This window comes from Pristis pectinata, chromosome 2, assembly GCF_009764475.1.
Source record: "Pristis pectinata isolate sPriPec2 chromosome 2, sPriPec2.1.pri, whole genome shotgun sequence".
Classification (NCBI taxonomy): Eukaryota; Metazoa; Chordata; class Chondrichthyes; order Rhinopristiformes; family Pristidae; genus Pristis; species Pristis pectinata.
Window position 1 is genome coordinate 105242895 of NC_067406.1, and position 144179 is coordinate 105387073.

The following is a 144179-nucleotide window of genomic DNA, read 5'->3' on the forward strand; positions in this document are numbered from 1 at the left end:
CTGGGAGGTGATCGGTGGAAGAGGTAAGGGGCTGAAGAAGGAATCTGATAGGAGAGGACAGTAGACCATGGAATGAAGGAGGTGGGCAGGTCATGAGGGCAGAGGAGGGAAAGAGAAGGGGTGAAGGGGCCACAGGAAAGAGGGAAAACAAAGGGGGGGGGGTGGGGAAAGGAAAACAGAGGGGAGGGGTTACTGGAAGATAGAGAAATCAATGTTGATGCTGTCAGGTTGGAGACTACCAAACCAGAAATATGAGGTGTTGCTCCTTCAACCTGTGTCTGGCCTCAACGTGGCAGTAGAGGAGGCTGTGGACAGACATGTCAGTGTGGGAATGTGGTGGAATTAAAATGACTGGCCACTGGGAGCTCCTGACTGCTGTGGTGGATGGAGCGAAGGTGCTCGACAGAGCGATCCCCCAATCTGCGTCGGGTCTCACCGATGTAGAGGAGGCCGCACTGGGAGCACTGGATGCAATAAATGACCCCGATGGATTCACATGTGAAGTGCTGCCTCAGTTGGAGTATTGTGTACAGTTTTGGCCATCCTGTTATAGGAAAGATGTTATTAAACTAGAAAGAGTGCAGAAAAGATTTACCAGGATTTTTCCTGGTCTTGGGGGCCTGAGTTACAAGGAGAGGTTGCGTAGACTAGGACTTTATTCCCTGGAACATAGGAGATTGAGGGGTGACCTGGTAAGAGGTATACAATTGTTACGGATTAGGTTACTGTTGGGGAATATCCCTTTAAGGCATAGTACAGTTGTGTGTGTGTGTGTGTGTGTGTGTGTGTGTGTGTGTGGCGTGATTACGACAACAACAAGAGATGAGGACATTCTGATGTTTTGGAGCAGTCAGTTAGACAAGAGAGAGAGAGAGGGAGACAGAGGGAGAGAGACACCCTGCCTGCTGGTCTCTGTATTGATGGATGAAAAACAATAACTGTGTCCGTCACTACAATCCACGTGTGAATTTTTGGAATAAAGCAGTGGAGTCCACTTTGTCATTAACCTGTAGAAGGAAACAGGTATTTGTGTGGACGACCACGTCTTGAATGCTTTTTGGGGTGGCAGATACTTTAGAACAAAGGAATAGAGATCATTACTGATTGAGGTGTCATATGGGTTCCATCGTGGAACATTTGGATTTTGTAATTACCCTCTATTTTCTCTCTACATCTTCTCCTCAGTCAACGGTGGTTTTGCAGAAGCCTTGCTCACGTTTCATCTTATGGCTTGCTGAATTGAACTTTGAGAACTATTCCTGGACTTGGAGTTTGGGAATTTGCCACATACACACTTCGAGTTTAGTTTTTGGGGTTAATGTTTAAGATCTTTTACTTATAAAACTAAAAACATTTTTACTTCTAATATTCTAACTTTTTTTTCTTATTATCATAAGTAGTTATTAATAAAATAGTTTCTAACACATACATGACTCAGTGTGTTTCTTTTGTGGCTGGTACGTAACACAATATCATGAGGGGCATAGACAGGGTGAAAGCACATTGTCTTTTTCCCAGGGAGGGGGTGCTAAAATCAAGAAGGCATAGGTTTAAAATCAGAAGAGAGATTTAAAAGGGACATCATGGGCAGCTTCTTCATGCAAAGGGTGGTGCGTATTTGGAATGAGCTAACAGAAATAGTGGTTGAGGCAGGCACATTAGCAACGCTTAAAAGCCATCTAGATAAGCTCATGGATAGGACGGGTTTAAGAGGGCTACGGGCCAAACGCAGGCAGATGGGACTAGCTCGCTGGGCAACACAGTAGGCATGGATGTTGGGCTAAAAGGGCCTGTTTCCATGCTCTAAGGCTCTATGGCTCTATTGCTGGAGTTCCACTTATCCAGCCAAGTGGAGGGTATTGTATCATGCACCTGTGTTGTGCTTTGTGCATGATAGAAGTGCTTTGGGGTGAAGGTGGTGACCCATTCCATAGCAGGATACCTAGCCTCTTACCTGCTCATATGCTCACATTATAAATGTGTTGGTTCTGCTGAGAACCTGGTTAGTGGTGACAGTCCCCACCCCTTAACCTCCCAAACAAATAGCAATGGTATTACCATAGTGGAGTCCCCCAGGCTGCTGATGACAGAGGACTTGGTAATGGTAATGCCACTGAACATCCAGGGTAAATGATTAGACTCTCTCTTGCTGGAGGTGGTCCTTGCCTAGTACATCTGTGGAACAAATGTTACTTGCCACATATCATGCTGCAAGTCGAGGTCTTGTTGCATGAAGGCATGGGCTGCTTAGTTTGCTGAGGAGTTGCAAATGGAATCATACACAGCCCTGGTGTCATGACTGGGATGATTAACCTCCGACAACTATAACCATCTTCCTTTGTGCAAGGTAAATCCGGCCAATGGATTCCACTCCCACCGCCCCAAAAGCCCATTGCCTTCTAGTTTTACCAGAACTCCACACTTAGTCAAATGATGTCAAGGCAGTCACTCTCACCTCTCTGAATTCAGTTCTTTGGTCTATACTTGGAATGAGGTTGTGATTAGGTCTGAATCTGAGCACTTGGCGAAACCTAAACTGGGCAATGGTGAACAGGTCACTAGCAAGTATGTGCCATATGACAGCACTATCATCCGCACTTACCATTACTGGTAATAACTGACAGCAGGCTGATTGAATGGTAATTAGCTAGATTGGACTTATTCAGCATTTTGTGAACAGTGGACATACTTGAGCATTTTTCCCATATTGCCAGGTAGATGCCAGTGTTGCACATACAGTGGAACAGGTTGGGTAGAGGCTAGTTCTGGAGCGCAGAAGGATGCTCTCTGTTTGCTTAGCCTTTGCTGTATCTGTACCTTTCTGGCTGAACATGGTTGCAATTGTGTTCTCTTTGTCTTTAGCACTTATATGCTGGCTCACTATTGTTGATGATGGGGATATTTTTGGAATGTCCTCATCTTAGCTGTTTAATAGCTTATCACCATACATGAACTGGAGCTTTAACGTAATCATTTGGTTGTGTGATCACTTAGCTCTGTCTATTGCACACTGTTCTTGCTGATTAGCACATATATATTCCAGTATCACAGTGTTTGCCAGATTGGCACCTCATTTTTTGGTATGTCTAGTGCTGCTCCCAGTATGCCCATCTCTCTTTAGTGAACCAGAATTGTTCCCTTGGTTTGATGGTAATGGTAGAGTAAAGGATACGGTGGCCCAAGAGGTTATAGATTGCAGTGGTGTACGTTTCAGCTGCTGGATTGGGTGTCCAGATTTGATCTGTCACATTGGTTCCAAGTCTGTCCCATTTAGCATGATGATACAGGAGGGAGGGTGTCTTGGAATCAGAGTATGTATGAGATAGGAGGCCATTTTATTTGTGCCTGTTGTAAAAGAGGTACCCAGCCTAATCTTAACTTCCAGCATTGGGGCTAGATCCCTGTAGGTCACAGCTCTTCAAATGCATCTAACGATACTCTAAATGTGATGAGGTTTCTGTCTCCTCCACAGCCTCTTCCTCATTTCCTCTATAATTCTTCTATCAATTTCTTTAAATCAATGCCCCCACTGCTTTCAGTAACAGGTCCTTTCTATTTAATCTATAAGGAATCCAAAACCCTCTTGTACCCTCTCTTCAGCCACACATTCATCTGCACCATCCTCCTATCTCTATATTCACTGGCAGTTGATACCAGAGAGTAATCCAGAGATTACTACCCAATGTTGAAGAAATAAATAACAACACAAAACAGGTAATAATCATTACATCAGATAGCATTTATGGAAAGAGAAACTGAGTTAATGCTTCATGTCAATGATCTGAACAAAGCTACAGCTCAGCTGGTTTCCTCTATTACAAGAACTACTTACAACACTAAAGGAAATGTTAAGTTTTTTCCACTACTTAGAACAAAGGATTGAAATTATTAACAGAAAATCAATTTTTATTTCTATAAATGTGGTCTGTACAATGTATAATTTTCCTTTTTATTGGTATACTAAAAATATTTACTATAATTCACGTTACAGCAAGTTTAAATAATTTTCTTAAAACTTCTAAACATTGATTTCTGGCTATTTAAACAAATTATTGAAATTCAAAGATACTTCTCAATTTTCAAACTATCTAAAATATATTACCTCTGCATACAAATAAATATTTACAAGCTGACCTGCAATTTTGATGCTGATATCCCCCTCCCCCCTCAAGTGTTTGTTACTCATACCTACTCATTACAACTAGGTTGAATCTATTCACTCTTGGCTAGATTGGTAAATGGAAAGCTTAATTGATTAAAAGAATGAAAAACATGCTGGAGCTAGAAAGATGATCACTTGGTTCGTTTCTTTCTGAGACTAGAATTCAAATCCAGCCTAGAAGAAGTGGATGAACATATTCTTTTATTCTGCCTGCTGACAATCTTACATAAAATGAATATGGGTAAATATAATCCTGCTTCAAGCAAAGAAGCTTTAACCAGACTACACCTGACATGAGTCACTGGCTTCATAGCAACAACATTCTTTGCCTTAACAGATTAACTAAAAACATAATTTAATGAGAGGGGAAACTTCACAAATCAAAATAATTCACCAAACTAATATGTAATAGCAGTTGCAGAGAAAAGTCAACTATCAAACCTTCCTGCTGATGGGGCTTTTGAAGAAGTGCAGAAAGGGAAGCTAAATGTTACAACTTAATGACAGCTAATTAGCTTGATTATTACCTAGCAGAATTTTATTTTAAAGGCCACATGTAATTATAAAATGTACAATTAAATACCATCCCAATACTATTCTTCGCATTCACCAGGAAACATCTCCAGCAACTCTTTGTCAGGGTGATCTGCATATATTACATTTGGCTTCTAGAAGGCCAGAAGGCAAAAAGTTATGTTCTTCCATATCTGCCAGACAAAATTCTATTTGATTAATATGAAATGTTCCTTCTTGTCATTCAAAATCCAGTTGCATGTTCCTTTCAGATCAAACTATGTAAAATTGATGCACTTGTGTCAATTTATTGTACTCTTGCTGGTGTCATTCTATACATTGTAATTTTTACTGTGTTCACTATTGTTATAAACATGTAATGCTATAGGTCATATGTAGATATCATATTTGCTTTTCTTCTGAAGTTTATAGAGAATGCTTGTGTGACATTACACAATACAGAGAGCAGATATGATCCTGTCCCTGGACGTTGACCGAAAGACATGTTTGGAAGTAGGCTGAATGAGTATTGTATTAATAAAATGTGAAATAATGAAAAAGGGGAAATAGGTTGCAGGGGAAAATATAGGGCTGGGGACACATGGATAGCAGTAAAACAGGGGACAAAGGTAGTTTTTTCCAATACAAGTAAAGGAATGAGGTATGTAACAATTACTTAAGTTATGCAATTAACATAACTTTTTAAATTCAGTTGTGTTCTTGAGCTGTCAGCTTTTTCTCATTTCACATGGCTCTTCTATCTATTTGTTTCAAGTGTGAACTTATTTCCCAGCCATTAAATTTGGTGGATTCAGGAAGGCATGCAGTTTCAACTTGAAAAGAAAGGCAACATGTAGGACAAGTATGGTGCTTTTGTGGCTCTAAATGACAATTCAGTAACACATAGAACCAAACTGAGTTGTCTGACACCTAGAGGTTCTATAGTTCTGAGGTGAGCTGGAAATCAGATTGCATACCTGATCCCCTGCTCTACAGCTGGATCCATCACCAAGCCCAGAAGTAGTGCAAGGGATGTGTCGAGGAGAGAGTCCATATCTTACCCCTCAGCTTTATACTACAAAGGACTGGAAAAAGTGGGTGTGCACTATGGGTGGCAAGTCTGGACAGTGGGCCTGGGCCAGCACAATTCAGCCCATAAGCTGCCCTATAGCTAGTTAAAAAGATACATCTTCATTCCTCCCCTTGGTGCCTGGACGATCCTCCTGCTATATGGGGAGATGCAAACACAGACTGAATTGTCTAATTGAGATGGGAGGCACTCATGGGATACATGTTCCACACAAGCGGTAATAAATTAAGTGACTTGCCAGTGGTTAGTCAGCTTGGATAACTTGTGCAGTCCTACACCTCATGTGTTTCGTTTCCTTCAGAACTTTCAGTAGTATTAACGGTCTAAAACATGAAAGAAAATGGATGTCAGATTGTACTTAAATATGCTAAGTATTCTGTTTTAATCTACTACAGAAATCACTGTAACATTAGATATAGTCCAGTCTATCCAATAAGTTACAACTCCATGCAGTTAGATTTAAACATGCTAAGTTTAAAGCTGCACTTCTTCATAAAGTGTTTACAAAAGGCAAGAGTAATCTTTGAATGTGTGTCCATACAACAAAATGTCAACTAACAGTGCTTTACAGTCACCGTTTTGCCCCATAATAATATTGGACACTTCTATCTTTTAATTATGTACAACTGACAAGTTAGTTGGATCAAGCTAAATAAATAGTTACAGAAAAACAATGTGCTACATTTTAAGAGACCTCTTAAGTAAACTGTACTGGGAAAAGATTAATACAGAAACCCACACATTTAAACAGAAATATTTTCTTAAAATAAAATTTAAAATTAATGTACTAATGTCCGTGCTTTTGGAATTAAAAAAAAATACGTGACCCAGATTAGTCTAAGCGGTAAGATCTAATTTTGTCCTTTTCACGTTCCCCATTTTAAAAAAATTCAAAGCAAGACAAAACAAAACATTCCAACTTTGTCAATAATACGGTACAAGAATGGGTCGAATTTTATCCCATTAACTATTTTCAAATGCCATGCATCTTCAGTGATTACTACTATCAAAGATTACTATTGCCTTTTGAAAATACTTTATGAAAAAGTGCAGCTTTAAACTTAGCATGTTATAATCTAATTGCATGGATATTCAATATCCAATAACTTATTGGATAGATTGGACTATACTGTTTCACCTTTTGTTTCGATTTTCCTCCTCTTTTTTTAGCCCCTTGCCACTCTAGGCTTCACTGTATTAAGTGCCCCTTTCCTTTACATTGCATCCAAATCACACTTTTCCAGTTCTATGCTGCCTCCCTACAACAGGCCAATACTGGAGTTATTAGCACAATAGGGGGGTTACATTTCCATGAGTTCTCTTCCATTCCTTCTATTGTGACAATGGAAGATGCATGGAAACCCCAGGAAGCACTGAGAACATAGTCTCCTGTGTTAGAGACCTGAATTGCAGAAGACTTCAGTAACTTGGTCTTATCAAGCTTGACAGGAGGCAGTCAAGAAGTGATCAGATTGCAGCAAATGTAACAGCTCATACTATAGAAAGATTACCTCAAATCAAATTATAAGAGTAGGGTAAATTCAAAACTATAATAAATGGGGATAAAAACTGAAAAAGCTGAAAACACCCAAAAAGTCAGGCAGCATCTGTGGAAAGAAAAGGTGGGAGCGATGAAGAGAACATATGTGATAGGTGGGGAGACCAAGATTGTCCAGGTGACACACTGCTTTAGAGCCTTCTAGTTAATAGAAGAATGACAGCAGTTAGAGAAAGAAAAAAAATGCCAAAGGAACATTCTAGAACTATGAGACAGGAACTAAAAAAGAATGGTGGAAATACCCAGGAAGTCAGGCAGCAGTTGTGGAGAGTGGAAAAAATGAGTTAATGTTGCAGACAAATAGCCTTTCGTCAAAACTGCCCAGTTCTGATACAACCAAGAAAAGCTGGTTATCTAAAATTGTTGAATTCAACATTGATTCCTGAGTGCTCTAACATACCATTCAAGTTCTCAGAATCTGGTAATCTTGGCAAGTAACTTTGTATATTATATTGTCTTAAAAATGGAAAGCAACTGAAGAAATTACCTTCTCCCTCGTTCAGTTTTACCATTTAAATAGTACAATTTTGTAAATCATTACATCTTATCATGAACAGTCAATTGAGTTGCAAATCAGAACAGTTTTCCAGAACCCTTTATTTAATTTATTTCAAACAGGAATGAGACCCTTCACAGGTAAATTGCTATACAACATTAGCAACAATATTTTCAATTGCAAAGTGGCAAGTAGAACACATTGAACTATAAGCTCATAAAACTTGAGTAAACGAAAATGGGCCATATTGGTCATTGGTGTTAAGTACATGGTGGGAGTATTAGCTGCTCACTGGAATTAAACGTGCGGAGACATTAAAACAACTTCAATGGAACCAAACATGGGAGGCAAATCCATCTGGTAGCTGATTTAATACTAGTTATAAAAGACAAATTTTCTCCGTTATATTTTTGGCAACTTTCAATTCCTTAATCATTCTGAATCCTGATAACTTTGCAGTGCCACTGTCAGGAAAGTACTGATACCGCAGCTATTTTTGTAAACCAAATCCTTGCACAGCCTCTACACCATCTTTAATTAATGTACAATAAAAATAATCAAAATAATTTCAGTACATGATTTAACAGCAGTCAATGACTGTACAAGAAGCGAGTCAGGAAATGTATGAAAAATATTTAACATATCTTTCTCAAGAGAAAGGTGGATATGCAGTAGAAAAGAAAAGTAAAAACATTATGATCAAAGTTAGGGTAGCCGAGGAAGATCTATTAAAGAGACTTTTGAAAACAGAGGCATGGTTAGGATGTGATTTCAGGAGAGCTTCAGCAAGCAGGGGTGTGATGAAAGAGCACTTATGAGAAGTACACTAATGAAATGGGAGTGCATCCCCACAGATTACTGAAGCAAGGCTGTGAGAGAACCCAGTCATAATTGTCCAAACGTCTATAGATTGAAGAGTGGTACCAGAGGACTGGAAAATTGCAAATGTTACACTCTTTCAAAACCCAGTAATTACAGATTAGTCAGTTTAACCTTGGGTGGCAGGGAAAGTTCATGCTGCTGTGGCCCTTTTTATGGGTTTCAATCTTGATGAAAAGCTTATTATGTAGCACTTTACCAAGTGCCTTTTCGATGTCCATATATATTCTATCAACAACATTTTCCTTGTCGACCTTCTCCATTACTTCAACACAAAGCGGTATCATGTTAATTTGACATGATTTCCCTTTAACCAGTAGATGTTGGATTTGTCTAATCAATCCACTCTTGTCCAAATGACAACTATTCTGTCCATGATTATTGGTGAAATAACAGGAGCCAGACAGTAGTAGTGAAAAGTTGCTCTCTGCATTGGAGGGATGTGTATGGCAGAGTTTGCCATATAGATTAGAACCAGCTATACAGGGCACAACTTCCAAATCTGTAAAAATTTGGAGGCATAGTGAATTGTGAGGAGGATAGTCATAGATTACAAGGGGATAGAGACAGGTTGATGGAATGGGCAAATAGATGGCAGATGAAATCTAATGCTGAGAAGTGTAAAAATGTTACATTTATGAAGAATGAGAATAAACAAGTTAAACAAGAGTGTACAATTTTATAAGTGGTACACGTACAAAGATCTGGTGATATACAAGATAGTTCATTGAAAGTTGCAAGGCAAATTGAAAAAGTGGTTTTAAAAATGAATTTGGAACCTTTGACTTTATAATTAGTGGTATACATTACAAGAACAAGGAAGACATGGTAAAACACTCAGAGCAGAAGATGCCTGTGTGTGAATTCTTTTTACATGTGGTGGCTGTTACACACTAGCTATTATACAGGTATGTACTTGACAGAGCAAGGTCTTGGTCCAGAGGCAAGGGGGTCCCAAATGATTGGACACTTGGCTCTGCTATACTTACAGCTTGTGCTGAATCTCTTACAGGACAACAAGGGATTTTGAAAATATGTTCAGTCACTTGTCAATTCATGAAAAAAATGTTAACGACAGAATATTGAAATCCTTACTTTGTTGTTCTCTTCAGGCAGAACAGATTTGCTTCTGGACTTTAGTTTTCTTTTTTCTTTTCGGCCTTTTTCTGTCAACTGCTGGTCATTATAAGATTTTAAAATCTTTTCTAGCTCTGGTTCACACTGTTGTGCGTGCTTCAAACCATTTTCTCTTCCTGGTAATAGATGTATATTTCACTATTATTAGTACTGTCTGCAGAGAGGACAATGACTTTGCTTTTTGAGGATACATATGATTAGGAATGTTTAAAATTACTCCAATTTATTTAATAGCATGAAACAGTTGAAGGTATTTTCTGAGAGAGAGAGAGCGAGAGAGAGAGAGAGAGCGAGAGAGAGAGAGAGAGAGAGAGAGAGAGAAAAACACACCATTTGCACACTTATTTTTATACAAAACCCTGACAAAAAATTTATTGCGAAGTAGAAGGGAGTAAAAAAAATTCCACTATGCACATAAACAGCCAAAACTTAATTAAATTTTCATGCTGTTTGCACATAAAATGCAAAATAAAAGTACTTAAATTATATATATTGATAAACTTGGAATTGGCTATATATCAATAGGAAGATAATGTGATCCTCATCAAGCTACAATGGGACTACGGCTATTCCATAATTTGGCATCAACTAAAATATTTTCATCATTTGTCCTTTGACTTTTGCTTCTGGCAAGGAAGGTCAGTGGGGCTCGAGTCCCTTTTGTCTCAAAATAAAACTAACAAAATGCAAACAGTAACAGCAGCAAAAACCATATAAAATTTGGAATCATAAACTCCCAATACCTTTAACTTTGAGGCACTGGATTGAAGCTTTCATTTTCGCATTTGTGCAAGTTTTCTTCGACTAAAAAATGCAGGACAACATATCTTACCTCAAAATATCTTACCTTCACAGTGATGAATAACTTTTCCCCACAGTCGATTGTTTCTAAGACAGGTCAGGTTGCCTACTATTAGCAAGTGTCTTTTTCCTCTGGTCAAAGCCACATTCATTCTTTTCTCAGAGTCTATAAATCCAACTTGTCGAGTCCTCACACAAGACAAGACAATAATCTCCTTCTCTGCTCCCTGGAAAGCATCCACTGTCGAAACCTGAACAGCTTTAATATCAGCTAGGTCACATTGAGCAGTGTAATTAAGTAATCCACATAACTGTAAGTGTAAAAAAAAAGAAAAAGTGCAAATTGGCAAGTCTTTCATTAGTAAAGATTTTGTTAGTGTTGATGAACTCTTCCAACAAATAGTTCAGTTCTGATGAAAGGTGGACATGAAATGTTAATTCTATTCCTGTCCATGTAGATGATCAGCTATATTTTTTCAGCATTTTTGTTTTTATTTCTCACAAAGGAACTAAATCTTTAAAACAAATAGCAACAATATATGCATGGTTGCAGACAAGGTTGATTGTAAATTGAGTATTATCATCCCCCAATGTCCAATCTTGATGTCATATTTGACTCAGGGTTCAGTTTTGGATCTTACACCATGCTATCACTAAATGCCTAATTCCACATCTGTAATATTGTCTTTGCCTCAGCTCATCTGCTGCTGAAGAGATCATTTAAATGTCTGCTGCCCATGTCTAATTTTCACCTTCCCATTCACCCATCATCCCCAGGAACATTAGTTCCCAGTTAAAAAGCAGCTTGGTTTTAAATTATTATCCTTGATTTGAAATCCCTTTATGGACTCATCCCTCATTATTTCTGTAATCTCATTTAATCCTCAGAAATCTATACCCCACTAATTTCAGTCTCTTGCTTATCCTCAATTTTAATTGCTCCTGCAGTAGTGGCCAGAATTTCAAGCTCTGGAATTAAATTCCAGAAATGTCACCACCTTCCTACGGTCCATTAACAAGCTTTTAGTCACACAAATTAATATTTCATGTGGTTCACTGTCAACCTACTGTCTGATAATGCTCCTGTGAAGTCTCTTGAATGTTTTGGCAATGTCATGTATAATAAATAAAAGTATTAGTATGCCATTTGACCCTTTGAGCACACTCCACCTTTCAATCTTCTCTCTTGTTTCCACAGCAGTCAGGGATACATCTCATCAGGCCCTGGGGATCTATCCACCTTTAAGCCTGCTAAAATATCTGATTCCTCCTTTTTAATTACAACTTGTTCTAGAATTTCACTGTCCGCCTCTGTGAATCCTTCAGCTACAATGTCCTTCTCCTTAGTAAATACATCCTCTTACCTACCTTACCTACTTCCTCTGCTTCCATGCACAAACTACCCCTTTGGTCCATAATGACCCCTTCTCCTTCTATGGTTATTCTCTTGTCCTTAATAGACATATAGGATGCTTAGGGATTTTTTTCTTAATCTTGTCTACCAATGATATTTTGTGGCCCCCCCTTTGCCCTCAGAATCTCTTTTTTAAGGGTGCACCCCCTACACTTAATACTCCCATTGGGCCTCCACCATTTTTAGTTCTTTGTCCCTGCCATAAACTTTCTTTTTCCCTTTTGGACATGGAAAATGTGAAAACGTTGTATATTTAATCCACTTATCCCTTATGGAATTCGCGGCAGGGAACACATAAAAGAAAACAATAATCACAAAAATAATAATTACATTTCTTCTGTGTAAAATACCATACAGAGTTATGCATTTTAAGTGGCCAATATAAATAAATCTTAGAAACATAACTAAAATGCAGATATTGGCTGACACTGTTACGTTTTTTTAAGTTTTTCCTTGCTGTTTCTTCTATCTAACAGCTTCGGGTTTTGCTAGTGGGGGTAGATTTTTTTTATAAAATATTTCAAATTTTTGTTCCTTTATTAACTACTATATGTGATTATTGATTTAGAGTATTGTAATCCTAAGTACGATTTAACACAATGTATTCAGTAGTATTTTTACTCTCTTTCTTGATGCATGTACTCTATTTTTTTTCATGGATTTAATAAAAATATTGTAAAAAGAAAAGAAACATAAACAAATACTTTAAAAATATATGACAAGAAGTGCATGCTCAGTTGGTGACGATACTGCCTAGTTAGTCATGGGGAATAAAAATGGATTGCAATCTTGATTACCATTCAGTGTGATGTAGACAGCGCTGCAATGATCACCACTGAGGTTCAGATAAGAGAATAATTTCCTGAATGACCTAGGGTATGGCCTCCTTTTGAGAGACTTTCCCTCTACTCCTGCCTTCTGGCAGCTTGCACTGTTCTGTGGTCGTTCTCTATCATGCTTATTCCAACAGAAGTACAACAATTGCCCAAATGTCTGGGAGCAACTAGTTAGTGCAGAAGCCTTGAAGTCTGCATAAGGATTTCAGAATCTGCCCAAACATTAAGGCAGACTAGTGAAATTTGAAACTTGATACAGGAAAATCCCAAAGTGTTCCTTAACAGATCAGCCGATTTCACTTAGAGAATATTAAAGACCTTACAAAATATGGGGAATGGTGAAGACCTTACAAAATATAGGTTTTCATTCTTCTTTACTAGAAAGTGTGTAATCATGAGTTGTGCAAGGGAAGGGATGACAGGAGAGAGCTAATGCACTTTACAAATGTGAATCACATAAATACTCAAGCAAGATCCCAGCAAGCAGCCTGTTTTGAAGATGCCAAAAACTCAAACAGACCAAAAAGTAGATAGAAAAAAAGTTGGGAATAAGTTGAAGATTGGATAACAAAAGTTGCCCGTGTGTAGTCCCCAGTTTAATCAATCTGTCCAATCAAACAGTGCATCACTTTCTCACTCATCCAGTTTATAAAGTTTCTTATCATGTATGATAATGTATAATTAATAGTTAAGAGTATGTGTCATTAGCAATAGAAAGACACAGGAAAGGTGAATTGTTTACCCTCCCTGATGGGTAAGTATTTCAGCATCTAGAAAATTTACTTGTATTTTCTGTTAATCTGTAACAAACTAAAAGTTATTTAACTCTGATTTCCAACCTTGTATAACACATCCTAGCCTCCCTGATTAATCTAGTAAATTTCACTCTCAGATATTTTTTCTCTCTCAATCCCCCACACTGGAACTTATTGGAATGCATGTACTTATTCTGTCTTTGATGGCAGTTATGTTACAGAAATTGTGGGATTTTCTTCCCCTTTTGTCCTGATACTGCACAAATGGTATTAGAGGCACTGCATGCCAGTTGCTGCCATCAAATTAATATAAAAATAGTTTCACAAAACTAATAGTTTTAGTCTCCAAATGCTTTCAAAGTGAAACTCATTGGGGTGGAAATTCATCCTTGGTAGCTTGCATGAATCAACCAAGACAGTGTGGATGTGGTTGCACTCTATTTCTAAAGTTCTGTTCCACCAAAGTCAAAATCTGTTTCACTGTCACTAAATATGCAGACTACAGATGCATAGTAGTCTGGTTTTATTCTGGATAATTATTATGAATACAAACATAACTGTTTCTTAGGTTTCTTGGGAATGTGTCCGACTCGATAAAACTATCTATCCATGAACATCCAAATTAATTATTTTGAATTTATCCACTATACAGTAGATTTCCAAGGATACAGAAATATGACATCTTATTTTCAATGTTAATTATATTCACATTTGCTGTAATCATACCCCTTAGATTCCTTACATATTTCCCATTATAAAAATCATACCCTACTTCAATTTACCATGAGCAAAACAATAAATTTATACGTATTTTAATCACCTTGCACATCTGAGATCTGTATAATGTTATCACCCCAATCATAGACCCCTTAATGCCACTGGCTATCAGGGACTGGATGAGTTTTGCAGTGAATGTTGCTTCCTCCAGATTATGGTAGCTGCCATCCATCTCCATCTGGACAGATCAAAACATAAATCACATTATAATGCAATGAGGTAACATTTTGTACACTCTATATAAAATAACAATGTTTGTGCCAAGTACTGATACATTGGAGGGAAGATAATTTTGTCAGCAATTATTTGAACTTTGATCTCAGTTGGACTGAGTGCAAGCTTAAAACCAAATATCCCAAACACAGGATAGGTGATGAGAATGGCCCAAGCTAACTGACATTTAATTATAGTTTTCAAGAGGGGAAGCATCAATTTTCCATCTAGCAGCAACTCAGTGACCAGACTTAAATCAGAATTTATTATTTGGGGATGCAGCAAGCATGAATGTACATGCTCAATTACACTACAACACTCTTGATATATGCATGGATTTCCATAGAACTGCTTACTGATTAGGGAAAAACACATTGGTAATTAAATAAAGTACTTAAATTAATGACAGTTTTCAACTGATACAAACACTTCTGGTCTAATTTAAAAAATGCCTTCATGTAGCTTTCCCTAATGAAATAGCACTAACATGTAATGGATAAACTTTTAATTTTGGCATAGAATATAAATCACAATTTAATTTCATGTTGAATGGTTAGAGAAATAAAATTGAATTTTGCAGTTTGACCCAAATGCATTACCAGACATGGATCCCATAGTGCAGGATTGCAACAGTGGACCTAAACCAGAATATTACAAACTCAAAACCCACCAAGGCCATTGTGAACACAAATTCAAGCAACTGTGTGAATCCACTAGCTCACACCAGAAAAACTGACTGCACAATTTTTGCTTTGTTGTAAATGACATTTAAGACAGGATGCCATTCTCAATTCAGGTGAACCCAGTCTTAAATTAATAGCATTCACAGCACTCAAAGCAGTCTTCCCACAAGCCAAGAACAGCACATCAACCATCATCACACTAAATACAAAAGTCAGTATGTGTGAGTTAAGCATTGGAAATGCTATAGAGATTGTTATGTGTTTGACCTTGCATCTTATTGTCTACCTGCAATGAACTTTCCTGTAGCTGTGACACTTTACTATGTATTCTGTTATTGTTTTTACCCTGTACTACCTCAATGCACCCTGTACTACCTCAATGGACTGTGTAATGAATTGATCCGTACGAATGGTATGCAAGACAAGTTTTTCACTGTACCTCGGTACAAGTGGCAATAATAAACCAATACCAATACTGACAACTCAGAGTAGAACAATAAAATGTTCAGGAGTACATGAGTTGAAGTGGATGTTCTGGTATCCTCATATTGGTAGGAACAGAATAACTACTACTGCTATACTCCTCTCATGTTTGTCAAATCTAAAGTTAAGCTGTCCATCAAAATGGTATAAGAGTAAATTTCAAGAAAGTGTGCACTCTTGTTGAAGAGTAAAGTCCAAAGTGTAGCCCAGAATACCTCAGTCTTTAGATTACGTAACTGATGCTTTTCTGGATGTTCTGGATAGTTCCTTTGCAGTTAAGATAGAGAGAAAGATGCCTTTAAGATATAAGGTATTTTTCTTGCTTGATGAGCTTAAATAGATCAGAATTAAGAAATATTTTCTCCTATCCATTTGGCCAAATTCTGCCTTTGTAGAGAACTTACCAAATGATCTTCTTACCATATTTAAAAGAAAAAGGTGAAAGAAGAGCACATGGTGACGGATATATTTATTTGCTTATACTAACAGATGGTGCTGTAAAAACAGCAAATTAACATCTTCACCCCCATAAAGAAAGCAGCAGGGGTAAAATGCAGAAACACATATTTTTGCAACAAAAAATATCTGTGACATTTTTTAAACTGAAGCCATGGTTATGATATTGGGAGTGTCTTGAAATTACATATTACTATAAGAGAGAGATGACACTAAGATGTATCATAACAACTGGACTATCACAATATCTAGCAGTGGTAAGTACTACCAAGGTTATTACAAAGTGGGAAGAAAAAACTACAATTTTTGTTGCCTTGTATAAAACACTTAAGAAACCTTTGTAACCGAATAAAACATTAAACTTTCAGCAAACACTGCAGAATATTTACCTGCTCATGTCCTTTAACATTATAAAAGCAAAGTGTAGGCAACCAGTCCAATAAAGGATTCAGTTTCAAAGTAGGAAGACCATCAATAAGACTCCCATCATAGAAGAGTTCATTGGTTATAGCACTTATAGCAGGATGGCATCTGTACTGAGTCCTAAGCATAATGGGTTTATGGCCCTGGGTTTAAAAGAGAAAAAAAAATCCACCAAGATTATAATATTAACACAAACAATATGCACCCACATGGATTGTTCGCAATTGCTTCCAAAGAACAGTAAAACTTTTGTGCCATCAATGCTTTGTTTATCTTGGGCATGAAAGCCGACAAACATTGTTTTTTTTAAATGAATTAGAAAGAGGCACTTACCAAATAATGAAAGGCAAAGAATACACCATCATTAATGCAAACCTGTCCACCTTCTAAACAGAGCTTACATATTCCTTTTGTGCTTTATGTGCACTTGGCACAATGAGAACACATTACAAATACAATGTTGGGTGCAGCTGGTGTTGCCCTGTAGATTCCACAGCTGAGACAGTTGGCACAGATGGCAGACTACACCAATAAAACTGTATGAAGCTTGGATGGGAGTTTGAGCAGACAACACAGAAAACATAATTGGGATTATGGAGACACACAGGATGGTTTGCGCAGATGGTATGGATAATTCTACGACTCCTTACTCTATGAAGTATGACTAACATGCATCATCTAATACATGAGGTGCAAATAATAAGCAACTTTTTGCATTTGTTATTTGACTGATTATTTATAACATTTAGACTGATTATAGAGACAAAATATTTATCAGAAAATGCAAACTAGTGAACCAGGAATACAATAAAATTTAAAGTGAAAATTTAAAACTAAACACTCAAAATGTATGACTAATACAGAATTTGATGGTATTAGATCAGTTATGCGATTTCCTCCAACAAAACTACTGTGCAGACCTTTGTCTACATAGGTCTTTATTTGTATTATATGTATAGGGAAATCTCTGTAAGCTTTGATCAATGCTAATATTGTTCAGCAAAAAAGAATGATCTATTGTGATGATGATCCTTAAGGGGTGATTCAATCACCAGAACTTCACAATCAACATTCATAAATAACATGCTCATTGAACGTGAAACAAGTACCCTGTCACCTTGCCAGTAACATAATGTTTGTTGTAGGTGGGAACTACAGCTGCACTGTTCTGGCCTGAAATGTGATCTCACTGCTGACGTCACAGGATACAGTGACAAATACAACAGATGCACTATTAAGTAAAAGCAAAATATTGCAGATGTTTGAAACCTGAAATAAGCAATGTACCTCCAAACATGTATACTTATTTCAACTTTCTAGCACCAGTCAGTTTTTCTGAGAACAAAAACAGTTAACACTTCCAATGCAGATTCTTCTCACAATAACTTAAAACAAAGTATTTTTCTATTTTCCCCTCATTCCGCTTGACCTGTTACATGTTTCCAATGTTTGTGACCCAGTTCCGGTTCACAACATCTGTCACTGTCTGATCAGTGGCATGACAAGGAGAACTGGCACTAGCAGAGGGTATATTCTGATCAAACATTAATGATATTACTTGTGTGTACTGAACTGAGGTGGGGTCATTCAGGTTAAAAAGGATAAAGTTGAAGTACGTGTCACTGGTTCTTTAATGTGGACAACCATATTTCACAGTTTTTAGCTTTAAACATATTATGAAAGTTAAAGTAAACTGCTGTACCATCAGGCACATTCGGTCAAAGAGAGTCTGTTCCAAGCCAGCATCATGAGCACTTTCAGAGCCTTGGATGGTAGGTGGCAATTGCTTAGGGTCTCCTACAAGGATCAACTTTTCACATCCAAACCTATAATGAAAAGGCCCATTTAATATTTAAAATTCACATATTGTAGCATAAATGCACTTTGAACCAATACTCAAAAGACTGAAAAGGCTTTTAATTCTAACACGTTTCAATAGCTGTTTCATTGTGATATTAGACCACATATGTGTTAACAAGGAGAACATTTGCTAATCTAGTAAATAAGCAGATGAGCAGAATTTGTCATCAGGGCATGATTGCATCAGTATAAGTGGAGTCTGCAAAGGGGAAACATTTTATAATCACTGTTGCAAACTGCCAAATTGGGAAAATTTAGTGATTCTATGAACCTTTTGGAACTGTCCAAACTCTTACCTCTTCGTGTGGTGAAAATTGTACAGCAATTTCATCTCACTATGTAGTGCATATTGCAGAGTCTCAAATATTGATAGCTACTGCATAGGATCATAGATGAAATTTGGCATTAACAATGTCAGAACTGTCATTACTTTATAAATGTCTCATGATTTATTTGTGGAACTTTGAGATCATCAAATACACAATCATAAAGCTATCCTGCTACAAACTCAAAGACTCGTGATCATTTCATATGAATGGAATGGAAATCAGGGAACAATTTTCCCAATATGGAAGGAATTCAGTAAGCATACATTTAGATCTTTTCACAGTACCTGGAAAATCAGCTTACCCACTTTCCCCAGACATAAATACTTTAAACAAAGGTGAAATTTCCCTTTTTGCCATGTTTATCCCTTCTTGCCATTTTTGTCCCCTTCTCTGAGAGGCTGACTTGTACTGGGGTACAGTTTTTCTGTTATTTTCCTTGCTGAAGATCTACTTCATTTACCAAGCTTTGGTCATCTGACTTTTAATTCAAAGTTGACTGGAGTTTCATCTGGGATCTTTCGCTACACGTAACTGCAAGTAGCTTACATGTTGCTGCTGCAAATTAAACTTGCAGACTACTCACAGTCATCACACAAATATGCACATAATATTCCACAGCCAAACAGTGTCTAGTGTGCAGCTTTGAACATTGGATTTTGCCACTCCATTGCCTCACCACTTTTCTCTCTCCTCTCCTTCTCCACCCCCTCTCCTTCTTCCCCACATTTTCCACTTTCTACCACTCTCCCCCTTTTCTCTCTGTCCCTTTCCCCCTTTATCCACACATCCCTCTGCTCTTATTATTTTCATTTCTCTCTCATCTCTTTGCCTTGTTCTCAAAGGCAAAACATCTTCCTCTAGCATGAATGAAATACCTTGTTATTCCATGATTATTTAACAGTACAATTAATTTTTACAGTCACTGATACAGTGACTTGTTTTTTTTAGATTGTTAATTTTTTTCCCTAAAATGGCTTGACAATGCTGCCTTTTAATAAAACTTTCCCCATTTTGGATCTACCAAAACATGAACTACCAAACAGCAAAACACATTTATTGCCGAGATCTTTCCTTTCACTAGTTGTAAATGGGTGTACCAATCTTTGTGACGAACACCTATGTCATCATATAAAATACTGACCTGTGAAGAGTTGTGTGGCAATTTGTAAAGAATCAGAATCAGGTTTATTATCACAAACTTATACAAATAGAATGAGTTTGCAATAAACAATACCTTGCAATAGGAAGGAGAGAAGTTGGTTCTGTGATTTGGCTGCATTCATCCAGTAACACCAATGGAAAGCTCAGGTTGTTCATACACTGGAAAGGACATGCAGCACAAGTAGCTCCCACCACTCGCACCTGCACAAGTGTGTGAGCAAAAATGGAAAGGGATAGAAAACAGTAGTTATATATGTATAGACTTTGGTGTTTTTAGGCATTCAGTTAAATTAAAAAGTCCCCACTTGCAACTCTAGTTTTCCGAAACTACGACTTGTAATTTGCTATATTATAGTTGCTAAACTTACAAAATGGGACTACAGGCAGTCCAATATCCTAGCAAGGAAATTTGCTAGTGCTACACAGTAGGTGGGAGAGGGTGTGCATTAAACTAGATTGGCAGGGGACAGGGGTGGTGGGACTCCGAGCAAGAGCAAGTCGCGGGATAAAGCAATAGCCAGCGAGAGCAAGTTTGGGAATCAGGATAGCCAGAGGTATAGTAAAGGGAGGGAAAAGAATACTCTGTTAAATTACATCTATTTCAATGCATGAGGATTAACAGGTAAGGAGGAAGAACTCAGAGTGAGGATTGGCTCTGGGGACTAGGATGTTATAGCCATAACAGAAACATGGCTAAAAGAAGGGCAGGACTGGCAGCTCTGTTTCAGGATACAGATGCTACAAGTGTGTCAGAGGTACAGGTAAGCAAGGAGGGAGTGTTGCCTTTTTGGTAAGGGAGGACTTAACTGCAGTGCTTAGAGGTGACATTCTTGGGGGATCGTCCAGTGAGGCCATATGGGTAGAACTTAGAAACAAAAAAAGGGAGGGTCACTTTCGTGGGGCTGTATTATAGATCCCCCAGTAGTCAGCAGGAACTTGAGGAGCAGGTGTGTAGAGAAATTGCTCATTGTTGTAAGAATAATAGGGCTGTATTAGTGGGAGATTTTAATTTCCTTGGTATTGACTGGGCCACCCAGAATGTTAAGGGCCTGGACGGGGTGGAATTTGTGAAATGTGTCCAGCAAAGTTTCCTGAGTCAATATATAGAGGGCTCTACTCAGGAGGGTGCAATACTGGAACTCCTCTTAGGGAATGAGGCAGGGCTACTAAATGAAGTGCCAGTGAAGGAGCACTTTGGCTCTAGTGACCATAATTCTATTAGTCTTAAGATAGTGATGGAAAAGGATAGGATAGATCCACAGGTTTAGTCCTAAATTGGAGCAGGGCTAGTTTTGGGGGATCTAGCATAGGTCAATTGGGAGAGCCTGTTTGAAGGGAAAGAAACAAATGGCAAGTGGGAGGCTTTTAAGAGTGTGATATCAAGAATCCAGGGGCAGCATGCTCCTGTTAGGGTGAAGTGTGAAACTGGCAAGTTTTGGGAACCCTGGATGATGAGATAGAGGTTCTGGTCAAGAGAAAGAAGGAAGCATACACTGGATTTAGAAGGTTGGGGACTGATTGAATCCCTTGATGACTATAAAAAGATTAAGAGGGAAATCAGGAGGGCAAAGTGGGGGTATGAGATGGATCTGGCAGGTAAAGTTAAGCAAAATCCCAAGAGGTTCTATACATATATTAAAAGGGTGGCTAGGGAGGGAGTGGGTCCTCTCAGAGATCAGCAGGGCTGCCTATGTCTCCAACCACAGGAGATGGATGGGATTTTTAACGAATATTTCTCCTCGGTGTTTACTGAGAACAAAAATCATGGTTGCTCAAGAGGTAAGGAAAACAAGTGGAGATGTTTTGGAGAACATTCATATTACCAGGAAAGAGGTACTTGCAGACTTACAGAACATACAGGTGGATAAATCCCCAGGCCCTGACCGAGTGCATCCTTGGACTTTGTGGAACACTAGAGAAGAAATTGTGGAGCCTAGAGAAGAAATTGTGGAGGCTTGCTTCATTGTTAGCCACTGATGAAGTTCCTGAAAACTGGAAGGTGCATAATGTCGTTCCGTTGTTTAAGAAGGGTAGTAAGAACAATCCAGGGAACTACAGGCCGGTCAGCCTGACATCAGTGGTGGGGAAGTTACTGGAGGGAATTCTGTGGGACAGAATCTACCAGCATTTGGATAGACAGAGTCTGATTAGGAGTCAGCATGGCTTTGGGCGTAGGAAGTCGTATTTGATGAATCTGTTAGGGTTTGTTGGAGAGGAAACCAAAAGGATGGATGAGGGTAGGGCAGTGGATGTTGTCTAATTGGACTTTAGCAAGGCCCCACATGGTAGGCTGTTCTGGAAGGTTAGGTCCCGTGGAAGCCGGGGAGAACTAGTCAGGTGGATTCAAAATTGGCTTGGAGGTAGGAAGCAGAGGGTGGCGGTTGAAGGTTGTTTCTCAGAATGGAAGCCAGTAACTAGTAGTGTGCTGCAGGGGTTGGTGTTGGGACCTTTGTTATTCCCTATTTATATAAATGATTTGGATGTGAATGCACAAGGCTTGATCGGTAAGTTTGCGGATGACACGAAATTATGAGGTGTTGTTGATAGTGAAGAAGGTTATCGTAGATTACAGGGGATCTTGATCAGTTAGGGAAGTGGGCTGAGGAGTGACAAATGGAGTTCAATACAGATAAGTGTGAGGTGATGCATTTTGGAAAGTCAAGCCAGCATAGGACTTATGCTGTGAAGGGTAGGGCACTAGGGAGTGTAATGGAACAAAAGAGCCTAGGAGTACAAGTGTATAGTTCATTGAAAGTGGCATCACAGGTAGACAGAGTGGTGAAAAAGACATTTAGCATGCTGGCCTTCATCAGTAAGGGCATTGAGTACAGGAACTGGGACATTATGTTGCAGTTGTATAAGTTGTTGGTGAAGCCGCACTTGGAGTACTGTGTATAGTTTTGGTCACCCCGTTATAGGAATGACGTGGTTAAACTAGAAAGAGTGCAGAAAAAATTTAAGAGGATGTTGCCAGGACTAGAGGGCCTGAGTTATAGGAAGAGGTTGGCCAGGCTAGGTCTTTATTCCTTGGAACATAGGAGAATGAGGGGCGACCTTATAGAAGTGTTTAAAATTATGAGGCATTGATAAGGTGGATGTTAACAGTCTTTTCCCCAAGGTAGGGGAGGCTAAAACTAGGGGGCATAGGTTTAGAGTGAGAGGGGAAAGACTTAAAAGGGACCCAATGGGTGACTTTTTCCACAGAGGGTAGTGAGTAAATGGAATGAGCTGCCAGAGGAAGTGGTTGAGGCAGGTACAATAGTATCATTTAAGAAGCACTTGGACAGGTACATGGAGGGATGGGGCTTGGAGGGATATGGGCCAAACAGAGGAAATTGGGGCTAGCTGCGTGGACAATGTGGTCGGCATAGACTGGTGGGCCAAAGGGCTTGTATCCGTGCTGTATTGCTCTACAACTCCATGACCCAGTAAATGTGGCCAAAGTGCAATTACAGAAAAGTGACTGTGTACATGTGGCAATGAATATTGTACCTTTAACAAAGATATTCTACTGTGTGGATTTGTGAAAGAACAATTGAAGTATTTTTCACAAACTTACTATTTTAATACAACTTCATAGAAATCAATTCCACAATCCATTCTAGCACTGTGTTAAAAGAGGAAATTGAACAGTGCCCATTGGCCCTTTGATAGCTCAGTGTGTTAAGGCACTAATTGGTACAAATTAAACTACAAAGCTCAGAAGTTCACCTGTTTGATGAAGGGTCAATGATCTCAAAATCTGATCTATCTGCTTCTCTCCACTATTGAAGATCTGACTGATTTAGCATTTCCAGTATTTTCTGTTTTTATTTCAGATTTGCAGCATCCACACCATTTGATTGCTGCCACAGGATCAACACTGTGCTGAGGCAACTCATTTTAGAGGTGGCAGTTGGCAGGCTTCAATGCCCTGAGCTAGGAAGGCAAAAATCAGCAGAACTTTCACACCTGATCATAACCTAATTATCCACATTGGAAAATGATTATACACCTAGTCCTTGTTATCCACTAACTTGCTATCCATGGATCTGTATACTCGAGAGGTTAGCCTCCTGGGAGTATTGGTAAACACTGTGTTCCTGTGGTGAACAGTGAATGCTGTTCACTGTCAGTTTGACTGCATTTAATGTCAAATAGTGAAATACGAATAGTCAGTGTGAAGTCCGAGCTGGGGTTAGGAATCTGGGCTGGGTGTTTTTTTTTTGTTAGTTACCACATCTTTTCTTCACAAATTTGTAAAATTCTATCTATTTTGCCTGTTTTTTCTATGCAAGTGACTTTCCATATCATATAATCACCAGTTTTAGTAGGTAAGTCAAAGTAACAACTACAATGAAATGGCTGAATTGCAGCTGGAGCAAGGGATCCACAGCATGGGCCATGTGTGCAACTGGAGTCGGAGTCCAGAATGTGGGTAGTTATCCTGGCAATTGTGCTGTTTGTTGCTTCAGTGGTAGCCACCACCGACCAACAGCTATGTGTGGTTTGAAAAGTCCAAAGCTAGTCAATCTCCTCCCTGTAAGGATGCAGTAAATCAAAAACAAAGCATGCATGTTTTCACAAGCTGAAACATACGTAGAAGTTGGAGACACAAGAGACTGCAAATGCAGGAATCTGGAGCAATAAACAATTTGCTGGAGGAAGTCAGAGGATTGAGCAGCACGTGTTGACAAGTCCTTCCCCCTGCCCCCAGATGCTGTATTGCATGGAACAGTGTGCGAGTCTTTTGGTGGAGTTGATGAAAACTGAGATTTGATAACCATACACATCAGACTATTAACCTAATTGAAGTAAAATGTCCCCATCTTTGGTGCTTGATTTTTCACATGGACTTCAAATGCTACCTCCTCCATTTGTTATTAGTCCAAGCACCTAGAGGGGTTCCTAAAGCCCTTTGGGTAGAGGTCCTCCTTTCGTCTCATTCATCAAGGTCACTGTCATCCATGTACTGTCATTTCTTTCAGTAAGCTTGTGAAACATTTGTCCCTGGTCCCAGCCAAAAGGCTCCTCCTCTTTAAGATGTGCAAACTGATTTCAATCAGCATTAGCTATCTTGAACTGCTGCAAGCCATTTGCAAATTGCCCCCTTGGATACGGAGTAACATACGAGGAAAAAAAGTCGAATTTTAGGAATGGGTAACTGTCAGATCCTCTATCATATATTTCTTACCTCTCATTTATTTAAGATCTGTTCAATGTTCCACAGTTGCAGGATACAGTTTGGTCCACTGAGCCTCTGATGGTTCCAAAATCAAGTCTTGCTCACAATCTATCCCTTATTTTTGGAATACAATGTGGGAATCCTTCTTGCTAAACTGGTGACAGCTAATCTTATACTGTAATTGCAGTGCAGGTTTTCCAGCATACTTCTATTCAGTACTCATTGTTCAGCAGAGGTGCTAGAGTTCTTCTGACAATCAGAAAATTTAGCAGAGTGCTGCTCCGGTGGATAGATCATGGTGCAAATTCCATTGCGATAGCTCAGGAACTTAAAATGATTGTTGAAAGCAATTGGCACACTCACACTTTTGGTAAATTCTACAATGGCCTCCAGTGCTTTTGATTTGGTTAGGATTAGTGTCAGGAAATAAAAAGTGCTCTGTACTCATGACAGCCTGGAAATAATGAAAGGATTTTCTTTCAGTAAAGTTCATAAGCTAAAACAAAGTACCAACCTCCTTGAGCATAGCTCTGTTCCTGCCCAGTTTGTGCTGTTCAATACACCTTCTTACATGCATCTTTTCCACTGGTGTCAGATCATCCTTAAGGAGTGCCTGTAGTTCTCGTAGTTCCTCAGTGTCACTACCTGCATGTAAACTAATTAAAACCACTATGGTAAATATTTACCATAGCCGCAACAGGTAAGCCTGTTCTCCTGATAAGATGAAATCCCCAACATTAATGACAATTAAACCGAGATTAGTTGTTCCTTCAGGGAGTGAGTAAACCTGAAAGCCTAAATAATGCAAACGCCCCCTCGTGGCTGGCAAACCTATGGCATGGCACTGAAGACAGCACAAGGAAAATTTCCAAGTTCATGATGTGATGAAAAAAACAAAGGAAAACCTGTTTTAAGAAAAACATCCTTTAATCTTCAAAATATTGGTCAAACCCAACAGGGGAGCAAGACAGGACCTGCTTAAGGGAGTTGATAACGTGGCTGGGCTACATGATAGGAGAAAAAAACAGAAGATCATAGTGACTATTCAATGATCTCTACCAAGAAGAGCACAAACTATTGCTTCAGAAGAATTCAAACACAGTGCGACTGGGAACCTGATTCAAGATTGAGGAAATGGTACAGTGGAAGGGAAGCCATTTTCAGCTAGCCTTGCCCTCCTGTGATGGGCCTTCCTTTTTGCCATCCTACCAGCAACCTACCAAGGCCTGATCTCTGGCCTACCTTCCCTTCTGGTTACTGGGGATCACCCCCAAGAGTCCCTGTTGTGACTGTCTGCTGTTGGTGATTCCATCGAGCTGCCAGTAGAAAATTGAAATAGAGGTCTGTCTCAAGGTCATCATGATATCCCTGGCTTGAAGGATACCCTGATAATTCACAACTCCAGGAAATACCTGACCAATACCATGTACAATAGCTGGAAGAAATTTAACATCCAGTACATTTATCACTACACTCATTCAGAATACAACCAGGAGCATATGCTACCAGATGACAACATTACTGTTGATCTGTGGCTATTGTAGTTTATTCCAGACCAAAAGCATGAGGATTTCACTGTACTACATTTTCATCGACAATAATAGAGAACAAAAATTGTGCTTACCTGTATGGCAAGATGGGTTTGGCAATCTTCCGAATGCTTCCAACTCTGATAAATTTATCAAATCCTAGTTCCAAAAGCCTAATCAAGGTAAACAAACTATGCCAGTTTATTTTGCAACAGAAAACATGAGTAATGATTTTATTTCTGTATACAGTTTTGCTTTTTTTAAAAAAATCATGTATGCAATTCATGGAACTACAAAACTAAATCTCTGAAATTATTTTCAAAGATCCCGTATATACTGGGCAAGCATTACAGGGTGCAACAAAATCATATAATTGTATGTACATGCACTTAGGCAAGTCTGCATGCTCCACAACTTGCAATAGGATTGTTTTCATCTTTGCCCAAAAAAGAGAAAAACAGGGCCACCCCACCCCCGCTATTGATGGAGCCCTCACACACATCTCTTCTATTTTCCATAAGTCTGCCCTCGCCCCATTCCCCCCGCCACCCCAGGCATAACAGGGATAGAGTTCCCCTCGTCCTCACTATGACTGAGATGCAGTCCATAAATAGGCATAGTTAATTTTCTGAAATCACAAAGCAGTGTTTAAATTGTAGAGAAATTTGTGGCAGTGTTTTCACATCATCAAATGTCATATATTTGCATCTAACCTACATTTGTTGAGACATTCAGCTGACTTTTGATGAAATTGAATAGATACTTCTGTAGCAAGTGAGCATACTTGTAATGTAAATCAGACAGAAAAAAAATACAGAGGTTTAGTGGTAGTTTGACATTGCTAACTATAGGTAATTAGAGATAGGGACTTCCCAGAAGTGGTGTCAGAATTTAATGTCAGTGACTCAGACGCCCCAAAACACTCAATCACACAGCAGTGAACTAGATCTTTCTTAGCGGGAAATCTGTGCATCTACCTCTAAATCTGAATAAAACATGGGTTATTACTGCAGTTCAAACACTTGTAGGCTGACATTACTAACTCATCTCTCAAGGTGGGCAGTTACACACACATCCAAAATGAACCAAGGTGAACACAAAATTTGCCATTTGGAGCTGGATTCTATATTGCTAGCATTTCCACAATCTTAACCTGTCAGTTGCACCAATGTACATGCTCATCAATAATAAAATTCCTCCTGTATTCACTATCAATGAAAAATTGGCCTGGGTAACGTCATTCTTTTGGGTGCTCCAAGAGCCTTTACTGCTCCAAAATGGTGCATGTGACATTCGGACATCTGTGAGATAAATCTCTACAGATATCACACTGGTGAAGGTGCTAGCATATGCTCAGTTAAAAAGCACTATCAGATTATGACAGTCAATCAATCTGTGACAGTGATTTTACATCAGCACTCCCTTTCTGAAGGCTGACAGTCTAGCCATCACCTCGCTTAAACTTAGAGCTGAACTTGTATTCAGAACCTGGAGGGACACCTACATCATTGTTAATTAAAAAGGCAATCAACTACTTATAGGTTAGTTCTCAACTGGCTTCTTCTGGTTATTGTGAGGGTTCTACAGGTGTCCGATGTGTTACAGAGTTGTTTCAATTTGCAAAACTCTGAAGAGTGTGGAGTGGCAGATTCAGAATGAAATTTTACTGATTTCAAGGCATCTATATAAATCATATACTTCCAAACACAATTAGAAATTCCCCCTTGGAGTTTTGCATCACTAGGAGAATGACAGAGAACACTCAGAGCTGGACATACTCTTTGACATCAAGTTTACGTGCAAGTTGAATTCCCACATGAATTACTTCATTCTCTCTTCAGCATGAGGAGCTGTTCAACTGTAATCGGAACAGACACAGGAGACAATTCCTCCCCCAGGTTCAACACTACTTCTACTGCTACATTATCCAAGACTGGTAATCTATCACAGATTAGAGAGTGAATTTAAAATTTTCCCATTTTACCTTGCTCAATCCAACTATGTGCGTGTGCACGCTCGCGCGTGTGTGTGGCAATAAAGTAGTTATGAAAAGTCTGACTAAATAATTGCCAAAACCAACCACATTCAGTTTATTGTTCTGATCTAAGACGCACCCAAGCAGTACTCTGTCCACAGCTACATTTGTAGAGGCAGAGATGAGAAGTTTCCACTGAACCTGTCTGGGGCCTTCAGTTGCTTCACTTTCTTCGAAAAGATGTACAAGGAATAAAATCATAACAGCTAACAGGTAGCTCTTCCCAGCTCCATAGACACCTAATGAAAAAGATCACAATAACATATTAAAGAAACAAATAGTTAGTTTCAGAATGCCAGAATTCCAAAAGAAATTGAAATTTCTGAATATTTTTTCACCTAAAAGTCACACACAAGCAGAACATTATGCAAAAGGTTTCTTTCACTACTATGGAAACACTTCTTATCCCAACACCAGGACATGAAACCAGGCATAAAAATAAATGCAATGATTGTTGAAGAAGTATAAATGGGAATGACCACTTGAGGGCAGTGCTGCATTCCACAGAGGAAATCAGCAAAAGGCCAGTGGATATCTTTATTCATCACATGTACATTGAAACACACAGTGAAATGCATCTCTTTGCATGGAGTGTTCTGGGGGCAGCCCGCAAGTGTCACCATGCTTCTGGTGCCAACATAGTATGCCCACAACTTCCTAACCCGTATGTCTTTGGAATGTGGGAGAAAACTGGAGCACCTGGAGGAAACCCACGCAGACACAGGGAGGACGTACAAACTGCTTACAGACGGTGGCTGGAATTGAACCCAGGTTGCTGGCACTGTAATAGCATTACGCTAACCGCCACACGACCGTGCCTGCCCTTGAAATATCTTAAAAACTTTAAAGCGTACCTTAAAAACAAGAGTCTCGCGTTCAGCACTACTTAAGCACAAGTGAGCACAGATGGGCTAACAAAAACAGAATCTGGAAACTGCTGTCTGAGGTGCTCTGATCTTCTGTAAACTACATGAAAACAACAGCTCAAAACCTGGCTATCTATTCTAAGGTATTAACCAGGCTTAGATTCACACTAAACTCAATAAAGTTCACAAAAAAGTTAGGTCTTGTCCATTTAAGTACCCTTTATGGTGTAATGGTTCTTAACTACCACCACACCACAGCTCTGGCACCAAATATTAAATTTTGCACATGGAATCACATGCGGTCAACTTTTAATTGATTTTGGATTTTTTTTAAACTTTCTTTCTTTGTCCAATCTTTCATTTTATTTCACTTTCTGTACTTTATTTAACATCAAGTTATATTTCCTTTATTTTCTTGCTATCATAACTTTCTATTGTAACTGATAGATCTGATTTAAGACTCTACACTGCTAACGAGGAGGCAATAAAGGGTTGCAGATAATAGAATCTAATAGAAATTGTGCATGGAAGCAAATAAGGGAGGTGGGGTGGACAGATGGGAACTAGGGGTTGGTTGTACCCGGCGGGAGGAGTGCGTGGGTGATAGGCAGATGGAGTGGATAGAGAAAGAGAAAGAAACAGGGTGATGGGGGGAGGTGGGGTTGCTGGGGTGGGTGTAGGAGGAACTGGGTAGATCAGGAGTAGAGAGATAAGGGACAGGGAGAGCAGTTCACCTGAAACTAGATAATATGACATTTGTTTGTCCTGTTCACCCAAGTCCTGCTCACCCTGTATAGGGTAATGCATAGTTCTGAACAACAGCAACTTTTGGTGCAAACTTTTGAAAATGAACAAGAAAAAAAGTCTGATGAATTGTAGGTGCTATACATTCATCAGCTAAATAAGTTTTGCCTCCAAACTGATCTGACAAAATTCAATTTAAGGTCAATGGATACTCTTGCTGAATTAGCTACACAATCTCTCAGTTATATTGGAACATAACAAATAAATCCAAATTGACCATAAGAGTCTACAGATTAAGAAGGTGAAAAAAATACAGGGAAAACTATTCTAACTTTTTACCATGTATGATAGTGACTGGCAGAATGAGATGCTGGGAATGTTCTTCTTTCGCCATCATTATAGCTACTTGTCTGAATGCAGCTCCCTGATCTGTATTCAGGTGAAACTTCTGTATCATTTCCATTGTCAACAGCATTGTCCTTTCTTTACACAACAATCCAGTCATTACTGCTGGCTTTGTTAATGCAGGAGAAACAAACCGTTGCCTTGCAGAGTTGATTATCGTTTCATCTTTGCCACCAGGCCTACACATAGGAAAAAATGAGTTGTTTTCTTTTAAAATATTGTGGAACTTTTTGATACAACAACACAAGCACAAGGCCTTAGAAAATGTAACAAGTACATTGAAACTTGACATTTTAGGTATATTTATGTTTAGTAAAACGCAGAATAGCAATAATCAACTTTTTTCCCACAATTTATTGAACTGCAAGATGGTTTAGAAAATTCAAAAACAATCACTGGGAAGAAATAAGGCAGTTTGTAATCTCATTCTTCTGCAGTGGACTCCTGCATCAAACAACATCCAACCTACCCCCTCCCAGCACAACTGGAGATCATCAAAAATTCACATAATATGCAATAGACATAAAACTGAACATTATGTACCAAAATTAATATACATTTTATTTCACAACACAGAAAATTGCATTTATTGGCAGTATGTAGCATTTCATGTAAGATTTTCTATATCATGCCGAACAAAAGGAGAAAAATGTAAACTATTCTGACACTAACATGCAAATTAATAAAAATGAAAACAATATTGTATGGTAATGTGCTCCATTTATGTACTATGACACTATTACCACTGACAAACGTGCTTTTGAACAACTGCCAGAGAAGCTAATTCGATGTAACTTTCCATACATTATGCAGATTTTAATAAACAAAATTCCTTTCTTTTATCATCATTCTTCAATTACAGCTGCCTATTTGCGTAAATCATGGATGTGTGCAAGTGCTGAAATTATGAGTTCTTCACATCCAATACACAAACTATTCCTTCATGCACTAGACATAAACACAAGCTTTACCGTTATTACCCACCAGACAGAGAGTGCCCAAGTGGTTCATTCAGTAGGTACGGAGGCAGAAAAAGAGTAGCTAAGACTCCTGCACAGGATTGCTATCCAGGAGCCTCCTACTTGAAAATGCTTCTGCAGTGTGAAACAGGATGAGTTGGACTTTCTGCTGGAAACTTTGGCACAATGCTGGAGGAACACTGGAAATGCTCAAAATTATTTCAGATATTGCAATTCCCTGCATAAATTCTAATCCCAGTGCCTTAGCCTTGATGTCTCTGATTCCCCAGTTAAAATTACCATGCCCCCTTATCCAACCAAGCTAAATAATTGTAATTAGCAATATTTCAATGAAAACCTATTCTAGTGACCAAAAAAAACTATTGATCATAATTCCACAAATCATTAAAGTTTTCAAGACAACATCTGCTTTGTAATTGTAAAATCATTAATTACCAACAATGATAATTCAGGTACCGGCGCTGAATACAAATATGAATGTCTTACATTTTGAGCAAGTGTGGCATCAGAGGAAGGAAAGCTGGGTTAACATGTTCCTGCAGATTTCTCAGAGAAGTTAACTCAGTGCTAACATTCCCAACAAACAAGGCATGAACAATCACTGGGAAAGCAAGACAAAGAATTAGTTGCCTTCTAGATAACTGCAAGGATTTTAAACAGATTGTTTATGAGCACTGACTTTATTTGATGAATAGAATTAGACAGAATTAGCTATATATTTTCTGTTTAAATTTGATAGGCCAACAAAAAGAGATGTAAAGATATTACTAAAATTAATCCCTTCAACACAGCTCAGTGGGACAAATTCAGAGAAGCTGGTAAAGCTAAGGCACTGGTTTGTGTACCGTTCCTTCACCTTCAAGATGCTACTTAAATTACATCATAATCAAGTAACAAAATTCCTCAAATCTAACGCAGTCGAATTTGACACCCTTGTAGGTCTTCCGGGCACAGCAATCACAGATTACCTTTTCCACTTCAACTTTTAAGTGTACACTTTAATTGGTATTGGTTTATTATTGTTACTTGTACCAAGGTACAGTGAAAAGCTTGTCTTGCACACCGCTCGTACAGATAATTCATTACACAGTGCATCGAGGCAGAAGAGGGTAAAACAATAACAGAATCCAGAGCAAAGTATCACAGCTACCGAGGAAGTGCAGATCAGGTAGACAATAAAGGTGCAAGGTCATAACAAGGTAGATTGTGAGGTCAAGAGTCCATCTTATCATACAAGGGAACCGTTCAATAGACTTATATCAGCTGGATAGAAGCTGTCCTTGAGCCTGGTGGTATGTGCCCTCAGGCTCCTGTATCTTCTGCCTGATGGCAGAGGGGAGAAGAGAAAATGTCCCGGGTGGGTGGGGTCTTTGATTATGCTGACAGCTTCACTGAGGCAGCGAGAAGTATAGACAGAGTCCATGGAAGGGTGGCTGGTTTGCGTGATGTGCTGGGCTGTGTCCACAACTCTCTGCAGTTTCTTGGAGTCCCAGGCAGAGCAGTTGTCATACCAAGCCATGATGCATCCAGATAGGATGCTTTCTATGGTGCATCGATAAAAGTTGGTGAGTGTCAAGGGGACATGCCAAATTTCTTTAGCTTCCTGAGGAAGTAGAGGCGCTGGTGAGCTTTCTTAACCGTAGCGTCTACGTGGTTGGACCAGGGCAGGCTATTGATGATGTTCATTCCTAGGAACTTGAAGCTCTCAACCCTCTCTACCTCAAAATGTAGACAGGTACATGCGCACTATCCCCCCTCCTGAAGTCAATGACCAGCTCTTTTGTTTTGCTGACATTGAAGGCAAGGCTGTTAACTACGTCACTAAGCTTTCTATCTCCTTCCTGTACTTTGACTCATCGTTATTTGAGATATAGCCTACTACAGTGGTATCAACTGCAAACTTGTTAAATGGAGTTAGAATAGAATTTGGCCACGCAGTCATGAGTATATAGGGAGTAGAGTAGGGGGCTGAGGACACAGCTTTGTGGGGCACCAGTGCTGAGAATAGTCATGCTGGAGGTGTTGCTGCCTATCATCACTGATTGCAGTCTGTTGGTCAGAAAGTCAAGGATCCAGTTGCAGAGGGAGGTTATGAGTCCCAGGTCTCGGAGTCCGGTGACGAGTTTGCTTGGAATTATAGTATTGAAGGCGGAGCTGTAGTCAATAAACAATAGTCTAACATAGGTGTCTTTACTGTCCAGATGCTCCAGAGATGAGTGTAAGGCCAGGAAAATGGCATCCACTGTTCCGGCAGTGGGCGAATTGCAATGGGTCGAGGCTTTTCCGGGAGGCTGGAATTAATGCCATGACCAGCCCCTCGAAGCACTTGATGATGGTGGATGTCAGAGCCACCGGTCGGTAGTCATTAAGGCATGTTGCCTTGTTTTTCTTAGGTACCAGGATGATAATGGTCTTCTTAAAACAGGCGGGAACTCAACTGTGACCATAGTTCAGGTGCATTGGAGGCTGTTGGGGTGGGTGGTGACAAACCAATCCCCTTCTGTTCAAAATAAGCATAGATCATAATCTCCTCAACCAATCAAGAAGAAAAAACATATCATGGGCTCCATGATGCTTCTTTAGTTCAAACCAGTTAATGCAGTATCACAAGATAAAATAAAATAAAACCATAATCAAGATGTAGCAAGCATTTATTTCTAACATAATAACAACATTTGAATTTCTTCTGACCAAACTCTAACTGGATGTGTATAATAAAAAAAAGAAAACCCACGGCAATGGTTATGTACTTGACTTAAATTCTACACCAAATGGACTCAAACATTCATTTCACTTCTCCCTTTCAGACTATTTTGCTCCATGCTATTCTATTTTAGAAGCATGACTTACTACTTAAGTATAGTTGTCCTTCTGCGCTGAATGTGCCAGAGCCATGCTTATCAAGACTTTAGACAGAAAGTACCCAGCAAGGTATTTATGTTAGGGAAGTTAACTCCTACAGCTAATTCCTGACCTTTTCATCCAAAGATCACAAATGCAATATTTCAATATTGATGCACTGCCATTAGGACAACAATTGTGCAGAGTAAATTCATTCCTCCCACCGCCACTACCATCCACCCCACTCCCAGACCCACAACTACCTCTAGCCTATGAGAACTATATCAACAACCTTCTAGTCATCACTGCTGAGACATAACCTAGAGCCATTAGAGGGCCAACCGATCAAAGCCATTGTTGTCGGGGAGATAGAAAGTCAATTGTGGAGATGGGATTGGTGGGTGAAGAGGTGATCAATGCCATGGTCAAGGTTGAGAATGGTGCAGGAGGTAAAGAGCTGGTTGATTGGAGGGGTCTGAATGATAAAAGATAAGAATGGGGCTGAAACCAAAAGCAAAACACTGCAGATGCTGGAAATCTGGAAAAAACAAGAAAATATTGGAGGGTGTCAGGAGATCAAGGGAGCACCTGAGAAGGAACTGTTAGCATATTATGTCAATAATCTTTTATCAGAGCTGGTCTGCAATCCCATCAAAGTGAGGAAAGTATGTACAGCATTGCACTGTGAATACAGAGTGTCAGGAGTGACCAATGATAATCACTCCAGGAATATCAGAGAATTGTACAACATGGAAACAGGCCCTTCAGCCCAACTTGCCTATGCTGACCATGTGCACTGCCTTCTGTATTAACCCTTTCACCCAGCACTTGGGCTGTAGCCCTTTAGCCCAAAGGTTTCAACCAACTTCAACCACTCTCTCAGGCAGTGCATTCCAGGTACTTACCATTCTCTGGGTGTGCTTACCACTCTCTAGGTGAGGAAGATTCCTCTCATATCCCCTGAATCTCTTCCTCCTTACCCTAAACCTATGTCCTCCACGTTTTTCTACCTCTGATACGGGGAAGTTTCCTGCAGTCTATCCTATCTATAACCCTCTTAATTTTATATACCTTAATCATGTCCTCTCTTAAACTCCTCTGTTCCAGGGAGAAAAGACCTAACCTTGTCAGTCTCTCCTCATAACTGATCTGCTCCATCCGAGGCAACATCTTGGTGAATCTTTCTAGCACTATTGCATCCTTCGTGAATAGAACTGCATGCAGTTCTCCAGCTGAGGTCTGACAAAAGTTTTATTAAGTTGAAAACAACTTCCATGCATCTGCATTCATTGCCCTTACTAATGAAGGGCAATATACTGGAAGCATTCCTAACCACATTGCGTACCTGCCATCTTCAGGGATCTATGGACTTGTACTCCAAGGTCCCTCTGTTCCTCAATATTGCCTGAGACCTGACTATTCATGGTGTATATCCTAATCTCATTAGTGCTCCCAAAATGCATCATCTCACATTTGCCTGGATTAAACCCCATCTGCCATTTTTCAACCCATTTCATCAAAACATTGTTGTGCAGCCTAAGACTACCTTCCACACTATCAAACACTCCTTTGTGTCTTCCGTGAACTTACTGATGTTTCCTCCCACCTCCACATCTAAGTCATTCATGTATATTACAAACAACAAGGGCCCCAGCACCCCAGCACTGATCTTTATGGGACACTACTAATCATAGGCATCCAATTGTAAAAACCCTCTACTATCATCCTCCATCTCCTATTGCCATGTTAATTTTGGGTCCACTTTCCCAATTTGCCCTGGATCCATGAGCCCTAACCCTTTGAACCAGCCTCCCATGTGGGATCTTGTCAAAGGCTTTACTAAAGTCCATGTATATCATATCTACTACCCAACCCTTATCGATACACTTTGTTGTCTCTTCAAAATAATGCAATCTAATTGGTCAGAGCTGTCTCTGATTATTCCATGCCTTTCCAAGTGATCATTAATCCTTGTCCTCAGAACTTTTTCCAGTATCTTCCCTACCACTGATGTTAGGCTCACTGGCCTTTAAGTTACCTGGCTTTACTCTGCTGTCTTTCTTGAAAAGGGAGACCACATTTGCTGATCTCTAGTCATCTGGTACCTCATTTGTGCCCAGTGAAGGTTTAAAAATCTCAGCCAGAGCCACAGCTATCTCTGCCCTTGCCTCCCGTAGCAGCCTGGGAAAAATCTCATCTAGTCCTGGGGATTTATCTGCCTTTAAGCCTGCCAAAGCATCAACTACCTCCTCCTTATTTATGAAGAACTGCACTAGACTTTCTCCTTCCCATTCAGTGAATTTCCCAGCTACAAAGTCAGCTTCTTTTGTGAATACTGATAAAAAAGTATTCAGTTATGACCTTACCTATACCTTCTGGCTCCACACACACAGATTACCCCTGATGTCCATAATGGGCCCTGGTTATTCTTTTGCCCTTAATATACTTATAGAATGCCCCTGTATTTATCTTAATCCTGTCTTCCAGTGATTTCTCATGACCTATCTCTGCCTTTTCTTTTTTTCTTTTTTTAAGCACCTTCCCACACTTTTTTATACCCTTGACAGGCCTCCCATCATTTGCTCCCTATACTTATCATATGTTTCCTTTTTTTTATATAAAATCAACCCTCAATGTCCTGAGACATCCAGGGTTCCCCATACTTGTTACTCCTGGCTTTTACCCTTACAGGGACATACTGGCCTCGAACTCTTGTTATTTCTTTTTGAATACTTCCCACTGTGCAGGTGTAGACTTGCTTGCGAGTAGGTGCTCCTTTGTCAGGTCCTCCCTTATGTTAATGAAATTAGCTTTAGCCCATTTAAGAACTTAATTACTGGTCCATCCCTATCCTTTCCATAACCACCTTAAAATATATGGAGTTATGGTCACCATCTCCAAAATGTTCCCTTACTGACACTCCCTCCACATGGCCAGCTACATTCCTCAAGATAAAGTCCAGTAATGCTTCTTCCCTTGTTGGTGTATCAACATATTGCGTTAAAAACCTCTCCTGAACACACCTCAAAAATTCCACCTACTCTAAGCCTTTAACGCTAAGGCAATTCCAATTGATATTTGGGAAATTGAAATCCCCCAGTACAATAACCCTATTTTTATTGCATGTCTCTGATAACTGCCTACATATTTGTTGCTCTAACTCCTGTTGACTGTTAGGAGGTCTGTAGCAAATGAGGACACATTTTTGTTTCTAATCTCTACCCATAAGACCTAATTTGAGAAGCCTTCTATGATATTCTCCTTCAATACTGAAGAAGTGGAAACTTTGACTAACAGTGCAATACCTCCTCTTCTTTTATGCCCTCCTCTGCTTCATTTGAAAATTCTATACCCTGGGATATTGAATTGCCAGTCCTGCCCATCCTTCAACCGTGTCTCAGTGATGGCAACAATGTCATAGACCCCCATAGATCAACAAGGGAAGGAGCATTAAAGGTACAAGTTCATCTTCTTTACAACTTATATTCTCTGCAACAAAATAGATGCAATTTCACTTTGAATTCCCTTCATGTTCACTTACTCACTTGTTCTGCCAACTGGACTTGCTAACTTTTTCTCCTCTCAGTGCTTGTACCTCTCCCTCTGAGAAACTACTCTCAACCCCTTTCCCTGCCAACCTTTCCCAACAGCACTAGCAAACCTCCCAGCAAGGATGTTGGTCCCACTCTGGTTAAGGTACAACCCATCTCACTTGTACATATCCCAACTTCCACAGAAACGGTACCAATGATCCAGGAACCTTAAGCCTGTGGCACTGGAAGCAATCCAGAGATTACAACCTTTGAGATCCTGCTCCTTAAATGGCCACCTAACTCTGCCATCTCATGTTGTAGGATCTCATCCCTTCTCCTACCTATATGTATCATGACCTCTGGCTGCTCACCCTCCTCCTTCAGAATGTCCTGCAGCCACTCTGAGATATCCTTGATCTTAGCACCAGAGAGGCAACATATCAACCCGGAGTCTCTTTTGTAGCCACAGAAATGCCTATCTGACCCCCTTACAATAGAATCCCCTACCACTATCACTTTCCCAGTCTTGTTCCTCTCCACCCCACTTTTGTACAGCAGCACCCACTGTAGTGCCATGAACTGGGCTGTCGCTGCTGTTTTACCCTGGGAGGTCATACCCCAAAAGTATCCAGCACGGTATACTTGTTAGCAAGGAAGATGACCACAGAGGATGCCTGCACTCTCTGCCAGACCTTCTTGATAGTCACCCATCTCCTCTCTTTCTGTACTTGCCGAGTGACCAGCTCACTAAATGTATAGTCCATTACATTCTCTACATCCTGGTGCTCCATAGTGAGTCCATCTGCAGCTCCAACAGTTCTGGGCAGTCTGCCAGGAGCTGCAGCTGGACACACTTCCTGCGGGGGTAGTCATCATGGACATTAGAAATGTCTTCAATTTCCCATGTCCTGCAGGAGCATACCACTGCCCTAGCCTCCATAACCGTTATGAAAAAAATGACCTAGTATCATGTTTCACTCCAGGCAAAATGCATTTTCAACCATATAACATTGAGACAAACAGCGTTACCTGATTAAATTTCTAAACCATTGTTCTAACTGCCTTTTGAGTGCAAAATAGAAACCTTGACCAAGAAATCCATCTCACAGTAAAATATTTCATGTTATCTTTAAATGAAAAGATGATTTGGAGCCTAGCAAAGAGACTTTTAGCATTCTATTGAAAATCTCATAATACACATACCAAAAGTTTTGGGGGGTTGGAGCTGGTTGGGACCATTGGGAGAGAAGGGAAATGGAATACAAAATAAATTTCTTACTGTCTGAAGGCCAGTTAGAAGGAGAATAGCCTTTCAGTGGCAGAAGTTCTATTTCACTGGTTGATGACGGCCCATAGAAAACACTGCATGCAATGAAAGTGTCAACTGGATCAAATTTCAAGGTTTTTGATATAACCCAGAGATCATCTGTCAAATGTAAAAATTGGAAAGAAATGGTAAAGCAAAAATAATAGCAGTAACAAATTTTCAACGTTTTGTTTTAATATTCAGGACAGATCTGATGAAGTTAGTTGCACATTTTTCATTTTTTTAAATTATCTTTAAAAAGTTCAAATTGAATTAATTTTGTTAACAACACTATTATTTCAAACTTGCTTTGCTAAGAATATTACGAGACAAGAAAAATAGTGGGAAATGTATCAATGAGTTCACTGGTGTTTTTCAGCAACTTATATTTTTAAATAGCATCTGTACCAATGCTGCCCTGATTCAAGGAAGATAACTGCCCAAGTGACTTCCACAGGTGGAAGTAGAAAATTGGACTCATAATTGAACACACATCTACATATGAAGTTAATGTACTAAATTTTCCTGAGGGCATATCATGGGCAACAGTGAGATATTTTCCCAAGTGAAACTAACTAAATATTCTAAAAAAAACCAACAAATATATTGACACAAAAATCGGTATTTAACTCCATCCCTGGAGCAGTTTATGCACCTTTACTGTAGACTGATGAGTGTTCTTTCCTGCTCAACCAAAGGTACAACTTAGTTTTACAGCAGTTTTCCAAATTCCCATTGTCTATTGATTCTTCCCACTTTCCACGATAAAATCTTTTTCTTTGAAAAGTAGGTGTTTTCCTGTAGGTAGTCAATATGAAAATTAGTATATCAGGTATCTAAAAACAGTATATCAAAATGAAAGAAAATAACTGAAAATAAAATCTTACTCGAAATAGAGCTGTTAAATTCAGTAAAGCATTGCATGACAGTGTTTAAATAGAAACTGAAAATGCCTTAAACACTCAATAGGTCATGGGGCATCTGTTGTATGAGGAAAAAGTTAATGCTGCAGGTCTGGGACCCTTCATCAGAACTGGGAAAGAGAGAAAACAAGTTAGTTTTCAGTGGCAGAAAAGGTGGTGGAGCAACAGGAAGAATAAAGACAATTTCTGATCGGGTGAGACCAAATGAATAAATGTAGCAGTAAGAATAGTGGTAGAAACATATTATGCTTCTTTGCTTCCGTAGTGTGTCGTTAATAGTATGGCTTTGGAACAAGCCCAGCATGCTTGGGATACCCAGCTGGCCAGACTATACTGGTAAAAAGAAAACTGAGGCAAAATTATGTCAGACAGAAATGGCCAATTTTGATAAGGACAGAAAGAAAGAGCAAATTACTTTAGGTTGGAGAAATCAATATCAAATTTGGAAGGCTGGAATGTACCCAGACAGAAGATGAGGTGTTGTTCCTCAAGCTTGTGTTAGGCTATGTTGTAAAAGTGCAGGACACCATAGACAAATAAGTCAGAACAGGAGTGGAATGGAGAAATCAAAGTGATGGTGCAACGTCACTCCTGCGGTCTTAAGGTAGGTGCCCAGCAAAGTAATCAGCCAATTTGTGTTGGGTTTCTCCAATGTAGAAGAAGCCACATTGTGAGCATCAAATGCCACCCACTAGATTAGAAGAACAGCAAGTGAATCATTTCTTCTCCTAGAAAGACTGTTTGGGGTCCCTGTCTGGTGGGAAGGGAAGAGGTGAAAGGATAGGCACTGTAGTTGCATTAGAAAATTAGTCATAAACCAGTTTTGACATACACACAGTTACAAAGTTTTAAACTATTACAGTTTGATATTGCTGGTGCTAAACACCAACAGAACTAAGGCACACCTTATGTGAAGTTGACATTCACAGTACAATGGAACATGCTGACTTCTAACAAAGGCACCCACACTCTGGGCATCAGGCAGCTTCAACTTAGACTGAGGCTCCATTTTCTGACTCAATTCAATGGGCTGCACGTGATCTAACCACTTGAAATATTTACACTGGTCGGTTTTTGAGGCATCACAAGTATAGAATAAACGACCCTGAAAAAAAATGAAATGCAATTCAAATTTTAGAATGACATTCAAATGAAAGCAGGCCAACATTGACTCAGTTATACAGAAAATACTACACATTTGAGGAGGTTTTTTAAGGAAGCTCATGGGTAAATGGGAGCCCATTTAAAAGCCCCTTTAAGCACTTTAGTACAAAATTAATTAAAGAAAATATATTTGAGTTTTCTTTCTTTTTCAATCTTTTAGTAATTTTCAAATTAATACAGATTAATATATATAACATCAATGATTATACATGTGATACAAAGAGATTGGGAGGACAATCATGAGATATATAATCATAAAGAATAAAAAGTATATTCTAGACCCCATGGTCTCTTAGTAAGCAAATACAATACAAAAAAAATCAAAAAGGGAAAGAAAAAGATTCATTGTATAATTAAAAAAAAGAACCCCAAAATCAAAAAAAAATTATAAAAGTAATAAATTGAAACAAACTAAAAAAATTTCAAAAGAAAAAAAACTGGACTGATATTTCTCGATGAAAAAAGAGCATTATTATGTCGTCAACTCCGCTCCCCTAGATTCAAAGGTTATTGAAAAGGGATCTATATCATATGAAAATATTGAATAAATGGACTCCAAACTTCCTCAAATTTAAGCGAAGAACCAATAGTGCCACTTCTAATTTTTTCTAAGTTTAAACATGATATAGTTTGAGAAAACCATTGAAAAGTAATAGAAGGTATTGGATCCTTCCATTTAAACAAAATGTATCGCTTGGCCATTAACGTGACAAAAGCAATCATATGGCAAGCAGAAGCAGATTAGTGGCCAGGTTCCATCCTTGGCAGCCCAAAAATTGCAGTGATAGGGTGAGGTTGTAAATCAATATTCAATACAGTTGAAATAATGTTAAAAATGTCTTTCCAATATTTTTCCAAAAGAGGGCAGGACAAAAACATGTGTGTCAGGGAAGCCACCTTCGACTTACATCTGTCACATATAGGATTTATATGGTGATAAAAACGGGCTAGCTTATCCTTAGACATATGGGTCCTGTGAACCACCTTAAACTGTATCGAAGAGTGTCTGGCACACATTGAAGATGTATTAACCAATTGAAGAATTTTCTTCCATGTCTCTGTGGGTAAAAGTATCTGGAGTTCTCTTTCCCATTCATTCTTAATTTTATCAAGTGTCTCTGGACGTATTTTCATAATTAGATCATAAATTATTGCTATCAAGCCCTTCTGATAGGGATTAAGACCTAAAATTTTTTCCATAATTTCAATTTTATATGGAGTCAGAAAAGAAGGTATAGAAACTTTTAAAAAGTTTCTAATCTGTAAATATTGAAAAAAGAGTGATCTAGCCAAATTGTATTTATCTGACAACCGTTCGAAAGATAAAAAAGTTATCAATGAATAAATTGCGGAAGCATGTTATTCCCTTCATTTTCCATAAAGCAAAAGCTAAGTCGATTCTAGATGGTTGAAAGAAAAAATTAGATTGAATGGGACTTGATAAGTTAAAATTGTTCAATCCAAAAAATTTACGAAATTGAAACCATATCCGTATTGTATGTTTAACTATTGGGTTAGTCATATGTTTACTCAATGTAGTAAGTGCAAAAGGGAGTGAGGCTCCTAAAATAGAAACTAATGAAAATCCTTGCACTGATTCATACTCAAGGTATACCCATTTGGGACATTGAATTACATCTAAATCTTGTGCCCAAAAAATTAAATATCTGATATTAATTGCCCAGTAGTATAATCTAAAGTTAGCCAAAGCCATACCACCATCCTTTTTTAATTTTTGTAAAGATTTCTTACTTAACCTTGGGTTTTTATTCTGCCATATATATGAAAGAATTTTAGAGTCAATAGTGTCAAAAAAAATTTCGGAATGAAAGTTGGAATCGCCTGAAATATAGAAATTTTGGTAAAATATTCATCTTAACCGCATTAATTCTGCCTATCAATGATAAAGATAATGGGGACCATTTAGTAAATAATTGTTTAACGTGATCAATTAAAGGTAACAAGTTTACCTTTACTGATACAGTTTATAGCCAAGGACCTTAAACAAGTCCTTGTGCTTCTTGGTAATTTTAACACCCAAATACATAAAATAGTCAGTTACTAATCTAGAAGGTAATTGGCTATAAATTGGGGTTTGCATATTTAATGAAAAGAGTTCACTCTTATTAAGACTTAATCTATAACCAGAAAAAACACTACACTGAGCAAGCAGTGATAATACTGCAGGGATAGATCCCTCCGGGTTAGAAATATAAAGTAACAGGTCATCTGCATATAGAGATATCTTATGAATCCCCGGTTCACGAGTAATACCAAATATGTTAGAAGAATCCCAAAGGGCAATTGCCAAGGGTTCCAAAGCAATATCAAATAATAAAGGACTTAGAGCGCAACCCTGTCTAGTACCTCGAAAAAGCCTGAACAAAGGGGATCTCTGATTATTAGTAAGTATTGAAGCCATAGGCATGTGATAAGTCAATTTGATCACAGATATAAAATTGGGGCTAAAATTAAATTTCTCAAGTGTATTAAATAAATATTCCCATTCGACTCTGTCAAATGCCTTTTCAGCATCTAATGAGATAACAAATTCTAGAATTTTAGATGAGGGGTATATATAATATTCATTAACCTCCTAATATTAAAATGTAAATAACGATTCTGAATGAACCCTGTCTGGTCATCACAGATAATTTGTGGAAGAACCTTTTCCAATCTAGAGGCCAATATTTTGGAAAATATTTTGGAATTCACATTTAATAAAGAAAAGGGTCTATAAGAGGCACATTCAATGGGATCTTTATCCTTTTTAAGAATTAAAGAGATAGTTGCTTCATAAAAGGATTGTAGTAGTTTATCCACGGATAGGGCATCTTTAAAAATTTTTCCTAGCCAGGGAGAAAGAAGATCAGAAAAGGATTTAAAAAATTCGACTGTATAACCATCAGAACCGGGTGTTTTACCCGAATTCATTGAAAAAATTGCTTTCTTTATTTCTTCCTCCGAAATGGATGCATCTAATATTGAACATTCATTTAATGATAATTTCAGAGTTTTCAAATCCCTTAAAAATTCATGCATTAATGTAGAATCCTCAGGGAATTCTGATTGGTATAAAGTCGTATAAAATCCTTGAAAAGATTTATTAATTTGTTCATGGTCCACCGTGTAGTTACCATCTCGTTTACGAATTTTAATAATCTGACGGTTAGTTGAAATAGCTTTCGGTTGGTTGGCCAGCAATTTACCAGATCTGTCACCATGTATATAAAACTGACTTCTGGTTTTAAGTAATTGATTTTCAATTGGAGATATTAATAATAAACTATGTTGTAATTGAAGTTCTGTTCTCTTTTTATAGTTCCAAATTAGGAGCATCAGAATATTTTTTATCGATTTCTTTAATCTTATCAGCCAATATACGTATTTCATTATTAGTTCATTTTTTCAATCCAGCAGAATATGAAATAATTTGACCACGGATATATGCTTTAAAAGTATCCCATATTATCCCACTGGAAATTTCTTCAGTAAAATTAGTTAAAAAGAAAAATGAAATCTGTTCTTTAGTGAAATGGACAAAGTCTAAATCTCGCAATAGAGAAGGATTGAATCGCCATTGTCTGACACCAGAGGGTACATCTGCTAATTTAATTGATAATTTCAATGGCGCATGATCAGAAATGGCAATTGCATCATATTTACAGTCAATAATAAATGGAGCTAATCTAGCATCGGTAAAAAAAATCAATCCTCGAGTAATTATGATAAACATGAGAAAAAAAATGAAAATTCTTTGTCATATGGGTGTAGAAATCTACAAACATCTAGAATTCCAGAATCAACTAAAAAGGAATTAATAAAGACAGCGGATTTGTTTGGAAGTGTAGGATTCGACACAGATCTATCCATCGGAGGGTTTAAACAGCAATTCAAACCTCCACCCATAATCAAAGTATATTAGTTTAAATTAGGAAAAGATGCAAATAAATGTTTAAAAAATTCAGGATGATCAACATTAGGTGCATAGACGTTAACTATAACAACTTTTTTATTATGAAGTAAGCCAGTAATTAATAAAAATCCAGCATTTGGATCTGAAATTATCTCATGATGAACAAAAGAAATTGAGGAGCCTATAAAAATAGAGACTCCTTTCACCTTTGTTTGTGAATTAGAATGGAACTGTTGACCCCACCAAAATCTAAAAAACCGTTGATTATCCTCTCTCCTAATATGAGTCTCCTGCACAAAAATAATCTGAGCATTCAGTCTATGAAAAACTTTAAAGATCTTCTTGCACTTAACTGGATTATTTAAACCGTTTGTATTCCAGGAAACAAAATTAATCATTTTATCCATTTTAATAGACTAAAAACATATGGTATGTAATGGGTTAACCTTACAGTACAGGAGGCTCATTAACAGGAAGAGAAAAAGAGTTCAAAGAGGAGCTGGATATGATGAGAATTCAGACATATTTGTAGTTCATCAGTCCAGAAGAAAAAAACTAACCTAAAAACAGCCCCACCCCCCACCCACAGAAGCCCGAAAACTGGCCAATAGGCAACCAGAAAGCTACCCACTAATTTGAATAACCCCAGCTCTATAGATGGCAGGTCTCCAAATCGAAAAGAATGTAAACCACCATTTATAGCCTAAACAAGCTATTGAAAAACCCAAAGCAAATTTACTGAACTATAAACAAACTTATTAAAAAATTTAAACAAAGCCAAGGGATATTAACAGTCAACATTTAAAAAATATAGTTTTATAATTATTTCAAAAAGAAAAGAGTGATCACTTTATCAAGTTCTTAATTATTATTAAAACAGAGCACTAAAATATTAAAATAAGAGATAATAGAAAAAGAAAAAAAATAATCATTAAGTATGATAAGTGTCCATGTTCCAGAACCAAGCAAGAGAGTGTTAACAAAAGAGAAAGAAGTATCTCCAGAGTTAGGAAGGGTTCAGATCTGAAAGTTAATACTTATTTGGTCTATTAAGCAATAATTAAATCAAGGAAGAACACATTTCTTAACCATCTAAAATTGAAGGCTAGTCCATGAGAAAATCTTTGGCATCCTTGATGGAGTTAAACCATTTGCGAGGTTTATTGTATAGTGTAATTCTCAGCCATGCTGGAAATAATAATGCAGGTTGGTAATTGCTTTGATAAAGATGCGACATAACTGGTTTGTAACTCAGTCTCCCTTTCATAACTTCTGGGGTATAGTCTTCAACCAAACGAAACTTCCACTGTTTATATTGAATCATTCCACGACGATGAGCAATTCAAATCAATTGTTCTATAATACTCACATAATGAAATCTCAATATTACTGGCCGTGGTTTTTGCTCTGGCAGAGGTTTTGGTTTTGTTGCTTGATGAGCACGCTCAAGAATAGGCTGAGCAGAAAACACTTCAGAGCCAAACACATCGATCAGAAGTTTAGAAAAGAATTCAATGGGATTGCCAGTTTCAACATTTTCTGGAAAACCGATGATTCTTACATTACTTCTCCGACTGTGGCTCTCTAAGTCAATAATCCTGTTTTTGCTGTTCCAGCTTTTGTTTGGTCATAATTAAATCTTTTTCAAGTGAGTTCAGTCTGGAATTTCTCTTTTTACCAGCTTGATCCAATTCAGCAATTAATTGCTGTTGTTTAGCATTCTCCTGAATGAGTGTATTTTGTCTGTCTTTGATGTCCTTTAAGAGCGTTTCCAAATCGGCAAATTTTCGATCAAGCTTTTTATCCAATTTAGAAATAGCTTCCAAAGTAGGTTGAGGGTCTCCATTATTCTTACCATTAGCTCCAGCTTTGGATCTGGTATTCATTTCCAGAGTTAAAAATCAAAATTAATCTTGTAACAGTATTATAAAAGTCTTCGTAAAGGGTGGTACATGAGAATTTAAAAAGTGAATGGAGCAGAGCCAAGATACATCTTACTCCATGTAGCGCCATCAATAGACTTGAGTTTTCTGATGTCAGTTTTCACTCTTTTGAATAATCTTTGCATTTTTAGAATGAAAGGTAAATATGGTAAATAGCACAACTATGGTTCATCAACAGCTCAATGGTTGAGTGCAATCCTTAATGCAGAAAGGAGGTATAAAGGCCAGGGGTATCCCAAGTTTAATTACCAATGGGAGCCGAGTTAGCTGACCTACTACAGCAAGTGTACAGTTACTAGAATTGGCTTCAGTACCTGTAGACTGCAGATGAGGAATGAAGAAAGCTACTGTATATATTTTATTCTCTCTGAAGATTTGGATCTATATTTTCAGCTGGAAGCCAAATGCTTTTGGGTTAACTCTCATACTCCACATGGTCAAATACCCTGCTAAACCTCACTGCCTCAGATGAGGTACTAGACCATCAGCAATTGCAAGTGTGTATGCTACTCACTTGCAACATGGACAGTAAGTATCAGTAGCATGGTAATCTTGAGGGGGTAGGGGTGGAAAATCAAGAATGGACAAAGATACAACACTGAAAGAATTGGGTCTACTGGCTATTAAACAACATACCCAACATTCAGTCCTAACAAAGTTGCTTTAACTGAACATTACCAACATTGCATAACCAGCAACCAATGCATTACCAACAGTTGTGTGCCTCTGCCCACATCAAAGGTCATCCCCCACACTTTACCTAACACTTAAACATAACACTTTCCAGTTATGGTCAAGATAACCACCAAGTATAAAAAGATTTTGCTTTTCAGTCTCTCACCAAGCCATAGCTGAAAGCATTTGATTGTACAAAAATCTTTTATAGCTGGAAAAATTATCAGTTAACTGAAAATATTACCTTATTTGGACCTTCCTTTTTAACCATGACAAGCTTGGCAGGCTGTTGATGCTGACAAAGTGGGACAAAATTCCTCTCTTTTTTAGTATTGCTTGCTTTTTCAGAAGAATATTGAGACATGTCAACTTTTGACAAAGCTTTGTGAAGTTTCTGAGATAGTTCATAGAGCAAAACATTGAGATGTTCTGAAAAATAAGTTCAGAGCCTAGTGATTTCAGTGAAGAGTATAACCTGTATTAAAAGGTTAGCCAAAAAACTAGACAGGTGAACAAATAGGCAAATAGATAAATACTATACAAATTAATGATCACACCCTATACCCTTTAGTCAAAATCTAAATTCTCCAGATTGATTTGACAATACGCATAAGTTCTGGTTGTAAATAATGCCTGCCTCAAAATAGCCCTCTGTATCCATGGTTACCTTTAGTTGGATAGCTCTTCAAAAAACAGCTACATGTATGCTTTCAGCAGCAAACCTGAATCAAGGATCAGAAGTCAAACTTAAGCAATGATGAAACTATGCTTCCTACCATTCTTCTTCAACCAATATCCCAGATTACTCATGAGCCTGTCCAGGAAATGGCCCCCCAAAAAACTTTGATAGCTGGTTAAGCCAGCCCTTCAGCTTTGCCACCTGTCAAAACTATCAAGAACATGGAATACTTTCCAATGTCTCTGACATTCAGAAATATTCAAAAGCTATTAAAAATCAATTATACAATCTCATAAATGTCTATTTTCCAAAGTATTCAAAAAGATCGAGAAAGATTGAGAAGAATTGAAGCAGTGACACAGCCTTGCTTGTCATTGGTGTGCACTGGGATTGGGTTTCTGCTGTACCTATTTTACAAATATTCCATCCAACAAGTGAAATGCAGATGAATTTCTGAGGGGAGCCAACCAGGAAGGATCCTCTACTGTCCCTCTCCATTGACAGAGTCAATAACATCTGTAAGATTGATAAAAAACCATGTTTAATGGCTGATACTATTCCCTACGTATTTCTTGGAATGGTAAAGATTGTGTACATTACCTATCTTGATGGCATCCTTTCCTGAAAGCAACTGGATTCCCAATCAATCAGGACTATGATTGCTGGCTACAGTTTTTCATTTTCTCCATGCTTGCTGAGGCCAAATGCAATAGCCCTTAATTGACTCAGTATAAATTTATTTCTTATTGCCTAACTGCTGTTGAACTGGCTTGCTTTGCATTTCACAAGGGAGTTCAGCATCAGATCACTGTGGGTCTGGAATTGAATTAAAACTCAGAATAGAATGGCAGATTTTTTTTTAAGAAAGGACAAGAATGAACAATTTGGTGGCTTTATGATCATCATACTTGTATTTCATTCCAGAATTTATTTACTTAACAGAATTTAAAATATCCTAGCTGTGAATTATTGGTCCAAAAATAAACTAATATGTTGCTGTTCCCTCAGCTAACCATTGGTCCTTGTCAGTGAGCTCCAAATTTGCTTAAAATGGCACTTAAAGATTCCAGAATTAGATCTGATTTATAATTATGGATTATCATTGTCAGGTTTGGTAATCACAGGACTTGTAAACCAAGGGATGGCACTTGACTATGGTCAACTAACTGATCTACAACCAACTTTTAGCTATATTGGGAGTTTTGCATGCAATTTAAGATTGTAAGAAATAAAGTGCAAGAGAAGGCCATAGGTCTTGTCTTTCAAGCCTGATTTGTTATTCTGTTCCATATTTCCATCCTAGTTTCACATCCTTTGATTTCCTTAGTCTACAAAAATATATACCTGTTATTACTGCTGTGAAAACTTCCTTGTAATGTGCAGGACTGAGGAAGGTGGTTGGAATGGTTACTTGTCTCTTACGAGTCTTTGCTCCTTGTGCTATATCAGCTTTGGGGAAGCACAACTCTGAGAGTGACATATTCTGCATTTAAAAAACAAGAGACAACATTCAGAATAAAATCACTGTGTACTTTTTTTCCTGAAATGCCTAGAATATCCGTTTCAATATGTTCATATTACAATTTTGTTAGTAACTTTAACGTTAACTGAAATAGAAAAAAATAACATGGGAAGACATTGACCCAACAACTTAATAATCATCTGAATGTCTTCACCATATGCATAAATCTTTACAGCAGAGAAAAGTCAATCCACCAGTTGTGTTGTTATTGTGGCAGATGCATTAAACATCCATCTTTGTACACAATTATAATCCATGTTTAATACTAAAAGCTTAAACTAATTTGGTAGATGGAATGGACATAATGTTTCAATGAAAAGGAAAAATAGTGCACAATTGGGAGAGTTGGTACCAGAACACTTTAGATAGAATCAGATTAAAAAGACTACAAGAAGGTCTAAGATAGCTTTACAGTACATAAAGGGGGAATTTTTTTCTAAGTGTGTTAAGTGGAACATTCCTGACCGGCATGTTTCTGGCCAAATGAGGAAGGAAGCATTATTGGACTTGGTTTTGTGGAATGAGGTGGGCCAAGTGAAGCAAGTAAGGAGGGGCAAAAATGTAAGGAATAATGATCAAATTACAAGTTTTAGAACAGCTATGGAGCACTCAAAAGACAAAATTAGTCAATGGGGAAGGACCAGTTTAAATGGGAAGAGATCTGTTGTAGATAAACTGGAATCAAAGACTGGCTAGCAAAAATATATAACTGAATGATGGATTGCCTTTAAGCAAGACACCAGAGGTTCAGGTATAGTCCAACAATGGAGAGAAGTAGGATAATTAAAGCCAGAACTCCCTGGATGATAAAAAGATGGAATAACAGAGATGAAAAGGATGTATTATGATTCCAGATAATCATCAAGATTGAATCCCATGGAATAAAAAGTGCTATAGCAAAATCTCAACGCTGTTTATGACATTGTCACAAATTCCGCGCCCTAAGCTGGAGCTCTGCTGCAGCCCAGATACCAGGGTTGTGACAAAAGAAAGAACTTCCTTATCACTTTTTGTTTTGGTACACTGTCACTGATATTTTGATGCCCAAACAATTAAGATCAGCACTTGCAAAACTAGCCAGTTGGTCTGTTGGTCCTATCAGTTAATGAGACTGAATGCCCACATAAACTTCCAATTTGCTGCCATTAAACAACACCCTATTTGTTCCCAGTGCTCCTCTTGGCATCAAACATAAGAAGGCCACAAGAACTAAGACTCCACCTTGGTCCTCCTTTTATTGTCACTCTATTTCAGCTTCAAATCATAGCCTTTGCTGGAAGATGCCTACTTCATAGGTTTGTGTCTCCAGCTATCTTACATTCCTACATGCTCAAACTTAGGCCCTAGACCTATAGGGGAGTGGTACTCAAAAATACAATAATAGGGTTGGGCATAGTCAGGATTTATAAAAGGGAAATTATGTTTGTCAAACCTCTTAGTTTTTTTTGAGGTTAAGCAGAATAGATATGGGCAAACCAGTTGATATAGTGCATTTGGACTTTCATAAGGCCCTTGATCAGATGCCAGACAAGAGATCATTGAAAAAAATTAAAGTGCATTATAGGAGGTAATATAATAGCGGGATTGTGAATTGGATAATGGACAAAAAAAACAGAAACAATAAATGGGTCACTTTCTGGTTGGAAGGCTGTATAATGGAATGCCACTGGGATCAGTGCTGAGTCTCTGGCTATTCACAATCCATGTCATTGGATGAGGGTATTGAGTGTAAAATGTTCCAGTTTGCTGATGATACAAAGCTAGGTGGAAGTATGGGCTATGAGGAGAATGCAGAGACACTTGATGGTATAAGTGACTAGGGAAGGTTATGGCAGATGGAATAAAACATGTAAAGTATTTGGTAGAAAAAAAATAGAAAGTCAGAGCAGTTATTTTAAGTGGTGAGAGATTGAAAGGTGTCAGTATTCTGAAGGACCTGGGTGTCCTTCTACATGAATCACTGAAAGTTAACAAGTAGGTACAGCAAACAATTAGGAAGGCAAACTGTACATTGGCCTTTATGACAAGGGGGATTTGAATGCATGAGTAGAGATGTCTCGCTCCATTACATAGGGTCCTGCTGAGATTGCAATGTAGTTTCTGTACAGGTTAGGTCTCCCTCTGCAAGGATGAATATACTTACAGTAGAAGGAGAACAGCATAGGTTCACAAGATTGATTCCTGGGATGGCAAGTGTGTTGTACAAGGAGAGACTAAACAGACTGGGTCCATGCTGTCTAGAGCTGAGAAGAATGAGAGATGACCTCATTGAAACATACAAAATTCTTAAAGGGCTTGGCATTGTAGATGTGAAGCTGATATTTCTCCTGGTTGGGTATCTAAAATTGGGGTTCACAGTCTCAAATTAAGGGGTAGCCATTTATGACAGAGATAAAAAGAAATTTCTGTACCCAGATGGTTGTGAACCATCTATGGAGGCTCAGAATATTCCTGACAGAGATGCACTAATTGTCAGATATTAAAGGAATCAAGGGCAATGGGGTGAGGGCAGGCAAGTGGCACTGAGGTAAAGGATCAGCCTTGAAAGTACTGAGCAGCAGAGCTGGCACAAGAACCAGAATGGCCGAGTCTTTCTTCTATTTCTTAAGGTTTTTTGTACACTTTCAAGCTCAGGCCCTGCTCTCATTTGTGGCCTTCCTGTTCCTGGATCCTGCTCTTGTTTTTGTCCTCTGTCTGATTGTCCATATTGTAAGAATTCTCCAATGTACCATCTTTCCCAAATCTGACTCTGAAGTCCACTTTTTATCATATTTGTGTTGATTATATGTAGCAAAACCAAACAATCTCCATCCACTATACATCACTTATTTCTTGGCCAAAAATCCCACAGTTGTGATAAATGATATTTCACACAAAATCACCTGTGTTTATAAAATGTAAAACACAAATCAGAAAAGAACCATTGGTTAGATTAATTCAAGAACAGAGAAAACATTGAACAAAAGATAAAGACATTTGGAACTTTGGAGAAAGAGGGAACAATAATACAAAGTATGTCAAAGAAATAAACAGTGACAAAGTCAAACAAGGATATAAATAAGAACAAAATTATTAAGGGGGTAACTAGGGAGAGGGTACAACTGCTCAATGATAAAGGAGGGAATTTACGCTTGAAAGCAGAGGATATTGGCAAAGTACTAAACAAGTACTTTGTGTTGGTATTCACTGAGAAGGACATGAGGAGAGTGAGATCAGTGTTGGGTATTCTAATATGCTAGGGCATTTTGAGATCAAGAAAAATATGGTGTTGGGTCTCTTGAAGAGCATTAAGGTGGATAAATCCCTAGGGCCTGATGGGATCTATCCCAGATTATTGAAAGTGGCAAGAGGAGATTGCTGGGGCTTTGACAAAGATTTTTCTATCCTCTCTAGCCACAGGTGAGGTCCCAGAGGACTGGAGAGTAGCTAATGTTGTTCCTTTATTTAAGGGAAATTGAGAAAATCGAGGAAATTATAGGGTGGTGAGCCTCACATCAATGGTAGAAGCTACTGGAGAGGATTCTTAGGGATAGGATTTATTCATATTTGAAAGAACATGAGCTAATTAGGAACAGACAGCATGGCTTTCTGCAGGGCAGGTCACATCTTACAAACTTGAATGAGCTTTTTTTGACAAGCTGACCAAGGTGATTAATGAGGGCAAGGCAGTGGATGTTGTCTACATTGTCTTCATTAAGGCATTTGACAAGGTTCCTCCTGGTAAATCGATCAGGAAGATTAAGATGCACAGGATCCACAGTGAATTGGTAGATGGGATTCTGAAATGGCTCACCCATGGAAGACAGAGGGTAGTGGTGGGAGGGTGTCATTCTGGCTGTGGTGTTCTGCAGGGATTGGTGCTGGGATCTCTTTTGTTTGTGATGTATATGGATGACTTGCGCAAAAATATAGATGGGTTGGTTAGTAAGTTTGCAGACAACACAAACATTATTGGAGTTGTAGATGGTGAAAAAGGTCATCAAAGAGTACAGCAGGATATAGATCAGTTACAGTTATGGGCAGAGAAATGGCAGATGGAGTTTAATCTGGGCAGATGTGAGGCGTTGCACTTTGGGAGGTCAAATGTATGCGGAAAGTGTGCAGGTAACGGCAGGACCCTTGACAGCGTTGATGTATGGAAGGATCTTGGGGTTCGAGTCCGTGCCTCCCTGGGAGTGGCAATGCAAGGAGACAGAGTTGTGGGGTGGGTGTATGGCATGCTTGCCTTCATCACTAGGGACCTGGAGTGTGGGAGTCAGGAAGTCGTGTTGCAGTTGTATAAAGTTTTGATTAGGCTAGACCTGGAGTATAGTGTGCAGTTCTGGTTGCCCCATTACAGGAGGGATGTGGAAGCTTTGGAGCAGGTTCAGTTGTTTACCAGGATGCTGCCTGGATTAGAGGGTATTGGCTATAAGGAGAGGTTGAATAGATTTGGATTGTTTTCTCTGGAGTATCGGAGGCCGAGGGGAAACCTGATAGAAGTTTTTAAAATTATGAGAGGCATCGAGAGCTAGAATCTTTTTCTCAGGGTAGAAATGTCAAATACTCGAAGGCATGCATTTAAAAGTGAGAGGGGGAATGTTTAAAGGGGGAGTGCGGGACAAGTTTTTTCTTACAGAGTGGTAGGTGCCTGGAACATGCTGCTATGGGAGATAGTGGAAGCAGATATGATAGTGATATTCAAGAGGCTTTTAGATAGGTACATGAATATGCAGGGAATGGAGGGATATGGACCACGTGCAGGTAGAGAGATTAGTTTAATTTGGCATCATGCTCACCACAGACATCGTGGGCCAAAGGGCCTACTCCTGTACCATACTGTTCTATGTTCTAAGTAAAAACGTTACTGATAAATCAAATTAGTCACTTACATTAGAACTTTTCCTGTTAAGAACATGATTTGCTTTGCTTGGTACACTGTACCCTTTATGTATGGAACTGATGTTTGGTGCAGAACAGGTTTCATCTACTGCCAATATATTTCCATGCTGTTTGACCAGTTTGTGTTTTATCAGCTGAACAGAAAGAGAATCTTTTATATTTTCCTGGATCATAAGCACTTCTTCACTTCCTTTCTTAAACATATGATTTTCTTCACCATGGTCATCATCATTCAGAGATGTTGGATTGGTTGGTGCTGCAATTTGGTATTTCATCCATTTGCTAGACCTACTCTGTAAAGCTGAATGATGGTCCATTGGTTTTGAATATTCCTGGATGCAAGCATCACTGCTTTCAGAAATATTACAGTTATTGTTCACATACTTAGACCAGAGTCTCTTTTCTGAAGAATCACATAAATCTCCTTGTTGGCTATTCATTGCATAAATAGTTGAGCAGTGAGTGCGGGGTTCAATTACACTTGAAAGATTTCCAAAGAAATTTGAAGGGAGACTCTGGTTGATGTTCCTGTCTGTTGCAGGCAAAGTAACAAGAGGACTTCTTAGTCTTAAAGCTGATTGGATTCTTGACTCTCCATCCTTCACAAAACTATCTGCCCTTTCATTACCTGCAAAAGACAAGAATGTGCACATAAGGTAGTCTACAGGAACATTATAGGTTGTGAATATAGTTAAATCTGTCATCATTCACTAGATATACAAATTATATGTATGCATGCAGGGATAATTTCCTTTCTTACCATAACCCGTCTTTATATTCCTTTCATCTTTACCCTCCTCCCTTACTTTTCAAACTATGCACTAGGAACTCCTGAATACAATGTTTCCAAGTTATAGAGCACATAGATCCCTTTACTGTTCACTCCACCTTACCTACTTAGCCAATCCTTTCCTCAGACACTCCTCCATTCCATGCCTAATACTTCTAGGAATCACTTTAAATCTATTCATTCTCAACTTTTCTTCCATTATGAGGCCTGTAAAGAAATGGCTGCCAACTGCTGAAATTAGTTTTTAAACTCAGAATTCCTTTAGTACTGAGAGCTAATAACGCAATGTATTCCCTTTTCAACTTAGCATGTACACTAGGGCTCTGCCTTCATTTTATCATGCAAAAGTTTTGTTTGTACATGGAACTTCACAACATTTATTCACATCAGCATTAATCAGTGCGATAATTATTATAAGAAGTCCTATATTTTCAACTGAACTACAATCAATTTTCAGTCTGTCTCAAGACAACAAGATTAAGAAACCAAGACAAATCTATAAATTACTTGGACGTTGCAAAGAAAAAAAGATAAGATTAGGTCAATCAGGATATAGTAATTAGGCGGTTTGTTTTGTTTTCCCAATTCTTTTGGAAAAAATTCATAGTCATAACTGACTGGGTTTTCAAAGTTACATCTGACATTGGATAAACATCCATCAAGTGGCCTACACTTGAACAATGGAATGCAGTCAAGAGATCAGTGATGACTAACTCCAGTTGAAATGCATTGGCACAAGCTTGCACACCTGGGAGACCGTCACATCAGTTATATTTTCAGGTAGTCAGCTACCCAGCCCAAAATGCAATATATTTATCTTGTTTTTTTTTCAGAAAACACTTGAAGTAATAAACAAAAAAATATATGCAGTATTCTTAGTGATCTTTTCCTCGGGCTATCTTTGTGTAATATCACTAGAGGAAATAGTGAACAGTTGGATTATGTTGAAAAAGTACCAAAAATATTTGGAAACAGATCTATAAGAGCTAGTAGTCCGGTTGGGCAAATGATTCAAGTATTTCACTAGTGTTGTTTGAGGGGCCAGGTTGTGAAGGCACACACCAATGTCAAATTCTGCACTTGGATTATCATAATGCTGTTAAGGATACTGCCAAAGAATTAAATGTGTTCTTCAACCACCATGTACATCTTATAACTGATTATAAAACAACTATAAAATGTTGTCTCACTTTATAGAACCATACAGCACAAAACAGGCCCTTCGGCTCTCCGGCCCACATTTATACTCAGAGTAGTTTAATTGTGGATTGGATTAATAATAGTATAGTATAAATAAAATACTTATGGAACCTTCAGAGCCTCAAAAGTTACTTGGTGGCACAACCAATAAACTGTTAGGATTATAATGTGCCTGTAATATATAGTTACTGAGTACATATTTTTGTATTAATTGCAGGTGTCTTTTCTATACAACAGCATTCCTCTATTAGGTTATAGAATTTCTTTTTACATATTTTAAAGATTATCCTACTTCAGCCTTTTCTCTGCCACAGATTATAGATGTTCTTCGCATTCGACAAAAAATTGCTTACCAAAGGGACATCCGCTGGTTCTCGGTTGGTGGTTTGGCACTGAATAATCAAGCTCTCCCACATTATTGTCCCTTGAGTGCCTGAGCACATTGCCCACAAATGCATCCACTGAAGGCACCTGTTGCATTGGAGAGTTTATCTTGTAAAAAAAAACAAATTTGGATTTTACCTTACAGTTGTAAATACTATTTAAAATTGAATATTAACCATTAATTTAGAAAAATATTTGATGGGAGCAAAGAATAAATCTTGCATAGTGAGAAATGCTTTCGGTTTCAGTTGCAGATATATGTTTAAAACAATTGAAGTATTGTAGACTAAACTATAAATGTATCCGTTTTAACAACACCTTTAAAAGCAATTTCCTACTTTGGTCAAGAGATGGTACAGGATCATTGTATCACTCCTTACTCTTACAGTTCACATCCAACTGCACAACTCTACAATCCAAAAAAAATTCAGATAATGTACCAAAGAAAAACACCGATATGCAGCCCATTTAATAATAAATAACTGTATTCACCTTAAGTTACAACTAAACAGTGGACTTAAGTACTCTTCCTTTAAAAAAAATTGGGGTGATGCCTGTTTTTCCTTGTAATAAGAAGCTTCAAATGAAATTACAATAATTTGTGATGTTGAAATGCGATTTGGGAACATGAAGTTGTCAATGGATTCTTTATTTTGTGGAATACAAGAATTGTTCCTATTTTACTTAAATACAAGTTCCAGGCTCAAATAATCGTCTCAATTTGATTCATAATAATATTTCAAATTAATTTAACCTTGTGCAAGTTCCGCTGCATCAAATCAAAGTCAGAATGCAAACCAGAAGAATTCAGCTGACCAGGAACGTATGATGATAAAATAGGATCCACTGGTACTAGGAAAAGAAAATGGAACATATTAAATGAAATAAAGATTAATAGTTATTGGAAGTATTTGGCCATTAAACAGTGATAAATCGGAAATGAAAAAAAATACCTTGATCATCTTCATACCAGGCACACATGTTGTCCGTAGAAACATTAAAATTACTCTCATCATGGAGACTTGGTGCATCCATTGGTAAATCTGCAAGCTTTTCAAAATTGTGCACTTATAAATCTAAATAATTACACACTTGCAGATAACACTACAGTTTAAAAATGAATAGTTCCAGTGTTAACTCTACCTGAAACAATGCAGTACTTGAACTTCTTGGTGACAGAAAACCGGCCTCTGTCGTCAAACTTTTTGGAACTTGATGCAAAGTGTCAAAGTCTTCTTCAAATTCTAATTCATCTTGAGGAACCCTGATTACTGTGTCACTGGTTGCTGAGCCCTTCACTTGGTACCCTTTAAATTCAGCTGCCTATGGAAATGTGCCAAACTCTTCATAAATTTACTAAATACCAGAACAAAGATTTTATTTCAATAATACTCTCAATTAATCAGAAAAACTTTTTTTTTTAAATTGATTTCTATTCTAAACTTAAAAAGCAAACAATAATATGAAATCTTCCTGGTAATAAGAGTGACTTAAGCAACTGCTAAAGCATTAAAAAAAATGCTAGGCTAGTTACCAAGTCTTCTTTAATCATGAGATCATAACCAGGTGACCACCTTGGTTACAATGAACCTTAGTAGCAAGGAAAAGGGAAAGGAAAAAATCTGGATGTTAAAAAATGAAAATGTGATCTTCAGGTGAGAAGATGACTGAGACTTTGATGGTGGAATAGCCTGTCTATTCTACAGCTCATCAGCCCTTTGTTTGCTAATCTACTCCAGCAAATATTTCAGCAATACTACAATTTTAAAACTGCAATCCTCATTTTCAAATCTTTCCATCCACCCCTTCCTATCACTACAATCCCCTCCAATCCTACTTCACTCTAGGGTTACTGAGTTCATCTTATTCTGTCCTCCAGTGCATGCTCAATGTTAATCACTTCACCACTGATGGCCACACTATCAGATGCTGAGGCCATAAAATATGACATTCTCTTCCTAAATTTCTACCTTAAAAGAGACTCTTATAAGGTACTTTTATGTTCAAGTCCTCAATGCCAACATCAATTTACAAATCTCTGTTCATTTGGGTTGAAAATGCTGTTAAGTGCTTTAGGGCCTTTTACAACATTAAAAGTCCTATAATTTGTTGTTGCTGTTAATGCTGAGTCATATCCATTACAAATAGGTTTTTAGATCAAGTCACTGAGGCCCAATGAAATTGCTTTCTTCAACATAAAAAATAAATTGCAACAGAAAACTGGCAGCAAAGCAAGACTTTTCATCACACTAATTTATCAACGGAAAGGAGGTATGAGCAATGCACAAAACATGCAACTTAATTGATAATGAAAAATAGCAAGAAAGGAGGATGAATAAAAGCATGGCCATTTCTTGAAGTACCTGGTATGCCTGTATCGACAAGCAAGTTAGCCTCTTCAGAAGAGGAGAAAAGAGTAAAATGGAAGAGGAAGCATTTACCTTAAGTACAGTTATTTTATATTCATTATTCATTTGAGTTTTATACCAGCCCTTCAAACAGGTTTAGCCATACTGATCAACCTTTTTGCTCTCTGAATGCAATGTTCAAAATTTAACTTACACCCATAATTTGTATTTAAACACAACCCCCAATATCGTAAAACATTTCAAGAAATTTCATGGATCAATATTACATAAAATTGCAACAGAAATGCAGAGAGATGCTTATTGATTATCAAATTGTTAATTGTTTTCAATCTTTTTATTTTAGCATGATAGGTATTGCGATCTACTAATGCAAAAAATTAATATGTATTATCTTACCCGTAGCGTCCTGAGTGGTCTGTCACATGTTGTTATTCTTTCAACCCAGTTGTCATCAACATGTTCTTCAAACATTCCAACATATTTTGCAGCCTAAGGTTAAGCATTTTATGAAATTAATTTCAGACTTTAACTGGGATGGTGCTGCCTAATACATTAACCTTGTTCTCATTGGTTAGTGAAAACTGCTAATAGCAACATGTTCTTATTGGTTGGTTAAAAACTGCTAATAGTACAAAGAATGCATGTGGACTTTAATTTTGCTGAAAGGTTATTATTAAAATAGCAAGATGAATGGAGAGCATGCACTTTTTTTTATTACTGTGAATGATGTACATCAGTTTCTAAGCGAGAAAAAAGACACATTTATATGACAGTTTTCAAGAAATGCCAATCATGTATTTGAAGTGTCATCACTGCAGTATTGGTTAAAATATTGCAGTAGGTCAATATGTACTCAACAAGTTGGTACAAACAGTGATATGAAATGACCAGATAAAATATTATTGCCAGAGGAAGAATACACATATTGATTGATTTAAAGGACTTGGAAAGAAAAAAAATCTTTCAAAATAACGAGGTGATATAGATATTTTTGGTTTACTACTTTCATGCAAATTACCACAATTTTTCCTTTCAGCCACCTAGCATTGGTCCCATTCCTGTAGCTGAGACAACTAGCAAGTATTCTATTCCCCGGTTCTTTGTTAGCACTACATGTTTGTGTACAGCAGCTCACTGGGATAACTCATTCTTCAATGCACTGCTCTGAAGAAATTAGATGGGCTTTACTCAATATAAATGCAAGGATATGAGCAAGGATAGAAAAACAAAAATCACCATTTGAGAAAATGGATGGAAATACTCACATGTTTCTACAACATAGCACTATTGATTGCTGTTTGAAAAAATTGAAAAAAGTTTTCAAAACGTGATCATTGTTCAGCAAGCGGACAAGTTGATGATTGAATATCTGTGTTTATATACAGCAAAATCCAGATAAAAATGTAATCATCAGTGGAAGTTTCAGAACCATGGCCCAAATTGGACAGCATTCTGGTATTTCCCCCATGATAAATTAAATAATGAAATCCAGAAGCTTCTGTCAGACATGTTTTGCTCCACAAAAGGAGTTCTGCAACTTTTGTCAACAGATTGAGCAGTGAAATGACCGTGTTAAGTGGTTTGCTCCTGCAGATTCCAGATTAAACAGTTTTTTCAATGGAATGGAATGCAATAAAGAATACTCAAGTAGATTCATTAATAACTAAAACGAATACTTTTAAAGGAAGTTTTTCATCGTTGTGAAAAAAGCGACTATATACAGTATTGGGACGAGGAAGAATGCTTTAAGAAAGAACCAGTGTATGCACAATGGGTTGAAAGACCTCCTTCTGTGCTGTATGATCCCAAGAACTTCACTGTTTATCCCCTTGCTCGCTGGCATTAGAGTTCCTCTGTAGAGGATCCCACTATAGCACCAGTGCCTAATGATAGGAAATTTGTACTCTAAAACCTACCCATTCCTTGTGAGCAGCTGGTAAATAAACAAGTGGTGTTTCTTCACCAGGCAATGAAAATTCCAGGCCAGTGGCAAAACTATTACATAACTGAGTCTGACATTTAATTGGAACACAGAAAGACTTATTAGAAATCATACAAGAAAACAACAATTTTAAGAGCCCACAGCCAGCACTAGCAAGTTGGTTCAGCCAACAATGGTAAAATTCATTATTGAGAGGACTAAATGCCAGAGTACTTATGATAATGTGTTACAGGCACTATCTGGTATGTTAAGAAGTCAGATAGATTAGAAATTCCCAGGTTGAATTTTGGGCTGAGTGCTGTTGAACCAGTACTACAACTTGTCTCAACTGACCCACAATTACTGTCCAGTAATTTCATTTGGAAATTATGCTCACGAGGGCTGGGTAGGAATAAAATGGGTTTCAGCTCATCTGAAATAGAAAAACACTAGAAATATTTAACATGTCAGGCTGCATCTTTGGGAAGAGAAACAGAGTTAACCTTTCAGGTCAAACGTTTCTGACTAGTTAACATTTCTGTCAATGGGTCTTCAACCTGAAACATCATCACTGTTTCTCTTCCCACAGACACGGCTTGACCGAGTATTTCCATTATTTATTATTTTTATTTTAGATTTCCAGCATCTGCAGTTTTTTATGATTTTCAGCTCATCTGATTTTCACTGTCAAACTGCCAAAATTTATTCCTACATAATGAGCACAGCCTGGAAAGAAGTAAGTTGGAAGGTGAAAACATACTGACAGAACAAACACTAAAAATTCTTTATATTAGTTTTGCTTTTAAAAATACGCTAGATTTTCGATACACCTTTGTCATCACCTTCCAATTTCAAGATGTCTACAAACAAGAAGAATAAAAACAAGAATGCAACAAACAAATGAACATCAACTTCTTAGAAATTTAGAGTTAATAATGTAATTTACATCAAATAAGTTTTGTCATTGGGATGATAGCAAAATGATTAACAATGCACCAATATTACACTGTGAAACTGACAACTTTGCTTTGATGTGAGAATCCTAAAGTTGCTACCAGTTAATAAGTGCTCCTCCAGTGGTTATGCTAATTTGCAACTTTCTACACAAGAAGGGAATCCTTGGTGATGAAAAATCTAACTATCTACTAACTAATGTTGCAATATAGTGCCCTGAAAATCTACATTTTGTTGAATAAGGTGAGCTTCTAAGTCATAATCACTGTTTAGCAAATTTTCTGGTTCCAAAGACTAATTATGTCTGTGGACTGTTATAAATGATTACTGAATAGATGATCCATCACTGCTTCCTTGAGATCCCCACAATCACAAAAGCTAATATCCAGTCCACAAGAAATGGCTGAGAGCACTAGATAAAGCAAAGGTTTTGGGAACACACGACATCCATGCTATAGACCCAAACCTGCCCTCTTATTTGCACCTCTAGCCATGATGTTCCAGTACAGTTTCAACACAGGCAGCTACCCAACACTGTGGAAAATTGCTGAGATATGTCCTGTTCACAAAAACCAGGAAGAATGCAATCTGCCTAATTACTGCAGTCTACTTTCAATCATCAGTAAAATATTGGAAACTGTCATTGACAATGGTATCAAACGCCACAGACTCAACAATAACCTTCTTGCTGATGTCCAGTTTGGTTTTTGCTAGGACCACTTGGCTTCAGACCCCATCACAACTTTGGTCTAAACATTGACCAAAGAACTGAGTTTGAGAAGATAGCTGAATGACTGCTCATGGTATCAAGATAGGACTTGAGTAAATGTGGCATTATTGAAGCTGTGCCAGATAATGACCATCTCCAACAAGAGTCTAACCACTTACCCTTGGCTGCACACTGGCACAGCAGGGAGTTTCAGGACTTTGTATACCCCAGGTGCTCAGGTTTCTGCCCAAATCCTGGAAGATTAACTGGCTACTGTTATAGATGGGTAGAAAGAAAATCAGTGGAGTTGAAGGGAATATGAGAAGAGATTATAGGAAAATAAGTAGAGTAATGGGATTGATGGGATTGCTCTGAGTTAGCATAGGCTTGATGGGTCAAATGATCTCCTCCTACACCGTAAGAAAATATAAAATTCTATGGCATTATCATTGCCAAGTCTCCTGCCATCAACATCCTGAGGATCAGCACTGACCAGAAGCACAGCACGTAGATGAACCAGCTACATAAATACTGTGGCTACAAGAGCAGGTCAGAGGGTGGGTATCCTGTGGTAAATCGCTCAGCTCCTGACACCCTAAAGCCTTTCCGCAATATACAAGGCACAAGTCAGGAGCGCAAAATAAAAACAGAAAACGTTGGAAATGTTTTGGGTCAAAGGCCCTTCACCAGAACTGGGCAAATGGGAATACAAGCTATTTTTAAGTTGCAGAGAGGGTTGGGGAGCGATGGAAAACAAACCAAGAGACTTGAGGAAGCCTAAGGAACAGCATCTCACCCTCAGTTTCAAATGCAATAATTTCAAATAACTTGCTTTTCAGAGCAGCAAATGAATTGCAGGAACACAAGCTAAATAGCGATGCCTAAAGTGTAGGAAAATTAAGAATCCTGAATTATAATGCATGGTAGCTGCAATAACCCATTCAAATGAAGAAGTGCCCTAAATTCATGATTAAACATTGACCAAAGAACTGAGTTATTTATTCAGTTACATTATGTAAATATCACTAGTAAGGCCAGTATTTGTCCATACCAAATTACCTTGCTAGGCTGTTTTAAAATCTCAAACCACATTGAGACTAAGTTACGCAAGGATGGCATTCATCCTTTACTGAACAATACAAGTGAACCAACTGTGTTTTTAAGTGGCAACCTAATAGCTTCACAGTCATTATTGATACCAGATTGTTTTTCTAGATTGAATTCTTAGAATTTAAATTCCCCAGCTTCTGTGGGTGAGATTCAAACTCTTGACTCTGCATCAATTGTCCATGCCTTTGGGTATGAGTTGAGTAACTTAAATACAATGCTACCATACCTCCAAGTACCTCCCTGTTTTCCATAGCTTAGCAGCATACTACCTGGTAGATGCCTCCATTGAAGCATTGGGGACTGAAGAATGCTACTTCTAGAATATGATCTGTAGTCTACTATTCTTAATTCAAAAGTGTTCAATTCAAATTATCTCTTCAAAAAGTAAAATTCCCACTTTGTTTTGTGATTTCACTTGTGTTCAAAATATTAAAGTTAAATTGAAAATGTAAGAAGAACTCAGGTCAGGCAGGATCCATGTATAGAGAAACAGAGCACCCAACCATAGACACAACCTCTCTCTATCCCTTCCCTGTTCTGAAACTTAAAACATGCTTGTTTTCTCACTTTTCCAGTTTAGGTCCACGGCTCTTCATCAAAAACACTAACTCTCTCCCCATGGATGCTACCTAACCTGCTGAGTTCTTGTAGCATTTTCTGTTTTTGTTTGAATTTCCAACACCTACAGTTTTATGCTCCAAAGAATTTTCAATTGTTTACTGCAAAAAAAAGTCTTGTGAATTATTGAGATAAAATAATTCCTACTTGTATAAATTGAACTTCCCTGTAAAAAGTAAATCTGCAAGATCAATCCTCGACAAGTAATTAGCTTTGCAGAGCACCTCTAGAATTTATCTTACACATTGTGAAAGTTAAACGGCAAACCTCCTTTTATATAATTTTACAGACAATACATCTAGTTAGTCATATGCCATGATTAAAACTAAAATAATACCAGAACATGCAAGTCATTCTGCAGCATAAGAATTTTATTTCACATCGTGTTGCAGTGATATTGCACATCCTTCACGTGATCATAACATTTGGAGGTTTTTAATAATAAATCTTAAAATATTACTTTCATGATACTCAATTATATTTAACTTCATTATAGGCATGGAGTTCAATCAAGCTACCTTGTATTACACATTGGAAAGGCAATATATCTATGCACATCCGAGGCAAAAAGGAATAGGCTTTAATAGAAGCAATACAGTATTTCACCATGGCACAGAATTCTTAATAAAGAAAATATGAAATCTCAACTTGGAACCCAAACTACAAGCATCTACTGTACCTCAGCCAGACAACTGAATTCTGTGGATGAATTCCTTGGAGTACGGAAAGAATGTTCTGTTGAAACTAAGAGAAATGTTAGGAATCACTAGAGGATCATTAAGTAATGGTCTTTCAGATTCAATATATATGTCAAGGAAAAAGATTAAGTGAAATTGATTTCAAAACTCTCACAGCTACAACACAAAAGCTTGATTGGTTTCTAAAAGTAAAGCGAATGCAAAATTATGATTTTAGTTGTACAGGCTTTCTATATAGCAGTATTAATAGCTTTGTTAAGTAATGTTGGAACAGTACCCATTTAATATTAATCATATTCAATAAGAGCATTTATTCCTTCCTTTCCTAAACATACCAATTAATTGCAGGCAGAATTCTAGCGATACCAGAAATCCTTTGATGCTTCACCCAATTGGTCATTCTTTATTATTTGTCAATAACAGTTGAGCTGTTCAATTTTGAAAGTTATTGCTGCTCAGCTTGTCCAATTATTCAAATTACATATGTAAAAACAGAGTTTTCAGCAGAAATCACTAGGGGTTTTGTTTATTTTTCTTACTCACTAAGCCAATCATAGCATCTGGCAGTAATCATACAGGTCAGCACAAGGACAGAACTTCTTGATCTGTACAGGATAATCTCACAATACATAGTGTATGCTATCAGTTTAGTGTGCAAAAGAACTCATTTGAAAATATCCAACACTACACAGCAACAGGATAACTGGTGAGGTGTGAGAATTCTCCCCTAACAAGGTAGAACTTCCAGCAGGCAGGAATAATCATTTAAAATGCACACACTGACTGCCCGTTATGTTCTTGATTTAGGTCCTAAAATGAGCATGCCATCCACAAAATCTTCCTTTCCATCTCATGGGCAAGTGCCTGATTTTTTGTTAGCAATTTCACTTATGGAATGGCAATTTCTCAATGCAAACCAAATTTTCTTTACTGAACTGCAGAAAACTGTTAGAACAGTTCTAACAAAAGGTCTTCAACCTGAAACGTTAACTGTTTCTCTTTCCACTCAGCCCGACCTGCTGAGTACTTTCAGTGATTCCTGTTTTTATTACTGATTTCCAGTATCTGCATGTTTTTTACTTTCATAGAACAGTTATGTTACTACTGGTGTTTAATTTCTTTAGTCTTCCAGAAATACACCATGGTATCTTCAGAAAGCAATGTAGCTGGAAAGTGTATTCAATGTGCAGCTTGTAGAGAGTGTGAACAGTTCTGAATGTTTACAGCTAAGAGGCTGATAGAGACCAAATGAACAAAGAAAATTAAGGAATGTAATCACATAACTATTATATCTATTTAATGAAGCATTCTGACAAGTGTTATTGCCAAGCTTTTCTGGCTCCATGAGTTTTAAACAAGCAATACAGATTTGTTTCTTTTACATTGTAGATTTTTCCAGAAAAACAAGACCTGCCCTATCATGCTCCTATAGCTTAAAAATTGTGGATAATTACATTGTTTTCATTAATACTTAATTCATCTATCTTACATAGTAAACAAAAATATAGTTGCATACACACTATAATGTGTTGTTAGATTAACATTGTTTTACAGTTTCTTACCTCTGTCTGCATTACATTCTGGAAGACTATAGTTGGGATTCTGGCTTAAAATATCACAATGCTTCAAATCCTCATTCTCAGAACTCATTCCTAAACATGTTTTTAAAAAATAAATCAGTCACAGTTCATAAATCATTCCACAGTACTTTTGATAATACAAAGCTGGATAGCAGTGTGAACTGTGCATGCAGAGGCTTTAGGGAGATATAGATAGATTAAGTGAATGGGCAAGAGCATGGCAGATGGAATATAACATGGAAAAATGGGAGGTTATCACTGCAGTGAAAAATTAAAAAGACAATTTTTTTTAATGGTTAGTGTTCAAAAGGTGTTAGTGTTCAGAGGGACCTAGATGTCCTTGCACACAAATCACTGAGGAAGACAAATGTTGTGGTGGTTTTTATTGCAAGAGGATTAGAGTACAGAAGATGTCTTGTTTGAATTATAAAGGGTCCTGGTGAGACTGCATCTGGAATACTATGTACAGGAGTTCTTACCCAAGGAAGGATACTTGCAATTAAGGGACTAAACGTTCACCAGATTGATTCATGGGATGAATTGTCACATGACAAGTTAAGCATATTGGACCTATACTCAGATTTAGAAGAATGAGAACTGAACTCATTGAAGCATTGGCAAGGGTATCTGGAACTAGGGGATCAATTTCAAAATAATGGATTGGCCAATCAGCACAAGGTAGGAAATTTCTACACCTACAGGGGAGTGAACCATCAGAATTCTCCATGCAAGAGGGCTGTGTAGGATGTTTCTGAGTATTTTCAAGAGATAACAGATTTTTCAACATGAAAGGAATGAAAGGACATAGGATTAATGCAGCAAAAAGGCACCAAGGTAAAAGATTATCCACTATCTTATTGAACAGCAGAGCAGGCATGCTGGGCCCAATGACTCCTCTTGCTTGTATTTATTATTTTTATGAAGAAATCACAAATCTACATTCTTACCCCTAGTAATGCCTTCTGACTGATCAAATGCTTGTTCCAGGCCCTCATTGATTGCACAGTCTTCAAAATGTTTTTGTACATTAAGCTTTTCTAAACTTTCTATTGCAGTGCTATGTTCAGATAAAGATTTTAACAGTGAGATGGTGTCTTCTGGAGGATGAATGAAAGAATAGTTATCAGTTTTTGACCTGGGCTCTTTAAATTCATGTATAGATTTCTTCCAAGCATCTGAAGAATGTTTTTCTGATAAAGGTGCAGTGCTTGGGAGAGTTCTGGTTTTAATTTCAGTTTGTTTCTCTCCATGCAAAATTGGATCCAAATCCTTCTCTTCAGCAACAGATGACTGAGCTTCCAATTTTATATGGTCGGCTTGATGGACGTCCATACCTTTAAGTACAGAAAGTGTTGAAATGGGTTCAGAAGAGGTAGAACATATGTTCAATGATCTTTGCGGTAATATTTCATTTTCATACAGATTAGTTGTTCTGTTTTTTTCTGAGAAAAATTCACCTAGTAGATCAAAGTTTATATCAGCAAAATTTGTGTTCATGGTGCCCAACTCTACCTGTGCAATTAGTTTCTCAAAATGGCCACTGTCAGTTGTAGAAAGCAACTCCTTAGATGGATTGTCCAGTTTGATAAAACATTTGTTTGCCTTGCAAACATCATTGTCCAATGTTTCTCTGGTAGTTGTACAAACCTCCCTCGGTTTGGTCTGCTCACTTGTGCTTGAATTAGGTGAATCTTCCTTCTCCTTACACTTCTGTTGCATTTCTTGAATATTCCAAGAACTTCCTCTACCTAAACCTTCAGACAAATTTCCAGTTAAATCACAGTCTGTGAGCAATTCCATATCACAATGTGGCGCCAATCTAGGATCTGCCTTTTCACAAGAATAGCCAGCTTGAAGGCCAGGTACATCTGCTGTATGAGCAATGTGAGAGCCAACTATAGACTCCTGTGGATTAAGTTCAGAATTTTCTAGCATATTGCAGCTTGACCATGTTTTTCTGTCAAGCAATGCTAAAATTTGTGCTTTGCTCCTCCTATTCTCATGTGTTCCATTACTATGGGAACAGCCTTCTGGATGGGAAATCATTGCAGTGAATCCAGCATCAGTTGAATAAAAAGTATTCATTTCTTCACTGTCCCTCAATTTAGAGTACTGACTCAGTGCCAGTGTGGTAGGTAATTTAGAGCTTAACGTGGTTTCACTTGTTGAATTTCCCTCATTCGTTTCTGGAGATTCCTCTTGTAGAAGAGAAGAGCAACTTAAGGTTTTCTTTGTGCACATGGTAGAAAAAAGTGGTGAAGTACCATAAAGCTGAGGGAATGAAGAGATTGGCTGCTGGGATTTAGTCATTACGCATGATACATCATTCTGCTCTGTTGTCAGTTTCTTTGATATCTCCCGAGGTCCTTGGAAGCCCTGTAATATTTACATGAAACTAAATTAAAATACAATACTCAAGAGATAACTATGAACATCCAAATACAAGTATATTGCAAAGTTACATCAAATTCATTACTTACAGTGTATTTTCGTTTCAGACCCACAGGCAAGTGACATCGAGTTAGATTTGTGGGGATTACATTAGTTCTGACAAGTTTTGTGGCTTCTTCTTGACTGATGCAATTAATGTCCTTTTCCTGAAATATTTTTTCTTCTTCCACAGTGATTAAATATCGATCACTTTCAAATTCCTTGCCTGATTTTATCTATCAAAGCAGCAGAAAACAACACTGAAATTATTTGGAAGAAGAATGAGAGGGGATCTAATTGAAACTTACAAACTTTTCAAAGGGTTAGACAGACAGGATGTCAGGAGGATATTTACCCTGGCAGGGGTGTCTCAAACAAGGGCGTCACAGTCTCAAGATACAGGTATAAGACATTTAGGACTGACATGAGAAATTTCTTCATTCAGTGGTGAACCTGTGGAATTCATTACCACAGAGACCTGTAGAGGTCATGTCACTGAAGATATTTAAGGAGGAGGAAGATTAGTTTCTAAAGGGAAAAGACATCATGAGGTGCAAGCAGGAATATTTTAATGAGATAGACGATCATCCATGATTATATTGAATGGCACAGCAGGCTTGAAATCTGGCCTACCCTTGCCTTTATTTTTCTATGTACTTAGAAGCATCTTTAACATTTCAAAACATTCCACGATTCAACTGGAGCACCAAACAAAATTTCACACCATGACACCAATGGCTGATCAGACGGTATATTTTGGGGAAAGTGTGGTCGAGGAGGAGAGATTTTATTAGAGGAAAGTGTAGACTTTATGAACTAGACAGCTGGAGGTCACAGATTAATACATCACAGACACATGCCCTTCAGCCCAACAGAATCATGCGGACCAAGATGCCCATCTAGGCTAGTCCTATTTGCCCTCATTTGGCCCATATCCCTCTAAATCCTTCTTATCCATGTACCTGTCCAAATGTCTTTTAAACGTTGTTATTGTATGGCCACTATAGTGGAACAATTAAATTTAAAGATGATAAAGACATCAGAATTGGAGGAGCATAGATACTCAGGAGGGTTATAGAGCCAGAGAAAATTGCAGAGCTAGGGAGGGAAAAGACAATAAACAACTTTCAAAATGAACAGTCATAGGTAAGCTTAAGTTTATAGAGGATAGATCACATGAAGTTTCCAAGAAAAATTTAGAATAGTCAATCTCAGAAGTAATAAAGATATGGCTGAAATTTCTGCATTAGATGAATTGATGTAGGGCACAATGTTATAAAAGTCGAAACAGTCACTGCATTGCATGGATTGGATTGGTAGCATGACGACTCCAAGGCTACAGTTTCAGAATGGGCAATGACAAGGATGAAGTTTAAAGCTGGAGAATGGATTTGATGAAAGGGTCTGAAAATAACAGCTTTGCAATAATGAGATGGGTAAAATTTCTGCTCACCCAACATTACAACTTGGAGACAGTTGAGGGTTCAAGATGTGGTGGTGAAGTAGAATATACATTATAAAACATTTACAGCACGAAAACAATTTGGGAAATAGATTTATTTGGCTGCTAATGTGCAACAGAAACCTCCTCTCACTTCTCTTCATTTAACCCAATCAACATATTCACCTGTTTGTTTCGCCTCACGTGCTCACCTAACTTACTCTTGACTGGATCTAAACTATTTACCTCAGTTACACTCTGTGGTCACAAGATCCAAATTCTGACCATTTTCTAAGGAAAGCAGTTTGTTTTGGATTTGTTAGTGACTATTTATGGCCCTTATTTTTCTTTTCATCTGTATGTGGAAACATTTTCACTTTGACCATTCTTTTATAACCTTCAAAGATCCACGTAGATTGGAAACTTTAGATGGATATAACCACTCATTCAGATATCATTAAACTAGACTAAATAATGTAAATCAAGGGATTGTTCATTACTGCACATACAACACCTCCGTAAACAAAATATTCCACAACAGAGATGAAAAAGACATTGAATAAAATAGATCACCTCTCCAAATTTGATATATATGTGATCCAGACAGAGTCCTTTATCGTCATACAAAGTTGCCTGAAAAGGGAAAAAAAAGTCCTGATGATAGGTCATCAACCAGAAATGCTCTCTCTGTTTCTCTCTTCAAAGATTAAGCCGAAATATTTCCAGCATTTTATTTCTATACAAAAAAAGCCTGACTTTGGTCCCCAAAATTTTACTTTCCCCAAATATTTGTTGAAACAAACATAAATGAATAAATTATGAAACAATAATCTGGTTATAGAATCCAAATAGAAGTAAAAACAATGAATTATTGCCAGTTGGTGCACCGCACGCATTCGTAATTAATCTTTATTTGGCATTTCAAAACAATGTAAGATTTGAAGCATAATGAGACTGTAATCCTGCCATGGTTATGGTTTGAAAAAGAAGACCAAATGCTAATAAAGGCACTGCTCTCTAGAACTAGATGCAAACACAGTATGAGAAGCTTGGACATGTTGTACATGTGAGGAAAAATCCCATCAACACTTCACAGACTCCAAAAATGACTTTTCAAATGAAACACTGCAGGGCAATGGACATCTGTAAATTTGTAATTTAGCATGAAGACCAGGAAGGATAAATAATTTTAAGAATAAAACTACAATACCTCTAATCACATAAAGGAAACTGATTTATTTCTCTGAAATATCTTGCTGACTCAAATAAACAGTCATCAGTAACTTTTTAATGTCAGTTTGATTCAGAAGGTGTCCAAACAAAATGTCTAATAATGAAACTAAACTAGGCATACAGTCTCAACAGTTATTTTTTTTGAATGTTACCTTGTGTCAGGTGGGAAACTATGCATTACCCCATATATTGTGAAATTAAATTATATTTGGTAGAAAATTTTACAAAAGTCCTCCATTATCTCTCTACTTGATAATCAAACCTTATTCCCAGAAGAACTGGTCTTTAAAACACCATCATGCCATTTCTTTGTTTTTTGTGTTTTCTGAATAGTGTACAGCACCTGAAATTGAAAGCAAGGATTAAGTGCTCAAATGATGCACATTCTGCACTTCAGTCATACAACAGGTTTTTAACTAAGAGATTTCTGGAAATACCTCAAATTAAAATTAACATTTGGAAGTTTGAGGCAATAACATAGGGTAAACCAATCATCTGACTTTACAAAAATTATGCAAATGACAGACTCCCATGAAAGAATTCAGACATATCAAAGGAACAAATCATGTAAAATTTGGCTTACTCACAATAAACTCACGGCAAGACATTTTCTTTCCCTTTTTCCAAGCACCAGGTCACTTCAGCAAGTCTAATTCATAATTCAATGGCATCAGCTCTAAGTAGAAAAAGAATATTGTATTTGTACATTTATAACAATTTTATTGAATGGTGTCAAAAGTTTGGTGTAATACAGACTGAGATTAACCTTTTGGGCTGGATTATCTAATGCATCACTGGCACTGATTAGCTTTTCTTATTTGATAAGATAGCTTTATTAGTCACATGTACATCGAAACACACAGTGAAATGCATCTTTTGCGTAGTGTGTTCTGGGGGCAGCCCGCAAGTGTCGCTACGCTTCCGGCACCAACATAGCATGCCCACAACTTCCTAACCCGTACCTCTTTTGAATGTGGGAGGAAACCGGACCACCTGGAGGAAACCCACACAGACACGGGGAGAACGTACAAACTCCCTACAGACAGCGGCCAGAATTGAACCCGGAACGCTGGCGCCGTAAAGCGTTACGCTAACTGCTACATAAAGCCCATTTTCCCATTTCCAGTTGATTTCACATCAATTCAGCAGGGCCTCTGCCACAGTACTGAGATCACTTGGTCCTCAAATGGAATCTCTTGATTGTCAGAGTGCAAGAAATATGACGTTTTTTTTAAATGAGAAGAGGCAAAGGAAGTGAGACTGGATCTGAGAACCAATCATTGATTATCACAAGCTTTCACAGGACCAGGAAAAGAACTTGGATGGCCACATGTTCAGAGGAATAGACTCAAGAACAGCATTGGGTGGGTTCATAAATAAGCTAAGAAATGGGAGAGAGAACAGAAAATGGAGAAAGACGAATATTGTGGGCTTGAGGGAAATTTGATCACATTTGCTAAGCAAGGAGAAGGGCAGGCTGTGATAGAGGTAACTGACTATATGCTGTTAATATTGATACAAACCCATCCATGATCTCTTCATCCTTGTAAACTAGTATCCCACCTTCAGTCTCCTTTTCCTCTCTACTGTCTGACCTGCAGCTCAGTGGTTCTGAATCAGAAGGATGTGGGTTCAAGTTCCCCTCCAGAAATTCGAACACAAAAAAATCTAGCCCGACATTTCAATGGAATACTAAGGCAATACTTCAATATCTGAGGTACCATCTTACAGATTGGACATTAAAATGAGGCCTGGTCTTTTCAGTTGAATGTAAAAGATCCTATGGCATTGCTTCAAAAAGTGCAGGGTCTTGTGCAATATTTAACCTTCAATTAATATCACAAAAAAAGGATTCTCATCACAATGCTGATGGCAGCAGCAGGATGTGCATAAATGAATTACCCTGCTTCCTGAACTACAACAGCGACAACATTTCCAGAAGTACCTCATCAGTCATGAATTGCTTTAGACTACCCAAGGCTGTGAATGATCCTATATAGATGCAAGTCTTTCTTTTCGAAGTCCTGATCATGCTGTCACCTCCCATATTTGTGTCCATTCTTCTCACTCTTCCGTATCTGACTCTCTCTAATTAGGTTTCCCCTCCAACCATAGTACCAAACTGCTGCTAGCAAAAGCATTAGCAATATCCTGTGTAACTGTCATATCATTTATTAGCCTTCTCAATCTGACTGGAGTCTTTAACAAAGCTGGACCGCACACCAGCCTCTTTCCAATATTTTTTCACTATCGCCCACACGCATGATCTATTCTCATCTAACCAGTGATAGCCACAGCTGCAATGATCTCTCCTCCTCCACTGATGCCATTAGCTCTGATGTCCCAGGATGATTCTTTTGGCCTGTTCCTACTTTTCATCCACATGTAGCCTCTCTGCAACATTCTCTAAAAATACATCAGCTTCCACATGTAGGCTGATTGGAATTGGTTTATTATTGTCACTTGTACTGACTTGTCTTGTCTTGCATGCCGTTCATACAGATCAATTCATTACACAGTGCACAAGGTAAAATACAGAATGTAGAGCAAGGTGTCATGGCTACAGAGAAAGTGCAGCGCAGGTAGACAATAAGGTACAAGGTCATAACAGGGTAGATTGTGAGGTCAAGGGTCCATCTTATCGTACTAGGGAACCGTTCAATAGTCTTAAAACTTACGATGACACCCTACACTACCTCACTACACTCTCTATCAGCTACATCATTGTTTCACAGTTCTCAGATCACTTCATTGACATCCACTCATCCATTACTAGCTGAACATTAATTTTATTTAACTAAAATCATTATTCTCAGTGTCTGCCACAAACCATTTCCCCAACCAATACCAATTTCATCCTTCTTGGCAATCATCTGAGGCTGAACAGACTGTACTCTTTTTGGCTAAGAGCTGAGTCATAGAGTTAAACAGCATGGAAACAAACCCTTTGGCCCAACTCGTTCATGCTGACCAAGGTGCCTTCCTGACCTAGTCCCATTTGCCTGACCTGTATCTCTCTAAACTTTTCCTATCCATGAACCTGTTCAGATGATTTTTAAACATTGTAATTATGCCACTTCTCCCACTTCCTCTGGCAGCTCATTCCATATATTCGCTTGACTATATTTGCCTTTCTCTAAAACCACCTGCTGCAAGCTCTGCACTGTCATCAGGCTTCATCATGTCTCAACACACCAGCTGCAGAAACCTTCATCTGTGTCTTTGTTACCACTAGAATAACTATTCCAATGAAAATTTTGGCTAGCTTCTCATTCCACCCTCTGAAAACATGGGAATCAAAAACACTGCTGCCGACATGTCTTGTCTTGCATCATCCCTTTCACCCATCATCTCCATATTCTTGTGCCTAAACTGGCTTCTGGTTAATTATGAGTTTAAAATGCCTATCCTAGTTTTCAGATTCTCCCATAATGTTGTCCATCCTAACCTTTAAATCTCCTCTAGCCTAAAAAAACTCCCGAGATATCTGAACTCATCCAATTCTATCCTCTAATACATCTCTACTTGTAAATGCTACACTGCTATCAACTGCCAAAGCCCTAAAAACTGGAACTTCCTCCCTAAATTGTTGTGGATGAAAAACTCTCCTTAAACTCCACTAATCTGAACAACCCTTTGTTCACCAACCCTAATGCCTCTTTAAATGAATCCAGTCAAATTTAGCTTGATTGTGTTTCATTCCTAAGTATTTGATTTAAACATGTTATGTAAATTAGAATTATTCTCAAGAAGAGCCAGAACTTCAAACATATTTTGAAACAGGGTCGATGACCACAGGGTTGCCTGCACATTGTGTAGTGTAGTGGTTAGCGTAACACTTTACAGTGCCAGCGACCCAGGTTCAATTCCCGCCGCTGTCTGTAAGGAGTCTGTACGTTCTCCCCGCGTCTGTGTGGGTTACCTCCGGGTGCTCCGGTTTCCTCCCACATTCCAAAGGCATACGGGTTAGGAAGTTGTGGGTATGTTATGTTGGCGCCAGAAGCGTGGCAACACTTGCGGGCTGCTCCCCAGAACACTACGCAAAAGATGCATTTCACTGTGTGTTTCAATGTACATGTGACTAATAAAGATCTTATCTTATCGGCTCAACTGGTAGAGCTTCTGCCTCACAGCTCCAGTGACCCAGGTGCTATCTGTACAAGGCTTGCATCATCTCCCTGTGAACATTTGGGTTTCCTCCAGGTTTTCTCCCACATCTCAAATGTGTGGGTTGGTAGGTTAACTGACTTTTGTAGATTGCCCCTTGCATGCAGGTAAGCAGTAGGACCTAGGAGGGGAACATACGGAAAATAAAAATGAGTTTCATGTAGGATTGGTGTAAGTGAGTGCTTGACGTTTGGCGTAGGCCAAGGGGAATGGTTCTATGGATTTTAAAATCTACATTGCTTTGTGCTTGTTTTAATTTAATTAATATTTCTTGCAATACAATTCAATTTGTAGCTTAAAATAAATCAGGAATATCAAAACACGTGCATCTGTCTCCCCCACCCCATCAAAAGAACTTGTATGCCCTAGCACATCCATCACTAAGGACCCTCACCACATGTCCTCTTCTCATTACTACCATCGGGGAGGAGGTACAGGAGCCTGTAAACCCACACTCAACGATTCAGAAGCAGCTTCTTCCCCTCCACCATCAGATTTCTGAACGGTCCACGAACCCATGAATACTACCTCGTTATTCTTTTTTTTGCACTAGTTATTTATTTTTGTAAGTTATAATAATTTTTTGTCTTGGCACTGTACTGCTGTGGCAAAACAACAAATTTCAAGTCATATAAGTCAGTGATAATAAATCTGATTCCGATCAGTCAGTCCCAACCTTCAAATACCCAACCAGTTGTATGTGAAGTCTTGTCCCTGCTGTAAACAGTGCAGCCATTTCATACAAACCAAACTCCCCCCCAATACAGCAGCGGTCACTTCACCTCCTGTCGGTGGGGTCAGTGATGGGCGATGAGGGATCCCCCGAACGCCCCGCCAGCTCTCATCCCAACAAACGAGGTCCTCGTTGACACTCGCCTCCGCGGCCAGTTCACTTGAGTTTTCTGGCGCCAGGTAAAGCTTTACTCAAAAGGTCATTGACGCAGCGAGAGCTCCGCCACGACAGCCGCCGGTCTGCGGGACGATGAGGAGGAGAAGAAGGAGGAGCCGCCACCGATCCGGTCCGGTCCTCCCCGTCCCCGGGCACAGACACCTCGAATGTTCCCGCCGCGCTGCGTCATCTAATCGCGACCTCGCAGAAGGTCGATCAGCGTCGCAGGAATTGGAGAACAGGGTATGTTCTTGTGTTTATTTGTTTGGTGTGGCATTTATTTCACTTAATGCACCGTGTTTGTTTTATTCTGACCAAGTGTGTGTGATGTGCACGGTCTCTTACGTTTATTTATTTGGTCTGTTGCACTGTCCTGTATTTTGATCCACTGTATGCCAGGTAGTGTGTTTCATATCTTGATTGCTTGCTCTCTTCTGCATTTGATTTTGGTGCAATTTGTGTCATGTGTTTCATTATCGCCGACTGGGTCTTGTATTATTGTTTACGATTACGTCGCATTTACTTAATTGGATAAACTTTTATTTACTTGTTAGGTGCACTGTGTGATGCGTTTGGATGAACTGTGTGCTGGGCATTTGATGCACAGTGATCTGCTTTTGGATGCACATTTGAGTCTTTACTTAGGGTTGGCGAGGCGTGGAATCCTGGGCAGACAGGAAGAGCGCGGGTCCTTCAGTGCGGCGGTGGCGCGTGTTTTGGGTCGCCTTGTGTGTAATTACAGCAGCTGCAAGAGGGCTGAACAGAGTTCTGAGCCCAGCACAACATTGCAATAATATTGCCCTCGCACTTTGTTGGGGATTGTAAGCACGCATTTGGGTGAGCAACGTTATATTCTGTTTACTTGTGAGGTTTTATATACACTTAAAAATACATTAATCGAGCTCATGGTTCTTACTATCAGTCCAGATATTTATTTTGCGTGGTGTTTCGCACTTAAACGTTTTTTGAATTTGGACGTTTAATTTGATGTCAGTATGTGTTATGCCTCTGCTTACGACTCATCCATCCGTAGATTTTAATCATTAAGTTCAAGTGGATGGGGTTGTAAATCACCTTTGGAGGAAGGTAGGAAAAGGTGTACAGATGAATGAGTGATAGCTCATTGCTAAAATTAATATCCATCAATCGGTGATGGTGACCAAATTAAGACAATTTTATGTGGACAACCAAAATCAAATGACCTTTTTTGTGTTGTTGTTTGAAGGATATTCAATCTCCCCTCACGCTCTCTCTGACCTCATCCCGTTCATGATATCTACTTACTGCTCTCTTCATCCCATTCCAAGTTAATTGCTGATCATCAACTTCCTCTTCTGGCCTCTTGTGTGGATTATGGTTCTTTCTCAATTACTGTCTCCCTCTTTCAAAACTAGTGTCATTTTTCCTTGTTCTTGTAAAATACAGCCCCATCTCCAACCTGACTTTCTTCTCAAAAGCTTAGCTTTGTAGCCTTATAAATCTGTGCCCATCTTACTCATAACTCCTTCTTTGAATTCCTGCTATCAGGCTTCCACCACTGTTTTGATTTCCCAAAATCTCTAATTGTGCTTATTACAGAGTATAAGTACTCCATAGTGAGTGGCATAGCCTGTGCCTTATAATTCTTTCCCAAAACCCTTCCTCCAATTTTTCCTCTCTCAATGCTCCTCAAAACCTATTTCATAGACCAAGCCAGGGCCTCCCCAACTCTGGATTGCAGCCCCTCAGTTAATTGATCTGTGAGTCACATTCGATCTACCAAATTGCTTCACTCATTGGAATCACACACCCACCCATCAGCAGAAGACCATGAGACCAGTTCTTGCTATGCTGTTGGTTTGTGTATGTTCATGTCTACTGCTTTAATGGCCTGTGTCAATCTCAAGGTGCATAAGCCTGTTTCCCAACTCTGCTGTCACCTAGCAATAATGCTCATCTCTGAATCTTGCTTCCGTGTGATCTGCTGGGTAAGAAGTGTCTTTGGATTGAAGTGAGGGGGATAGGGAGTGAGCAAGAGTGTGAAGAAATGGAGGGAGGATTTGACAGAATGGGGGTGGGAGCGAGTGGAGACTTGTGTACCTGCTATTTAGTACAATGAAAGCTTGTGGGGTGAAGGAGGAAGAGACAGAGAGAAGGAAGGAGGGGAGGGAGGAGAGAGAAGGATTCGAAAGTGAAGACTCGTCTTCTTGCTCTTCTGGGCAGCAGGAGTCCCTGAGGGGAGGGAGGATAGACTGCCCCCATGCTGCTTCCACCTCCTGACAATTGGCAGGAAACATGGATCCTCTGATAGGCTGGAGTGTCCATTGCAAACAACTCTAATCTATGGAGGGTCTCTTTGAATATGAAATGTGGGGACACCTAAATCTAAACATTACTATGTACATCCTCAGTGATACCATTAATATCAGTGTCAAAAATGGAAGTCTGCTTGTTTAAATAAATAGCTAACCCATGCCTTTTTGATAACCTATCCAACCTAAGCTCATGATGCAAATTGTCCTGAAGAGGGTGAGTGGCAGCGGTTGATAATTGACCCCATTCTTGGAAGGAATGAGCAGTAGGAAGCTTGAGAGTGGGAGAAGTGAGGGTGGGGATGGTTGGGTAATGGGAGGAATTAAGAAGGATAGGATGCCAGGAAGAAAGAAGGTGAGTGAAAGAGGAGGGGCTAAGACAGAGGGAGATCAAAGGAGCAAGAGGGACTGAGGAGGTTATATGAAGGGAAGATAGAGGTGGGAGATTGAGGGAGGGGGATCAGAATGGGATTATGTGAGGGAGTGGGGTGCTGAGGAAAAGCCTGTGGGTAATATTATGTATCTGTGTGTCCATGTATTTGTTTGTGCAGCAGGATCTGGTTTTCAGTTACCTTGGAGCTCTGTGCCATTGCATCTATGCTAACACCTTGTTCTGTCAAGACCATGTGGTAGTGGGTGTGCAATAGCCATGATGAAAGAATTCACACAGGCACCTGTGTTAGCATAGATTAATAAGGTTTGGGGAGGTGTGCTGACAGTTGTTCTTATACCCCAAATTTAGCGTTCTAGATACCATGTAATAAGTTTTGAAATTGGTTGCTGTGTGTTCTAGGTGTTGTAGTCCATGTTTCAGTCACACACATGCATATCAATAGAGCAAGTTTCAGAAGGCACTTAATTTTTAAGTGTCAGTTTAATAATACAAGTTTCCTTTTCGTTAGAACAGTGATGGTGAGGAGGTTTGATTGAGTTGTTCAAAATTATGAATGGTTAAGAAGACACTAGTAGCAGAAATCCTGGTAACCAGAGGATACAGATTTAAGAAACGTCAAGGGAACCAAAGTGGTTTGTTTGTGATCTGGAAAGCAACTGCCTGAAAGTATGGTGGAAGTAGATTAAATAGTTATATTCAAAATGGAAATTTTATTAATCAAATATACGGATTTTTGTTTTGAGAATGTCCTTACCAGTGTCATCCAAAGCAATCCATAAATGTCCTATGTTTTGGTTTTCAAAAGGCTTTTAATTTTATCATTGTTATTTGTGCCACACAAAAAAAGATCAGTTCTTGATTTTTTTTTTACTTTTATACACAGTGTGCATGCTTCTCTGTGAATTCTTATTTTGAATTACCCTTGAGAAAATGGTAGTGAGCTGTATCTGGAATTGTTGCAGTGCTTGTTGTGAAGGTATGCCCACAGTGTTGTTATGTAGGCAACTCTAGGATTTGGCCCACTAATAATGAATGCACGATTGTCAGATTGATGTGACATGTGGTGGAACTTGCAGGTCTATTATTCCTCCTGACCTTGCCTACTCTAGTAAAGATAGCAACAAGTTTAGAAGCTGCTGCCAAAGAAACCTTGGTAGATTACTTCTGTGCAGCTTGTAAATGGTATGTGCAACAGCTATGATGTGACTGAATGGGATGGTGAGCAGTGAATTGTTAAATAGGGTGCCAATTTTGCAGGCAGCTTTGCCCTAGATCCTGTCTGATTGCTTGAGTGTTGGAACTTCACTCATCCAGTGAAGTGAAGAGTACTCATTGAATTGTGCTTTGTAGATCCTGGCAAGGCTTTGGGGTTTCAGGCAGTGAGCCATTAGCCACAGGATACCTAGCAATTAATCTGCTGTTCAGTCTTGTATTTATATAGCTGATCTAGTTTAAACTCTGCTCACTGGTGACCCTGGGTTGGTGACAATCTGTTGTGGTAATGGTATTGAATGTCTGTGGGAGGTCTTGCTGGGATAGCGGTTTAGTCTTGTATTCACGGATGTCACTTGCTGCTCATCAGCCATACCTGAATGCTGCCCAAATCGTGCCAAGTGTTGGCCTGAATCAGCTAAATCACCAATGAGCATCCTCACTTTTAACCTTAGGATGGAGAGAAGATAATAAAGACACTTCTGAGGAATTAATTTGTCAATGTAATGGGGCTGGAATAATCGACTTCCAATAACCACCTTCATTTTCCTTAGAAGGCGGGAGTACAACAGCCAGTGGAGAATTTCTTTCTTGATGCCCACTTCAGTTTTGCTAATTTATTTGAGGCCTGGTCTGTATAAGCATCTTCTGAAGTGATACTGAGTCCTCAGTTGGGGTTGTATTAACTGATCTCGGCTGGTGTACCGCATTCCTATAACCTGACAATCAGAAGTTTGAAATGGCATTCCTTAATGATATGCCTGCTCTTGAAGTCCACCTCTATGCTGCCGGCATATGTTTAAAAATTGTTCTTTATATAAGCTTAATGCAAGTACTTTCTTCTTGAATAGCCTATTGCCTTGCTGCACTGAAATATGGGAGAGACAGAGAAAGCGACGAGTGACACAGCACGTACGGAATCCAGTATTCAGAAAAAGGAAAAGGAAAAGGAGAAAAAGAAAAGGTCACGAGTTAACAAGGTGCTTTCTGAGATTAAAAAGCAGGTTGAATTTTGGTTTGGTGATGTGAACCTCCACAAAGATCGCTTCCTTCAGGAACAGATTCAAAGATCCAGAGATGGATGTGAGTAATGCCTCATAACATGATATAAATGAATTAAAATCTTTAATGATCTGTATTTCATAATTATTTTTCTCATCCCTAGATGTTGATATATCTGTGCTGACAGTGTTCAACAAAATGAAAAAATTAACCACTGATGTAAAACTAATAGCAAGGGCATTAAAAAATTCAGATGTTATTGAGGTGAGTGAGAATTTCTTTATATAGATTGCTGTTGTGAATAGAGGGTACACTTCTATACTCTACAAGCTATGCACTCACATTATTAACTTTTGCATTTACAAGCCACTTAATTTCTAGGTTTTCACAGATAAAAGTTACTTCAGTACGTTAGAGGAGGAGGTACGCTGTTGCAAAAGGGGAGTGATTTTAAAGATGTGGTGTGGCTGAAAACATTGAATTTTGAACCAAAAAAGTAATGTGGTCTTTAGGTGTGAAAGGATTGGAGTTTCCAAACACCATGAGGACAAGAAGAAACCGGTGTCTCCCTCATGTGGAAGGCACTGCTAACTTCAATGCTCCAGTTCAGCTTAGAAACACTTAGAAAGCATGAGATTGGACATTTGATGAGGAGGTTTATGGAAACAGTAATCTGAGAGAAAATTAGCAGTCACTTGGACAAACAGAGGATTAAAAGAGAAACACCACTGTTTTGTTGAGGTTAAATTGTGCCTGATTAACATTTGAGTTTTTTGATCAGGTAACAGAAGAGTACAACACATTAGAATTATTGAAGTCCATGAGATTAAATGGGCAGTAATAGGATAGATATAAATTGGCTTGGGGACAAGATGGAGCGTTATGTTGAATGGCTGTTTTTTAGGCTGCAGGGACAAGTACATTGGAATTCTCCAAGGACTCAAAAATAAGAAGAAAGATGCAATTACTCTGTTGGGATTATACCACAGAGGCCCCCCCCCATAGCCGTCGGGGCACTGAGGAACAGATATGCAGGTAGATAGGGAAAAGTGTCGTGGGGGACTTCAACTTCTCTAATAGAAACTGGGACCTCCTTAGTGCAGAATTTGTTAGGTGTATCCAGGAGGGTTTCTTAGTCTGAGAGGAGGGGCTGTACTGGACATGGTGTTGGGTAACGAGCCTGGCAAGGTGACTGACCTGTCAGTGGGAGAACAGTGACCACAACTCCTTAAGTTTTAAGATAGCTTTAGATAAGGATAAGTATGGACCTTGTGGGAGAGTATTAAATTGGAGCAGGGAAAATTATGAGAGTATTAGGCAGGAACTAGGGAGAATTAATTGGGAACAGCTGTTTTTGGGCAAGTCCACATCTGATGTGTGGGGGGTGTTTAAAGACCAGCTGCACAGAGCACAGGACAAGGATGGCAAGGTAAGAGAACCTTGGATGTCAAGAGAGGTGGTGAATTTAGTCAAGAAAGAAAAGGAAAAGTATGTAAAGTGTAGGAAGCTAGGATCAAACAGAGCACTTGAGGATTATAAAGAAGCCAGAAAGAAACTCGGAGGGAATTAGGGAAGCCAGGAGGGGCCATGAAAAGCCCTTGGCAAGTAGGATTAAAGAGAATCCCAAGGTATTCTATACATACATCAAGAGCAAGAGAATAACTAGGGAGAGGGTAGGACCACTTAAGGATAAAAAAGGAACATGTGCTTGGAAGTGGAGGATGTAGATGAGGTTCTTAATGAGTACTTTGCATCAGTATTTACCAAGGAGAAGGACATGGAGGATAGGGAGATCAGTGTCGAGCAAGCTAATATGTTGGGGCAGTTTGAGATAAAGGAGAAGGTAGTGTTGGGTCTCTTAAAGAGCATTAAGATGGATAAGTCCCAAGGGCCTGATGAGATATACACCAGGTTTTTGAGAGGCAAGAAATGAGATTGCTGGGTCCTTGACCAATATCGTCATGTACTGTCTAGCAACAGGTGAGGTCCCAGAGGACTGGCGAGTAGCTAATGTTATTCCATTATTTAAGATAGGAAACAGGGATAATCCTGGTAACTATAGAACAGTGAGTCTCAGGTTAGTGGTAGGGAAGTTACTGGAAGGATTCTTAGGGATAGGAGCATTTGGAAAACCATATCCTAATTAGGGGCAGTCATGGCTTTGTGCAGGGCAAGTCGTGCCTTACTAACTTGATTTTTTTTGATGAGGTGATGAGGGTGACTGATGAAGGTAGAGTTGTGGATGTTCTCTATATGGATTTTAGTAAGGCGTTGACAAGGCCCCTCATGGGAGGCTCACCCAGAAGATTAAGATGCATGGGATCCACGGTGACTTGGCCATTTGGATTCAAACTGGCTAGCCCGTAGAAGACAGAGGCTAGTGGTTGATGGGACTTATTCTAGCTGGAGGACCATGACTATTGGTGTTCCTCAGGAATCTGTATGGGGACCTCTGCTGTTTGTGATGTATATAAATTACCTGGATGAAAATGTACATGGGTGGTTTAGTAAGTTTGCAGATGATATGCAGATTGGTGGTGTTGTGAATAGTGTGGAAGACTGGCAAAGGATACAGTGGGATATAGATCAGTTGCAGATATGGGTGGAGAAATAGCAGATGGAGTTCAACCTGGCCAAAGGTTATCAAGTATAGAGACACACACAGTTAATGGCAAGACCCTTAACAGTGTTGATGAGCAGAAGGATCTTGGGGTCCAAGTTCATAGCTCCCTGAAAGTGGCTACACAGGTTGAAAAGGCAGTAAAGAAGGCATATGGCATGCTTGCCTTCATTAGTCGAGGCATTGAGTTGGAGTCAGGAAGTTATGCTGCAGCTTTATAAAACCTTAGTTAGGCCGCATCTGGAGTATTGCATTCAGTTCTGGCCACCCCATTATAGGAAGGATGTCGAGGCTTTGGAGAGGGTGCAGAACAGGTTTACCAAGATGCTGCCTGGATTAGAAGGCATGTGCTCTGAGGATAGGTTGGACAAACTTGGGTTGTTCTCTCTGGAGCAGTGGAGGCTGAGGGGCATTCTAATAGAGGTTTATAAGATTATGAAAGGCATAGAGTAGAGAGCCAGTATCTTTTCCCCAGGGTTGAAATGTCTAATACCAGAGGGCATGCACTTAAGGTGATGGGAGTAAGTTCATGGCAAGTTTTTTTTTGCACAGAGTGGTGGGTGCTTGGAATGCACTGCCTGGGGTGGTGGTGGAGGCAAATACGATAGGCGTGTTCAAGAAGCTCTTAGATAGGCACAGGAATGTGAGGGAAATTGCAGGATATGGATATTGTGTAGGCAGAATGTATTAGTTTACTTGAATATTTTATTACTAATGTAGTTGGTTTGGCACAATGTTGTGGGCCGAAGGGCTTGTTCCTGTGCTGTACTGTTCTCTGTTCTGGACCAGGACCATGGCTACTTTTGATGTGCGTTGATGACTTGGGTGTTCAAAGCAGCATTTAGAAATTGCAAAACTGGGAAGTACAGTAAACTGCAGTGTGATAGTGAACTTCACGAGAACCCAAACAGGCTATGGAATGTAGTAAATGAAACAACATAAAAATATGAGCAATACTGGCAAGAATGAGGTGAGGCAGTAGTTTAGTGAATGGTACAATTTCAAAAGATGTGTAAAAAAGAAAGTGATTGTGCATAAATGTAAAAGTAGCAGGACAGATTAACTCAGTAGATGACCATGTTTATAAGTCCAGGCTTTTTGGATGGGGAACTTAACCTAAACTGTAGTATTTTATCTTGTTCTGGGCAAAATATTTCAGAAAAGACACGATGGTTTTGGTTCCAGGGATGTGATTGACTTCACCAATAAGGGAAAATCTGATAAAGTTGTTTAGAGAGTAAAAAGGAATAAACTAATGGTAGATGGCTTGGTAAACAGAACACATATTTAAGCTGACATGCAGAAGTGGCAAAGATTTCATGAGGAAATATTTCTTTTACACTGTAGTGTGAATTGATCCAAAATGTACTTTCTAGAAGAATGGTGGATTTAATTGTAGCCTGCAGCACAAAATGGTTTAGGAGTCCTTGTACATGAAACACAGTAAGCTAGCATGCAGGTGCAGCAGGTAATTGGGAAGGTTTTAGAGTGCTGGCTTTTTATTTCAAAGGGGTTATTATAAAAGTAGGGAAGTCTTACTGCAACTCAAGGTGCTAGTTCAGATTTAAATTAGTTATATACACCAGGATGCAATGAAATTCCTTGTTCTGTGAAGCTCAGTGTACATGGTAATAATACTATAAATACAGCAAACGCAAAACCAACAAAATGGCGTAAAATATAATAGTGCAAACTGAGGTAGAGCAAAAAGAAATGCTAAGTAGCATAACAGAAGATGTAGAAAATTAAGGGTTTGAGAAAGTGGCACCACCACTGGGAAGGGGATCTGAAAGATCAGAAACCTGATAGCAGTGGGGAAGAAGCTGTTCTGGAGTCTGGTTGTCCAGGCTTTCAAGCTCCTGTATCTTCTCCTAGAAGGTAGAGAGAAAAGGGAATGGCCAGTGTGGCAGGCATCCTTGACAATAGTTATTCTTCCTGATGCAATGCAGTGTGAAGATGGACAGATGGGAGGATGTGATGTGCCTTTGATGGACTGGGCACTGTTTAGCATGCTCTGCAGGTTCTGATGGTTCAGAGCAGTTGCCATACCGGGCTGAAATACAACCAACCCATCGGGATACTTTCTATAACACACCTATAAGCAGTTCAAGAGAATCCTCGTGGACAAGCCAAATATTCTCAGATGCCTCAGAAAGTGCACAGAGTATAGTGAAGAATTTGTCCTCTCATTTAACTCTATTCTGTCATTTTTACCCTGTACTACCTCAATGCACTGCAATGAATTGATCCGTATGAATAGTATGCAAGACAGTTTTTCACTGTCCCTCAGTACAAGTGACAATAATAAACCAATACCATTACGGAAAACTATATTAACATTTGAGGCAGTTCAGACCCCAGGTATGGAGTTATGAGGAAAGGTTGAAGCAATTGGGTCTGTATTTACTGGAATTTAGAACAATTAAAAGTTATCTTATTGAAATACAAAGTTCTTGAGCTAGATAGGGTAAATACTGGGAGGATTTTTCCTCATGGGACATCTAGACTAGAGAGCAAGATCTGGTTATGAAGAGAAGGCAGAAAGTGAGAATAAGGAAAGCTGGTGGCACAGTAAGCTCTGAGCAGAATGGCCGCCTTCTGATTTTATGGTCTTACTGTAACATTCCAAAGAGAAATGGATAAATTAAATAGCCACATAGGAGACACACATGGGTTGAACCCCAACCTTCTGAAACTGCTAAAGGTGCAAAAGTTTTGTTGCTCCACTTCTGAAAATACAAACTGGAGTTTTTGGTTAGTTTCCACTTTGGTTGTCAAACATTTTGGTACATAGATGCTTGGCAGTAAGCCCATTCATTAATGCAACTTTTTTTATTGTTACCTAATGATTTAAAAATTGAAACCAGAAAACTGCAGTCAGCAGTCATCCTAGACTTTATCCTTTAGCTACAGGCATCACAGCTGATAAGCATCTCAAATAACCAGTTTATTTAACGTGATAGTTGTAGTTGCATTGTCCCATTTTGATATCTTCATTAAGTTATCAACTGTTTTATGCACTCCCAATTGATACTCAGCATTAAAATGGAAGGTGGTTACTTATCAATATAGCAAGTTCAAGATGAAGGAATCATTTTATGGTCCTGAGCAATGTAGTCTATAAATTATGGTTATAAACAATGTTTTTAAAATGCTTAATCTGCAGCTCAATGTAGAAGGAACAAAATTAAGGCGGCGCATGGCATTAGGAGTCCAACCACAAGATGTTGACGACCGTACTGTTTATGTGGTATGTATGAGTAACCTAATTATCAGTAACTGAATTTCCCAGAGCAGAGGACAGCCATTGGAGTGGTGCATGACCTACTGCCATGTGACCCTGCAAATTGACCAAGAAAATTGTTATTACAATTTTGATCTGTATTTTTATTTCAAGCATAGTCATAGGCAATTTTACATTCTATATTTCTGTTAAAATACCTTGGGAAGGGCACCTAGCCATTTCTACTACCAAGTCTACATTGTTAGGGTGCCTGGCAAAGGGTGCCTGGCAAATGTGAATACAACATATCTGAAGTAATAACCAAGTCAGCACGCTGTTTAAGCAGATGAAAGTGCTGATCACATCCAGAAACTTAAAATTAACTTTGGAATCCTGTTCAGATTTTATGGCGTTGTCTTTGACAAAGAATTTGCACCAGGGTTGGCTACAGAAATTCATTTTAAGGAACCATTTGAAGTGCAATGAAACATGGGTTAGTTTTAAAAACATTAGAATGAAAATTGCTAACTTACTGTTTCATGATAAGGGATAAGGAACTACAATTGAGTATGTAATATTAAACTAACGCATCTGTTCACTGCTTCTAGGAATTGCTACCCAAAAATGTCTCTCACAGCTGGATAGACCGTGTATTCAGTAAATGTGGAAACGTAGTCTACATCAGCATTCCTCGTTATAAAACAAGTGGTGACCCAAAAGGATTTGCATTTGTGGAATTTGAAACTAAATCAGGAGCCCAGAAAGCCATTGAGGTAATATATTCAGGAAATCAGTTCTCAGAAAATGTACTGTTCCCTTTAATTATTTTTTCACAAGGAAAGGTTAGAAGCTATTCAACAGGACACAAGGTAATCATGCAGTCAGTGAGGTTTTGCTAACAGGAAGTAATGTTGGGAATGTGTGTCTTATGTTGGTGGGGGGGGGGGAAACCAGAAGATTTGATAAAGTAACTGCAGAAAATAAAAGCTGACGGTGCAAGTGTCACTGGCATGCAAACAAAATTACCCTAAATTTGACTTCTTTACAGGATGTAAGTGGTTTGCCACAGGGATAAGTGCTGGAAATTTATAGGATGGATTGATCAAGGCAAAGGACACTTGGTAGGAAGGTTTAAGGATGCTAGAAAAGAGAGGTTATCTGGTAAATAGAGTACAGAAATGTGAAATAAAAAAGCAGATGGAAAAGTTTGCAGAGCAGAGATAGGTCTGCCTTTGGAGTAAATTAACAGCCACAAAAACTGTCCTTTTATTGCTTGGAAAATGTTATAAAAGTAGTTCCTTCTTTATGCTTCATTGATGTAGGACTTTTGGATAACATCTGGAATGCTGTGCTTAGTATTGGTCTAATTTAAGGAATTGTTAGCAATCTGGTCATACCTAGATTGGGCTACAGTGGTAGTTCTGAGATTCTAGTTTTAGAATTGTAGCAGCACCACAATTTTAGCAGAACTACAGTAGCACACCCATTAAATAAGTATCCCAACTACCCAGCCTAATCCTGTAGCTCTACAGGTGCACAACTGCAAGTGTTTAAATGTTGATGTTTAAATATGTGAGGCAACTTTCCCTCTTTTCAATCCATTATGTCCTTTATTGGGCTGTGAGGTTCATTTTGCCAATACAACCATGATTCAGCTCAGTGTCATTTTGTTGAGTAGTTCAGTGCATAAATAGACGAAATAAAAGAGGCTGAGTTCATTGAAACTTCAAATTTTTATTTCAAGTTACTGAATAATCCTCCAGAAGATGCACCACGAAAGCCTGGTGTTTTCCCCAAGACAGTAAAGAACAAACCAGTTCCTGGGCTTAATTCCAGTGACTGCAATACCCCAGGTAAAGACTTATTAAGCAGCTTATCCAGTACTGTACAATTTTGCAAAAGTCATGAAGTTAATTCTTTCAGATTTCAGTACAATATCTTAAAACAATTCTCTATGTAGAAGAAAAGAAGAAAAAGAAAAAAAAGAAATCTCGAAAGGCAGAAAGCTCTTGTCAGTCAACTACAGAGGTGATGGACCATTCGCACAAAGAACATACTGAGGCCTCAGATAAAGTGAAGGGGAGCAGAGTTACGTCTGACTGTTCTGAAACCGATGTGCCAGATCTTTACAGGGCTAGGTCAAAAGGTGAAACTCGTAAACGAGAAAAATTAGAAGAGTCCAGTCGGAGGAAACGAAAGAGAAGTAGTCCTGAAAAACTGGAAGATGTGTCCTCTGCAAAAGTGAGAAGAGTTGACAGAGAAAAAGATAAGACTGACAGTGAAAAAGAAATCAAAGGTAAGTAAATTTCAAATGTGCCCAGAATACTACCCAGACCTCGTGCTAAGTCTTGCTTCATGTTGGTTTTTAAATTTCATTTTAAAATTCCTTTTAAAGACGTTTCAACAGAAGATGAGCATGGTTCAGGTGACAAAAAAGATGAATCCATGTCAAAAAGCAAAAGAAAACGGAAAAAAAAGCACAAAGATAGACACAAGGTAGAAGAAGAGGTTATTCCTCTGAGAGTACTGTCCAAGTAAGTGAAATATTTTGGATTTCAGATTTTAAAAATGATCCCTCATCTAGCCATTTTACCAGTGCCAGATTCAAACTGGAATGGCGAGTGGTCAGGTACTGCATTAAGAAAAGAAACTAGGAAATGGGAGGGGAAGAAGCGGTTTATAAATTTAAAACACCAATATGAAGCACTTACTTACAAAATAAAAAACAGCAAGTTTTCCATGTTGGTGCTTCAAAACTACAAAAAGCTTAAGATGCATTTATATCTTCTCATAATTGTGCTTTAGATATTATGTTGTATTATTGTGCAGCAGAAATCCCAACAAGAGAGCACTTACTTCATAGACAGCAAGTTCTCACGTGTTAGAGGCCCCACCTCACAATTACTTCCACTGGAGGATGTCATATTGGAAATCTTTGGGATAATGCAGTACAGGTGGATCCTGATTTCTTTCTTCTGTATTCCAGTATAATTGTTGCAATATGTGTTGAGAAATCCCAACATAAAAGCACTTACTTCAGCAACTGGCAACAGCAAGTGCATGAATGTTAGGAATTCTTGCCACAGTTCAGTCCAGATCCTGGTGTAATTATAAAAAGCAATCTACAAAAGTATAGTTAATATTCTGTTCAAATGAGTGTCTGCACGGTAGAAATCCCAACATGAGAGCACTTACTTAAACAGATATGGCAAGCACTCGCATGTTAGAGGCTCTAAAGCAACAGTTTCTCATTTTCCCCTGCTTTTTTTAAAGAAAAACACCAGTGTTTACATCCAAAAGCAAGGTTGCAGTTGACTTGTCCTTAAAAGAACTACCAGAACCCCCCCCATTTTGAAGCCATGCCCATTTGTTCACATGGAAAGCACCAAGAACTGTTGCACAATAAGCATTAAGTTGTGTTGCAGAAATCCCAATATGATAAGCACTTATTTTTAGATTGCACAGCAAATGCTTACATATTAGGATCTCTTAAAACATTGCTAAAGTTGATCATCCTGCAAATCCAGTTTAGTGGTTCCAGCAAAGGAGGTAGAGCAGTCATTAGTTGACAAAATGTCTGTTCAGTTGTTAAGCTTCTCTCATTCTACAGATAGAATGACCTGCTCAGTGTTTCCAGCATTTTCTGCTTTTTATTTGTGCTTTCTGACAAAAGGCCCCATCAGCTTTCATGCAAGACACCCAACATGCACTAACCCAAAGACTTAAGGAAAACTTACACTGTGATTGCATTCCACTGTTACCCTAACAAAAAGCACTTACTAAATGCTTTGAAAAAGGAAGGCTTTACTGTTAGGTGAACAGGAGAGCACAGGCAAAGAAAATACAACAAATGCCATTCCTTTGCAAACTTTTGAATACCAAATCTGTAGGCTAGAAATTCCAACATGTGAGTACTTACTAATGTAACTTGGACAGCAAGCTTCACTTGTTGGAGTAACTATCAACAGTGTACTGCATAAATACCTGGGTTAAAACAGGGACACATAAAAGGGGAAATTTTGTCAAAAATCTAAAATGATTGGAATACATTTAAAGTCATTAGCACTTCCATCAAATGTTGGATTGTGACAATCTGATGATACTGGGCAGTGCATCACCATTGCTGAAGTGCAATACCAGTTAAAGAAGTACAGCATTGCACGATTGCAGTGGTGGTGCACTGTAGCTTGTTTTCCTTTTCAAGAGTTAAGAATTTCACCAAAATTTCTGACATACCCCATTCATTTTAGTTAAAACCTTTCTTCCTCCAGTGTCCTAAATTTTGTCAGCACTTTCCCATCTAGTTAGAAAACAGTTTCCATGTTTTTCCCCATGCAGTACATTAAGTGAAATTTTTTTAACCCAATTTTAGCATGTCCTTAAAGATGGTTCAATCAAATTTAATGCCGATAAAGCTATTTCTAAATTGATAGCAGCTTACAGTCAGAAATGTTAAGATGTAATCAAGTTACAGTAGCTGTATAAAGGAGAGAATTAAATATCCACTGCTACTTCAACATAAAAGCACTTACTTAAACTTTATCACAGAAAGGCTTCTAAGTTGACGTAACAGGAGACACATTTCACATTAATCATTATCTCAACAAGAGGAAAGCTCCTCTGCTAATAAAAGGCAACTTATCCATGGTTAATATCACTGACTTAAGATGCCGTGAAATCTGCTGCCACAAAACAAATTTCACATCATCTAAATCACTGATAATATTCTGATTCTGAGGTTAAACAAATGAAGCTCTAAGAGTTTTTACCAAAGTGCATTCTTCCAGTCAGGACATCCTTCCTTCCTCCTCTTCCACAACTAAATGATTCTTTCAGCTTGTCAATGACTGATATTTATATTTCTTTCAGGTAAAGTGATTTTAATGAGCTACCTTTTCTAAAGGGGCTGGACATTTGAATTTCTATTGTTTGGGCAATGTATCTAGACCTGTTTGCCTCAGTGGGTGGTGCCGGCACGTTAACAAGCTGTAAATGGCAGCATATGGGGCCATCACCAGCAGACTGGTTGTTCTTAATTCAGTATCTGCTTTTGTTTAATGGCATTAAGATAGTCTGCACAATGATGCATTAGCACACAATTTTTTCTAGACAATGTGGCTGAGTAGGTTTTTGTTCTGAATATTTGCGGTTAACTATTAAAAGCCAACATCTGTTTTATCATTGAAGATTCACTTCAGATTTGTACTACACAAAAAAATTGTAAATGTTTGTTAAGAGAAATGGTTTGGACGAATCTTAAATAGTTTTGAAGGAAATCAGTGTTGTGTTGGAAAACAAATAAAATTACAGGTGCTGGAATCTGAAGCAATTTGGTGGTGTCTGGTATAACTGTGCCACAAATTTCTATGACTTGATATTTTAATTTCACAAAATAATCAATATATTAACTTTAATCGATTGCTAAACTTTATTTATGTTCCCATTTTGAGTTATAAATGCTCAAACTTGTAGCATCATGCATCTCGTTTTCAATTAGTTTGTTGTTTAGTTCAGTAGACAGAGAAAGAGTTTGTGACACCCATGAATGGTCTCCTGGCACATACATTGCTTATTCCACATGAATCCTTGATTTCCCACGAATTGAAGGGAGACCTAGCTTTTCCTGTGTAGATTGAAGGAATTAGATGCTGTCCTGCAATTTTGCATTCATAAGTATTAAATTAGATCAGTTTTCTGGCATCTGGTATGGACACCTACGCCATAACTTACTATGACTCTTAATGTCACAGTAAGTGATCCTATCAACTTCTTAAAAATATACTAAAGTTCTCGTGGGGAACACACCATGTGCTTTCTCAGAACAAAACATTCGTTTATCCATGTGTAATAATGCAGACAACGGAGGATCAGTGAAGTAGAGCTGAATTTTATTCCACTTTGGGTCTTCAATTTAAGATCTCATCTAAAAGACAGTGCAGTACTCCCACCGTACCACAGTATCAGTCTGCATTTTTATTGTTGCTCAGGTTTTTCTTACTAAATACTCGAATAGAAAATATATACCAGCAGGGCTTGCAACAGACAGTGGTTTACATTTTCACAATTCTTTGTTTTCAAGTAACTGTAACATATATGATTTGTTTTCAAATAGCCTTTTGATCCTTCCATATTCTTCTACAGAGCAGGTTAGTTCGGCTGTTATCATACAACGTCTTTCCCCATAGATCCTTTATGGAAATTTTTGTATTTGTCTCTGGAATAATACTTGAACCCAAAGCATTTAAGATAGCAGTCGTTGAACTGAATAACTTAATGGTACCACCTTTGTATATGGTGTATACAAAAAGAATGTTATATTTTCGTGAAATTATTAATGAATTCTTGCCCACGTGTAATGCTTTGGAACATTTAACTTATTTGTTACCGTTTTGCAGAAGCTTAGTTCAAAACTAAAAATCCTAGTGCTAAATGTGTGTTACGTCACTTTCCCCAATGACATGTGGCAAAATATAAAAAAAGGCTAAGTTCAGGTAAAGTAACTGTGAACTACTGCACTTAGCTGTGGTTTTCCTAGGCCTGGGTAACAACGAAGAAAGGTGATCATGATGAACAATTGTGAAGTAATAGTAAATTTCTCAAATTAAGTCAGTCAGCAACATCTGCTTTTTAACATGGAGATCAGTTTCTCTGCCTTCAACCGTATTCTTTTCCCCAAGTAGCAGAGAAGAGATCAGAACTTGATCAACTTTGCTCTCTTCTTTACTGCCCCTTTACCCTCAGTTTACTTTGAATTTGGGACAAAGGTAGCCTTCCTGTTTGGGTTCTTTGCTAGTCATTGCTTGTGATCTCTTTGATATTCTGCTTATCAGCAAGAAAAAGCAGGCCTCTGATGCTTCAAGTAGTTTGTTTGTGTTTCCTGACCTATTTATTAAATAGGAAAACAAATTGCTACTTGAAATTCATTGTGACAAATATGAGTTTTAAAAAACTGAAGTCACTGCTACCCATGGAACTATTTGTGACAGAAGATGTAAGGGAACCTATTTAAAAGCACAAAAAATATGTGACAATCTATCATTAAAGACTTGCCTTAAAAGTGTATATATTTTTTTCATTTGCCTATCCATGTAATTGTTTTGCCAGGAAAGAGTGGATGGATTTAAAGCAGGAGTATTTAACGCTGCAGAAATCCAGCATGTCCAACTTGAAAAAAACTATGTTAGAAATCAAACAGAAAAATGACAGCGAGGCAATGGAGGTGACTGACAAAAGGAAACAGGAATGTAAAAACGACAAAGGTCAGTTTCTGTAAATGTACTGCATAATGCTGAAAACAACTGTGACGTAGACAATCTTTGATCTTATAAAAATTAGCTGGCTTGCACTTTATTTTCTTTCATTCCACAGAGATACATAGTTGATACTGACAAGTTGTATGTATTACCTCTAATGGTCTTTCTGCTGCTTTGCCTACTTTGCCTGTTTACCTGGGGCAAATGATGAAGTCAGGATTTCCTTTGCATTCCATTAATCAGGAAAGCCTCCATCTTGCTCTTAGGAGGTTTTGGAATAGGATTGTGGTTGTCTTAATCCAAAACACCGAGCATGGATGGCAAGACAAGATTGGAGAGGAAATAAGGAGGCCACAATGGGATATAGATATGTTTAGTGAGTGAGCATAATATATAATGGAGTATAATGGGGAGAGGGTGTAAAATTGTTCATTTTGGTAGGGAAATGTTTAAAGAAGTGTCTTATCTAAACAGTGAGGGATTGCAAAGTTCGAGATGCAGACAGATCCTAGTGCATTATTTAGAAAAGACTGGTATGCAGGTTACAGTAAATAGGAAAGCTAAGAATTGTATTGCTTATTGCTAGAAGAATTGAATACTAAATCAGGGAGGTCATGTTTCACTTATATAGGACCTTGGTGATACCACATCTGGAATACTGTATTCAGTATTGGTCTCCTTATTTAGGAAATGATGTTATAACTAACTTCCTTACTGTGATACAGAAAGAAATCATTCAGTGCGTCAGGTTCTGGCTCCCAGCAGAGTAACTCCTTAAGTCCTATGCCCCCTTCTTTATTTCCCTGTAGCCTTATAACTTGCACTTTTTCATGTGTATCAACATTTCTTTTGGTAACTTACAGTAGTCATTTAGCCAACCAACATGTCTTTTGAGACATGGGAGGTAACCAAAGTACCTGGTGGAAACCCACACAGTCATAGAGAGAAGTGCGAGCACACAGATAACACCTGAGGTCAGAATCCTATCCAGGTCACTGGATCTCCAAAGGCACTGTCAGTGTGCACTTCAGAGAAGGTTTGTAAAACTGAAAGCTGAAATGGGCAGGTTGTTTTGTGAAGAAAGTTTGCTTATATCCACTGAAGTACAGAAGGGTAGAGGAGACTTGATTGAATCATAGAAGTTCTTGGTTGGGGGGGGAGGGGGTGTCTTTACAGGGTGGATGTGGATAGGAAATTTCCTGTTGTGGGAGAATCCAAACCTCGGTTTAAAAATAAGAGGTTGACCATTTAAGACAGTGATAGAGCAATATTTTTTTTCTTAGAAAGTCATGGGGTCTTGGATGTCTCTTCCTCAATATGTGGAAGTAGAGTCTAAATATTTCTGAGGTGCATAGATTGTTGATGAGTAAGGGATTGAAAAGTTAACCCAGACAAAGGGGGGAGTGTGGTGCTGAGGTTACAGTCAGAGCAGCCATGAACTTATTCAGTGGCAGAGCAGCTTGAGGGGCCATGTGGCCTATCCCTACTTTTCATTTGTATGTTCACATAAATCAAATAAAGTTTGTTTCTAAACAAAAGGATATAAAATGCAGCTTCCTCCATTGCTCAGTGTGTTTAACCAGATTCGGGAAACTTTTCATTTTGGTCCCCAATCTTTGCCAAGTTAACTGGACTCTATGTAGAACTTGCAATTGGTCTCTGTTGCCTAACTGGTTTAATGAAAGTTAGATTGGCAACAGGTGACAATGCCCCTTGTCTGAGCAGCCTACTGATGTGATCAGCCATGACCATGAACATTGGCAACTTGAATGAGGATTCAAGAGGTGAAGATTAATTTGAGTCCTTGCAACTGTATCCAAAAAATATGATTCCTTTTGGAGATGCATTAAACTTGGGAGACAATAAAATTTATTGTTTGTATTATGATCTAATATTGTAGCTATTTGCAAGATATAATTTTAATGTATGTGTTCTGATATTACAAGTACGTTTCCAGATGTTTCCTGCAATAGAAGTTTGTGTTGGAATATAAGTTTCAAATTCATAAATCAATCCCAGTGCAGTTAATAGGCAGCACAGTGGTGCAGCAGATAGCACTGGTGCTGCATAGCTAGAAATGATCTGCATTTGATACTAACCTCAGGTGCAGTCTGTGTGGAGTTTGCATGTTCTCCTTATGAGCTTATGCATTTTTTCCCTGGGTGCTGCACTTTCCTCCCACATTTCAAAGACTTGTTGGCAGGCTATCTGGCTACTGTAGGAGGATCAGTGTGGAGTTGATGGGCACACAAGAGAGGATAGAGTCCTAGCAAATAAATGAGGGAGAGGGGATTGATGGGAATGCACTGAGAGCCCTCAGAGACTGGGCCTAACAGCCTCTTTCTATGTCGTGAGAAATAAGAGTTTCAGTTCGTTTAATTTAAACATGGACCCCATGTAATTACAATATATTTGTGCTAGACTTTATATCCATAAGAGATTTGGGTATTTAGTATTTGATGTTTAACGTGGGTGACAGTGGTGAGAAATTGATTTTTTTTAACCCTATGTTGAAAGACATTGTGGAAGCCCAGCTCAGTTTCAGACGTTGTCAGAGAGGACTTCTTCCTGTATTTTTTTTTATTTTTGTTGCATTTTAGAATTTGCCATTTAAATTCTGAATGTACTGGTGTTTTTCCATTATTGCTATATATTGGCACATTACAACGAAGTGGCAAGGCATGAGCTATAGAAAATATCACAGGCTTTGAGTCTTGGGAAGAAAATTAAGACATTTTTCTGATTTTTTAAACCGTTAATCTGGCTGACAGGAATATCTTGATGTACTTATAATGTAGCAATGTTATAAGAGCTTTTGTGGTGGGTCTTTTTACCCACCACAAAAGATGCCTCTGTTGACTCCTGATGGTGAACCTAATTACATTGCCTTCCATATATGCTTGAGATCTGGATGACCTGCAGAAGGCAATGGAAAGATGTCATCAGTGCTGTTTGCACAAAATCTTGCAAATTACTGGAAGGATAAGTGAATTGCCATTAGTTTCCTCACCCAGGCTAACAGCCCCAGTACTGAGGACCTAGTTGCACTCAAGAGAAACAAAGGACTGTAGATTCTGGCATCTAGGTGGAAAAACACTATGATGCTGGAAGAATGCAGCAGGCCAGGCAGCATCTGTGGAGAAAAGCAGGCAGTCAACGTTTTCTCCATGGATGTGGCCTGGCCTGTTGAGTTCCTCCAGCATCATAGTGTTTTTCACCTAGTTGTACTCAAATGGCTACACTGAGCAGGCCTTGTCATTTGCACGCCCCACACCAGACTCCTGAAACACATTCTAGGTCTAAGCTCTTTCATGGGAAGAGATTGTCAGGTAACTGAGGAAAAGATTCAAGAAATCCTCCTGGGAATCTCTGGCCCATGACTGCTCAAGGTGGAGAAGGAGCATTTAGAATGGTATTAAGAATCTCAAGTTCTCAGAAGCCCTGTGTAAGCGGCAGAAGGAACATAACTTCTCCTAAGCTTCCCACCCTACTCCATCAGGCTCCTTCTGGTAGGTCTGCCGTTCCCACATTGGCCTCAGAACCCACAAAACCAAGTGGGAGTAAGTCATCCTCAATCCTGAGAGACTGACTGCCTAAAAGGATATTAAACTCATTAGCCCAAAGTCTTAACAAATTTGAAAAAAATTCACTGAGAAATGAACTGGATAGTTTTTTTTCGCTTGGGCAGCAAAGAACATTCATTTACATATGTTTAAACTGTGTAAAGTCTTTACCAAAAGCAAACAGATCGGAACAATTTAACTTGAGTGTTTTATAATTCAAACTCATTTAGACGTGTGAGGAATGTGAAATAGGTGCCATTATCTCTCCAGACTCTGCCAGAGGTGTTAACTGCATTTGTGATTGTAATGCAATTTTACAGTTGCCTTCAGAGGAGAAGACAAGTTTAAACATTCAGAATGGTAAACTTCTGGAAACCTTCCTTGATGTTAAACTATTTCGATATAATTTGAAACTTTATCTTTGCATGCTTGCTGGCATCTTGACTTTTGAGGACCCTCTACAGCTAAGGGAATATTGATATTACTTTTGTGATGCCTATCTGTATTTTGTGTTTCAGCAGGACAAGCTATAACTGGTTGTTTATAGCTATTTCTGAATAAAACAAAAACTAGTAATATCTGGGGCTTAAAGTTTCAGACCCAAAACTTGTCATTTTTTGTCTTTTCCTACCACTGATGTTGATTGACATGCATTCTCTTTATTTTGCTGAAAATCTCCATTCTGCCCTGGCTCAGTTAAACAGATTGAAAGGGGGCTAGGCACTAAAACCTTCCTATTTTATATTGCTGCAGTGAACAATTTTTTATATATTCATCCAAAGGATGTGGGCTTCACAGGCTGAGCCAGCATTTCATTGCTCATCCCTTGTTGCCCTTGGTGAGCTACCGTCTTGAACTGCTGCAGTACTTGAGGTGTGGGAATACCCATAACGCTGTTAGGGAGAGAGTTCCAGGGTTTGACCCCACGACGATGAAGGAGCGGCGATATATTTCCAGGTCAGGATGGTGTGTGGTTTGAAGGGCAGCTTCCAGGTGGTGTACCCATGCTTTTGCTAACCTTTTCCTGGCTGGCAGAGGTTATGGGTTTGGAAGGTGCTGTTTGATGCAAGTCCTGAAGTTCCCCTTGATCATCTGTTGCGCTACTGCACCACTGCATGAAAACATTGCTTGTAAACACAAGAGACTGCAGATGCTGGAATCTGGAGCAAAAGAAAACAAACTGCTGGGAGAATCAGTTTTATTATCACTGACATACGTTGTGAAATTTGTTTTACGGCAGCAGTACAGTGCAAGACATAAAAATTACTATAAGTTACAGAAATAAATAAATAGTGTAAAAGAGGAATAAAGAGGTAGGGTTCATGGACTGTTCAGAAATCTGATGGCGGAGGGAAACAAGCTGTTCCAGAAACAATGACTGGGTCTTCAGGAACCGCTTCAGAGCTGCCTCTGTGGGAGAGAAAGGAATTGTTGGCAGTTCCTTCCCCCCCACCCCCACAGATGCTGCTCAACCTGCTGAGTTCCTCCAGCAGTTTGATTTTTGCAAAATGTTGCCTATATTTGTCACTATTACTCATTCTTGTTTCCTTGCCAGGATAAATTCCTAGTGTGAAGTTTTGCCAGTTGTCATAAATGAAGGCCTAAATACAAGGATCTTTCCAGGCACCCTTGAAGGCTGTGTTAAAAGATTTCAATCTCTGTTTCATTATTTGAAAAGAATCCTCCGTCTTCATAATTTCAACATTTAGGCCACTGCTGGAGTATTGCATTGTTCTGATCACCACACAATGGGATGTGATTGTACTGGAAAGAGGGATTCACTAGGACCTTGCCTGGGATGGAGTGGTTAAACTATCAGGAGAGACTAGATACGCTGGGTTGTTTTCCTTTCAGTAGAGAATATTGAGGAGGACTTGATTGATATATTCTGGAACACATTGCCTGAGGGAATAATGGAAGCATCCTTAAGACTTATTAAAAATTATTTAGGTTTCTATGCTGAATGGCTCCTTGACTCTAAATGCAATAAGAAGTTATTTAGTGTCTTCCACATAATAATGTCTCAATGTTTCACCGTGGTGAATAAGTACAGATCCAAATAATAAGAGCAGAAGACTTGGAGAGGGAAGTTGAAACATGGGAAGTATAAAATGTTTTTGAGGATATTGAAAGATAAATGATTTGGTAAGGGAAAAGACTTGGAGAAGCCATGTCTGAAGCATCTGCCGCTAATGGGAATGGGAGAGAGGATGTTAGGGTAAAATGGAAGACTAGAAAGGATCAAGTTCAAGTTTGTTGTTGTCCAGCATACATAGACAGGGTATAAATGCCATAAAAATTAGCTTTTTGCAGCAGCAGCACTGTACATTACAAACATGAGAAGGCATAAGTTAAGTGGAGATACAATGGAAGCCCACCTCTCCAGCCCACTGTAAAGACTTAAATGAATACAGACTTACATGAAACGAGTGCTACTTTGTTGACATTACTAGTTCTTATGTGAGATTTCTAACCCAAGGACCCCTCAAGTGAGTGTAAAAGATCCAATGTAACTTGAGGGGAACTTCAGTGCCCTGGCTGCCAGTTGTCTTACAACTAATATCACAAGAAAGTGATTAGTTAATCATTCATTTCATTGCCGTTCATGGGGCCTTCAATGTGCAGGTTAACTGCCAAGCTTTTGAGAGGATTACAGTGAAAACTATATTTCAAAGCCCTTTACTTGCTCTGAACCACTGACCTCACAAAATGTATTTTATTATTTTTATTTATAAATTATTTCTTAAGTTCCTATCAAAGTGCCAAATGCATCAACATTTGTTTTGCCTTGTGGCAGATGTGTAATACACAAATCTTCATACGTTTTCGTTTTGCTTAGTTTCAGTGAATGGGTGCATCACTGCCATTCCTGCTGATTTTGTTAATTATTTAATTTCATTGTGGTGATTCTAAATGATGTTTGTTTGATATTTTCAGCCTAAAAATTAAATGATCTCTTCTGATGACATGCATAAAAGTATGGTATCACCTACTCCCAGATCAGAATCATAAGACATAGGAGCAGAATTAGGCCATTTGGCCCATCGAGTCTGCTTCACCATTCAATCATGGCTGACTTTATTTTTCCCTCTCAACCCCATTCTCCTGCCTTCTTCCCATAACCTTTGGTGCCCTTACGAATCAAGAATCTATCAACCTCCACTTTAAATATACCTAATGATTTGGCCTCCGCAGCCATCTATGGCAATGAATTCCACAGATTCACCACCCTCTGGCTAAAGAAATTCCTTATCATCTGTGTCCTAAAGGTTTACTGGATTAGAGATATATGGGCCAAACACGAGCAAATGGGACTAGCTTAAGTGGTCACTGTAATCAGCATGGATGAGTTGGGCTGATGGGTCTGTTTCCATGCTGTATTACTCTATGACCAGCTAGAAAATCAGGTTTATTATATCACTGACTTATGTGAACTTTGTTGTTTTGCAGCAGCAGAACGGTGTATAGATATAAAAATTACTATAAATTAAAAACTAAGTAAATAGTGCAGAAAAAATGGGAATAATGAGGTAGTGATCATGCACACTAGAATGACAATAGGTTCAGTACCTATGGTCCACATTGGTCTTCCTGTGTTTCTTTGGCTCATTTGGTAGCATTCAGATGCTCAGGGTCCAAATCCCACTTTCTGGCACGTGAGCACAGAAATCTGTGCTGACACTCCAGTGTTATACTCCTGTGGGCTACGCTAGGAGTGAATATCTTTCAGATGAGACTTGAAATCAAAGCCTTGCCCACACTTTTAGAGATCTGTGGCACTATTGTGAAGGAGAGCAGAGAAGTTACCTCAGGTTTCATAACAATTTTTTTTATCCTTTTAATCAACATTTTTAACAAAATGAATGTTCTGATTATTACCATATTACTGTTTTGGAAGGGTGGCCTGCCCAATTTGGCAGTGTGATTCCAACATTCCAACAGTAATTAAATTTTAAAGTGTAGTTCTTGGCTGTAAAGGGCTTTGGGAAATCTTTAATACAACGCCTTTCATGTCCCTTTATTGCAAGTCTTTATTTTAAACTGATGCGCACTAGGGAGGAATTTGAGTGCTGCATTTGACACTGGGTGAAGGGATAGTATATACTAGCTTTTGATCTGTGCAATCTATTGGAGCCCCAAGCAACAGACAATCTGCTCAAGAAACTCAGTGGGTTGAGCAACATATGTAAGGGTGGGGGATTGTCAATAACTGTTGCTTCAGGTGCCAGCCTCTGCAGACTCTTGTGTCTCTTTTGGAGCCTCCTTGGGTTATATTTTAAAGTGGGGTAAGTGTAGGCTCAGCTTGATGCCAATGCTAAATAAGTTCCTGATACCACTGGGCTCCTCAAAGTAGAGCCAGCTAGTCGTAGAGTAATACAGCATGGAAACAGGCCCTTCAGCCTAACTCATCCATGCTGACCAAGGTGCCCACTTAAGCTAGTCCCATTTGCCCACTTTTAAACCTTTCCTATCCATATACTTATCCAAATGTCTTTTAAATGTTGTTATTGTACCTGCCTCAACTACTTTCCTTGGCAGCTCATTCCAGAAACACAACACCCTCTACGTGATGAATTTGCCCCTCGGGTCCCTTTTAAGTCTTACCCCTCTCATCTTAAACCTATGCCCTCTAGTTTTTGGTTCCCTTTCCCTGGGAAAAAGACTGTGTGTGCATTTACTCTGTCTATGCCCCTCATGATTTTATACACCTCAATAAGGTCGCCCTTCAGTCTTTCACATTGTGGTTTTCTGGGAGTCATTGACTGTAAGAAATCTGGGAATATTTTGTATTAAGAAAATAAGTTAAGCTTTACCTTTCATAAACAAGTTTATTACCCTGAATAAGTTTGATTCTTTTTGAGGAAGTGTACAAGTAGAGTTTGATTGCCTGCTGAATTTAAGGAAGAAACTTCCTCCCATTTCAAAAAAATACAGGGAAATGTTTAGGTTCCCTGTTACAGCTTCACTGATGTTATCCAGAAAAATATTCATAATTTAGTATTTTTGGTCTATTGCTAAACTTTTGATAAGATTTCAATATTAATTATTTATTGAAGACTGCTTTATTTAAAATTCAGCATTTGTCTTGTACCTCTGTTACCTCCAATTTTGCATTTTATCCTCCTTTACAACCTCAACTGCTTTAAAGCAAAATCCCAGTCAACTATATGAATCTGTCAACTAAAACTTAAACACTCTCCTTTGCTAGTTGAAGTGCAAACAGTAAAGATTTGTAATTAAGCAGGCTTTGAATTTCTTGCCATAAATCAGAGAAATTAATATTTTGTTCAGAAAATTAAATTAACAGATGAGGTTATCTTTTGAACTTTGAAGTTATCTTGATTTAAGCTAAACATGATCACAGTCAGATTAGCATCTTTTATCAAGTGTGATTTTTGTCGGACAAAATTTGTGTGCTGTTCAGTTGTGCACAATAGGAGGTTGTTTGTTTGATGCTTGTGTTAACTGGAGGGTGGTACTTGAACACACTATTGTCCTGTGCTGATCTTAATACCTGCCATAATTAGGTTCGGAGAGGTAAGCACCTCCAAATGGTAGATCCATGTTTTTAAAAAGGTACAATATATCTTCATGCTGTGCTCAGAGTGACATCAGTAAACAGAAACACTACATCATTTAATGACTACTGCTTTTGTGAGTAACTCCTGTGCCCATACACGTGAAGGCTCCAGTTATCCAACAAGCAGTGATTGCTTTTTTTTGGAAACAAGTGGTATTAAGATAGCTGCATGTCAAAATTTTGAGAACTCGTTTGATTCTCTGGTTAATTTACAAATGCAAAATCATCAACATCCTAGGGCACTACTAATTATCAAGTAGCCTGCCTGACACAATAATCAGACAGTAAGATCAGCCACTGGGTGTTGGCATTCTTCTGATGTGGCTGCTGGCAGTCATGCAGATAGTGACCAGAACTGCCAGAATATGATTAAAAACTCATCTGGTTCACTAATGTCCTGTAGGGAAGAAAATCTGCCATTTTTAACTGGTATAGTCTGAATATGATCTAGTATGTCAATGTGGTTGACTCTGCAATTTTTCAGTAATCATTCATTTCAGTGACTATTGGAGATGAATAATAATTGCTGGCATTACTAGCAATGCCCATGTCCCATGAATTATTTGTTTTTCAAAAAAAACACAGAAGTGCCTTCCTGGCTAATTTTAGCTGACTGAATTCCCATTGGCAGCATTGTAAAGTAAGGGAATGTGGGAGGAATCCGGAGCACCCAGAGGAAACCCTTGGGGTCACACGGAGAATGTGCAAAATCTGGACAGCAGTGGCGGTCAGGACAATTGCCCTGGTCATGACAAAAAATGGTCACTCCTGAGATGACATAGACTAATTTGCCCAGCAGATTTGGAGCTTTACTAATGTAAAAGTGGATACTGATGATGGCAGCTGCCACTGAACTGGAGTGAATAGTAATGCTTTCAGCAGTTAATGGAATTTCCTGACATGCTTTTATAGATGTTCATATATTCTTGGTATATGCAAGTGGCTACATACTTCAGCCAGTTACATTGTTGGTTAGTTTTTGTTGGATGAGATGCAGGGTGATCATCACTGCAGAGTCTTGTAGCAATGGTCCTTTTCTTTAGGATAAAATCAGCATTACAATATAGTGTCTCCTCATAACACGTCAATATCACTAGGTTTTGATTCTGCAGACCACCTTTTCCTTCTGAAGTATTGTTGCTATTCATAAATGAAACTTGATGGTGAATATTTTGAATACTATCTTCTTAGGCAGAGTGCACAGTCTCATGTGTACCTCCCAGGTAGCTTCACACACAAGCTGCATGGTGGTGCAGCTAAAAGTGTCACTGTCTCACAGCACCAGAGACCTGGATTCAATCTTGACGTCAGGTGCTGTAGAACTATAGAAACCATAGAACAATACAGGCCCTTTGGCCCACCACGTTGTGCTGAAACATAGCTGTCTTGTGTAGTTTGCCTGTTCTCCCTCTGGTCATGTGAGTTTCTTTTGAGTGTATTAGAAAGGAATAGAGAGGAATTAGAGAGTCTTCTGAGAGGAAAATAAGAGGGATATCGGCATTCTGTAGGTAGGAAGGAATAGCTATGTCGGCACAACATTGTGGGCCGAAAGGCTTGTTCTATGCTGTACTGTTCTATATTCTATTGATTTCTGTTCACGTCTCAAAGATGTGTAGATAGGTAGGTCAATTGATTATTATAAATTGCCCCTAGTATGTAGCTGACTGGTAGAATGTGTGTGGGATGGGAAAGAGGGTGGTGGAGAGTTGATGAGAATACAGGGAGGTAAATAATGGGATTATTGTAAGATTGGTGTTTATGGGGTGTTGTTGGTCCTCATGGGCCAAAGAACCCTATTCCGTGCTGTATGTCTGTATGACTTTGAGATATAACCACTTACAAAATATTTTTAGATGGGGATCAAGAGCAGGATGTTTGGTTGTGTTCGCCATCTCAGCCTTTTATGGTACACCAGCAGGCACACTCACTCACATGCTCACTCAAGGTGTCTGCAGCGTCCATTAGATCAACTGAAAACCCTGGGTTACGTGGCTCTGCTAGTCAGTTGAAAAATCTTTTGGGATTCTGGGGAACATTCAAAGGGTAATCTTCAGTGTTTGCTAATTTGCATTCTCTGAGTCTAATCAACTGGAAGAGTAAGTGAATTAGCAATGCAAATAGTTTGCAAAACAAAAGACTTTGAAATTGTGCTTGGGATGTTAAGGAGGGGGGGGATGATAGATTTCTTTGAATGTGTTACTGTAAAGTATCTTGAATTTCAAAGCTATTGATGAAGGCCACATTGTTCTTTTCTGCTAAAGCAAAGGTTAACGATGGAGGAACCCATCCCTCTGCGAAGGTTAACACCCTGGGGCCACAGTTTGTGAGTGGAGTCATTGTGAAGATCACCAGTACTGAGCCCCTGCTGGGCAGGAAACAGATCAAGGTATATGTGTGCCCTCGAGGTAGACTTTCTTTGATCCAATTCTTGGGACAGTCTATTGTCCTGTAACATTTGTAGGTGTTGTTCTGTGAAGGCTTTCTTCTATTCTTAAACAAGAATGAATTTTGGATTCCCTTTTCCTTACTTCATTAACAGTGTGATTTTTTTAAATAATAGCAAGCACACACTCCAGCTAGCTTTTCATCAAGTGCCCTTTTATTTTTCCCTCAGAAAATCTGAATGCACACTGCTGATCATGTTGATGACTTTATAAGAATAATTATTCATCCTTCAGGTTGACCCATTTTAGCTCAACCATCCTTACAGTGGTAGAAAATTTATGACATAGAAATAGTTCATTTAGCTCATGAAGTCTGTGTTGAAACCTATAGGAACCTAAACTCTACCCTTCTGTCCATAAAAGACAAATCAAGCAAATTGATATTGGGTTAAACGTAAGCTATAAGAAGATAAACATAAGAAATGGGTGCTGACACAGGAGATGAAGGGTCTTGACCTGAAATGACGACTGTCCATTTCCCTCCATAGATGCTATCTGACCCACTGAGTTCCTCCAGCATCTTGAGAATTAGGTGCACGTCTATGATCTGGCTAACTTAGCTTGTTTCTATCATTCATCACTATCATAGTTAATCTCCTAACTTGGAGCCATTTTCCTGCACTATCCCCATATCCCGTGACTTCCTTAATATCCCACAGATCTAGCAATCTCTATTTTTGAATGAACTTAGTGACTGAGACTCTGCAATTGTCTGGGCTAGTGAATTCCAAAGATTCACCACCTTCTGAGTGAAGATATGTCTCCTCATCTTGGTCTCAGAATAAGGATCAGGCCATTTAGACTGTGATCCTTAGCTCTACACTCCTCAAGCCAGGAAAAACATGCTCCATGCATTGAGCTTAGAATTTAGTAAGTTTCAATGAGAGATCTAAAATATTTTACATTCCAGCTCCTACCCTGAATTAAAATTTCTCAAAAAAAAGGCCCTGAAGGTGCTATAAATTGAAACAAAGAGTGAGTCAGAAGAAAGGTCTGATCTGGAATATTAACTTTGTTTTCTTTCCTGAACTGCTGAGTGTTTCCAACACTTTGTTTTCATGCTGCACAGTGGCACAAATCGGAGAGCTGCTGCCTCACAGCTCCAGCGAAAGGATTCAATCCTGACCTGTAGTGCTGCCTGTGTGGAGTTTGCACATTCACCTGTGACCACATGGGTTTTCTCTGAGTGTTCCACCTTCCTCCCAAAGTCATATGGGTTGGTATGTAAATTGGCCATTGTAAATTGTCCCAAGCTCATAGGTGAATGGTAGAATCTTTGGAATTGATGGGAATGTGAGGTGAATATACTGGGATTAGTGTAAATCAGTGCTTGATGGTCGGTACAGACTAGGTGGGCTGAAGGGCCTGTTTCTGTGCTGTATGTCTCCATGACTCCTACCTGAACTGATAAGTGCCTGACTTGGTATTGAGGTTTGATTCCTGCTTTATGCAGTGACAGTCAATTTTAGTAATGGTGATATTATAAAAAGCCACTCTATATTCTTTCAATACTGATCTCTATTCACATAAAAGTTCACATGTATAAATGCTGTCTGAGGATAAAGTTGGGCTGAGTAGGCTGTCCCTTCAACTGGAGAACCCTTATAAAAGTTACATTTGAGAAACAGCATCTCGTATCATAACCATCATGAATAAAATTAAGGAAATGTTACTCTTCGGCAGCCACTGGATATTAGGATGGGGCTGGTTCGGAAATAAAACATGACCATTTGGGTGAGATATTCCAGCAATAATGTGGATTCTTGAAGAATAAGATGGAGAAAACTGAAATAAGCAATGGAACTGGCAGGAAAAAATACCACTGCAATCGTCTTTCCGTTCATTAGTGAATGTTGGGCTTTGGAAATGGCTTTGACTTCTCCTCTCTAATGCACTCTTTTTTTACATGAAGGATGTTTTGATGAAGTCATCTGAAGTTTTGTACGTGGACTTGCTTGAAGGAGATACTGAGGGACATGTTCGATTTAAAACTCCTGCAGATGCCCAAACTGTAATGAAAGCACATCGAGAAATACAGAGCAAATACAACTGGAAACTTGAACTTCTCTCAGGTCAGCTTCAATAAACAAATATCTAGGTTTATATGTATATATTTAAACAATGCAAAAAGTTATTGTAGGCTGTTCTTGCAGTTCCAAATATATGTTAAAGCAGTTTTGAATTGACAGTGGAAAGATGTGTGCGGTAAGGTGAGCAACTGATAAAGAGAAAAGGAGGATGCTGAATGAGGTGCTTCAATCCCCAGCAATATATCAGCTGACTTCTGTAGGATAGTGGTGAGTGGAAGCTATGCATCTCTCCCAGTGAAAATAAAGTATTCCCTGCAATAGGGCATCCAGATAGAGGCTTGAGTAGCAGTCACTCTGTTTTGTATTGAATTATCTGATCTCCAACAAGCCACCTGCACCACAAATACCACAGCACCCTTGGGATGTTTGACTAGTAAACAAATTTAGATTCCAGAACTATGTCAGTCCTTGTATGTCTGGAGGTGCATGCAGATCACTGGGTATATAATGTTTTTCTGAGAAGGGCTAAATTAAATATCCTAAATATTTCTAAGAGTGTCTAATGAGAAATGTGTTTAATTTTGTCCAATTGAAGCCATCCTATTTTTTCAAAAATAACTTTAATCATAATAAGTATTGTATACAAAAGAATAAACACAGTGCAAAGCTGTTTACATTCTTAGTGTATTTTGGTCAATACATTCAGTAGTGTTAGCATTTTTTTTAAACATGACACCATTGCCACTTGTGTGACCCCCTGGTGTGATAAACCTTTCATTGTTTGAAGGCTTCCCTCCGGACTTGGTCCCTAGACTGTGGTCCTTCTCCACAGAGCCTTTGCATTGGCTGCACCAAGCCTCAGCATGTACTGCAACAGCCAGGAATGTGTGATTTGGCAGCATTCCCTTACGACATCTTACTGTGCTGAAAGACCAAGTTTTGGGCAGACCAAAGAACATCTTTTACTGAGTTAAGAATCTTCCAGCAGCACTTGATGTCTGTCTCTGCATGTTTGTATCATTCTGCCATTCAGAATGACACAAACAAAATTATATATTTTTAAAACTGGCTGTTCACAGCTTCTTTTCAGAGTGCACACATTCCTGCCCCTTCCCACTACCAGAAGCCAGGAAGATGGGAATATTTCTTTCCTGTTCACCCTCCTCAATAACCAGTGTACTGCAACCTTGTGTGCATGTGCCTGTCTCGAACCAAAGTAAAATCTGAGAGGGAGGCTGCAGCTGCGATGTTAATTCAAAGAACACAGCCTGTCGTGGCAATACCAGCTTTTCAAAAGAACTCTTTGAATTTGCAGACCTTTACCTACTATAATTGTGCTGCAGTGTTCACCAGTCCTGTCCCCATGTTATTACAGTGAAGGGCCTCAAAGTTCAAAATGGATTGTGCTTGCTGAGGCATGATGTACAGATCTTTAAAGAGAGAGCAGGGGTGTATGTGGGGGAATGTACCCAACATGACCACATCCTAATGGATACCTTTGTATGTAGCAGCATAAAGCAGTGTGTGGACTTTGGGTAAACAAACACTATTGTCACTATGTCCTTGGGTTGTACCCATCTCTGGTGTTATGAAGGATGGGCCTGATCACATTGCAATGGAATGTCGAATTCAGTTGGACCATGCCACATCATCTGTCCCTCATTTTTTAAAAAAGTTGTGCAGAGAAACAACATTGACCACTGGTCGGTCGGGTAGTGGTCTGCATGGAATGATCTGGGGCCTTGTCAGGAAAGAAGGTGCCAACTGGTTCCCTGAGCAGTGTGTCAAGATCATTTAGCAAAGTGCCTTGTCTCCAAAACTTTGAAACAAGCACCAAGACTTGCCGGGCCAGGATGGTGAGAAGGGCCCACAATGTGAAATCCTTCATGCACAGCCAAAATCTCAGCACCGTCAGACCCTGCCCTTGAGGTGGCTGCAGTGGGGATGAGACTGTCATCCATATCCTCAGGAATGTTCATCAACACAGGACTCTGTGCTCCACTGGCTGTTCCAAGGGCTACAGTTTAGGGTTCTTCTGCCACTGGAGATGGAGGGGCAGGGTCAGACGAGGAAGCCCCTTAAATATTGTAAATATGGGATTGGGGTATCACCCCAGGGAGCACACCGAGTGGCATCGGTGCTATGGGTTTTTATAAAAGGTAACACTAATGATTGATCCATACAGGAATGTAAAGGTTTGCACTGTTTTTATTATTGTATATAGTTTGTTTTTTATGATGAATAAAGTTATTTTGGAATAATAAAAAGGAGCACATACTGTAATGGACACCAACTATGGTTGAAAGGCAATCAACTTGGTGAAAGGTGCACCTTAGTTTGTCTAAAGCTTGCTGGTCTTCCAGTGCGAGAACTGTCCATGACCAAATGTTGCAAACTACGGCATTCCATGGTTCAGGACTACATGCTGATGGATATACTGAACCTTGTGCAAAGGCTGTATGGGGAAAATGTCACAGGTTAAAGTCACCATGCCAAAGCACACCGAGGGGCTGGAATTTATCAAACACCAGCCCCCCCCCCCCCCTTCTGATTTGTCACCCAGGAATATAAGTGAAAGGAAACAATATCATGCTGATGTAATGGAAATCTTATAAGTGGACTGTGAGTCATAACCTAGGATAGTACAGTACCCGTGTTATACAGTGACAGCCCTATGCCTGGTAGTGCTGTACTCCCAGCTTGCACTACAACAGGCCTGTGCCCACCAGCCCTATACCCCAGTGTTTGTACATATTCATTTTTCAAGATCTTGGAAGCTCTGACAAAGCCAGAAGATCAGACTGGACCCAATATAGTTCCTGGATGTCTAGTCCCTGTGTTCCCTGGTCCCATGCCCCAGATTCAATTGGGTCCTGGGACCCAGGGATGGTGTTGAGTTCTGGGGACCTGGTTAGACTGCTGATAGATTGGCCCTGTCCGAGTCTGCAGCTTTGTGAATTGGGGCTGATGTGGGGATGCCAGCAGCTTCTGGGAAACCCTACAGCCAGGACCAATGGTAGTAGGATAGGACAGAAGCAGAATGAAAGTGAATGAGGATAACAAAGACGAGAGTAAGTTCCATTTCAAAACCAAAATGATAGTCTATGTGGGGAGGGGAATAAAACATAAAGTTCATGGAAGAGGGGATGATATAGTATATATCGAAAGGAAATCAGAAAATGCTGGAAACGCTCACTGGGTCTTCAACCTGAACTGGTAACTGTTCCGCTTTCCACAGGTGCTACCTGATCTACTGAGTGTTTCTAGCATTGTCGGTTTTTATTTCAGATTTCCAGCATCTGCAGATATTTTTTATTTTTATTTACATTGGGATGATATAAAATTTGATATTAAGAATGCAGAATGTGAAGTGATAAATATGGAGAGAAAATATTAAAGTGGCATTGCATTTTTAAAAAGCAGATTAATCATCCAATCCAGATAAAATGTATCCCAGGTTCCCAGTGGAAGCAAGGGAGAAAATAGCACATGCTCTGGTTATCATTTTCTGGTCCTCTGACTGTAGGCTTATTGCTGGAGGACTGGAATATTATAATGTAGCACTCTTTAAAGATAGAATGGGGGTAGATTGAGTAATTGTAGACTAGTCAGCTTATCAGTGTTGGGAAAATTATTCCAAAAAATTCTGAGGGACAGCATGACATCATTGAGCTGACATCACTGACGATCAGCATGAACTTGTTAAGAACCAGGCTATCTGACTAAATTGGTTCAATGTTTTGAGGAGGTGACAAGAAAAGTTGATGAGGGGAGCATATTTGGTGACATCTTCGTAGATTTTAATAAGGTGTTTGACAAAGACGTACATGGCAGATTGATCAGAAAATGTGTCAGTTTGGGAATAAATACTGATTCTGTGGCAGAAAGCCAGGTGTTCTGGTTGCTGACTGTTTTGGTGACTAATGTACAGTACAGATTCAGTAGGGTGTCGTACAAGAACCCTTGCTATTTGTAATTCAAATTAATGACTCATTCTTAAATTTGGGGCTATGATTAAGGTTGCTGATGGCATCAAAATTCGCAGTGCAGTTTGTGGTGAAGGAGAAAGTTCTCGGCTGCAGGTGAAGTGGTTAGGTGGCACAAGATCCAGATAAGTATGAAGTAGTGGATTTGGGGATGCTTAAACATATAGAGTAACAGAGAGATCTTGGAGTATATATTGGCAGATCCCTGAAATTGGAGGGTAGAAAGATATGTTGGTGAAGGCATAGATTGTAAGTGAAGAAAGGTTGTGATAAGAATGCATACTCCTCAGGCAGTCCCTCAAATCAAGGAAGAATTGCTTTCATTCCTGGTTTATGGGTTCTGAGGTTGCTAATGAGGGAATTGCAGACTTTGCCACAGATGAGGCAGACGGTGGTTGATGTGGTAGGCAGATGGAAAGTTTGTGAGCTGGTGCATGTATGATCATAGGTCGAGTTCTTTGTACAGTTCTGGTCACCATACTACAGGGAGGGTGTGACAGCATCAATGCAGGTTGCGGGAAGATTTACAAACATGCTGCCAGGGCTAGAAAATTATTATTATGAAAAAAGTCTGATAAAGTTTGACCCGAAACATTGACTGCCTGCTTTTCTTCACCGATGCTGCCTGGCCTGCTGAGTTTCTCCAGCATCTTGTTGTTTTTTCATCTAGATTCCAGCATCTGCAGTCCTTTTTCTTTGATTAAGTTAAGGTTTTAATTAGGGTATTTTTTTTAATTGAGAGGCCTCGACTGGGAGAACCAGAAGGATCTTTTTTACATTGACAGAGAGGCTGGCGACTAAAGTGTAGATTTAAATTAATTGGAGCAGGATTAGGGAGGAGTTGGGAAATTTCTTTCTCATCCGAAGAGTAGTGAGAGTGCAGAACTCACTGCCTGAAATCCAATTTCATACCTAAAGCTTGGATGAGTAATTGAAGAACCCTAAACCTGCAAGGTTACAAACAGAGAGCTAGGAAGTGCAAGAAACCCCCAAAAAGCACGATTTTGTTGACATGGCCACAGTGGTCTGACGGATTTCCTTCATTTCTCGCAAACAGAAAATCTTTACTTAGAAAGACAATTTAATTTGAAGACTCTTCATCATTACTGGATTCTAAAATGTATTCTTTTTTTCTATCAAAAGGTGATGGTGAGCAGCGTTATTGGCAGAAGATTTTGGTGGATAGGCAAGCAAAATTAAACCGCCCACGGGACAAAAAGCGGGGCACTGAGAAGGTATTTTACATGAATGTCATTTGACTGTGTTGAGTACATTCAGAACGAAAGTGTGGCAGTTTTATGAATGTAGAATTTGGTTTTTAATCGCCTCTTTTCCCTTCAGTCACAACAAGCTGAGAAATGAATAAGTTTTTAAAACCTTTTTGTATTACAGTTGATTGTCAAGGCTGAAAAAATTATCGTGGCCAAGACACACAAAGCTGGCAAGCACATACATTTCTCTGACGAAGACTAAGAATGTCATACCAAAGCATCTTCTTTCTTTTGAAAGGATTTTTTCTACTTTGAAAAGTTTTAACAGTTTTATACTGTGTATTAATACTGTTTACAGTAACCAGAAAGATGTTCACAGTTACACTTTTAAGAAATGCATTGATATGTTGGACTTCCCGATTGTATAAATTTGCATCTGCAGTATTTTGATTATTACTATAGTATGACAATTTAAAAACTACAGATCATCTTCCATATTGTTCTTCTGGTATGTAAGTGATTAAGTTAGATTAACACAGAAGTATGGTTAGATAATCTTTTAGATATGATTCCAGTAGTTTCAGAATTTTACTTTGAGAAACAGAATTTAGAGTAAACGCATTGCAGATTCTGTTCCTGTTTTTAAAAAAAGATCAAAAATATTGTTTTACATTTTGTCAAGGGAGATTTGCAGATTTGGGAGTGGAGTGGGAAAAGATCTACAGTATTTACAAGTGGTTTTTGAATAGGGGTCATTGAACCTAAATGTGAAAACTCCAAAGATTTGCTTTTTTTTCCAAACACTTTATTAATTGGTATATTCTGTAAGATAACATTTAGGAAATCAAACTTGGACCTAGCGGCACGGTAGCGTAACAGTTAGCGCAACACTATTACAGCGCCAGTGATCGGGGTTCGATTCCCATCGCTGTCTGTAAGGAGTTTGTACGTTCTCCCGTGTCTGCGTGGGTTTCCTCCAGGTGCTCCGGTTTCCTCCCACATTGCAAAGATGTATGAGTAGGTTAATTTGGGTTTAAAATGGGTGGCGTGGACTCATCGGGCCAGAAGGGCCTGTTACCACGCTGTAAATAAAACTTAGAAAAAACTAACTTGTACATTATCTGAACTGACTTGGGCTGCACTCCTTTTTGTAACGTCTTGCTTCTTTGAAGATCACATACGCAGTTATGCAATTGCAGAGTCCAGAGAGAGCCCCTTCATGGTTGATAGCTAACCAACATTCACTCTTGAGGTTCCCCTGTGAAAAATAGCTGGAAGATGGGGACACTGAAGACTCGTGAAGCTGGATGTAAGCATACATGCTGCACCTGTTGGGGGGGGTGGCAGGGGAAGAAAAAAAACTCATTTCATGTTGGTGTTCTCATTGGCTGAGCATAAAGCACCCAACCCACACACACATAATGTCAGGAAATCCTTTTCAGGTTACAGAGTAATGGCGTGGGTTCAGAATGGGACCTGATAACAGAGGAGCATTTTGATCTCTGATCACATCAGATGCTCACTTTTCACTTTTGTTGAAAAAGGTGTCTTATCTTAAACATAATTCTATTAAAATTTTCAATCCCAAAATTACTCCTTTTGTGCTGCGGTTGAGAAGGTAAAATCAAATAACCTTTTGAGGCAGTTATGTTTCTTGTAAACTTCGTGTTTTGTTTTATTGGTTCAACTGAGAAATTCTTAACTAGCCAATTACTTGTACAAACACTTCTTAGCATTGTTGGGCTGCTGTGAAATCTGTCCAATATAATGGGAGTGGTTTTTACATATCCAACAACAGGATTGCTTCCTAAAGCAGTTCCGGAATATAAATGTGATCTGTCCTTTGAGTTAGTTTCTGCTCCTCCTTTTCCTGAAGTCAATTGACTGTTTATTGGGGTCCAGGTTCATGTATCCTTGTCATCTTTTTTACATATGAGCCTGCAGTTGACAGCTTACTGCACATGGCAATGGGGAAGGGAAGGAATTCATACTGGAGATTAATTTGTCTTGAACCAGCTACACTTCCCGTAAAATTGCCAAGTAATATTCAGGTTTTTGGAATTATTGTATTTTCTATGTGGCGTCTTGCCCCTGCCGTTATATCACCCATGACCTGGGATTGAATGTGAAATATTTCTGTGTGTGTGTGTGGCTTGACACGTTAGCCGGTTGAGAGGTAGAGGAGAGCAGATGCAAGTCCCTTTGCAGGAGTAAGTACAGGTAGCAGAAGCTACATTTCCCTGTTTCCAGAATGTTCTCCCAACCTGAAGTGTAGTACCTGTTGTACTGTCTTGTGTCCCTAATGTAACAGAGCACTGCTGCTAGGACTCTGAGAGCCACCCTAAAATGTAAGCAAGTTGAGCTTCAGAAGCCGCCGGGCACTATGAAAATACACCCCACTGGATACAAATGTGACAGAAAAGAAAGCAGCAGGGAAAATTACCCAAGGCCACCTAAGGTGGAGGATTCTGATATGACTATTTTAAAGAATAGCACTTTTATTTTAAAGAAAAGCAGTTTATTTCCAGTGTGGTGAAACTAAAAAGTGTTTACGCAGTTCCACAGCATGGTTAATCATCATCTTTCTGAAGCTCTTCAATGAGACGTTGTCTTTCTGCTGCCTGTTGCATCCGCTTCATCACAAGACTTTTGTAATCCCGTTCTGTCCGTGCAGTGTTCTGTAACAGACTGTGCGCTTGTCTTCACGGAAGTTGATGAGACATTTGCAGCGTTGTTTGTGGTGTTTAGAGGGGGTTGTCCTTCCAGCCAGGAAATCTTCAAGGGGTTACTTATTAAACCAGTTTCATTCTTGAAAGCCAACTCAGCAGTCTTGGTTGAGGAGAATTCCCCTATAGCACTACCTTTCTTTTTACTGGATATGAGCAGGTTCAAAACTTTGCCATACTTTTGCAAAAGTGATAATAGAAATTCATAAGAATAATCACCATCTGATTTGTCATCCTTGCTACCTTTCCATTTCAGTTTCAGCTTGGGGGTTGATTTGGTTTTGGAATCTGTTTGGACATCAGAACCTCGCAACCTCTGCTCCCTTTCCAGCATTATTTGTTCTTTCATGAGCCTCTGCTGTTGCTGTAAATTTCTGGAGCCCTCCCCTCTCAGCTTGGCAATCACTTCATCTAAATTCTTTGCAATCTTAACTTCTTCTTTGTTGAGCTGAACTTCTCGCTCACGAGCCTCTAAGTCTAGCTTAACTTTCTTCCTTTTGCTGTTGTGTTTCTGGTTCATTTCTGCTGCCTGCTTTTTGGCTTTTCTAATTTGGTCATAGGCTGCCTTTGCTGCTGCAGTTATGAGAACTTCCAGAGCCTGTGATAATTGATGGAATAATTCCACTGCTTTGGGGTTATCTGGGTTCTTGTCAGGGTGACATTTCAAAGCCTTCCGTCTATATGCTTTCTTTACCTCTTTGCCAGTAGCATCCTCCCTAACACCCAGCAGCGAATACAGATCTAACTGCAAGATTTCTTTGGCTGCCATTTCTCCGGCTCTGCCAAGGAGTAACGCAAATCCCAACCACCAGATTATAAACTGGACTGTGACGAGAACTCAGGCCTTCATGTTCACACTCATCCTTTCATGAATGGCACGTACTCTTCTCTGTGGGTTTTTAATATGCAAGTCTCGTCTCTGCATGGGGCGAGGGACTTTTAAAATGCAGGATTGAGTCACAGCATGTGGTCCACCTCTTCTTGATGAATGGGGACCACTAGCACTTCAGTGACTAATCTACTTTTAGAAGATACTTAATTGGAATGCCATTCATGCAATTCCACAGGCAAATGCTCAATGTGTTTTGTATCTTTGGGTTTTTCACAGCTAACAGCTACTTCCTGTTTCACACCTCCCAAATTCCTAGATTCAAACTTTGGGCAAAGTTGCTTGTGAAGTCAAAATATAAAGTGTAAGAACAATATACTGTGATTGATGTTATGTATCCAATTCACTTAATGTTTAAAAAATGTATGTTTCTGATATCCTTGGTAGTTGCAAATCCAAAGTACAACATGTAGAAATAAACTTTAATGCTTGTTTTAAAATGGATGTAATTTTTAAACATGTTTTTCAATAGTATCTGCACTGGTCTTTTTTACTGTGCTTTTTGAACCTCCCCCAGTTACTTTAACTTTTAATAGAACAGTCAATCTGCTAATTTGCCGAGACCTTCGATAGTTCCCAGTCTTCATAGTCTTTTGTAGTGCTTAGTTCCATTATCATTATAGGCATGTTATGGGAAGTCGCAGCATCAGGCTTATGCAGCAAGGTGCCTCTCTTCAGTACCAAGTTTGGGTTGTTACAGTTACAACTAAACAAAATTTTGGTGGCACTGGAAAACTGAACAAATTTAAGAATGGAACAGATTTAGGGCTTAAACCCTAATGTACAATTAGTCCTTTTTCTAGAAAAGGAATGGCTGAAGGCAAATCAACATCATCAAACCTCTGCAGCCTGCTGTAGAATTGAATCCTCGGATGCTTGGGAGCAGGCCACCCTGACAACCTGATCATGAAAATAATGTGGGAAATCTAAGATACGGGTGCGGGCCATACAAAAAGAAAATGACAATAGTTTTGTATCAAAAGAATTTGGTTAATTCCACCCAAAACTCAACAATAGATTCACAACAGTATGATTTATTCTTCAGACCAGAAATTTTGGCCCACTTTTTATTTGGAAGATACCACAGTGAGATTGTTTTGAAGTGTATTTTCATTAGTGAGACAAATGTCATTGTTTGAATGCAATCAATATGTCTGTTCTCTCATTTACATACAAAAATATCTCTTCAACTGAAGCATTTGTAAATGCTTAATATGGATATATCTGATTCCAGATTATTTGTGCACCTCTGATTTTAAAAAATGTATCAGATTTTTTCTCAGCCTGAATATATATTCTCTAATTGCTTTTAATATCTGTGAGGCAGGGTTCATGACATTTTCTTTTACATTTTATTTCATAGAAATTTGAAGAAAATATTGCTTATAGGTAACTGTTGCATGCTTGCAAATGGAATTATTTGTTTGCCCTAGATGCTACCAAATTGTTAAATCTGAATAAAACCTCTGTCCAGATAATTTCCAAAAACACTTTTCCTCGTTTCACATTTCTTTGGTTTTTTTTTGTCAGGCTACTTTCCTGCACAAGTTTATAATTTGTTCAAAAAAATAATTAGCTCTTTGCATTTGGGGAGAAACAGATCAGAAGAACTTTTGGGGAAACTTTAAAAGTCAGAGAAGCACAGAGTTATACAGCACAGAAACAGACCTTTTGACCCAACTCATCCATGCCGACCAAGGTGCCTTCCTGAGCTAGTCCCATTTGCCTGCATTTGGCTCTAATCCCTCCAAATCTTTCCTATCCATGAACTTATCTAAATGTCATCTAATTGGTTTATTATTGTCATGGTTACTGAGGTACAGTGGAAGAACTTGTCTTGCATACTGTCCATACAGATCATTTCATTACAACGGTGCATTAAGGTAGTACAAGGTAAAGCAATGCAGGGTACCCACGTCTACCACTTACTCTGGCAGCTCATTCCATATACCCACCATCATCTCCATAGAGAAAGCTGCCCTATGGGTCCCCTTTAAATCCTTCCCCTCTTACCTTAAACCTGTGGCCTCTGGTTTTAGACTCCCCTACCCTGAGAAAACTTTGACCATCCACTTTATCTATGCCCCTCATGATTTAATAAACCTCTGTAAGGTGACTCCTCAGCCTCCTTTGCTCCAGGAGAAACAGTCCCAGCCTAAACAGTCCCGGCCTATCCAGTCTCTCCTTATAACTCAAGCCCTCCAGTCCTGCCAACATCCTTGAATCTTTTCTGCACCATTTTGAGCTTCATCACGTCCTTCCTATAGCAAGGTGACCATTCTTTTGCCCACTTTCCCAGATGAACTAGATCTTGTAACTTTAGACTTCATTGTTCACAACACAAGCAATTTTGGTGTCATCTGTGAACTTACTAATCAGGCCATCTATCCAAAGCATTCATACATATATATATGACAAACAACAGGGGACCCAACACTGATGGAGGGGTGGAAGGATTCTGGGAATGCAGACACTCAAAACCATAAAAGTAGAGATGTCAATAACAAGCACTGATGAAAGACCAATTAAGCACTGAAGTTCATTTCTGAAGATGCAGTATTGAAAAACAAAGCTAATTGGAATCTTGGCTAAATCATATTTGAAAAAAGTTGCAGAATTTTCATTATAAAAAGGAAATATTCTGTATAAAGAGGTGTAGCAAACTTACTGGATTGATACAACAAAGGAAGGATTATAATCATTGGAAAGACTGAACTGACTGGGATTCTTTTCTTGAGATGACTGATGGATTCATGATTCTGATTCTGATAGATTAAAGATATTTACAAGACCAGAACTAGGAGCCAAAGTACAAGATAGTCATAATATATCCAATTGGGAATTTGGGATTCTTTACCCAGGGAATGATTTCTATAAGTTGTTGAGTCGATCAGGACAGGTACTTTTAATCATGCCCTGCTGTTAACTGTTGAAACTGTCAAGCTTTGTTCTAGCCCACAAGACCATGATCTTGCAGGTCAAAGGTGCTAACAATATTCCATGTGAATGCACATAAATCTCATTTTCTGCTGTTCATTCTATCCCGCTTTAATACATCACTTCCACAATGCAGCACCGTTACATCCTCTTGTGATCCCATTCCTTCACTGATTGATCTGAACAAATATTGTAAGACAGTGTCAGGGTACTGAATGTTTCTCTATATCTTACACTGTCATGTCAGGTTAATGATCTTGCTACTTATGGAGATGTATAAGGAAGTCTTGTGTTTTGTTTGCAGAGCTGGATATTTGAATATACCCTGTTTATTTGCATCATTATATTTGTGGGAAATTAGGTTCATTTTACATTAGTTCTTTATAATAATTATAATTTTTATTATCTTTAAATAAATTATAAATTTTATAATATAATAAATATAAAACAAAAGTTCATTTTACTTTCATTCAATTAGCCTCTGGCTGGCAGCATGTCAGACTTCATGAGGAAGGGCACCATTACCCTCATCAACGAGCAGAATGGGGAGGAGGAGGACATCAGGAATTGGAGACCTATTTCACTGTTGAATATGGACTATAAGATCCTGTCCAAGGTCCGGGTCAGGTCTGCTCTGGGACAAGTGATCTGCCCAGACCGAACCTGTGCTGTACCTGGCAGGAAAATCTCTTTAACAGCCTTGCACTGCTTAGGGATAAAATTGCAGGACAGAGGATTGAATGCCTGTCTGATCAGCTTGGACCAGGAGAAGGCCTTTGACAGGATATCACACACGTAGATGTTGGATGTGCTCTCCAAAAAGGCTTAAGGGGAGGGAATCAGAAGTTGGATCCATCTGCTCTACACAGATATTCATAGTGCAGTCTGTAAGGAGTTTGTATGTTCTCCTGATGATTGCATGAGTTTCCTCCGGGTGCTCCGGTTTCCTCCCACATTCTAAAGATGTATGGGTTAGGAAGTCAAGGGCATGCTATGTTGGCGCTGGAAGTGTGGCGACACAAGCGGGCTGCCCCCAGAACACTCCACGCAAAAGATGCATCAAGTCTGGAGTCAGACAGGTTGTCCACTCTCCCCTGTCTTCCCTTTGCCGAATCCATCAGGAAGGATGAGAGCATAAGAAGAGTGATGTTGCCAGGCAGTGGAGGCACACAAGTCAAAACCTCCCTGAACATGGACGATGTCGCTGTCTTCTGCTCAGATCCACAGTCAGGTCGCAGATTGATCAGCATCTGTGACCAGTTCGAGTTGGCATCTGGGGCCTGAGTCAACTGCAGGAAGAGTGAGGCCATGGTCTTAGGTAACTGGCCTGACTGTTCCAACGTCCCCTTCAGCGTCAGGTCCAACTACCTGAATGTGCTGGGGATCTGGTTCAGAGGGGCTGAGGCGTGTAACAAGAATTGGCTGGAGTGAATTGGGAAGGTAAAACAAAATTTGGGTTTATGGAAATGGCATTCTCTGTCATTAACTCGGAAGAACATGGTCATCAGATGTGATATGCTCTCAGGGCTGCTGTACTTGGCGCAGGTGTGGCTTTTTCTTTACACCTCTGCTTTGGTAATTAACCGGGACATCTTTCAGTTGATCTGGGGTGCCAAGATGGAGCGAGTCCAACGAGTCACGATGCACAAGTCCCCTGAGAATGGGGGCAAAAGTGTACCCAACTTTGCCCTTGTCCTAATGACCACCTTCATATGTGGCTTTATCAGGCAGTGTGTGGACCCAAAGTATGAGGGCACCAAGTGTCACTACGTGCTGAGGTTCTACCTGTCCCTGGTGTTGCGGAAGATAGGCCTGGTCCCCCTACCGCACAGGACTGGAAAGGAAGAGGGCAGAAGCCAGAATAAGAAGGTCAGGGGAAGGGGTGGAGCACATGTAGGCAGGTGATAGGTGAGTCCAGGTTATAGGTGAATGCAAGTGAGGGGGGAAGGTAGGTGGGTGGGGGAAGCTTATAGGTAGAAGAGGCAAAGGTCTGAAGAAGAAGGAATCCGATAGGAGAGGGCAGTGGACCATGCTTCGGCCCTCTTCCTTTCCAGACCTAATGAAGGGTCTTGACCTGAAACGTCGACTGTTCATTTCCCTCCATAGATGCTGCCTGACCTCCTGAGTTCCTCCAGTGCTTTTTGTGTGTGTTACCTTTGACCACAAGTCCATCAGACAGTGGTCAGCGTGGAATGTACTGCAGACACTGTAGATACAGTGGGGAGGTTCCCATAGCAAATGGTCTGAACCATATGGCAAAATGCCTCATCACCAGATCTCACCAACAAGCACCAAGATCTGGCTTGGCTGACGGTGAGAAGTGCCCTCCCAGTGAGAGCTTTTCTCTACAGACGACATATCACCCCCAATGTATGCTGCCCTCGGGAAGAGACAGTCACCCACCTCTTTGCAGACTGTGGATTTGCTAAGAGGGTGTGGAAACGGATGCAAGGGTCCATGTTCTGCTGCATAACAGAGGACTCTCTGATCTACGGACTGTTCCCGGGGACACACACTGAGACAGACATCAAGTGCTGCTGGAAGGTCATCAATTTGGTGAAGAACTCCCTTTGGTCTGCCCGAAACTTGTTGGTCTTCCAGCACAGTGAGATGTCCGTAAGGGAATGCTGCAGACTGGCATAGTCCAAGCTGCAGGAGTATGTGCTGAGGGATGCACTGAAGCTCGGTGCAGCCATTGCTAACACTCTGTGGGGAAGGACCACAATCTAGGCTCCTTCCGCTACTGAATGTGGAGGGACAGAGTAGAGTGGGGAAGCCCCTCGAACAATGAAAGGTGTATCACCTCAGGGAGCCATGGTGCTATGTTTGTGTGTTTTTTTCTTTAAAGTTTATGCCACTAAATGTAACAACCATTAATGTTAAGGTTTTGTTTTTGCAGTTTCTTCCTTTGTATATATTTATTATGAATAAAGTTTATTTTTGAAATAAAAAAAGTTTTAAAAACTAAATCACTTGATGTAGCTAAAGTCTGTCCATTTATATTACCAATGTGGCGACTCACCGTCTAGTCGGGCGAACCGGCTCGGCAGTCAGGTCGCGCGGCGTCGTAGCGACGAGGCCCAAGATGGCGGCGGGCCTCGTCTTTCCGAGCGACGGGGAGAACCCGCACGCGGGAAAGTCCTGATGACGTAGGACTTACGTCATTGCCGGTTGTTTTGGGCGGGAACATTCTCCCTTAAAGGACCCGCGCAAGGCGGGAAAATAAACCAGTTCTGTTTGGCAATCCTCCGAGTAGAGTCTTGTTTTATTCCGCGGTAGCAACCGCTACACCAATGACATTACCACAACAGTATGACTGTTGTGTGTTAGCAAAGGGGATAAGAACTTTCATTTGTGCAGTGCTTTTCACAGGCTTAAGATGAGATAAAATATTTAAGTTCTTTGGAAATTGGGCAATAGTTTGTAAGATTAGAATGACCAACAGCAGTTTTCTTGAGAAGTTTGATGACTGCAAATGTATAGGAAAAAGGTCACTAACCGAGGAGAGAAAGCCTTTGACAATATTAGCTAATGTAAAGTCCAGGAAAGAAAGTCTGATTTCAGCAGTTTAGTGGGAATAGAGATGAAGGTGCAAGAGGTGGGAATTAGGAATGAGTTTGGGAGGTGACATGAGCAGTGATAAAAGAAGAACCAAATAAAGATGTGAGTTAGGTCTTGGGCTAGGGAAGGAAGAAAATTAGTTAACTGGACAACCTCAGTATTGTTAGTTAGTTAGTTAGTTTAATTTACTGTCATATATACCAGGGTGCAATGAAATTCTTTGTTCTCATGCAGCTCACAGAGTAAACAGTATACATGATACTAATAAATACAAAAATAGATACAACAAGAAGTGCAAAAACAGCAAAATAGTGCAAAGATTGTCGTGCAATCTGAAGCAGTACAACAAAAATGAAACTAAAGTGACAATAGCGAAATAACCAAGAGAGGTAGCGTTAAGAGTACGAGAATGTGGCAACACCAGCAGAAAGCGGTAGTGAGAAAGATAATGGCTTCAGGAGTCTGATAGTAGTGGGGAAGAAGCTGTTCTTAACAAAACCCATGAGCCATTCACGAGGGGTAGAAGAAACATGGAGGGGGGTTGCTGCAGAGAAAAGAAGTTGGGATGTTTATCTGTGATTGTGGGACAGTGAGTGGTTAAATAAGAGGTAAGGTTTCGTGATCCAATGAGATCTGATGGTGAATGATCAAGTGCAGGAAGAATGAGGCCATGCTCTTGGGCAACTGGCCTGACCTGTCCGCAGTCCCTTTCACCAAATCTGACAACCTGAAGGTGCTGGGGATCTGGTTCAGAGGTGTGTGACAAGAATTGGCTGAAGCAGATAGCCAGAGTTAAACAAAAATTGAGACTGGGGGAGCAGTACTCCCTCTCAATGGCCGGCAAGAACCTGCCCATTAGGTTGAAGGTGTCCTCAGTATTGCTGTACGTAGCATAGGTGAGACCCATACCCTGCTCCTATGTAGCAGTCATCCAAGCTACTTTCCGTTTCATCTGATGATCTAAGATGGATTGAGTAAACGAGCCTCGATGCACCAGTCCCCTGATAACCGGCGAAAGTGTACTTAGCATTGCCATCGTCCTGATGGCCACCTTTGTTGTGGCTGTATGAAGATGTGCATTGAACTGAAGTACGTAAACCCCAAGGGTTGCTACATGTTCAGGCTGAGGACCCTCACCATTGGGGACATGCCCTCTTCTCATTGCTACAATCAGGGAGAAGGTACGGGAGCCTGAAGACCCACATTCAAAGTTTCAGGAACAGCCTCTTACCCTCTGCCATCAGATTTCTGAATGGTCCATGAACCCACGAATCCTACCTCATTATTCCTCCTTTGCACTATTTTATTTATTTATTTTTGGGTAACATAATAATTTTTATGTCTTGCACTGTACTGCTGCCACAAAACAACAAATTTCACGACATATGCCAGTGATAATAAACCTGATTCTGATCTATCCCTGGTGGAACCAGGACATGTGGCAGAATAGGCTGAAGCAAAAAGCCAAAGTGAAGCCGAAGTTGGGAAAGTAGGAGCGTTGTTCCCTCTCAGTGGTGAGAAAGAACCTGGTCAGCAGGTGTGAGGTACCCTTGGTGTTGTAGGTACGTGGTACAGGTGTGGCTCATACCCTACTCCTGTGCCACAGCAGTCAACTGCCCCCATTCATTTGGAGATCCAAAATGGAACATGTCCATAGAATGCCTCCAGATAAAGATGTGAAAAACGTACCCAGTGCAGCTCTCATCTGATGGTATTGGTATTGGTTTATTATTGTCACTTGTACCGAGGTACAGCGAAAAACCTGTCTTGCACACTGATCGTACAGGTCAATTCATTACACAGTGCAGTTACACTTTGTGTGTGGTTGCATCAAGGTTTACATAGAGCATGAGTCCAAGTATTTACATACTGAAGTTCTACCTGTCTCCGGTGTTATGAAGGATGAGTCTACACATGTTGTCATATAATGTTCCATTCAGATGGACCTTGCCACTCTACCAGTCCTTTGTGGAAAAGTTCTTTCAGGAAAACATCTGACAAAACATGTCAGGCAGTGGTCAGCATGGAACGTATTGTGGGCCTTGCGGAATGCCTTATCACCAGAGGACCCCTCCCTGTCAGATCATTCTTACACAGTTAGCGTCTTGCCAGCTGTGTACGCTGCCCACAAGATGGCTGTTATGAGAATGAGATGATCGACCGCATCTCTGTGGACTGTGCATTTGCAGAGAAGGTCTGGGAAAGGACGCAAGGGTCCTTGTTGAGGTTCATCCCAATCCTCTCTCTGATCTATGGGCTCTTCCCAGGGATGCATACTGAGACAAACGTCAAGTACATCAACTCAGCGAAAGACACACTTGGGTCTGCCCGAAACTCATTGGTCTTCCAGTACAACGAGATGTCCATAAAGGAGTACTACTGCCTGGCACATTCTAGGCTGCAGGAGTATGTGCTACGGGATGCGCCGAAGCTCAGTGCAGCCATTCCAAAGGCTTTGTGGGGAAGGACTGCAGTGTAATGTCCTGCTGCCACTAGACATTGAGGGGCTTTTCAAACACTTGAAGTTTGTACTGTCCCAAGAGGCCACATGAGTGGTAATGTGCTTTGTACATAGAATGTGTTAACACTACAAATATATAGATCTGATAACAGTGAATGTATAGACTAAAGAGTACTATTAATATAAAGATGGACGTGCACATTTTTGTGTTCCGTGTATATTTCTTACGAATAAAGTTTATTTTTGAAATGAAGAAAAGTGAATGGTTAAATTCACTGTTAACCATGTTTGTTCATATCTCTTCTTCACACAGATTCTTGCTTAGGGAATGATACTTTGTGTAAAAGTATTATTTCTGCTTTGCAGTTTCTCATGTGATAATTGTACTGACTGGAGTATGTAGAATTAAGCTTTGAATATAGGGAGAGTGTCAATCAGACCTGTGCTGAATTATTTGATTTTTGTTGGGCAGTAGTTAAGTTGTTGCAACTGATCAGATAGAGAATCTGATCAGATGGGGAGAATTTTAACACCATTTTCCATTTGCTATCAATATCACAAAATATGAAATGGCTGTTATTATTAAGAGGACTTATATTTGATAAATATTACAGTTTGATGTTTAAAGAACAGCCAGTAATAAATTGCATAACTTACAAAATCACAACCCTCATATTGCCCTAAGAATTGCAATTTTATTTTGAAAAAATTAGACCCTTTTATCATTTAAAGAATTTTTTTAGTTTCACCTTTTACTCCATCACAAATGATGAGCTGCAAGAGCTCATTTTCTAAGTAGGAGAGAATGGTTATTAGCATAGTAAATACGTGACAACAGAGAGGAGATTACACCAAAAGGTACTGCTGTTCTGTTAATGAGTATGCATACAAGGAGTTACTTTACCCATTTGATCCCTGTTAGAAAAATGCATGCTATGCACAAGATTTAAGTACCCAGCGTCTAAACAGAGATAGGATTAATTCCAGCTAATTAGCATTGTGCATTGTGTAAACTGAAATAGTTGAACCTTAAAAAGATGCCAGAAATTCCTGAGGTACGTATGTATATGTTAGGATGGTTAATGGAAGTTGATTAGCATCCAGAGACAAGAATTTCTGAGATGAAAGTAAACTGATTGTACAAGCATCTGAGGCATAATCAAAGTAGTAGAATCTTAAATTGATTCAGGGAAGGTTTCCTGCTCTTATTAAGGTTTAATTGGATTTAGTATGCCTTTATCGTCCATTTGAAATATGAATCTTGCTGACACTGGAAAACTGTCATCAGACTGATCCTGTAAATGTATGTTACAGGCTGCAGGACTACATGAGGGACACAGAGAAGCTTGGTGAAGCAAATGCAAAGGCTTTGTGGGGAAGGACTGCAATCTAAGTTCCTGCCGCCACCAGGCCATGAGGGCTGGGTCCTATGTAGCAACCCCACAAACACATGTTGGGTGCATTGTTCAGAGGCCACATGAATGGCTATTGGTACTTTGTACATAGAATGTATTAATTTGATGGCACTACAAATGTCTTGACTTGACAACACCACGAATGTAAAGAAAGCCAAGTACTATTTTGCATCCCTTTTTTATATAAATAAAGTTTATTTTTGAAATTAAACTCCAAAGATATCAAAGCAAGCTGACCTGTTGCCTTCAGTGCAAGTCTTTGTTATAAAGGATGGAATTGAAGTTGAAAGCCGAACTGTGAAAATGCTTTCCACTTTATTTTGACTGACTTTACATTCTGCCCGACTTTCACTTTCATTAAAGTGGGCACTGATTCATTTTCACCCAGTTAGCACAATTGTCAAGGACAGTTTCACCTCCAGTGAGTCTGTAGAAGGTAAATTAAGTCAACTTAAAAAAATGAAGTCAATTCAGAAAAGAAATCCAATTTACATTTGGATTTTTTGATCAGTTATTTAATTTCAGGCATTATGTGAACTTGTATGAATCATGCAACTGAAATAAAACTGCATATAAAGGAATCATGGAATACTATGGTATTGTCATGACTGCACATCATTACCTGAGATATTTTTTATTTCAAAAATATACTTAATTCATGAAAAATAGATTCCAGTATCGCAGTCCTTTGTTTGTCCAGTATTACTGCTCCACTACGAAGTCTCTTCAAGGATGCCCACTTTGAAGAAGTTTTCTTCCTCCCTTCGACGGGAGCTTCCTGAGTCCCTCTCTCACTGCTCGCCCTCTGTGATCTCCCCTGCTCTCTGGCACCTCGACCACATGCTCACTCAGACTCACTTCCACAGCCATGTGACTCTGTGTCTAGGCCGCCATCTTGTTCCACGGAGCTTCCAGGTCCATTTCCAGGCCTCGCAGTGCGGCTCCAGCCTGGATCTCTGGTATGTTCACTCTATCCATCACTGCTTTCTCCAGTTCTCCCTCTGTGCTCTCCGCTCTACCCTCTCTGCCATGCGCCGACACCTTCTGGCCCTCTCTCCTTCTCTTCCACAGCTCCAGGCCTTGGTCTCTGAGATGTGCCCAGGACTGTTATTCTTCGTTGTTCTCCGCCGAATCCACACTCTCAATGGATGATTCTTCACCTTCCTCACCACCGTCAAGGATCGCAAGATTGCCTGCCTCCAGACCCTCACCGCTGCATGGTCCTCCGGTCCCCCCCCACCCACCCCACCCCGCTATGAGTCGGGAGGTTCCCACCGCCGCACGGTCCTCTGGCTCCCCCTTCGCTGCTCACTCAGAGTCAGAGGCCTCTGCTCTGTTTCTTCCCCCATCTACCTCTAATTCTGCATCCCACCTTGCACCTCCTCCAGACCACTCCCAACCCTCCTCATCTACTCCCTCTACCCTGGCCTCTCCTCCTGCTCCCCCTCTCATTCCCTCCTCTCCATTCACCCCCACATTTTACCCCTGTACCACTCCCAACCCCTCTCTCCCCTTTCCTCTCACCAGCCCAGCCCCTCTACCCCTCCTCCCCCCACTTTTCCTCTGGCCCCAACTGTAATCTCCGTCAGGTCTTTACCATTCCCCCTGACCTCCCCCTTTCTGAGGCTGAGTGGTCTGTTCTTAGCAAAGGCCTCACCTTCGTACCTCTACACCCCCACCTCAATGAATTCCGAGCCCATGATGATGCCGAGCTCTTTTTCCGCCGCCTCCACCTCCGTGCCTTCTTCTTCGGTAAGGAGTCCTCTTCCCCTTCTGATGACCTGTTCTCCTGCCTCCAGCCGTCTTCTTCCACCTGGACTCCCCCACTGGGCCTGTTACCTTCCCTGTACCTATTCACAACCAACTGTCAGCACGACATCAGCCATTCTTGACTTTTCTGCTCCCCTTACCCATTCCGACCTCACCCCTTCTGAACCCACTGCTCTCCACTCCCTCTGCACCAACCCTGACATCATCATCAAACCAGCCGACAAAGGTGGTGCAGCGGTAGTCTGGCTTACTGACCTCTCACTTGAAGAGGCCAGACGCTAACTCTCAGACACTTCCTCCTACCTACCCCTGAACCATGACCCCACCAAGGACCACCAGGACATTACCACCCACACCATCACAGACCTCATCATCTCGGGAGATCTCCCCCTTCACAGCTACCAACATGATAGTCCCACAACCTAGGGCTGCCCGCTTCTATCTCCTCCCAAAAATCCACAAGAAAGACTGTGCCAGCAGACCTATTGTCTCCGCATGCTCTTGCCCCACAGACCTCTTATCCTCGTATCTGGACACTATCCTGTCCCCCTGGTCCAAACCCTTCCCACCTATGTCTGTGACACATCACATGCTCTCCAACTCTTCCATAACTTTAAGTTCTCTGGCACACACAACCTCATCTTCACCATGGATGTCCAGTCCCTGTATACCTCCATTTCCCATCATGACAGCCCTCACCGCCCTCCGCTTCTTTCTTGACTGGAGACAGAACCAGTCCCCTTCCACTAACACCCTCCTCCGGCTGGCTGAACTTGTCCTCACTCTAAACAACTTCTCCTTCGATTCCTCTCACTTTCTACAGACCAAGGGTGTAGCCATGGGCACTCGCATCCTGTCATAGCTATCCCTGCCTTTTCATTGGCTACGTTGAACAGTCTCTGTTCCAAGCCCACACCGGCTCCATTCCTCAACTCTTTCTCCGCTATATCTACAACTGCTTTGGTGCCACCTCTTGCACCCATGTGGAACTTGACAGTTTCATAAATTTCGCCACTAATTTTCACCCGGTTCTCCAATTCGCTTGGACCATCTCTGATACCTCTCTCTCCTTTCTCAATTGCTCCATCTCCATCTCAGGAGATTCTTTATCCACGGACATCTACAAATCCACTGACACCCACAGCTACCTTGATTACAGCTCCTCTCACCCTGTCTCTTGCAGGGACGCTATCCCTTTCTCTCAATTTCTCCGCCTCCGCCACATCTGCTCCCATGATGAGGCTTTCCACTCCAGGATATCAGAGATGTCCAACTTCTTTACTAACTGTGGCTTCCCCCCTGCTGCGGTCGAGAGAGCTTGCAGCCGCATCTCTGCCATTTCCAGCACCTCTGCTCTCACCCCCGCCCCTCCCAGACCCAACAGGGATAGGTTCCCCCTTGTCCTCACATTTCATCCCACCGGCCTACGTATCCAACACATCATTCTCTGCCATTTCCGACATCTCCAACAGGACCCCACCACCAAGCATATCTTCCTCACCCCCACACCCCTTTCTGCCTTTCTCAGGGACCACTCTGTCTGTGACTCCATAATTCATTCCTTCCTCCCCACCCATCCCGCTCCCAACCCGGGGACTTTCCACTGCATGTCCATCATGTACATGTGTCATATAATGTCAAACAATTCCTCCTGGTCCAAGCGTTATTTTAATTTTAAAAATACATATTTTCATAAAATATATATGCAAGGAATAGAAAAAAACAGCGCATCGCTTTCTTTACATTTTTTGTGTTATTGGTTCTATACATTTCTAGTACTAGCATATTCTGTGTACAGAACATCATTGCTACTCGCATAGTCTCCTGGGAAGATACAGACTTCAGGTGTTTGAGAGGCTTTTACACAGGGCACGGTCCCTCAATGTCTCGTGGCAGTAGGACCTTAGACTGCATCCCTTCCCCACAAAGCCCTTGTGTTGGCTGCAGCTAGCTTCAATTCATCCCTTAGCATGTATTCCTGCAGCTTGGAAAGTGCCAGTCAGCAGCATCCCCTCACAGACTTCTTGTTGTACTGGAAACCAACAAGTTTTTAGCAGGATCAAGTGCAACTTTCACCAAGTTGGTGATCTTCCAGCAGCATTTGACGTTTGTCTCGGTATGCATCCCTGGGAACAGCCTGTAGGTCAGAATTACAAAACTGCTTGGGATGAACCTCGACAAGCACTCTTGCATCCTTTTCCAGATCTTCGTTACAAATGCTCAGTCTACAAAGAGGTGATTGATCATCTCATCCTCATTGCAGCCATCATGCGTTGGGAGTAAGACAAAGAGGTGATTGATCATCTCATCCTCACTGCAGCCATCATGCGTTGGGAGTAAGACAAAGAGGTGATTGATCATCTCATCCTCATTGCAGCCATCATGCGTTGGGAGTAAGACAAAGAGGTGATTGATCATCTCATCCTCATTGCAGCCATCATGCGTTGGGAGTAAGACTCCAACTGTGCAGGAAGCATCCCTTCTCACTGTCAGCCAAGCGAGGTTTTGGTGCTTATCGGTGAGCTCTGGCAATGAGGCATTCTGCCAAATGTTTTTGACAGTCTGCTCAGGAACCATCCCGCAGGATCCATTGTGTCTTTGTCCCATAGTGCCGGCAGGATGTTCCTAATGGAGTTGTGGTCCAAGGTGTTTTTCCTGAAAGTACTTTCCTACAAAGGAAATGTAGTGCAGCAACGTCCAACTGAATGAAACATTGCGCAGCAATGGGGCTTGGCCCATCCTTCACAAAACTGGAGACGTGTAGAACCTCAGTGCACTCTGGTTCTGCACACAGCTCGATGCAGCCACGTACAGGAGTGGCCGTCAAGACAAGGGTGATGCTGGGAATGCTTTAACCCCCATTGTCTGCGGACTTGCACATTGCGCCTGTCGGATGCATTCCGTCTTGGAGCTTAGGATGAACCAGAAGATGGCTCTGGGGACTGTCAGGGTAAAGGAGTGGTGAATGGACCTCACTGGCACCAAGTACAGCAGTACGGAGATCAACTCGCATCTGATGACTAGGTTCTTGGGGACGTTCATCGACAGGGGCTTCTGTTCCCACAGTCCCAGTTTTTCTTTAATCTTGCCTATGCACTCCAGCCAATTTTTGTTACATGCCTTGGCCTCCCGAACCAGATCCCAGCACCTTCAGGTAGATAGCCCTGATTGTGAAGGGAACAGTGGACCAGTTGGGAAAATTGCTGGAGTATGGCCTCACTCTTCCTGTGGTTGTATCTGGCCCCTGATGCCAACTCAAGCTGATCGTAGATGCTGATCAATCTGTGGTCCAACTATGGGTCCGAGCAGAAGATAGTGACATTGTCCATGCACAAGGAGGCTTTGATCTGAGTACCTCCACTGCCTGGCATCATCACTCAACTAATGTCTGCGTCCTTCCTGATGTATTTGGCAAAGAGTTCTATGCTGCACACAAACAAAACAGGAGAGAATGGGTAACTCTGTTATACTCCATACTTGATGAGGAAGCTATCTGTTTCTCACGCACTGATTTGGACGGCACTATGGGTGCCTACATCGAGCAGTTGGATCCAATTCCTGATTTCCTCCCTAAACCCCAGTTTGAGAGCACATCCATGTGCAATATACTGTCAGAGGCCTTTCTTGGTCCAGTGTGGTCCAGGCGGAACACCTATCCCAGAACAGACTTGACTTGATTGGTGATTGATTGGACAGGATCTTGTAATCCACATTCAATAGTGATATAGGCGGCCAATTCCTGATGTCCTCTCTCTTCCCTTTCTGCACATAGATCAGGATGATTATGCTCTTCTTCAAGGGCCATGCCATCTTTTCGTACCTACCATCGGGCAGGAGGTACAGAAGCCTGAAGTCCCACACCACCAGGTTGAAGAACAGCTACTTCCCTTCAACCACTCAGTTCTTGAACCAACCAACACAACCTTAATCACTGCAGCACTGTGATCACTTTGATCATTTTGCACTACAATGAACATTTTTTTTGTTCTAATTGTGTTCTTGTGAATGCTGTTTACCTGATGCTATGTGCCTGTGATGCTGCTGTAAGTAAGTTTTTCATTGCACCTGAACATACATGTACTTGTGCATAGGACAATAAACTCGGCTTTGACTTTGATATGCTGGCAGCTACAAATATAGCATTGTACACTTCCAGCAGGTCTGGGCCCATCCAGTCCCACAGAATGGTACAACTTGGGCAGTAAACTTCTGGGAGTTTATTCATCTCAGCAAAGCATCCATTACCCATAAGCTCCTGGATGACTGAGAGAAAACATGACTAGGTTTTTGTTTTATGGCCCTTGTTAAGACAATGACTTTCAACCATGTGTAAGTGGTTGCTCTCCATTCATAATTCGGTGAGAATACCAACTATGAATGGCTCACAGGGACAAGAGATGAGGGATTCCAACTGCTGCACAGGTTACAATCAGCTAATGCAACAATCATTAACCAATAAACCAGGAACCCTCCTGCAAAATTGTGATCTCACCAAACTATATGCCTGACTGATTACTCATCCTCTAACTGATGAATGGCCTACTCCAGAAATATCCTTGCAGGTTTTTGTGTGTGTGTGTGTGTGTGTGTGTGTGTGTGTGTGTGTGTGTGTGTGTGTGTGTGTGTGTGTGTGTGTGTGTGTGTTTCTGCTTCAGTTTTCCAAAAACTGCAGTTCTTTTCTCTTTCTGTGGTGGGCCATTCTTGTATATACACAAACATACCAATGATTTGGAACTATACATTAAAGTCAAAGTCGAGTTTATTGTCATATGCACAAGTACATGGATGCACAGGTGAAATAAAAAACTTACTTGCAGCAGCATCACAGGCACATAGCATCATATAAGCAGCATTCACAAGAAAAGCATCAATTAAACATAAATTATACACATCTTTACACTGCTGAGAGAGAAATTAAATGTAAAAAATGAAATATTATAATTTTGAAGCTGAGGGGTTTGACTTGTGGAGACGTGTTTGAAGTAAAATGCACAGGAAAAGCCATTAGCCTGTTTCCATTTGACCTGACGTAGGTTGCACATAAACTTGATACTCTAACCTTATTGTCATGATTTTAGTATTCACCAGTACCAAACAGTGCCACTTTAACAGTAAAGGGGGCCATTCAGCCCATCAGGTCTGAGACTGGTCTATCCAACAACGACAAGGGCTCATGCTATCACCTCTCACCCCCATCCCAAAACCCCAATCCTGGACATGTCCTTTTCTCCATAGCCCTATGAAAAAATCTTTCAAGTACTTATCTAGTTCATTTTGAACACCACAATTGAATCTGCTCGCCCCTGGTAGAACATTCCAGATCTTAACCACTTAATAACTAAATTGGTTTTCTCTCATGTCACCTTTGATTCTTTTGTCAATTACCTTCAGTTTGCCCTTCCAACTGTTTGCCCATCCTAGAATTACCAGGCTGTAGCCACAAATACAGTTTTGTAAGTGGCAGCACTGGTTGAAGCTGCCTAGCGCTGATCGATGGCACACTTACCTCTCTGAAAGGAGTGCTGTTCTTTGCTCCCAACTACTGGGGAAGTCCTTCCACACATTTGGAGATCTTGCTGGTGGAATAGAACAGAAAGTAGACACCCCAATTTCTCCCCATAATCTTGGATAGTTTGGTGGATGAAGTGGAGACCATGAGAGAGGTCCTCTATGTGCAGATCAGTAATGAAGTTACACAGAAGAAAAGGTGATTAACAAGGTCAGCAGAAGGTAGAATAAAAGGAATGTGGATGCAGTGCCTGCAGATGTTTAAAGAATTTGTATCTACAGTCATAGATCCACCTCCCAATAACTGCACTGTAAACCTCTCATATCTCCTTCACTGACTTAATCATAATCTCTTTCTCAAACCAACTAAGGCCCAGAAGCAGGCCATTTGGGACACAGAGTCCATATCTGGCTCTGCAGATCAATGCAATTCTCCCACCTCTATTTGCATAGGCCTGCATTTTTTCACCTCACGTCCCTGTCCAATTTCAATTTGAAGTCATTGAAATCAATTCCGCCACCTTTGTAGGAGGTGAGCTCCAGGACTTCTCCACTCACTGTGTAATTTCTTCCTTATATTCTGCCTTGTATTGCTTATTAGGATGCGGCCTGGACTTGGGGGCCTGAGTTACAAGGAGAGGTTGCGTAGACCAGTACTTTATTCCCTGGAACATATGAGACTGAGGGGTCACCTGATAGAGGTATATAAGACCGTGAGGGGCATCGACAGGGTGAAAGCACGTGGTCTTTTTCCCAGGAGGAGGTGCTTAGGTTTAAGATCAGAAGTGAGGGATTTAAAAGAGATATTGTGGCAGCTTCTTCACGCAAAGGGTGATGCGTATTTGGAATGAGCTGCCAGAAATAGTGGTTGAGGCAGGCACATGAGTAACATTTAAAAACCATCTGGATAAGTCCATGGATAGGAGAGGTTTAGAGGGCTGTGGGCTAAATGTAGGCAGACGGGACTAGCTTGCTGGGCAACACAGTCAGCATGGATGACTTGGGCCGAAGGGCCTATCTCAGCCTTAAGTCCATATCCTCTGATCCTTGCACCATCAGCTAATGGCAACAGCATTTATTGTCTACCTTATTTAAACCTGCAATAATCTAGTACACTTATGGCAAACTTTCCCTCAGCTTCCTTTGTTCAAAGGAGAACCAATCCAGCCTAACCTTGCAACTAAGATTCGTCCTCCATACAATCATTCTGTTAAGTTTCCTTGGCATCCTTTCAAGGATCTTGACATCCTTCACTATTGATCACAATTCATGTTATTAATATTCCCCACCATATCCTCATACATTTACCAATACTTCAAGATTTATATAGCAAATCCAAGCATCTACTTATTGCCAGCTACAAAAACTCAACGAGCATATCACCCAAATACATTGCAAGACATCCATTAACACCCTTTTACAGGAGCAGGCGGAACCCGATCTCTACCATTCATTACATGTTGATAGGGGGTAAATACATGTCCATCAACTCAAGTACACTCTGCAATTACTGGGGCAGCTGCTTTAGGCCCTGCCCTTTGATGGTACTGAAAGCATTGAAGATAAGAGTATGTCCATATTTAAACTACCTTCTCACATCCCACTACCCTGTAATACCAAAATGTCTTCTGGTTTCAAGGTTTGCAGACAGCGTAAGTATGCATCTACTTGTCTCTTCCCCTTCTTGAAGACCTTGCCCTCGAGCCTTTCATTTTTTAAGTAGCCAAGATTTCTCACAGGCGCAGGCTGCATCTGCTGTGTACCGAGAGGGAACCCTGAACCTTCAAGTGGTTGCTGTCGGCTGGCACTCCTGCACAGTGTGAGACTGTTTAGTCAGGCTCTGAATATTTTATTTATTCATTTATTTTTCGGGATCTGGATGTTGCTGGCAATGCCCACATTTATTGGCCACCACTGATTGTTCTTGAGAAGGTGGCATTAAGATGCCTTCTTGAACTGCTGCAGTCCTCCTACGAAGGACTCCTATGAATCTAGATGAAAAACATTATAATACTGGAGGAACTCAGCAGGCCAGGCAGCATCCGTGGAGAAATGCAGGCGATCAACGTTTCAGGTCAGGACCTGAAGAAGGTCAAAAACTGCTTTCATGTCAAGCTCAATCGTTTTTACCTTGCTGCTGGAATTCAGCTCATTGGTCCATGTGTAGTGGAATGTAAAGAGCAGTGGTCCCAGCTAAACCCAAACAGGACTTCAGTAATCAGGTTATTGGAAAGTAAGTGCCATTTGATAGCATTGATGATGACACCTTCCATCAGTTTAATGATGACTGAGAGTTGATAATTGGGCAGTAATTAGTCCGACTGGATTTGACCTAGTTTTTATGAACAGGACACACCTGTGCAATTTTCCAAATGCCAGGTAGATGCCTGTATTGTAACTGTTCTGGAATAGTTTGACCAAAAGCACAGTTTTGGAGCACAGATTTTCAATATTACAGATGCGATTTTGTCTCATCTTAAAGCCATTGCATTATCCCATGCTCTGAGCTGTTTTTTGATATCACATGGCTGGAGATTGGTTTCTGTGATGGTGGTAATCTTAGAAGGAAACCAAGATGTTTGTCAGTTTGGCACTAATGGCTGAACATGTTTGTGATAGCTTCACCCTTGTTTTCACATGTTGGGTCCTGCCACTGTCGAGAAGGGGAATATGTTCTTGGAGCCTCCTACCTCCTTTAGCTGTTGAATTTCCCACCACCCATCATGACAGGATGTGATAGCACTGCAGAATTTCAATCTGATCAGTTGGTTATGAGATTGCCTAACTCTGTCTATTTCTGTTGTTCTGCTGTTGAGCCTTGGTAGTCACTGGGCACAAGATAGCTGCATCCAGGGTGGATAGAAAGGCTGGCACCCTGGAAGGCAAAGTTATGCATGAATTCAGTGGCCACTAGAAACCTTTCCATCTAGGCCCAAAGCTTCACGGTATCTGTAGCCTCCTGCACTGTTATTAATAAGATAAGATATTTATTTATTAGGCACATGTACATCGAAACACACAGTGAAATGCGTCTTTTTGCATTACTTAGAATGTGCTGGGGGCAGCTCGCAAGTGTTGCCACGCTTCCAGTGCCATCATAGCATGCCCACAGCTCCTAACCAGTATGTCTTTGGAATGTGGAAGGAAACCGGAGCACCCAGAGGAAACCCATGCAGACATGGGGAGAACGTACAGACTCCTTACAGACAGTGACCGGAATTGAACCCGGATCGCTGGGCCTGTAATAGCGTTACGCCAACCACTACACTACGTGCACTGTTCTGACAGTTGGTTACACCGGTGTGTGGGAGAGGTGGTTGAGGGGGGAGGTGATAGGATAAGGAAGTGGAAGGAAACAGAATCCTGGTATGGTGGATATGCCAATGAATGTTTGAATGCTTTTGGTTTCGAATGAAGCAAGAAGCAAGCTGCTGGAGAAGTTCAGAGGGTAAGGCAGCATCTGTGGAGGTGAAGGGATAGTCGACATTTTGGGTCGAGACTCTACATCAGGCTGAATAAAAAGTTTTTTATTTGTTCATGGGGCTCACAGGCTACTCTACCTTGAGTGTTGTTGGAGATCTACCCATCCAGGCAAATGGGGATTATGCCATCAGACTCCTTTTGCCTTGTATATGGTGGAAGGGCTTTGGTGAGTCAGGAGCTAAATCACTCACTGGTGAATACTTAGCCTCCTGCATCTGCAGTAATTGCGCACTTATTCCAGAGGAGTTTCTGGTAAAAGGTGAACCTAAGGTATAGGTGTTGGGGCTTTGGTGATGAGAGTGCAGTGAGAGTCGAGCAGGCACAATTGAATTCTCTCATGTGGGAGATATTCATTGCTTGGCATGTGCAGAGAATATTACTTGCCACTTGTTAACCCAAGCTTCAACATTTTCCAGACCGTGAGCACAAACTGCTTACATCTTGGAGCCTTATTGATGTTTCTTAGATTGATAGAGAATGGCATTTAACTGAGCCCTTACATCATGTTCAAAGAGATCCTCTTGCTGTCACTTTTATTTGATCTTCTTGCACTCCTCCACGTCCAGCATGCAGCTGCAGGCAAGTTTTATAGGATCATGGTGTTTAAATTGTGCAGGAGGCACCAATCAAGTGACAGAGAAGCAAGATACCACCGCTGGAGACACAAGAGGCTGCAGATGCTGGAATCTGGAGCAACACACAAGATGCTGGAGGAACTCAGCAGGTCAGGCAGCATCTATGGAGGGAAATGGAGAGTCAACGTTTCAGGCTGAAACATTTCACCTGGACTAGTCTGTACCGGCAGGCAGTCCCGATGAAGAGTCTCGACCCGAAACATTGTCTATCCATTTCTCTCCATAGATGCTGCCTGACCTGTTGAGTTCCTCCAGCATCTTGTGAGTTGCAAGGGTCCTCCTCTGGAGTGTATTGAAATGCACCTCCTACCCAGTCCATGCATCTAAATCTCTGCTTGAGTGTCCCAGCGTTGCTTTACACTGTATTTCTGGTAGCTAGATGCCTCTCATTGTAAGTGTGCATTGTTCTTGTTATTGGGATGCTGACCAGAGTCAAGAGCCCAGGTTTTCCCTGGAGTGAAAGAGACTGAGGAGTGACCTTATAGAAATAGTTAAAATGACGTGGGGCATAGATAGGGTTGGTGGTCGTAGTCTTTTTCTTAAGGTAGGGGAGTCACAAAGAGCAGGGCATAGATTTAAGGTGAGAGAGGAAAGATTTAAAAGGGATCTGAGGGGCAACGTTTTCACCCAGAGGGTAGTGGGAATGTGGAATGAGCTGCCAGAGGATGTGGTTGAAGTGGGTACAACTACAATGTTTAAAAGACATTTGGTGAAGTACAGGGATTGGAAAGGTTATGAGGGATATGGGCCAAATGCAGGCATATGGGATTGGCATAGATAGGCATCATGGATGAGTTGGGCCGAAGGGCCTGTATCCATGCTGTACAACTCTATGAAACTCTATGTTTTGGAGATAGTTCCTGTATTCCTTCAAGCACCCATTGGTCTGATATGGAGATGTGAATATGAAAGGCATTGCTGACTATTGTAAAGTGAATAAATCAGGCAAACTCTCAGCCTCTTACATTGAACATGAGAATTTTCTGTATGTGCTTGCACACAATTTGTTCGCAGAGGAAGAGAAGCATCTTGCAGAATTGAAACCTCTTTCATCAAAATGGCCTTCAACCTTGTGAGATCCCCTTAAACTTCCCATTTCCCTAATCCTCCAGTTCCATCAGCATCTTGTGTGTTGCTCCCGATCATCTACATCCTTGTTTCTTTTCACTCTTTCTTTCCATGTCATAACTTCAACTGCTTAAGCTATTCAGCAATGACAACTTGCACTTGTCTAGTGCCTTTAACATAGCAAACGTTAGTTATTTCATTCCAAACAAAATTTGACGGAAAAATACACATTAAGATATATTCGGTCAAAAGATCAATCAAATAGATTGTTTTTTTGGGAATGGATTAAAAGAGAGAGGAGTGGATTGGTGAATAGGTTTATGGAGAAGATTCCAAAAGGTAGAAACAGCAACTAGAAATAAAGATTTGAAAAGAGGATCCATTATAAAATGAATTACATGTGGCAGAGATAGTAAAATGCAGAAGTCTTGGAGAGATGAAAGGTCTTGACCCTTAACGTTGCCTGTTCATTTCCCTCTACAGATGCTGCCTGACCCACTGATTTCCTCCAGCAGTTAGTTTTTTGGTCCAGATTTGAGAATCTGCTTTTTTGACTCTCAGAGAGTTATAGGCCTGGAGAGGTTTACTGAGGTGAAGCCAAGGAAGGATTTGAAAGCAAGAGGAAGAAGTTTTAAATCAAGGCAATGCTGGGCGTCAATATAGATCAGCAATAGGATGAGGTGAGAGCTATAACACAGCTATCAGAGTTTTGGTGATGACCTCAATCTACAAAGAATGTAAAGTGGGATGTCAGTCGGGAGAGCAAGAGATTACTTAAATCTGATAGTAACTAAGGCATGGATGCATATTCCAATGATCAGGATTGAAAGAGGCTGCAGAGGGTTGTAGACTCAGCAGGCTCCATCATGGGCACAACCCTTCCTGCCATTGAGGACACCTTCAAGAGACAGTACCTCAAGAAGGCAGCATCCATCATTAAGGACCTTCAGCATCTGGGACATGCCCTCTTCACATTACTACCATTGGGGAGGAGGCACAGGAGCCTGAAGACCCAAACTGAACATTTCAGGAGCAGTTTTTTCCCCTCTGCCATCAGATTTCTGAATGGTCCATGAACCCATGAACACTACCTCATTATTCCTCTTTTGCACTATTAATTTATTTTTGTAATTTACAGTAATTTTTATGTCTTTATGTCTTGCACTGTACTGCTGCCACAAGACAACAAATTTCACAATGTACGTCAGTGATAATAAACCTGATTCTGATTCAATCTGCAGATGAGCTGAGAGAGTCAGAGAGAAATGACATAACAAAGGTACAAGTAGCTTGGTGCTTGAGAGGATATAGGGTCTGAAGCCCAGCTCGGGGTCAGATAAGATGTTAAATTTGTTAAATATTTGATTGTGATGTGGTCAGGGAGAGAAACTGAGCTAGTACCTAATGAACAAAATTTGCAGTAGAGACTGAAGAAAATGGTTTCCTTCTCCTTCAAATTTAGTTTGAGGGCATTTCTCATATTAGATACTTCCTTAGAAGGCTAAGGAAACTTGGCATGTCTCCAATGACTTTTACCAATTTTTACAGATGCACCATAGAAAGCATCCTATCCGGATGCATTGCAGCTTGGCATGGCAACTGCTCTGCTCAAGACCACAAGGAATTGCAGAGATTTGTAAAAGCAGTCCAGTTCATCACGCAAACCAGCCTCCCCTCCATTGACTCCGTCTACATTTCCTGCTGCCTTGGGAAAGCAGCCAACATGATCAAGAACCCTTCCCACCCTGGTCATTCTCTTTTTCCCCTCTCCTGTCAGGCAGAAGGTACAAAAGCTTGAGAACATGTAGCACGAAACTCAAGGACTGCTTTTGTCCCTCTGTTGTTAGACTCTTGAACGGACCTCTCATGCGCTAAAAGATGAACTCTTGAACTTTGATCTCCCAATCTACTTTGTCATGGCCCAGGCAATACATTTGTCTACCTGAACTGCATTTTCTCTGTAACTGCAACACCACATTCTTCATTCTGTTTTTCTTTTACTACCTTGATGTACTTATGTATGGAATTATCTGTCAGGATGACACACTAACAAAAGCTTTTCACTTTATCTTGGTACATGTGACAATAATAAACCTGTAAACATTATGAAACAATGAGCCTGAGAGAGGTGGTGGTGAGGTCGAGCTGGGTGTATATATAAACACTTGATGTATTTTTGCTGATGATTGGAAAGCATGTTGAAGAGAAATAAGAGTTAGTCAATGATAGATTCCGGAGGTTGTTCAAAATTATTCAGGACCAGAGGGGGGAAGATTAGCAGGGGTAGAAAAAGCACAGCAAGGAATAACTGATGGGGTTAGAGGAAGTTTGGGGGGGGGGGAAGATCTGGAGGAATATAAGAGTTCAAGGCATCTTGAAGCTTATCTGCTTTGATGACTTAAATGAAGGAAGTGTAGCGGTTGCTACCGCGGAATAAAACAAGACTCTACTCGGAGGATTGCCAAACAGAACTGGTTTATTTTCCCGCCTTGTGCGGGCCCTGGTAAGGGAGAAAAACTCCCGCCCAAAAAACCGGCAATGACGTAAGTCCTACGTCATCAGGACTTTCCCGCGCGCGGGTTCTCCCCGTCGCTCGGAAAGACGAGGCCCACCGCCATCTTGGGCCTCGTCGCTCCGACGCCGCGCGACCCGACTGCCGAGCCGGTTCGCCCGACTAGACGGTGAGTCGCCACAGAAGGAAGTATTTTGTTGCAGCACTGAATTATTTCAGAAATATTAGCATGGGAAGAGAAGTTATTGTGGGTGACAGTCTAGCACCTACCATGTGGATGTGGAACCAGGTGAGGGCAGTCCGGCTGGATGAAAAACGAGGGGAATTAGACAAATTCTCTGTTAAGTAGGGGAAGCCAATTGACACGTAAATTAGAGAGAAACAAGATGCTGGAGGAACTCTGTGGGTCAGGCAGCATCTGTAGAGGGAAATAAACGGTAGCCATTTTGGGTCGAGACCTTTTATCAGTCCAGATGAAAGGTCTTGACCCAAAATGTTGTCTGTCCTTTCCCTCCATAGATGCTGCCTGACCTGATGAGTTCCTCCAGCATCTTGCTTTTTTTGCTCCAGATTCCAGCATCTGCTGTCTCTTGACAAGTAAATTATCCAGCTTAATGTGCTCCAAAAATCCCTTTATAATTTACTTCAATGGAAGTGGCAAACGATTCACAGTGTTTGTGATGACACGGTTGCTTGTATAAATATAGATGGTGTAAGACTAATAGTAATCAGGGATCACCGTTTCAGAATAAGAGACAGGCTTTTTAGGACTGAGATGA

General features: G+C 39.8%; 3 protein-coding genes across 5 annotated transcripts; 1 reads left to right on the top strand and 2 right to left on the bottom strand.

Moving 5' to 3' along the window:
• Nucleotides 1–4014: 4014 nt before the first annotated feature.
• On the bottom strand, nt 4015–77793 carry LOC127584194 (protein ZGRF1-like). Its single transcript, XM_052040790.1, has 30 exons — nt 77519–77793; nt 73157–73245; nt 72832–72912; nt 71910–71969; nt 69946–70131; nt 68413–69841; nt 67448–67537; nt 65867–65931; nt 60272–60364; nt 58460–58556; nt 58261–58358; nt 57476–57614; nt 55123–55760; nt 50074–50212; nt 48295–48479; nt 41258–41457; nt 40085–40227; nt 39403–39549; nt 32236–32350; nt 30704–30948; nt 28834–28993; nt 26815–26892; nt 25705–25846; nt 20100–20227; nt 18379–18502; nt 16643–16819; nt 14462–14596; nt 10683–10947; nt 9794–9951; nt 4015–6088 (listed from the first exon to the last, which is right to left on the bottom strand). Exons 2-30 carry the CDS (start codon nt 73175–73177, stop codon nt 6038–6040), a joined length of 5589 nt encoding a protein of 1862 aa, XP_051896750.1. The 5' UTR covers nt 73178–73245; nt 77519–77793; the 3' UTR covers nt 4015–6037.
• A 39-nt stretch (nt 77794–77832) lies between these two features.
• On the top strand, nt 77833–114763 carry larp7 (La ribonucleoprotein 7, transcriptional regulator). 3 transcript variants are annotated; one of them, XM_052010030.1, is made up of 13 exons: nt 77833–77868; nt 82374–82605; nt 82688–82788; nt 88311–88394; nt 88976–89140; nt 90112–90220; nt 90298–90663; nt 90763–90901; nt 95472–95626; nt 107026–107150; nt 109121–109280; nt 114368–114459; nt 114617–114763. In XM_052010030.1, exons 2-13 carry the CDS (start codon nt 82398–82400, stop codon nt 114695–114697), a joined length of 1785 nt encoding a protein of 594 aa, XP_051865990.1. In that variant the 5' UTR covers nt 77833–77868; nt 82374–82397; the 3' UTR covers nt 114698–114763. The 3 variants fall into 3 exon arrangements, with proteins under 3 accessions (XP_051865990.1, XP_051865988.1, XP_051865991.1); XM_052010028.1 differs by lacking the exon at nt 77833–77868 and adding an exon at nt 78316–78462; XM_052010031.1 differs by lacking the exon at nt 77833–77868 and adding an exon at nt 78316–78462 and having other exon boundaries at nt 90328–90663.
• A 2234-nt stretch (nt 114764–116997) lies between these two features.
• On the bottom strand, nt 116998–117986 carry LOC127567305 (dnaJ homolog subfamily C member 17-like). Its single transcript, XM_052010032.1, is given in 2 exon segments — nt 116998–117110; nt 117112–117986. Coding segments are annotated over 2 exon segments (924 nt in total). The 5' UTR covers nt 117931–117986; the 3' UTR covers nt 116998–117005.
• Nucleotides 117987–144179: the final 26193 nt, after the last annotated feature.

What these genes read in the sequence shown, in the direction of transcription:
- LOC127584194 (XM_052040790.1), bottom strand. Translation starts at nt 73,177, where the DNA reads ATGTCTTGCCGTGAGTTTATT. An exon ending in AACCAGCGGATGTCCCTTTG is followed by an intron (nt 55,761 to 57,475) that starts GTAAGCAATTTT and finishes TGTCTTTTGCAG; the next exon opens with GTAATGAAAGGGCAGATAGT. An exon ending in GCCAGTCACTATCATACATG is followed by an intron (nt 28,994 to 30,703) that starts GTAAAAAGTTAG and finishes CTTTTTCATTAG; the next exon opens with GTGTCTATGGAGCTGGGAAG.
- larp7 (XM_052010030.1), top strand. Translation starts at nt 82,398, where the DNA reads ATGGGAGAGACAGAGAAAGCGACGAGTGACACAGCACGTACGGAATCC. An exon ending in TCAAAGATCCAGAGATGGAT is followed by an intron (nt 82,606 to 82,687) that starts GTGAGTAATGCC and finishes TCTCATCCCTAG; the next exon opens with ATGTTGATATATCTGTGCTG. An exon ending in AAAAGCGGGGCACTGAGAAG is followed by an intron (nt 114,460 to 114,616) that starts GTATTTTACATG and finishes TTTGTATTACAG; the next exon opens with TTGATTGTCAAGGCTGAAAA.